Here is a 144,179-nt window from a genome sequence, read left to right as displayed (position 1 = left end):
TTCCATGGTTCTTGACGTTGATAGCTTGATTGCTCTTGACGTGACGATGCGTGCGACCTCCATTGTTTGTCTCTGGAGTGTCTTCGACTGTCATTCCGGGCGTGTACACGTCGTGCCTGTTCATGACTCCCTTTGTTTTCCGTTTCCATGACAGCGGCGTACTTCTCTGCCTGGTCATAAGCTCGTGTCATCTCCTCTATTTCGTCCAATCCGTGTGGTTTTCTCAGTAGTCGTCTTCTAAGTTGATCCGAATGGCATCCATCTATTATTTGGGATTTGATAGCATCGTCAGTGGAGAAAGAATCGAATTCACAGTACTTGGATAGCCTCCGCAGACGCACCATGAAGGCACTCATGGGCTCATCCTTTCCTTGCCTGGCGGAGTGAAAGGTGTGTCGCTCATAGTCTACATTTCTCTTGTGAAGAAACTTTTTGTTCAGGACCCCACACGCTTTAGCATAAGTGTCTACGTCAGCCGCAGGCAGGTCTTTGAGTATCTTGACTACCTCTCGCCCCGCCAAATTGCGCAGGATAACCAGTTTCTTTGCTTCATCAGTGACGTCTGAACCTACAATATAGTCCTCAAACCCTTCCAGCCACTCTTGCCATTTGGGGCCCATGCTTCCTTCCGTTGTTACCTTGAGAGGGGCGGGTGCTCGCAAGAGCGATCCACTGGGTGGAAGTTGAGCGTCTTCGTCTCCCATTCTGCAGCGATCTCACTTGTCGTATTGCCAATGCGGGGTCTCTATGGTCGCCAATGCTTGTTTGCTTTATTGCTGCTAAGTTCTTGTAGTCGCCAATGCTTGTTTATTTGTCAAGGCTAGTTTCTTGTAATCGCTAATAGCCGGCGTTTGCTTCTCGTAGTCGCTGATACTTGTTTGTTTAGCCAAGGCTTGTTTCTTGCAGTCACCAGTGCTTATCTATTTTGCCAAGGTTTGTCGCTTGTAGTCGCCAGTGCTTGTTTGTTTCGCCAATGCTTGCTTCTTGTAGTCGCCAGTGCTTGTTTGTTTTGCCAATGCTTGTTTCTTGTAGTCGCCAGTGCTTGTTTGTTTTGCCAATGCTTGCTTCTTGTAGTCGCCAGTGCTTGTTTGTTTTGCCAATGCTTGTTGCTTGTAGTCGCCAGTGCTTGTTTGTTTTGCCAATGCTTGTTGCTTGTAGTCACCAGTGCTTGTTTGTTTTGCCAATGCTTGTTTCTTGTAGTCGCCAATGCTTGTTTATGGTGCCAATGCTTATTTCCTCACCAGCGCCTGACTTCAAAATGGCCGCCGTTGATTTGCACAGAGTTGTCCTTATTAGGCGCCTGACTTCAAGATGGCCGCCGCTCCTGCAGGCACACACGAGGCTGGCTCTCCAGACTCTTTCACTCTCGGGGATTCTGGACTCACCGGCGGTCGGTTTCTGAGGCAGCTCACGCCAGGATTTTATTTTCCACCACCACCACGGACACCAGGTGAGATCGGGGTGGGCTCCCGACTTGCTTCTGCAGTCCCGCGTTCTTCCGCCGATGGCCCCTTAAACTCGGTGACAGCGCGCCAAAACTTCCCCGGGGCAGCGCTCTTGTCCACGGCGATTTTCGCCACGACAGGGCTCTGGGCAGAGTCGGAGTGGGCTCCCGACGTCTGTTCTTGCAGGGCACACCACCTCTCACGCGTCACGCGTGATTCGCGTTTTGGCGCCGACGGGCGCTTTACTTCTTAAGCGCTCCTGCAGGCTTGCAGGCTTCGGTGGGTGGCAGGCACTCCCAATCCCACCTTCGTCGCCAGTTGTAGCGTCCAGCTACAATGAACGACAGACGCTTTGGATGATTGCCAACAGAGCCTTTATTTCCGTGTCTTCTCTGCCCCTTGTCCCTACTCTAACTAGCTATATCCTGCCTCTACCCCTCCTCTTCCTCTCGCCCCCTAGCTCCTCCCACGCCCAACTACTAGTGTGCAAACATCGTAACACCAGGCAGCGTTCACCAAAGCACAAAGTGTCTGCATTACTTACCCTCCTTTTCTCTGCCCCAACGATGCCCACGAGGGCAGGCCTAAATGCAGCCCCACGGACCCAAGAGAAGTTCAAGAAAGAAGGTCCCATGGTTTACCTTGCATGTTTCATGGTATTGCACCCGCTACACGAAATAAAGTGCAACAGGAGAAGCAGACAGCAAAGGTTGCCTGTGGCTCACAGAGGATGCTGAAGAGAGGTAAAAATTGAGAAAAGGGAAATGCACAGTGCCAAGGAAACAAGAGCAGCAGCACAGGACCAGCTGCTGCAGCTCAGCCTGGTGAAGGAACACAAAATACCAGCATACAGAAAGAACATGGCAACACTGGACAGGGTACATAGCAAAGACTGCCAGTACATGCCGAGTCTGCGAAGGGAGAGGCAGCCCAATGTTTATTTGTGTGAGAAAAAAAACAGTGGAATGGGAGGATGCTAGCCCCACTAAAACTGGTCCATTTCTGAAACCATCTTATTCGATGCAGAGGCTTATGCAGAACAGCGAGCATAGGTACCGTGGCACACACGCCCTGCAATCTGCCTGCCAGTTGGAAGAGCAGAGACGTTCAAGAGGCAAAGAGACTGTACAGCACGCGTCACTGCCAATGCCTTCAGCCAGAGGATTATTTACCCTAACAAAAAAAAAAACAGGCACCCTGCAAACAGACCTGAACAGGAGCTGTAAGGCTGGTAACAAAAATTGTGGTTCGACTCCCAGCTGCACCACGGATGCTTTTTTTCTTCCAGCAAAAGAAAGGATGATGCACATGTGAACCAGTACCTTCATGGACAGTGCAAGGCTACATAAGCAGGAAGCTCAGGAGAGGAGCAGCCACTACGCTTTATTGCATACGACAGACTGAGGTCTCCTCACTAGTGCGCATGGACAGTGAACAGGGCCTCTGTCTCTGCCCAGGCTACCACACACGCTGGGGTGAGGGGACAGAGAGTGACAGGCAGAGGGAGATAGAGGAGGGAGACAGAGGGAGGGGGAGGGAGGGAGGGAGGGACACAGAGAGAGGGAGACAGAGAGAGGGAGAGACAGAGGGAGAGGGAGACAGAGAGGGATACAGAGGGAGGGAGACAGAGAGAGAGAGACCAAGAGAGAGGAAGACAGAGGGAGGGAGATAGAGAGGGACAGAGGGACAGAGGGAGGGTGACAGAGCGGGAGAGAGGGAGGGAGAAAGAGGGAGAGAGAGCGAGAGGGAGACAGAGGGAGGGAGACAGAGGGAAGGAGACAGAGGGAAGGAGACAGAGGGGGAGACAGACAGAGAGGGACAGAGGGACAGAGGGAGGGTGACAGAGCGGGAGAGAGGGAGGGCGACAGAGGGAGACAGAGAGAGGGAGGGAGACAGAGACAGACACAGAGAGACAGGGACAAACAGATAGAGGCAGAGACAGATGGAGAGGTAGACAGAGGGAGGGAGACGGGGACAGACAGGGACAGACAGAGACAGGGACTGACAGTCAGATAGAGGCAGAGACAGGGACAGACAGAGGCAGAGACTCTGGGAGTCAGAGGGAGGTAGTCCGGGGTAGACAGAGGGAGACAGACAGAGGGAGGGAGACAGAGGGAGGGAGACACAGAGAGACAGAGACAGAGAGAGAGGAAGACAGAAACTTGAACAAAATCACCACCGACCAACTCTTCACATCGCTTAACCAAAACCCTCCTGCCATATCATCGGATCCTAACCAAGCTGCCACCAAACTCACACAATGGATCACCCACAGCGCTGACGAATTAGCACCCTTGAAAAACCACCAGATCAAACAAGGTAGCAAAAAGGCCCCCTGGTTCAACGATGACCTTAAGAAATCCAAGAAGTTATGTCGTACTCTCGAGATAACCTGGAGAAAAAACCCAACCACTGACAACCTGACCACCTTCAAGAACGCCACCCGCAAACACCACCAATTGATCCGATCCACCAAGAAATCAGCATTCAAGGATCGACTCGACAATAACGCCCACAACAGCAAGGAACTATTCAACATCGTCAAAGAATTTACTAACCCCACCGCAGGCACCAACGACATCACTCCCTCCCAAGGCCTCTGCGAGTCTTTATCCTCTTTCTTCCACAACAAAATCACCGACATACATAACAGCTTTGAAAACCAGTCCGAAGAACAGTCCACTCCACCCACCTCCAAACCTAAACAGCACCCTCACAACCTTTACGCCTGGAACCCAATCACTACTGAAGACACCATCCGCATGATGAACTCCATCCACTCAGCATCGCCAACTGACCCATGTCCCCACCACATTTTCAACAAAGCAGACTCCATCATCGCACCCCATCTCCGCGATGTCATCAACTGTTCCTTCAACTCCGCTACCTTCCCAGAAAGCTGGAAACATGCCGAACTCAGCGCCCTTCTGAAGAAACCCACAGCAGACCCGTCTGATTTTAAGAACTACCGCCCCATCTCGCTCCTCCCATACCCTGCCAAAGCCATTGAGAAAGCCGTCAATAGTCAGCTCGCCGCCTTCCTTGAATCCAACAATTCCCTCGACCCCTCACAGTCCGGCTTCCGAGCCAAACACAGCACCAAAACCGCCCTCATCGCAGCTACTGACGACATCCGAACGCTACTGGACAACGGAGAAACAGTTGCCCTCATCCTACTTGACCTCTCTGCCGCCTTCGACACAGTCTGTCATAGCACCCTCATACAACGCCTCAGCAACGTCGGAATACAAGGAAAAGCTCTGGACTGGATCATCTCGTTCCTCGTCGGGAGAACCCAGAGAGTCCGCCTCCCCCCATTCAAATCTAAGGCCACCAAAGTCATCTGCAGCGTACCACAAGAATCTTCACTCAGTCCCACCCTCTTCAACGTTTACATGAGTCCCCTCGCATCCATCGCGCGACAACACAACCTCAACATCATCTCCTACGCAGACGACACCCAGCTGATCCTCTCCCTCACCAAAGATCCAAACACCGCCAAAACCAATCTACATGAAGGAATGAAAGAATTAGCCAAATGGATGAAGAACAGCCGTTTAAAACTAAACTTGGACAAAACGGAAGTCCTCATCTTAGGATCATCCCCCTCTGCCTGGGACGACTCATGGTGGCCACCGGCCCTGGGGCAGCACCCATACCTACAGATCATGCACGTAATCTGGGCTTCATCCTAGACTCCTCCCTCTCGATGACCAGACAAGTCAACGGCGTCTCATCTTCATGCTTCAACATCCTTCGCATGCTCCAAAAAATCTTCCGTTGGATCCCCACTGAAACAAGAAAGACAGTCACCCACGCACTGGTCACTAGCCGACTGGATTATGGAAATACACTCTACGCCGGAACCACAGCAAAACTACAGAAAAAACTCCAACGCATCCAAAACGCCTCAGCCAGACTCCACTGGCTCCCCGTCAACAAGAGAATAACGTTCCGTCTCCTCACCCACGCACACAAGGCCCTCTACGACCTAGGTCCCGAATGCCTCAACACACGACTGTCCTTCTACACACCCACCCGCCAACTACGATCATCCAATCAAGCCCTCGCCGCAATTCCGCGCATCCATAGATCCACAATGGGAGGAAGATCCTTCTCCTACTTAGCGGCCAAAACCTGGAATTCTCTCCCCACTCACCTCCGCCTTACACAGACCACCTCTCCTTCAGAAAGCAGCTAAAAACCTGGCTATTCGATAAGTAATGCACACACCCTCCCTCCAGTGCCTTGAGACCCTCTGGGTGAGTAGTGCGCTATACAAATTCCTGAACTTGAACTTGAACTAGAGGGAGGGAGACGGGGACAGACAGGACAGACAGAGACAGGTACTGACAGTCAGATAGAGGCAGAGACAGGGACAGACAGAGGCAGAGACTGAGACATGATAGGCAGTGAGACAGAGAGGGAGACGGAGAGGAAGACCAATGGAGAGAGAGAGAGGGAGACAGAGGGTGACTGAGGGAGGGAGACCGAGAGAGAGGGCGACAGAGAGAGAGAGAGACAGTCAGGGGGAGACAGAGGGAAGGAGAGAGAGACAGACAGGGGGACAGTGAGGGAGGGAGACAGAGGGAGAGATATAGAGGGAGAGAGACAAAGGGACAGGAAGATAGAGGGAGGGAGATAGAGGGAGGCAGAGAGAGACAGAGGGAGGCAGAGGGAGACAGAGGGAGAGGGAGACAGAGGGAGAGGGAGACAGAGGCAGAGGGAGATACAGGGAGAGGGAGACGCAGGGAGAGGGAGACAAAGGGAGAGGGAGGGAGACAGAGGAACAGAGATAGCGAGGGACAGTGGGACGGAAAACGAGGGAGACAGAGAGATGGAGACAGAGAGATGGAGACAGAGCGGGAGACAGAGGCAGAGGGAGACAGAGGCAGAGGGAGACTGAGGGAGCGGGAGACAGAGGGAGCGGGAGACACAGGGAGAGGGAGATGCAGGGAGATGGAGACACAGGGAGAGGGAGAGGGAGACACAGGGAGATAAAGGGAGAGGGAGGAAGACAGAGGGAGGGAGACCGAGGAATGGGAACAGAGGGGGGAGACAGAGGGACGGAAACAGAGGAAGAGGGAGACAGAGAGCGGGAGACAAAGGGCGACAGACAAATGGCGACTGACAGAGGGTGACAGATAGGGCGACAGACAGGGCGACAGACAGAGGGAGGGAGACAGAGGGAGGGAGACAGAGGGAGAGGGAGACAGAGGGAGAGGGAGACAGAGGGAGAGGGAGAGGGAGACAGACGGAGAGATAGGGAGAGGGAGACAGAGGGAGGAAGACAAAGGAACAGAGACATAGGGAAGGCGACAGAGATAGACAGAGAGGGCGACAGAGCGGGAGACAGAGGGAGACAGACAGAGGGAGGAGGGCGACAGGGAGTGAGACAGACAGAGAGAGAGAAAGAGGGATGTAGACAGAGGGAGACGGAGAGAGAGGGAGGGAGAAAGAGAGAGACAGTCAGACAGAGTGAGTGAGAACCCCCGACCCCCCTTAAGTGGTTCGGGCTCGCTCGCTACGATCACTCGCTACACTGCCTTACTGTGTCCCAAAAAGATGCATCTCCAAAAACGGTGTCACCAACATGAAAAGTTTGGAAATGTTTGGAGTAAAGGCTGGGGGCTAGGAGAGCTGCAAAGGCTGGCTCAAGCCACTGAGGTGCTATCTTTAGTTTCCCTGTAAACAATGGAAGGAGGCTGTCATGTTGACATTTGTGACCTTTTAAATTAGAGCCTTGTTTCTGTGAAGTGCAGAATGACCATGCTAAAGGGCCTCTAAAAGGGGGGGTTTCTGGCTTCTCCATAAGAACATCAGTAACATTAAAGAACTTAATTCCAAAGGGAAAATATGAAAAAAGGGTTTCTTTGAAAGTCCCAACATCATGCTAAATGCTCTGCAGAACTGATACATTTGTGTCTCTGCTCTGAAAAAAAATAATGTCTGCTAGTTGCTTTTATTTGACAGAAAACGAAGTATTGCATTAAGTCTTAGACAGAAAATAAGACGAAGCCCTTTACTAAAATTTTGAAGGCTACATGCCTAAGTGAGAATGATTTGCCAATTAAGAATTATTTTTCACAGTAGAAATTGTAGGTGCCAAATTAATATGGCGTGCCAGTGAAACAATTCTACTTTTAGAAATTTAAAATTAAGGTGGCTTAATGTTTCAAGCTGACTGACAAGATGGTAACAGTTAAGTAATGGAAATTTATTTTCGTGTTTGTTAATGTGTATCATGTTTTGTCTTCTGATTAAAAGTTATAATTGATATTTGTTTGTTATGAGAAATGTCTCTCTTTTGTGTGTTGTGTATTTTTTTTGCTTCTGCCCACAGATCATTCATGGATTGTTCTGGGTGATTTTAAGGCTGACAAGACACGTGAGTTTGGTTGGTTGACACAAGATGTGTTTTTGCGTAACTCCTTTGGAAAGAAATGTTCATGTGTTTTTATGTTTGTGTATTTGGTCCTATCATGAATTGTTCTTGCTGGTTCTGTGTGTCAGAAGCGACACAGTAGGTTATATTTGACAGCAGATATCCACTGACTGGTTATCTACTGTCAAAAGGAGGGTAAGGATTTTAAACCTGACAAATTAAGCAGGCCCGAATATTGGGTTTTGGGCTGCAGGTTCACAGTGCATAAAGTACATGACATGGTGTTGTGTGTCACCGCTCATTCACATATGCTATTGTTTTGTCTATGCTTTTTGTGCTTGATATACAGCAAGTATATCTGATGGCTTGACATGTGCGTTTTGTGCGTTATTTTTTATTTTTAATTTTATGCATGTTTTTGTTTTATGTTGCTGCTTTTGATACTATTACAAGTTTAGCTGTCTTGTGAAGGGATATACATGACAATTTTTATTTTTTGAATATATTTTATTGAGAATAAAGCATGGAAATATCACACAGTACAGGCATTTGATGAAAACGTTCAGAAATAGTATCATAGTAGGCTTTGCAGTAAACATGGTTATCATCAGTGGTACACATTGCATTAGTCTTATGCCCCTGATGACAGTACTGGTAGTAACGAATCATTAAGTTTGCATAACAGTTCCTCATTTTTACAGTGTGAGCTCATGCTCATTATCTTCACTGAGTGTTGTGCCAATTGTAGTCCAGTCAATACCTCCATTGTATCTGGGAAATGATTATTGTTGCTTAGTTATGCCTCATTGTGTGGTCGCAAGCGTGTCTGGCGATATAGGATAGCGGTGAAGCCTTCACTGTCAGTGTTGCCACACGCTTATGACTGAACTTGCATTTGCCAGAGTATCTGTGGTGTCCCGATGTCAACTCTCTGTTAAACATTCAACTGGTGTAACCGGGAAAGGGGACCAGGAGTATGGTCTAAACAAGTTCGGGAGGGGGGAAACACTTAAGGGAAAAAGATGAACTTATAATGTAGGAGGAGAGGGAGAAAGAAAAAGAAGAAATGGGGAAAAGAACGTGAGGGGGATACGCTACCCATACATGTTCAATGGGGTACATGAGCAGATGTTGTGTTCGCGTTACGCAGTGTGAGCATGATCTTGTTTCTTTATCGGCTGTAGTCCGGTGTACAGGGTGGGCAATCTCCCCCGGGGCAGGGGCATTGTGCGGTAGCACCTCTAGGCGGCATATTTCTGGGGGTGGAGGGGTGTCCCAGCTTAACGCTGCGATGGTGTGTGGTCAGTGATCACAGCGCGGGTGCGGTATGTCAGTGTCTCCCCCTCTCACGTCGTTTACTTCAGGCCTCCGCCTCTATAACGTTGCTATCGTGGGAGGGCCGCTGGGGGAGGGCGGTGTCTGTGGGTCATTCTGGTCAGTGTACACCCGTCGGAAAGTCTGCAGTATGTCTCCCCACATTTGTGCTATTGGTATGGCCCTCAGGCCTGCTGTTTCCTCCCTACGCAGGGTTACCTCTTCCGCAATCGCCCAGTTGTCAAAAGAGGCGTACGCAGTGCCACTCTGGGTCGCCCCGTGTTCCAGACGAGTCCTCTCACCATAGTCTCCAGCTCCCGGAATATGCGGTTCGGGAAGTAGACCGGTATGTTGGAATAATAGTATAGGAGCCGGTGTAGTACTACCATCTTTGTCAGGGTCACCCGGCATGGCACATTCAGAGGGAGCGTCTTCCAGAAGACTATCTGAGCCCGCAAGGAAGAGATGGCCCTGACCAGGTTGCCCTCCAGTATGTCCTCCGTGGTGCGGTAGATGTGTATCCCTAGGTATCGGAAGGTGGTGGCGTACCATACCAACCGCTCCCCGCCGAGTCAGATCTCACATTCCTCCATGTCAGGACTAAAGGGATACATGCCAGATTTGCCCCAGTTGACCTTGAGTCCCGAGAGGGCTGCAAAGTTCTGTAGCGTGTTGGAGATCTCCTGTGGGATCCGTGTGTGGTTATTTATATAGACTAGCAGATCATCCGCGTATAGCGAGGTCACGTGGGTCCCATCCGCCAGGGGGATACCCCACGTGTCGCCCTGACTCCTCAACAGTTCCGCTAGTGGCTCGATCTCTAGGGAGAAAAGCAGTGGCGACAACGGGCACCCCTGTCGTGTGCCCCTCCACACTCTGATGGTCACGGACAGTAAACTACCAGTGCGAACACGCACCTTCAGCTCTTGATACAATAGGCTGACCATATTTGTGTAATCTTCCCCCAGTCCGAACTTCAGAAGTACCTCTCTGAGATAAGGCCATTCCACGGAGTCAAAGGCCTTCTCTAGATCCAACACCATACACCCTGATCTTGGCCACCGAGTCGTGGCGTATTCCTGCACTCTGAATAACCGGTGGATGTTATGGGAGGTGCTACGTATGGGTACAAAACCGTTCTGGTCTGTGTGCACCAGATTCAGTGTGAAAGGGGCCAGTCATTGCGCTAGGGTGGATGCTAACATTTTGTAGTCTGTGTAAAGGAGAGCTAAGGGTCGATACGATCCCAGCTGTGTTCCATCCCTGCCAGGTTTTAGGAGGGAAATCAGGGTGGCTTCATTGAGAGTGGGCGGGAACGACAAATCTTCTATTGCCTTTTCGTACATCTGGACCAATTCTGGAATCAACAGATCTGAGTATGCTTTGTAAAACTCTGCTGGCAAGCCGTCTGGGCCAGGAGATTTGCAGTTGGAGAGTGCAGCTATAATCTCTCGGAGCTCTTCCACTGTGATAGTTGCTGCCAGTTCTGCGCGTTGCGCATCACTTAGTGTCGGCAGCTGTATAGCCTCTAGGTATTCAACTATGTCTGCTGTGGGGGCCCTAAGGTAGGAGCAATATAGCGTGCTATAATGGGCATCGAAGGCGTTGTGGATTTCCTGCTGTGTGTAAAGCATGTCTCCTCCGCCTGTCTGGATTGCCGTTATTGCGCGTGCTCGATCTTCCCTGCTGATGAACCAGGTTAACAGCTTGCCCGGTTTGTCCCCTCTGTGGTGCCTGCATGCCGAGTGTGCTGCATAGTTGAGGCATCTCAACCTCTCCAGTAGGCGCTCATGTTCCACCCGGGACTCCAGCGCTTCGCCCTCCCCGACTACCGTCGCGGCTTGTTCCTTTCCTAGTAGTTCTGTCTCAAGCTGCGTGAGATCTTTCTCCAGCTTTCTCCGTAGGTTTACCTGCGTGCCCAAACAGTGCCCCCGAATCACTACCTTGAAAGCATCCCACTCCACCTGGGGGGTGGATGCCGCGCCCGCGTTGTCCTCAAAGTAATGACCTATTTGGGCGGACAAAAAATCACGGAACGGGGCGTCTAGCAGTAAGTCAGGTTGTAGTCTCCAGGTGGGGGCGGGCGGATGTGCACGTGTCCACGCAAAATTTAGGATATGCGAGGGATATACATGACGATGCGTATCGCTGCACAACAGCGGGGTTGATTTGCTAAATTTCACAGATATGATATTTTCATACTTTGCACGACACAGACAACACTTCATCAGTGTATGTCAATTTGGCTATAAATAGTATTCAAGAAAAATAAAAGAGATATTCAGGATCAAAGTGTGTCACCTGCTGTTAGTCACGTTACTGCCCACTCCCCTTAAGGAAAAGGCAGCCCAGATTTATGTATCCTGATTGGACGTAAGGATAAAATTATAGATCTGTGACTCTTGTACATGGTGACCTAATTTCTATATTACATTAGTCAGTTTTGTTCTGCTTCCTAAGTAGTGTATGGCTTTGTACCATTATGGAAACCAGGTTTCATTTTTCCCTGAGGAAGGAACTGGAACATTAGCCTACTCCCAGACTGCAGTAATGTACCAGGAACCCCTATATTATGTATAATTCCCTTTTGTATGACCAGACTGGTTTTTAAGAATTTTCTTTAGTCCTACTTTGAGGTTTTCCAGTCTGACTGTCAGGGTAGTGATGGACTGGTTAACTGACTCAAAACTATAGTAAGACAAGTTTTCCACCTCAATAGGAGAGAGGTATCTACATGTCCCTGATAATCTGTATTATGCGATTTTTCTTTTAAGAGGTTCTAGATAAGGAATTTAGGAATACCTAGACTTAATCATGTCGCTATCTACCCTTAGAAGGTGGAGGATATGCTCTCACACGGAAACCCAATTGAAGAGCCTAGAGGCACTGTTTTGCCTACTGCCTTTGTCTTTGTATTGCCTTTGAAAATGACAGTGTATTCTAGGCCAGAATCGTCCCATGGCGTGTGGCCACTCCTTTGAAGATTGCAGGCCACCTGCTTGCAGTCCCCTTGTTATACAATGAACTGTTTAAAGCATCGCACTTGCTCCATCAGACGGCATTGGACATCACAGAACCAGAATTTCAGTGCAAAAGAGCGAAAGAGAAGGATTCCTGTTGTTTTGAGGCTTCCATTGTCCACCTGTCATGTGCTGGTAACCTCCGACAGTGTGCAGTCCCTTGAGCCCCTTGGCCTCAGTTTTGGCCACACATACCCCCCTTTTCCTTTGTTCCAACGGAAGTGCACTGCACCGGAGGATCCAAGATTGGCAAAAGGCACTACATTCTGGTGCCCATGAAAGAGCAGCTTGAGCGTCCTCTGACACTGAATGATGAGTGTTGGAGCCTGAGAATGGTCCCGGGTCTGAACAAGATAATCTGTGCCCATGATCAGTGAAGAGCACAATATCTGTAGTGTCTGCCGCAGAGGAGAGACACTGGTGCACTGCATTGAGACATTGACGCCTTTAAGTGAGCTGTGCGTGTTTGCCAGGAGGGCACTCCAACGGATACTGAGAAGCACTTTTTTTTCATGGAATGCCTAAATTGAGAGGCCCAATCCGAAAACAATGAGAGCAGAATTGATGGACAATAGAAGCCTGCCAGAGAGGCTTGGAACGGACTCTGGGTATGGTTGTGGTTTCAGAAGTGGTTTCCGTGCGATTGCATAAAATGGGTGTTAGGAGACTGATTCTTATTGTTTTGCTGGCATTGTTTTAAAGTAGTATTCTGTTTAGTAAAAGCAGAATAAAGTCCATTCTCTGTGGAAGAGTATCCCCTTTTCACCTCAGAGCATTGATAAAGATCGCCACTGTTTCACCTGAATATATAATAAATTACTGAAATGCATAGGAGCCCTAAACATGTTACTGGATAATTTTAGGATTTGCTTTCTGCTTAGGGTTGTGAAAAATGATAATTTTGTTTGTAATAGTGGTCATTACTTTCCCCTGTTGTCTATATGTTAATCATGACCCAATGCCCTGTCCTCTTTGTATTCCTGCTCATACCTTTAATGAAATGTTCAGAATGGAAAATGCTCGCTTAGCAATTAATTAGAAGTTGCCTGTGTAATGGCAAAAGGAGGGTCTGAGGTTCTTTAATTTCGACTCCATTTTACATTCAAACTCCATTTTGTGTTGCCTTTACACAGGCTGCATGATTCACGAAGTGTCTCTGCCCTTTTGGACTGCAATGTGTTGAAATCCCCCTCTGTCCTTGTCTTGAAACTCATCTCAGACACAAGCCGGCCTAAACTAATTCTTGTCTGGACCACCTAATCCCTCTATCAACTATCTGTTAGCCTTTAGCATTCTTTTCGTGCTGTATCTTATCTTTTGGCCTTCGCTATTCTCTCCCTGTGTTTTCCTATTCCACAAACCTTCCCTTTGAAGCACGCAAACATGTTCTGCCATTACTGATTGACCTATAGGTGCTGTCATTGATAGACTTGTGGGATCGGGCAAAGACACGACTCAAGGGGGATGTTCTGGTTACATGATGCCTTGATGTGAATCTTTTCCTATTGGCTAATATTTGGCAGATCTTGCATGTCCATGTTAGGCATTTTGCATGCTTACAAAAGCAAAGACTGCCCCTTACTTTTATGCTGAGTTTTGTAACCCTCAGCATATATAAGGCCTCTGTTTTCTTTACTCCTCAGACTGCCTCATTCAGTTGCTAAGGCTTCTATGTGACGTAGCCTCACTCATTTGAGTTTAATAAAAATGTTCTCTTTATATTCCAGCTTCTGGGTCAAGTTCTTTCTATTAGTGAGACCCCTGAGAATGAAGATTTCAGTTCAGTTCAGGGTGAAGAGCTCAGTTCGGTCGCTAGAGGTCAGGCTCCTTCAGTACAAACAGGCAGCACAGTGGGTTCAGTGCATGTATCGCCACCTGGCACAGAATTAGGCTTCAGCTGTGGGTTGTCAGTTCAAGTCCCTTAGAGGGGTGGAGTGAACATGCAGTGGGGCCACCGACCTGTCTGCATGAAGGTTGTGCATGCAGCATCTCCCTCTGACTGGACTCCAGTGATTCTTGATGCTTTTAATCTTTTTTCTTGTACCCTGTGCAGGCACTGTGGTTAGCACCTGTTAGCTCTCACAATTCCCCAGCTCCCTGTCACCCCCTGCCATCCCACATGGTCACACACCATTACCCCCCCCCCAACTTGTCACCTGTGTGAAGGAGGTAAGATGTGGGTAATAAAGGTGGGATGGGGAGCCACAGAAATGTTTGTATTTGGAGGCAGTCACTGCGTGAGGTAGCAACTGGCTTGTGAATAGAAACGGGACCCGCTGTTGCTACTAGCTGTAGTGATTAGCAGTAGTCTGAGTACCCAATGTGATTTCCTCCCAGGATATCTGAGCTGCGCAAAGGCCGGCTCTGGGAGGAGGAGGGTGGATAAGTACAAGCATGCTATTCCTCAATGAGCAGAAGGAGGAAATAAGGAGAGGGTGCATTGAACTTTCAATCTATATTTAGTTCTTCACAACTGTAGCCAACGCGTTTCGTCCTCCACAGACTTCTTCAGGGCAAATAGAGTGAACTCTTCTTAAGAATAAGTATATATAAATTTCTTCCATCCAATCAAAATACACACTACAACGGAAGACGCCACGCGATTAAACCATTTTTCGAATTTTCTACTACACTGGGCTATCTGACCCGAGTGACCCTGATTACGAAATTGCAGTGTCTTTGATTTAAAAGAGAAGATACCTAAAAAAATTATTTTGACTGGATGGAAGAATCTTTATATATACTTACTAGCGGCCCGCCCGACGTTGTCCGGGTAAAAAAAGGCTAGGCAGCAATGGTTTTAGTATCATTGTACATTCGTCCCACATGATAAGAGACACATTTTGAAGCAGTGTCCCCAAAGGTCTGTTTTTCCGAATAGAGCATATTGAATCCCTTTCAAGGGAAACTGTTAGAAGCAGTTCAAAGGTAGAATGTGCTGTTTTCCCAGCTGTTAGCAAAGTGGCAGCTATTCCAGATGAAGCAACAGCTAGAGCCAAATTCCCAGAAGATCGAACTTTGGCAAGTATGAGGTTGATTAGGTAAGTCTTTCCTGTGCCACCGGGAGCGTCTATGAACAATAGTTTGCCATGCTTCTTTTCAACACTATCAACTCTGGTGTTGTAAACGAGTTGTTGATCGGGAACTAAGTTAGGCAAGTGTTGAGCAAGGTAGTTATTTAGCTCTGGAATATTGTGTGCGGTAGCGATATTGTGGTATCCAGTTAGGTTAGTTCGGACCGCTGGCGGCAGGCTGAAATCTTGTAAGGACTTCTCCCTTAATAGATACAGTGAGTCTTCAATTTCTATAAGTCCTTGGTTTATGATTTCATTGTTGATAGCAGCCCGTGCCGACGTTGTCCGGGTATGAATTGCTGCCGGCCAGCAGTATATTGTTTTGTAGGATTTCGTTTTGATAGCATTTCTTATCTGTGACAGGCCTGTGAAACGCTCCGATTCATAGTGCACTGCTGATGCACTTAAGAGTGCGCGTTCAGTAGTGTGTGAACTCGAGTTTCCCTACTCGATATTTATTTGCAATATTATATAGCGCAAACTCGACAACATGGCATGAGCACAATTTACATTACGGAAGAACACATTCATTTGTGGTAGGCACGGGGAGACAAAGCGATTTGCCTGGAATCACAGGATGTTGAGCTGATGCCGAGACTCGAACCTAGCTCCCCAGCTCTAAAGTTCGCAATTCTAGAACTTGTGGCGGGAGGTGTGTCTAAAAGTGTATGTTGGTGCTGGCCATCAATGAGAGAGACCTGTGCATTTTTTAAATGGGTGGTGGAAAAATATGAGTATGTTGCTGGAGATGTGGGCCGCCATGCCACCAATGTACTTACCGGGGGAGGGTAAAACCGATTATTCCGCAACTTTCTTTCCGCATACCATCACTCCGCATACTTTCATTACGGAAGTACTGTGACTCCGCAATGCCATTATAACGCATGGCATTACATTTTATATGCTTTTACTACGCATACATTTACAACAAAATTAGTTGTAAATGCATGAATGGTAAAAGCATGTTTTTTTAAATGTTTGTATAAGGTAAGTATGGGTATAGGGGTATATGTTTTGGGGTACTGAGCAGTAGCGGTCGGCAGTAGGTGTTTCTATAGGGCGGTGACGTGGGCAGGAGGAGGGGCAGGGTGGGGGGAAATAATGTATGGATTACGGAGTTTTACAGGTAAGTAAACATTTAAATACATAAAACGAATTTCGTTGCGCACACTGCATCACATTTGGTGATGCAGTTTGCGCAACGAAATTCGTTTTATGTATTTAAATGTTTACTTACCTGTAAAACTCCGTAATCCATACATTATTTCCCCCCACCCTGCCCCTCCTCCTGCCCACGTCACCGCCCTATAGAAACACCTACTGCCGACCGCTACTGGTACTGAGGTATATGTTTTGGGGTTTTGGGGTATTTTAAGGGTTCAGATATAGTTTTGGGTTATGGGGTACAGGGGTAGTTTTAGGGTTCAGGGCTAGGTTTGGGTTTTGGGGTATAGGGGTATTTTTAGGGTTCAGGGGTAGGTTTGGGTTTTGGGGTACATGGGTATTTTAAGGGTTCAGGGCTAGGTTTGGGTTTTGGGGTACAGGGGTATTTTTAGGGTTCAGGGCTAGGTTTGAGTTTTGGGGTACAGGGGCATTTTAAGGGTTCAGATATAGTTTTGGGTTTTGGGGTACAGTGGTAGTTTTAGGGTTCAGGGGTAGGTTTGGGTTTTGGGGTACAGGGGTATTTTAAGGGTTCAGGGCTAGGTTTGGGTTTTGGGGTACAGGGGTATTTTTAGGGTTCAGGGCTAGGTTTGTGTTTTGGGGTACAGAGGTATTTTAGGGTTCGGGGTAGGTTTGGGTTTTGGGGTACAGGGGTATTTTTGGGGTTCAGGGCTAGGTTTGGGTTTTGGGGTACAGGGGTATTTTTAGCGTTCAGGGGTAGGTTTGGGTTTTAGGGTACAGGGGTATTTTAAGGGTTCAGGGCTAGGTTTGGGTTTTGGGGTACAGGGGTATTTTAAGGGTTCAGATATAGTTTTGGGTTTTGGGGTGTAGGGGTATTTTTAGGGTTCAGGGGTAGGTTTGGGTTTTGCGGTACAGGGGTATTTTAAGGGTTCAGGGCTAGGTTTGGGTTTTGGGGTACAGGGGTAGTTTTAGGGTTCAGTGCTAGATTTGGGTTTTGTGGTACAGGGGTATTTTTAAGGGTTATGGGGTAGGTTTGGGTTTTGGGGTACAGGGGAATTTTAAGGGTTCAGGGCTAGGTTTGTGTTTTGGGGTACAGGGGTATTTTAGGGTTCAGGGTAGGTTTGGGTTTTGGGATACAGTTGTATTTTTAGGGTTCAGGGCTAGGTTTGGGTTTTGGGGTACAGGGGTATTTTTAGGGTTCAGGGGTAGGTTTGGGTTTTGAGGTACAGGGGTATTTATAGGGTTCCGGGCTAGGTTTAGGTTTTGGGGTATAGGGGTATTTTTAGGGTTTAGGGGTAGGTTTGGGTTTTGAGGTACAGGGTATATTTATAGGGTTAAGATGGGTTAGTGTTTAAGGGTTTTGGGGTATTTTAAGGAGTAAGGGTGGGTTATGATCATGGAGTGCAGGGCTATTTAAAGGGAGCAGGGTGGGATTAGCACACAATATGAGACATGGCATGAACGGTGGAACGTACCACACGCCCCCAGTGTTTGTCACGCCCCCAGCACACGCCCACAGCACAACACAGACACGCCCACAAGGGACTACTTTGCTGGCACGGTTCTTTTACCTTTTAAAAGTATGTGTTGGGCGTCTGTATAGCCTATGTCCTTCAGCTGCAACTGCCCTTTCCAACGCTGTATTGGGTGTTGTGATTGGTGCTGTGGTTCCTGAGATTACCCGCCTCAAAGGTTTGGGCTCTCTCTTTATATTATTAGTATGGATTCTTAAGAAGAGTTCACTCTATTTGCCCTGAAGAAGTCCGTGGAGGACGAAATGCGTTGGCTACAGTTGTGAAGAACTAAATAAAGATTGAACTTCTAAAAACATCCCAGATTCTGCTACTGAATGTTTCTCTATTTTGATTTATGAACTTTGATCATCACTGTATACGTTTACAAATAATAGTTTTGTGTGTTGGATCAGTATTGTCAAAAATATAGAAGTGATAGAGTTCACTGCAGATGAAAACAACAAGGAGTTTCTAAGCAACCTGAAACTGTGCATCAGGTCTTATGTGTAGCTGTAATATACACACAATCAACACCTAACTTTAGGACTCCTAAATGCCTTCTGTGAATACCGAAAGTCTTAAAGTTTGGATTTTTCTCAGTTTAGGAGTCCAAAAGTTAGGAGTCTTTAGGACTCCTAAACTGTCTCTCAAACCTATTTTCCGTTTTTATTGTGACGCCAGAGGTCGTGATTATGTTGGTAACTGGAAAGCACAAAGCAAAAGCAAGACTTCCATAGCCACTACCACATTCACATTTTTTAACTATAGAATTGATTCTAACCATCACACTAGATTCATCACTATATAAATAACTATATAAGACCATATATCAGTCCCTGAATATCGGTGTAACACTGTGTATGAATTATTGAATGGATTATGACACTAAGTATATGAAATGTCACTGAGATTCTGACTGGGTGCATGAGGGTGTAAGTGGGTGTGTCACTGGATGCATAATTGTCTGTGTGGGTCTGTAAGGGGCTAAATACATGTCTCAGAGGGTCTGTCAAGGGATGCATAGGGATCTGAGTGGGTCAGTGAGTGTGTGTATCAGACTCTTAGTGGGTCTTTCAGTTGGTGTTTGACAGTCTAAGTGTTAACTGTGAGTGGATCTATGAGTGTATGACTAGATCTGTCAGTCGGTATATGAGTCTCTGAGTGGGTCTGTGAGTAGCTGTATGACACTCTTATTAGCTCTGTCAGTGGGCGTGTATGTCTTTGAGTGGGTGTTTAACTGGCTGCATTAGTCTCTGAGTGGGCCTATCGCTCGGTGCATCAGTGTCTCAGTTGGTCTGTGAGTGGGTGTCTCAGTCTCTAACAGGGTCTGTGAGTGAACGTATGAGTCTCTAAGTATGTCTTTTAGTGGGTGCTTTGGTTTCTGAGTGGGCTTATCACTGACTCGGTGGATCTGAGAGTTTGTGTCTCAGTCTCTTACAGTGTCTGTGAGTGAACACATGAGTCTCTCAGTATGTCCCTGAGTGGGTGCATAGGTTTCTGAGTGGGCTTATCACTCAGTGTGTCAGTGACTCGTTAGGTCTGTGAATTAGTGTATCAGTGTCTGAGAAGGTCTGTGAGTGGGTGCATGAGTGTCTGACTGAGTCTCTAAGTGGGTGCTTGACTCTGTGAGTTGCTCTCTCAGAGAGTGTAAGACTGTCTGAGTGGGATTGTGAGTGGATTTATGGGTGTGTGACTCTGCTAGTGGGTATACCACTTTATGACTGGATCTGTGAGTTGGTGCGTCAGTGTCTGAGTTGACCCTTAACTGGGTGGATTAGTGTCTGAGTGGGTCTCTGAGTGGATCCATCAGTTTCTTAGTTGGTCTGTTGTTATTGTCTGTATAGGTACCCCAATATAGGCTCATGTACTGAATGCACCTTTCACCTACATTGCCCTGATATTACACTACATAACGGTTCTGAGGACTGACCTTTTGCCTAGTTACTGTAATGACTAGAGGACCTGGGGTTTTCTCTGAAAAGCAAAAGCCTCATTCATTATGCATGAGGATTATTGGAATCACAGCTGGACAGCAGGCTGAACATCTCCTGCTTAAAAACTATGTATAAGGGTCATTCCTTCCGTTATCCTAGTTTGACATAACACAGTAAGGTATATCACCATAAGGGTAACACTTTATAAAGGAGAAAAGGACTTCTATGCCGACACACTGATGCAAGACTCTGAGGTTCCTGCACGCAGACACTCCAGCCTGCAGTGGTCTGAAATCCTTTGCGGTTGTCGTTCTCAAGACCAACACGGGGTTCCACAGTCTCGCATTTCAGGTATTGGGGTTGACTTTATCCCAGAAGGATTCTTGGCTTCCACACCTCCACACATGCCAGGTACACTTAGGTACATCTAGTTAGGGTATCATAGGAGTACGCTTTTATTACTGTCATGTATTTTAATACTCGCCTGTATTCTTCGTTTTAGCACCATGGTAGAAATCTACCATCCTTTTACTCTGTAAGTACTCATAATCATTTATATCTGTTACTGTCTAATGGTTGTTTCAGCACATCTATTTTACACTACAATGACGCTGGTTCATTAAATACTTATTGAAAAACGTCCTCACCCCTTTATTCTGTGTATCTCTCTCCGAGATAAAGTGAGCATGAGTGACTGAGCGAAAAGTAGCATTGTTTCCACGATCCCTGATGGGACAGAGTTGTCTTGTTTGATAGTTGCCAAGAACTATTCTCTCCTTGGTAAGATGGGTTTTCTAGTGGCACTGTGAGCAAGATGGTATACAGACTGACATACGCGTCCAGAATTAGTGTGGACATCAAATCCGCAGTATATGTTGTCTAAATGCACAGATCCTATATAGGATTATAGGGACTACACTACATGGCGCCACCAACATTAATTTGGTACTTATTTAACAGTCAAATATGAGTAGTTCAGTCGTGCTTGTCTCAGAGAGCCCTACTCACCAATGTCTTCAGAGACATCTGGAGTAGGAAGGGAACTATCCTACCTCAGCTGAGTAGGCAAACATTCATATTTATTGGCTGTAGGTTTATCAAGTTTGAAGGACAAACAGTTCCTATCCATACTAATATAATAAAGAGAGAGCCCAAACCTTTGAGGCGGGTAATCTCAGGAACCACATCACCAATCACAACACCCAATACAGCGTTGGAAAGGGCAGTTGCAGCAGAAGGACATAGGCTATGCAGACGCCCACCATATACACTTAAAAGGTAAAAGAACTGTGCCAGCAAAGTAGTCCCTTGTGGGCGTGTCTGCGTTGTGCTGTGGGCGTGTGCTGGGGGCGTGACAAACGCTGGGGGCATGTGGTACGTTCCGCCCTTCATGCCATGTCTCATATCGTGTGCTAATCCCACTCTGCTCCCTTTAAATACCCCTGCACCCCATACTCATGACCCACCCTTACTCCTTAAAATACCCCAACACCCTTAAACACTAACCCATCTCAACCCTATAAATATACCCTGTACCCCAAAACCCAAACCTACCCCTAAACCCCAAAATTACCCCGTACCCCAAAACCCAAATGAATCCCGAGCACTACTAAACAACGTGTAAAACGGACTGCCACTGGGGAAGTCAAATCAGTCACGGCAAGACTGTCTGGGTCCCAGAAGTCGGGGATCTAGTCAGAGAAAAGATTGAGGACAAGAAAGAATTTGAGCCACCTTACAGAAAGCCTGTACCTGCCCTGGCTGTTGAAGAAACAAGAACAGTACTTCCTCCACCTCTAACCGGTAAATAAGACAAGAGGTTCTTCTCCATTGATCTTATCAAACCACACTATGTGGCCAAACCTGAATTGTAGGCCTCGTGGGCTCCTTGGTTGCCAAAGCACTCCTCTTGCTACCATACAGGAAGTTCAGACAGTAAGATTCATATCATTTGAAGAGTCAGCAAGTTGAAGTGAAGGAATTTCCAACAATGAAATGAAACTGAGGAGGAGCCAAGCTGGCGACCAAGATGGCCGCTTAGGTTCCCGGCTCCGTAGACCTCCTCATCCTGCTGCAAGATCCTGCTAGATATCCTGGGCCTCATTTATGAGGCTGTGCATCACTTTTACGCCGCCGGTGGGTCACTTTTTGTGACGTACCAGTGGCGTAAAAAATTCGCCTTGTTGTGCCATATTTACAAAGTGACGCATCTAGGTAGATGCGTCACTTTGTAAACCCCTGCACCACATTATACCTGTGCCAGGTATAATGTATGCAAGGGGGGTATTTTGACGCAGGAAATGGTCATGGAAGTGACGCAGTGAAATCTATAAGATTTCACTGCGCCATTTCTTGGCCGCTAATGCGCCAAAATCTTACGCCTGCTTTATGGCAGGCATAAGACTGACGCAGGCACCAACAGCATGGGAGTTGCCCATGTGAAAGTACACATTGCTGGAGTTGTGTCACTTTTGTGACACACTTCAGCAATGCGTCACTTTTGTGCCTACAGATACGTCAGTATTTGTAACTCCTTGCGACATGATGCGACATATTATAAATATGACGCATCAATCATGACGCAAGGAGTGCGCACTGGGAAGTGACGCATCGCTGCTTTCACGCAGCGATGCGTCATATCTCATAAATGAGGCCCCCTGTGCCTATGCAACGCTCCCGTGTAGATGAATCGAAATAACGCCACATCGTGGGACCCCGAAAGTTCCACCGGCTTCGAGAACGGAGAAATGTCGTCTTGAAGTTTGCGGCTTACATCAGCTTTAGAGCCAGGCCCCGATTAGAAGTGCAGCCGGCTACTAGTTGAACAACATCGGCCATAGGAGTTTGGGAGGTTTTGTCCAATCTTAACATTAAACATCCGAACAGATTGGCGCCGAAGTGGAGCAACTCAATGATAGTGCGGATGCAAGTTGAGTAATTATTTGACGGAGCCCGGAACATGAACGGCTTGGAAACCGTCTGAAATGCGACCCGATGGATGCGGGCATACCCTGAAGACGGCTCCGAAATATCCTTGCACACAGATGGGTTGGAGCGTGTGTCATCATTTTTAACTCTAGAGGGTCTATCTCAACGGGCCCGAAGGATAGACTAGGACCGAAATGTACGACATGGCACCCAATATCGACCTTCGTATGATTCGGACCCGATCCTCCAAGGTGTCCAAAAAAAGTCGAACGGATGACTTGGAACGACATATCCTAACTAAGGGGTCTCCGAAACCGGACCAGAATATCGCTAACGAGGGGGAACAATCAGCGCTGGCCAGGGTTGAACCTACGCTTGGAGCTCCAATTGTGGATGTTGGTGGTCTTCACCTTTCCCTGAACCAGAGAGCCCAAGCTCTGGAAAACAAATTGGATGCCGTTGCTTTTGAATTGGGGCATATGAAAGCAGCTTGTGTTCAATTTAATGACACTGCGAGAGTAACAATGTCCCCAGCAACTGGACTAATCAATGCCATCAACCCTATACAATGAGAGATGCGTAAGACTCTGGACTGCAAATCAGCCAATGACCGTGTACTGGGAGTCCCTGCTGAGTTGGTGTTCTGACCGGGTTTTCGTTCCCCTTTTTGAGTGAAGGTGACTTTAGCCTGCTTTCATTCTAATAGGAGGATTAGAGCCTTAGACCTGGCCTATTTACAAGGTGTTTGACATAATTCCCTATTCTTTTTTTTATTCTAGGACAACATCCGATGCCGAGTGGATAGGGGGGAAACCGTGGCACTCATTTTGCTTGATTTGAGTGCCGAATTTGACACGGTTTTCCACCCCATTCTTATCAATGCCCTTAGATCATCTGGCATCACCGGCTCAGCCCTCAACTGGTTTGTTAGTTTTCTATCAGACCGTACCTTCCAAGGCTTCTCTTCATCATCAGCTTCCCAAACCTATAAATCGACGTACGGTGCTCCGCAAGGTTCCATCTTGAGTCCCTTGCTCTTTAATTTGTATGTCAGACCTTTGGCTACTATTGCGGAGCAAGCTGGGCTTACTATTTACTCGTACGCCGATGATACCCAGGTCATCTACTCTCTTTCTACGGGTGCTCACTCCTCTTTCTCTTCCCTCTGCGCAGGACTCAGTAACATCGCAGCTTGGATGTATGATAACAAACTGAAACTGAACGGGGGGAAAACAGAGCTTCTTCTGTTTGGTCATAATACCACCTTATGGGGACCCCATCATTGGCCCTCTCAAATGGGCACTCTACCCATTCCATCTAAAACAGCACGCAACCTCGGCGTCATTTTTGACGACCAGATATCTATGAAGAACCACGTGGTTAAAACTTCCTCCACTTGTATCACTATCATTAAGTGGTTACGTAAGATCATCTGGATGCTCCCCCAGGATACTCAGAAAACCGTGGTCCAGGCCTTAATCACCTCTAGACTGGACTACGGGAACATTCTTCTCCTCGGAGCTTGCAAAGAGGTGATTCGTAAATTACAGACAGTCCAGAATATGGCAGCGCGACTGCTCTGTAAACTCCCCAATACTTCCCCTACCTCCAATTCTCTACGCACTCTGCACTGGCTCCACATTGAAAGCTGTACAAAATTTAAGGCCCTTTGCTTTATGCACAGAATAAATGCTGGCCTGGCCCCACCCTATCTTAACTCCTTGGTACAGCACTACTGTCGCCCCCGCACTCTGCGATCATCTAATCAGCACTTGTTCTTGGTTCCTAGAATCAAAAGATCGAGAATGGGTGGCCGCTCCTTCGCCTGGCTGGCCCCCTCACTCTGGAATTCCCTTCCTCTCCTGTTGCGAACTGAACACTTCTACCTAAGTTTCGCAGACAGGTAAAAACTTGGTTATTTAACATGTAACAGCCTTCCTTTCTGACTCTCCCCCTCTCATTTGGTTTTTAGCGCCGGGAAACTTACAGGTAGCTGAGTGCTTTATAAACTTAAATATAATATAATAATATAATAATAATGATATAAGTTTATGTTAGGGGATAGATTCCTTAGTATTAGTATTATCCCGTCCTTTTGTAAAGCTATTAGTATATTTTTGACAGAGTTATGCTTATTTCGGGCCTTGTAGGCCTCGAACGAGAGAGACTCCATCTTTCTTTCTGCCTCGGCTGCTTGAGACGCTTTTAGGTCAAATGTAATGTTTTAGTTATAAGGTGTTGTTCGCTTGGAGAGAACCGGCTCGGGCTGGCCCTTATCGAAAGACTGTATTTTTCTTCGTGTCGAAGACATAACATCAGGCCGGCCGGCTGAGAACGTGTCCTTGGCACGGGGTGGTGCAAGAATTTGGTGGGCGGCAGGTTACTGGCCGGAAATTTCCATGCATGAACAAGTTTCTATATTAGCGAAAGCGTAGAGAGTTCAGGGAGTCAGTTAGTAGACGGCAGCTAGTCGTTAGCATTATTGCAGTTAATCAACTTAAAGCAGACAGTCGCCATTTTGAAGTCGGAAAAAGACCGAAGGCTGATAATTTCTCAGAAAGATTGAAGTTATTTTAGTTGGGGCAGCTGGTGAGCTTTGACACTGAGATCAGAGCATGCACAGTGAAGAAGTTAGCGGAGCGAACGAATACTAGAGCGGCAGAAACTGATTTATAAGATCGAAGTTGGAAGGTGAAGATAGTCCGTGGTCGAGAGGAGAGAGGACTAGTGCAGAACAGTGAGAGTGAGCCAGATGAAACAGAGAACAAGAGGAAGGTTCCAGTGACTTGGAGGGGAGCAGAGTAGACAGAGCATAGCGGTGCAGACGTGTATCCGTGACTGCAGGGGTGATCCTAAGATGAGCCAAGCGACAGACGAGAAGGGAACCCAGATGACAACTGAGTCCAGACTTCATACTCATAAGGTGACGTTGACCCTTTCTTATTAGCGTGCAGACACATTCTAATTCTTTCCTTTGCTTTTCAAGCTATATGTTATATTGCAGTATTATATTGTTGTTATAATTTGTTATTGTGTAATAAAGGGACCCCAGTTGTTAGTGAACTATTGTGTAATTGTTATTTGCTTGAAACAGTTAACCTTTCTTCTAGCCAGATGCTGTTATGTGGACGGATGCGTTACCCGTCCGGGTAAGTGCTAACTGAGCAAGGGAGCAGGGAGCACTTGAATCAGAGAATAACCTTTGCATATCGTAATTTGGCCATTCTTGTGAGAAAGGATCAAACTGTATATGAGATATTCCTAGTAGTATATAATGAAACTTCCCAGAAGAGAGAGAGAAAGTTAAAGGTATTAATAGGACAGTGATTGTCGTTGTGTAACGGCTTTAGTGAGAGCATCGTAAAAGTACGGTGTGTATACCCACAGGATATGTGTCCTAGAATTACAACAGCACGGGCTGTAAGTTCTCAGGAGACTGTTCGTTTTTACAGAACCAGCCTTCACCTTATATACCGGAATAACAGCTGCGGGCAAGAATTCTTGAGTTTATGATATGGTTATACACATATTTCTACAATAATACAAAGAGCGAAGTCATGCTGGTCAGCACATATTTTAGATGTCCGGATCGTGATGGATTACCCTGCCAGACCCAGAATTCCCATCAGATATCGATGAAACACCAATAAGGTAGGGCACCCTCCCATCGTAAAACTGGTCATAAACAAGAATCATGGACAGGTGTATGTGTATGGAAAACATGGTCTGTATGTAGTGAATGGTTTATGGCATGTTGAGCCTTGATGATATCTTACTCGGCCACTGGGCGAGGAGCTGCCCGAACAGGTTTGGCTGGAGGCAGTGGAGTCAGCTCGGCCAGGTCATGGGGAAGTCAGCTACGGTGGACGTGTCCTTTCAGATCAAACTCGGTCTTAATCAATTGACTATATGAGGGCAAGTCATAAGATCGATGCCGTTTACAAAATGGAGTCTGAGGGTTCGGAACGGAAACCATGATTTAAGGGTGTTAGCATCACTCAATCATGACGCAAATACATAGGAGTAATGTCCTAATCATTACCGGTCCGTTGATACCAAATCCGTCACGGTACGACGATATTTTGTGATACGAGTGTGTGGACCTCGATACTGGTGGAACAGCAGGGTCCGGAATTACAGTACCACAGACCCTCCTTTTGCCCTCATATTAGGCAATAACTCATGCTAATCTGAGTCCAAATCTGTAGTGATGAATTCATGGAGATGCTGCTGTAGCATCAGTCTGTTGCTTAATTCGTCCCTTGATACAGGCTTCCTTACACATGAAGTAGCGCAGAGGCCACATATTGCAGGAGCGCACTGTACAAACAGGCAGAACATAAACAGAATGGCTAAGATCATCCCAATGAAGATCAGAGTTTTTCACCCCCAGGCAGATATCAGTTCCCAGAACCACGCGAGCAAGGACCAATCCCCTTTTTCCAATTGAAGGGAATCAGAGATTTTGTGTAATATGGAGATGGCCTGGTACACTGTCGGAGCATTATCGGGGATGAAAATGCAGCAACTAGATTGAATCACTCTACATACACCACCACGGTCTGCAAGTATGACATCTAGGGCAACCCTGTTCTGAAGGGTCATAAGTCGATCCGACTGAAGCTCAGCTGTCAAGTTGCTAAGGGCACCGGCCGTTTCAGTCACGGCGGACTCAACTATCCTCGTCAATTGTCGAATGTTCCTGCTGTTCACCATAGGCCCCGAAAATGGCAGAAAACCCTTTGCGAAGTCTCCAAACTCTTGACCCGCAGTGTCGTCTTGACTCACAACACCCCTAACTGTCCTTGTCCGATGGTAATCTGCCCCGGCCGTGTAGGTGGGTGGCAGCAGAAACGAGATAAAGCATGTGCCCGAGAAGTCAGGGGGCAACCATGTATAGGCTTTGTCATGGCAGACGAAATAGGTGCCTTTAGCAGCCAAGAATGGAGGGGAAGTTCGGGAGGCAAACACATATGTTTCCGTGCATACGCTCTTCCCCAACTGTGCTTTGGGATCCCTGCCAATACCTTGCAGACATAAGTGACCTTGGTGGGGCACTATCCAGACTGGGGATGATTTCTTTGTTTTCTGGCTTTTATTCAAAGAGATCCCATATTTAGTCACATTCCAACGGCTGTAGGGAGTGAGTTCATCCTTAGGAATCGTTTGATACGTGTCAACATCCCTACTCATATTTCTTATTCCTACCACTAGTGCCTTGTTGCTGGAATCGCTCTCCGTGGAACGGGGCGGGTATGGTTCTAGGGCGAACAGGAACATGGTCTGGAAAGCCCACAGAGAACCATAATAACTCAATGGCAGGATGAAGTATGGAATACCCTTATCTGTCGTGTGCGGCATGAGTCCACAGATCCAACAATTCGATGTGTTTATTATAGACTGGTGCTCGTGTAGGAGCTGGATGAAGGAGTTATTTACAAACTCTAGTCTTCTGGCAGACTCGTGTTCAGGAAGAGGGTGAAAGGAGTGTAAAGAAACAGTTGGAGGAGGTGTGGGCTGAGTGTTGTTTACAAAGGTGACTTGGAACGTGAATAAAGTATAACCAATCAAGAACATCGTTATGCTACATATCATCAAAATACATGTTATCAGGAATCTCCCTCTAGCCATTACAGTGCATATTTTCTTGTTAAAGTTCATGTGTCTAGCAGGTCTCTCTACCCTCGGAAACTCCATCCTCTGGTTGCTGCCCGCGGTGGGGGGTTGCTTCTGCCAAGATGTGCGCTCTGTCCAGTCCGGGGTAATTCCCTCAGACTGACCAGAACCGTTGACCTAGGCGTCCCCGGCTGCACTCCTCAGACTTCAACCGCGGCCTTAGCAGCAGAACCGGATGGCGGTTCGAAAATCAAAAATGAGCTAGTTACCTGGGCGAGAGAGCTGTAAAATCAAAAATAGTTCATGGGAAAAAGGGAAAATCGCACTAATTCGATTATGTCAGTTCCTTGGTCTTGACCTCAGATTATATCGTTCTTTCCCAGGCACGGTGTGATCTTCAAACAATGTTTCAGGTTCTGTAGTGTCCAACTGCATTGACGGTGGCACAGATCCTTGCAAAATGCAATCGCTCTCTTTGTCGGTACCAGTTCCTTTTAATCGTGCATCGCTGAAGGGACAAAACGAGGTATGAACTCTGTTTCAGAGTCAGCGACTCCTTGCTGGACGCACCGGTCATATGGAAGGGGCAGCGGGACCATTTTGCAATGGGCGCCGTGCACCCAGTGTTTTTTCCCGTGGACACGTACCTGCAGAGCGGGTAGATGGCAAGACCTGGAAAGGTCCGGTCCAGCGAGGCTCCTCGTTCTTTGTTCGCCTGAAGTTCTGAACTAGGATCCAGGAGCCAGGTTCGATGGCGTGGCCTGGATCGTCAGACGCCGGTGGGGAGGAGCTGTGGACCTGTTGATGTAAAGCATGCAGTTTAGTTGTCAATTCGTGCAAATAGTCAAACAGTGCAGGGTACTCTATCTCACTGAGCTTTCTGGGCCTCGGTACTCCCCATATATTTGCTGGGCGCCCGAACACGATCTCGTGTGGGCTAAGTCCCAGTCTAGAATGGACAATCATCCTGGTAGACAGGAGTGTTAAAGGCAGGGCATCTGGCCACTTGAGACCTGTGCTGGCTTGGATCTTGGCCAGTTTCAATTTTAACGCGCCATTATAGCACTCTACCAATCCTGCCGATTGGGGATGATTTGCAGCATGGAATTTCTGGTGGATGCCTAGACACTCACACACTCTCTTCATCACTCGTCCCACGAATTCACTTCCATTATCACTCCAGACAATCCTAGGCATGCCAAATCGAGGGAAGAATTCTTTGACAACGGCTTTGGCAGTTGACAATGCAGTGTTGTCCTTAAGGGGGTACGCTTCTACCCACCTGGAGAAGGCGCAAACGACAACAAGGACATATTTCAGGTTATTGCACCTTTCCATGTGAATGAAATCGAGCTGCAAGACCTCGAACGGGTACGTTGGAGGCGCAAAATGACCAACTGGGGTTGGGGTCCCCCTACCGGGATTGTGCTTCAAACACACCATACAATTTCTGACCAGATTCTCTGCACATTTTGGGATACAACTATTCTGCCATACTGGGGCCAACAGCTTACATATTCCTTTCACACTGATGTGCGCCACTCCATGGGCCATCGTCACCACTGCGAGCACATAGGCGTTAGGTAACATCCATCGCTGATGTTCTGACAGTTCGACCCAACAACCATTCGCATCTAATCTACCCTTGCTTTCTCTCCATTCATTCACCTCTTTCTCAGTAGCATCAGCTTGTATAGATTTGACGCTTTTGATGGTGTCCTCACACATACCCACATCAGGGGTCCATCTAGCAGGACCTACAACATACAACCGACTCATTGTGTTCCTTGCAGTCTCTTTCGCGACCTCATCGGCAAATGCATTCCCTCGACCAACATCATCTTGAATCTTTCTGTGTGCACTGCATTTCACAATTGCAACTTGTAGGGGCAAGGTCAGTGACTCGAGAAGGTCGTGTACTAGCTGGCCGTGTTGAATTTTTGCACCATGTGACGTCAAGAACCCACGTTCATGCCACAATCTTCCAAAACTGTGGGCTACGCCAAAGGCGTACTGACTATCAGTATACACATTCACTCGTTTTCCTTTCGCCAACACACACGCTCTTGTGAGTGCGACTAACTCTGCTGCTTGCGCGGAATTGTGGGGGATGCGAGCTGTCTCTACAATCGTGTGTAATGTTGTCACGGCATATGCTGCAGTCGTATCACCATTTGGCAACTTGAAACATGAACCATCAACCCATAAATTATCATTACATTCAGGGGGGGAGTGTCCTGCAAGTCTACTCTCCCTTTTGTCTCTTCCTCTGTCCTAAAGCAGCAATCATGTTTTTCAACCTCATCTGTCTCTGCTGGAATGGGTAATAACGTAGCAGGGTTGAGTGTATCACACCTCTTTATGTGAATGTGACTTGCTACCAGTGTCAATTCATAGCTGGATAGTCGAGCACTAGTTAGATGTTGTGTTTTCGTCCTGTTTAGTAGGATATCTACTGCATGTGGGACCATAACGATCAGAGTATTATTCATGACTAACCCAGCAGACTGTCGAATACAGACAGCTGCTGCAGCAGTGGCCCTCAAGCAACTTGGTAATGCCTTAGCTACAGGATCTAGAGTCGCAGAGAAATATGCACATGGGCGTTGTTTGTCCCCAAAGTGTTGCGTCAAGACTGATAATGCGCAACCTTCCTTCTCATGGACATATAATGTAAAAGGCTTGCTGTAGTCGGGGTTGCCCAACACAGGAGCCGAACGTAATGCCTCACGCAACTCATGGACACTCGCCTGACAATCTTCAGACCAAGGCAAAGGATTGGGTGTGTCTTTACGCATTAATGCCAGCAAAGGTTTGGCCAACAGTGAGAAGTTCGGTATCCATTGTCTACAGTACGATGTAATGCCCAAGAAGGCACGCCCTTCTCTTTGTGTCCTTGGGATACTCAGTTCTGCAATTGCCTGTATTCTTTCTGGGGTCAGTCTCCTTCCCTCCTTCGATAAGATGTGACCTAAGTAGGTTACTTCTTGTCGGCAAAATTGCAGTTTTGAAAGAGAGACTTTGCGTTTCATGTCGCATAAATGACGCAACAATGACAATATGGCTCGCTTGCAAATCTCTTCAGTATCTGCAGCGATCAGTAAATCGTCTACATACTGAATCAGAGTCGCGCCACCAGGTAGAACAATCGTATCGAGTTGTGTTTTAAGAGCCAGACTGAATATTGATGGACTCTCACAGTAGCCCTGAGGAGCGCGTTTAAAGCGGAAGCTTCGTCCTCCTAAATTGAAGCCAAAGATATCTCTGCTCTCCTCAGCAATCGGGATGCTGAAGAAAGCATTCTTCAGGTCAATCACTGAAAACCAATTGGCTGAAGCTGGAACCATTGTCAATAAGGCAGTAATGTCGGGGACGACTGGAAACTGTGGTACAACGATCTTATTCACTTCCCTGAGATCAATCACAAATCTGTACACAGGGGGCTGTGAAGGATCGGTACGCTTTAAAACAGGCAAAACAGGACTGTTACAAATGTTGCCTGTTGTCTCTTCGATGACATCTTTCTCAATCAGATCGTAGACGATCGCTAACAAAGCCTTTTCACATTCGTTTGATATTCTATATTGGGGAATGCGTGGTAACCTAACATTAGCTTTCAACGTTATGACATACGGTGCTATCTCCAAACGACCTACATCATTAGAATCATTTGCTCAAAGTTCATCCGGAAGACATGACAATTTGGTTGGAATATTCTCCTTTGCCAAATACATTGGAGAAATAACTTTTCTTCCTACGGTAAGCTGTACTCCCGAAGGGGAGCAGTACAAAGTTGCATATAATCTTTTTAACAAATCCAAACCTAACAAGTTTTCGCCACAACCTGTTGTAAGAATGAGGGGTGCTTCTAATTCGCATGGGCCAACAGAAAGGGGCATGGGATTGGAGATCGGGTTTCTAACAGGGGCGCCAGAAAAACCTACTGAAACATTCATTTCGCCAGACAAAGGTGCGCCAGGAAGTTTTGAGTGCATAATAGAACTTTTTGTAGCACCAGTATCCAGCAGAAATGGCTCCGACACTCCGGATGTAATCACCTCGACATAAGGTCCATTCTGATCTACTGGAACTGAAACAACTCCCTCTCTTTGTCCATGGCTGTCCTAGCAATTATTACCCTCATTCTCGTTTTCTGCATAATAGTTATCAGCATAGTACTGAGCTGTCCTGGAAGACGCATTATTCTGTTGGTCAAAGCTATTCATGGAATTTTGAGGCGGGAAAGAAGTGGTATTCTGGGGGAAATTTCCACGGCCCCTACCTCTAGGAGCCTGTTGAACACCTCTACCTCTTGTACCGGAGACCCTGTTTAAGCGTCGCGCAAGAGCTGGACAATTACTTTTGAAATGACCCTCTTCTTTACAATAGGCACATTGATTCCGGCCATACGGAGAACGCTGATGGGAAAACTCGTTTCCTTGCGCGGTTCTCGAATACTGCTGTGGTTGCTGATAATTGGGCTGACTAGGAGTGCGAGGCGGATAGGCTTGCTGGAGAAGAACTTTAGTTTTTAACTCTTTAGTCTTTTTGTCTGCCTTATCTAGCTCGTCTTTGCGTCTATTTTCATAGTACTGGGCTGTGGCTAAAATCTGCGCTGACGTGGAAACAGCCCAAGCACTCTCTGAATCTTTCAATTTATTGCACAGTTCAGGAAGCAGATTATGTACAAATTTGTCTACAAACAATCTTTGGCCACCCTCGGTAGGCATATCCTGACCACTATGATTGGTGAAAGTCTCCTCAAATCTCGTGAAAAAGTCAGACACATTCTCATCTTTCTTTTGCTTGCATGCAGATAGCTTGTCCCAATTTACACGTAATTCAGGCATTAACGTTTTCATGTACGCGATAATCCTACCGGGAAGTTCTGCTATTAAAGGCTCGGGTTTAGAACCACCAACTTGTCTAGCATCAGTAGCAGTAATATTAGCCCATGAGTCACCTAGTTCTTGATCATGATCTGCATGACGAATTTTACTCCATAAAGGATGCGGAACAACATTCCCAAACAACATGTCTACATCTGCTAAATTCATTATACATGAGCTGGCAGTCTGTGATAATTCCTTGTAATATCCAGCTGGGTTTTTACGTGGATCAGGTAGTGTCTGTTTGAGTGCTAAAACTTCAGATCTTTTCCAGGGGACAAGTACCCATACACGCTGAAAATGCGGCAGAATTGGTGGATTTACATTCGCATCACCTTCCCTCCATACTGGAGGAACCTCTCTCATGGGGTACTGTCGCGCCTTTTTCCTATCTGACACGTCATCTTCATACAATGATCTAGAGACATTTCCCTTACTCCTATAGGATAACAATAAATCTATCGCTTTTTCAACATCGGCACCTACAATCATACCTTCATAGAACTTAAAACGCATGCGGAATAATTCCTTCATTTTGCGCTTGGGATCGTTTGTCTCCAAATCTTCACAAAGATATACACACATCTCTTCAAATACGTATCTCTGAGTGGGCGCATCCCACTGACGGAAAACTTCCATAACGGACTGAACATCATATTTAGCAGTGTCAGCAACCCGTTGCGTGCTAACTCATTTAGCACTTCTCTTTCCTCGTAGTCGGGCAGTTGACTACGCAACTGTCTACGTCCCGTTATAGGGGTCGTTTTAGGCGACCCAAAGAAGGGCGAGAATAGACCAGTGACAGTACTTGCCACTCTCTGTCTGACAGAAGGAGAAGCTTGCGGCGAGGCAGATGCGCCAGAAAAGACAGGCTGATAAAAAGAGGAAGTCGAGGCAATAGCAGAGGAAGTGGAAGCAGTAGCAGAAGTAGTATCATAGTGAACAGTTGGAGCAGTAGGCAAAGTTGTAGAAGTAGATGGAGTATGTAGCAAAGGCGGCTGCCCTTGAGAAGGCTGCGCCGGAGAAGTAGGAACCAGCTGAAGAGGAGCTGGTGCTTGTGCAAGAGCTGCTTTTTGTGCGCCAGGGCGCGGTATAACGAAACGCTTCGGGGGTCCAACAATACTCGATGTATATGGGGGTGGTGAGTTCAATAAATGGGACATTAATGGATCTTTCTCGGATGTTCCCTTTGAATCTTGTCCTTCATGCGGCAACATCGGGTAGCATTTATCTACTGCTAGTTTCTTGCTCCTAAGCATTCGTTCACTTTCTTGTTCTTCCTCATTATCCCTGTATGCAATGGCAGCTTGCACCATCGACATACCTCTTTTATTTTTCTTTGCTAATTTTATTTCTTTCTGTTTGGCTTCTTTGCGCCATAAGCGAAAAGAGTCAAACATCGCTGGCCGGGCTTTCTTCTTGAACAATTTAACCTCGAGGTTGTCTAATACTTCTGAGTCAAAACTACCATATTGGGGCCATTTTAAAACACCATCCTTGCGGGTGTATTTTATCCACACTTCATTATACGTGATAGGACCTACTCCGTGCTTTATATATAAATCATATGTTGGAGTTCCAATCGGAGGAACCGGACACAAATCCTCTAATCGGGAGTCCTTACTACAACCAAGACAAAACAAGTTTCCAAGTCTGCTAAGACCAGGAATTTTTGCTCACTAGTCTAGCTTCAAACTTCAAGGGATTATCTAATTATGGTATTGTCGTGAATACACGAATCCCTCGGTTTTGGTGCTTGCAAGAACCAATACAAACCATATCTCTGGGATACCAAAACTAAGAACCAAACTAAGAACTGGGAGACGCTCCACTTATACTTAACTGAATATTGAAGATCGGTGACGTCGATAGAAGACTTGTCTATCGTTTCGCTCTACCAAGGATCACTGGGTCCAAAACAGGGCGATAGTCAGGGCAGCAGTCCTTCGTAGCCGTCGGGACGTGGGGAACCTCGCAGCAAAGACCTTTGGAACCACGACAACATGCAGGGGTCGCTGAAGTGGCTGGCCTTCCTCCGGAATTTTCACACGAAGCTTCTCACGAACATCTGGCTTGGACCGTCACCGCTTGATATCGCCTCGAGTTGGGCGCCAACTGAGGTGCCGGGTTTTTAGGGACCCGGTGGTGCCAGGGGACCACACCCGAAGACCTCTGAGTTCTCCCTGTTCTGGACTACAGAAACACAGAGTCTTCTAGTTGAAGTCAGAGATCGAGGTTTATTGGTTGCAACCAAGTAACATGTGTCCTAGAATTACAACAGCACGGGCTGTAAGTTCTCAGGAGACTGTTCGTTTTTACAGAACCAGCCTTCACCTTATATACCGGAATAACAGCTGCGGGCAAGAATTCTTGAGTTTATGATATGGTTATACACATATTTCTACAATAATACAAAGAGCGAAGTCATGCTGGTCAGCACATATTTTAGATGTCCGGATCGTGATGGATTACCCTGCCAGACCCAGAATTCCCATCAGATATCGATGAAACACCAATAAGGTCGGGCACCCTCCCATCGTAAAACTAGTCATAAACAAGAATCATGGACAGGTGTATGTGTATGGAAAACATGGTCTGTATGTAGTGAATGGTTTATGGCATGTTGAGCCTTGATGATATCTTACTCGGCCACTGGGCGAGGAGCTGCCCAAACAGGTTTGGCTGGAGGCAGTGGAGTCAGCTCGGCCAGGTCATGGGGAAGTCAGCTACGGTGGACGTGTCCTTTCAGATCAAACTCGGTCTTAATCAATTGACTATATGAGGGCAAGTCATAAGATGGATGCCGTTTACAAAATGGAGTCTGAGGGTTCGGAACGGAAACCATGATTTAAGGGTGTTAGCATCACTCAATCATGACGCAAATACATAGGGGTAATGTCCTAATCATTACCGGTCCGTTGATACCAAATTCGTCACGGTACGACGATATTTTGTGATACGAGTGTGTGGACCTCGATACTGGTGGAACAGCAGGGTCCGGAATTACAGTACCACACTATAAGGTATGAGTGTGGTGTAGAATATGGAATTCCTTAGTAATCAGTGAGTATTTCTAGTAATCCCCATAGATTTGGTGGTGGTTTAGAGGATTTAAGCTTGTATATTGCTAATTCCCCATCCTCAGGTAGGTACCCAGGTGCCTTGGTAAGTAGGTCCTGAGGAGGGAGGTGGTTACGTTTCGGCTGGGTTGGTGGTGTCTTGGTGAGCTGATTCTATCTGGTCCGAAAATCCGGTCGTTACATCTGGCGTCACGAACCGTTTACATAAGCCTGTTAGCGCGGTGTTGTTTCTATCTTGTTGGTTTGCGCTTGGCGCATACGGAGTACATTTTGTATATTATTTGTTTATAGTTGTATAGATCTTTTTCTTTTGGCACAATGTTTTTGAGAAGGTTGAAATCTACTTTTAAATTGCCTGTTGAAATTCCCGGCTGGGAATCAACGCCTTAAGAGGCATTCGCCCGTGAGTGGGCCGTTTCTACTGGTTTGAGTGAAAATTGGAGTTCTTGTTTGGAACTGGCGGATCCGACTAATGTGATTGCTTGTTTGCAGAAAGCCCCGGTTGTGAAGGGTGATGAGCTTCCTATTTTGGGACGCAGAGGTTGGATTGTTTTATCTGCGTACAGGTTTGTACATGAGAAATTTTTTAAATTACAGAACAAATATGCAGAGATGTAAGAGAAGTTTGTTGAATTGCAAAATGCTCACACTCTTTTGAGATGTCAGAATAAATTGCTTGCCGACAAAAATGAGATTTATCAGACAATTGCTGAAAGAGCTGCTGTTCGTATTGCTAGATATAAATATAAGAATCGTCGTGGTCGGGTTTGCAAACGGAAGGTGCGTCTGGTCGTGGCGAAAGCCGGACTGGACTGGAATCCTGATGAATGGGACGGTAATATCTGGGACTCGAATGATTCTGGCTCCTCGGCTGAGGCGTCTGGCAAACGCGAGTATTCTCGCACCGGACGTGATTGTAAATCTAATACTTTTGATAAACTTGATGTTTCCGGCAACCACGGTCGCTGTTCTCAATCTGATGACGTTTCTCGATCTGACTGTCCCTCTAAATCTGTTGATCGAGCTCCTTCATCAAGCTCCTTCTGCAGCTCGTACTGAAATTTCTGCTCATCCAGTTTTTCGACGAAAATTACAGCAGGCTCCTGGCAATCCAAATGGTATTCCTTTGGATAGTTTAGAAGACTTTACACAACAGGAAGTTAGTGACATTTTGCAACGATTTCGACAGCGGCCCGGTGAGGCCTTACTTACATGGATGGTACGCCTCTACGAACTGGGTGCTGCTGGCATCATGTTAGATGCGGGAGATGCTTTGAAGTTTTGTTCTTTGAGTTCTGATTCTACTGTACAAGATAATTTCCGAAACTATAATGCTGTTGGTCAAATTAGTTTGCTTCAGTTAGCAACTGATGGTTGTAATCACAAATGCCCTACTGAATCTGATTGGCCTCTGAATGACAAGCTATGGTATACGTTACGCGATGCGGCACAAAGACTAAAAGAGGAGGTGATGAAAACCGCAATTTTTCTGAGTACATCGGACAGGTTGTTGGATGGTTTGTTGTCATCTTCTGTGCGGAACCGCATTATCCGTTCTTCCCCTGTTGCTTATAAGCAAGTTATGATGACTTTGTTGATCAATCATATTTACAACAAGGGGTGGTGAGGGACAGAGTCTCTGAATTAAGCAGAAAGCTCTCACCCAGTCAAGAGATCAGGGCTAGATCCAACACCGTTTTTTAGCTCACTGCACCATCCCAGTTTCAGAACCTGGCTGTATGCAAATTAGTCTGTTCCTGTCCCAGTGCATGATGGGAACAGGGCAAACCAAACTACAAAAGCCAATTCTTACACTGGGAAGGAAACAAGCTCCCGGGGACCGGTTTCTGGCATTACAGCCGTCTTCGGCCCGGTTTGCTTGAATCCTGATGGTGCAATGAGCAAGGGTCTCACATCTGAGAATACCCTTCCACGCTTAGGGTGGACAAAAATATTTACAACAAGGGGTGGTGAGGGACAGAGTCTCTGAATTAAGCAGAAAGCTCTCACCCAGTCAAGAGATCAGGGCAAACCAAACTACAAAAGCCAATTCTTACACTGGGAAGGAAACAAGCTCCCGGGGACCGGTTTCTGGCATTACAGCCGTCTTCGGCCCGGTTTGCTTGAATCCTGATGGTGCAATCAGACTGGTAACGCGCTGTCCTTAGTGCTTGAATCTGTACGTCAGCTTGGTGAATTGGGCGAAGTCCAGACATGAGGGTCGTACTGCTGGAAATTATCAGTTTTCTAGACGTGATATGTTTCTTGCTTTGCTGGCTGATGGTATGAAGAAAGAAGACTTGGATGGTGAACCTAATAATCGCTTGTGGGATATGTTTTGCAAGCGTGGTTTGGATCGGAAGGAGGGTGCTCGACATGTACGGAAGAATGAATGTGATCGTGAATATTCTGATGACAGTGGGGATGATAGACGTTGTGATGATTCGGATCGGCTTGACAGACGAGGGAATGAGCGAGATGTGTCCCCTTGGTGTGAAAGAGAGAGGGGAGAGAGGGGGAAAAAGAAAGGGGGAGAGACGACCGTGTTGAAAGCAGATACAGAGATGAAAGGGATCAGTCCCCCAAGATGAGAAGAAGAGAGGATCGACACAGATTTTCTGAATGAAATTCACAATACCATGTAGATGACAAAAATCAGTTTCGTAATGGGGATGGATATGAACAGGAAATTACATCGTCCAAAAAATTTGAGAGTATTTACCCTGATTTGTCTTGGTTGTCAGAACGCAATAAAAATGACTAGGAAATAGGTCAAGCTCCAGTACGCAGTAGGGCTCACAAAGACAATAGACCCTATGTAGATATTGACATTTTTTGGAGACATCGTAATATACAAAGGGCCCGAGCATTGGTAGATACAGGAGCGGAGGCCACTCTAATTCATGGAAAATCAAAGAAATTTAAAGGACAATTTTTCACAATTACTGGTTTCGGTGGAAAGGAGACCCCCGCAGTACAAACAAATGTTGAGATGAAAATAGGTAGAATTCCCCGAAAAGAATTTTCTGTTTTAGTTGTGCCACTTTTGGAAAACATAATTGGAATCGATATCCTAAAAGGTATGACATTGCATTTAGATGATGGTTGTTATCAATTTGGAAGTAGAGGTTATATATCATCCAGACCTGTACGAGTTGGCCGTTTGAGAATGCCTCCTATAAAAATTCCCCAGGCTACAAAAGTCATTGTAGCCTGGGGAACAGTACCGTATTCCAGGTGGTCACGAAGAAATTAGTGCTACTATTCAGGATCTAGTGAATGCAGGAGTTATAACTCTGGTTACTTCCGCTTGGAATAATCCTGTTTGGCCTGTGCGTAAAAGTGATCATTCTTGGTGTATGACTGTTGATTATCGCAAATTGAATAAACATACACCCCCTTTGACTGTTGCAATACCAGACATGATTACTTTAATTAAGAGATTTCAGAAGCATCCAGGAATGTGATATGCGTCTATTGACATTGCTAATGCTTTCTTTTCGATCCCAATTGTCCCTGAGTGTCAGGAACAATTCAGTTTTACATGGAATGGACGTCAAATGACATTTAGAAGTCTTCCCCAAGGCTATGTACACAGTCCTACGATCTGTCACCGGCTGGTGGCGGAACATTTATCTGAAATACCCATAAACCCACAGATACAGATTTGTCATTATATTGACAACATTTTGATTCAAGGTGAGACACAGGATCAAGTTCAGACTCAGTTAGATCAGGTTATTAATCATTTACGGGAAAAAGGTTGGGAAATCAATCCCGACAAGTTACAAGGTCCGTCACAAAGTGTAAAATTTTTAGGCATCAATTGGCATAAAGGTAACAGAGAAGTGATTCCCCAGGTGAAACAGAAAATCCTTGATTTTGCAGTTCCTCGAAATCGAAAAGAAGCCCAGAGATTTATTGGTTTATTTGGTTTCTGGCGTCAACACATCCCACATTTGAGTCAGATATTAGCCCCTTTGTACAAAGTCACTTGTAAAAAGAATGCGTTTGAATGGAATAAACTGCAGCAAGATGCATTTGATTTGGCGAAAGAAGCGATTCAGTATGCTTTGGATCTGTGGCCCGTGCGTGATGGTGATGTGGATGTGAATGTGTCTGTGCAAGGTCCTTATGCAAATTGGAGTTTGTGGCAAAAACAAGGCAGAAATATAGTACCGCTAGGATTCTGGACTAAAAAGTTACCGGATGCTGGTGACCGTTACACACCTTTTGAGAAAAAATTACTTGCATGTTATTGGGCTCTGGTGGATACCGAGCAATTGACTTTGGGACATGATGTGATGTTGAGACCTGAAATTCCTATTATGCAATGGGTTTTGAGTTCGCTGAAAACTCATCGAATTGGACATGCTCAAGAGGCGAGTGTGATTAAGTGGAAATGGTACATACAAGACAGGGCACGTGTGGGTCCGAAAGGTGTTGCAACATTACATGAGCAAGTGGCGCAGGCGCCACCGAATGAGACTGGGAGTGATTGCTCCGTACCTATAGTACAGGAATCCCCTGTTAAGTGGGGTAAGCCATTTGATGATCTGTCCGCGGAGGACAGAAACCATGTGTGGTTTACGGATGGTTCAGCGAGGTACAAAGGAGAAAAAAGGCATTGGAAGGCAGTGTCCTATAATCCTATCACACAAAAATTGCTGAGTACAACTGGTGAAGGAAAAAGTAGTCAATTTGCTGAACTGTATGCTGTTTACCAAGTTTTGAAACAGGAACTACCTGGTACATGTCACATTTTTACTGACTCCTGGTCCACTGCTAATGGACTGGCGGTCTGGTTACCAACATGGCATGCTCGTAATTGGGAATTGCATTCTGAAGAACTTTGGGGTAAAGAGTTATGGCAAGAAATTTGGGAACTGCTTCCGCAAAGTACTGTTACAATCTTTCATGTGGATGCTCATACACCAATAGACTTCCTTAGCAAATTCTTTCACAAAATTGCAGATGAGAAATCTAAAATTGCTGAGGTAGAGGTGGACATGCAGGATTTTGATTTTGCGGGATTGGCGAAATGGGCGCACCAGAAAGCAGGACATTTTGGAGAGAGAGCCACTAGCAGGTGGGCTGCTGACCGAGGAATTTATATTCCTCTAAATGTGATTAAGGATACTATAATGCCTTGTCCTATCTGTCAACATTCTAGACAACGAAAAGTACCCCAAATTGTTAGAGGACAGTTACACCGAGGTAAATTACTCGCTCAGATTTGGCAGATTGATTACATTGGTCCACTGCCTATGAGTAAAAATTGTCAATATATTTGCACCATTGTTGACACGTACAGTGGTCTTTTAGTAGCCTTTCCTTGTAAACGAGATACCCAAGTAAATACCATTAAAACACTGGAATTCATTATGTTTTATTATGGGGTCCCATTTCAAATTCAATCTGACAATGCATCCCACTTCAAAGGAAGATTGGTACAGGAATTTTGTGTGGAGAATAACATTAAATGCGTGTTTCACATACCGTACTACCCACAGGCAGCAGGCCTTGTGGAGAGAATGAATGGTTTGCTAAAAGATCAGTTGCGTAAATTAACTGATAATAAATATAAGAATTGGAGAGAATATTTTTTTCAGGCACTGTTAATTTTGAATAATCGCCCCTTTTTAAATGCTGATTCCCCATTAATGCGTTTATTTCCTCCAGCTGTTGATGCTAAACCGAACACAGTTAAAAATACTGTAATGTATTGGGAAATTTCCCTTGGAGCCCTGGCTCCATGCAGAGCAACCCCAGGTTCCACAGGCTTAGACCTGCATGCCATGAATGACATTACTGTAAAAGGCAGAGATTGGCATTGGTGTCAGTATACCAACTGGAAATTTTGGCCTAATAGCCCCTAGATCGGGCCTGGCCTTAAAAGGCATTCAAGTGCTTAGAGGTGTCATTGACAGTGATTATCAGGGAGAGATTAAGGTACTCCTGCTGAATAGCAGTGAGGTTGATTTACCGATTCATAAGACTGACCGAGTTGCTCAACTTCTAATCATGCCTGTTTCAGTGGTGAGATTCAGAAAGGTACTGCCCCGACCTTGTTAACTGTTCGAGGACAAAAAGGTTTTGGCTCCACTGATAATCCAGGAGCGAGAGTGTGGGTGCAATCGCCTAAAAATCCCCCTGAACAAGCTGAAATTATTGCAACCGGTCATGATAATACAATACTTGTCATGAGACCAGGGAGAGATAGCTGGAAAGCTGTCCCAGCTGACAAATGTTATTTACGAGAATGAATAATGCATGTATTTGATTTTCTTTCAGATCATTCTCTGGAATGCTGTTGCAGGATGTGCCAGCGTTGGACTCCTTTTGGCCTATAACGTCGGGAGAGGAAGGAACCCCCAGGCTCTGGTTGACTGGAGAATCAGAGTGCCACGTTCCTTCGCTGCGTGGGATTCATCATCTAACTTTTGGACTACCCTGGCACGAAGGGTAACAAACTCCCCACATTTCTGTTTAACACCGATGCGTTCGGTAACAGACATATTAGCAACCTGTCTGGTTGCCGTTTCGGCTTCTTTGGAGACCCTTGCCCATATTTTTAATATTTCAAATGCCTGTCCTAATATTATTCTTGGGGATTTCGTGACTCACGAATACTGTCCTTTATGTACTGTGCTATTAGATCCAGTACCACCGATTCATTCTCAAATAACTACGTATAATATCACACAGGGTGATTCATGTTTCTTCCTTACCTGTGATCCAAGCGCCATAACTGAATGTGTTCATTTGAAGCTAAAAGGTGCTACTTCATTTACAGATCATGAAAGAACTTTATGTTCCCGGAGATCATCGAAATCTTGTATTTCTGTTAAAAATAATATGACCTGCAAAAGTCTTGTAGTTACCCCTAGCCACTATCATACAATGCTATTACCTTCTGGATGGCTTTTTTCTTGTGGCAATACATCTTGGCCTTACATTCCTGCAAATATTACCGGAGGACCCTGTGCTATTACTAGATTAAGCTTGTTAATGTTTTCTTCACATCCTAATGTGCATTCCTGTGTTGTCCATGAAGCTGTAATGTTGAAGGATAATTGTGATTCTACACTACATTTATTTTCTGAATCTGAATGTCTTAGTTTGGCTTTCTCTATTTTAGGTGTCCCTGCCCTGGCAGTATACAATGCTAAATCTATTGGAAAAATGGCCTGTTGGATGGTTAAATCCATCAATCACACTTCCACGATTTTGTCTGACATGCTATTGGACGCCCAGGGTGAACGCAGAGCAATTCAACAGAATAGAGCTGCTATAGATTACCTTTTACTTAAACATGGACATGACTGTTCTGACTTTGAGGGTCTTTGTTGTTTCAATTTATCAGACCACACTAGGTCCATTCAGGCTCACATTGACAAATTGCACGACTTAACCAAAAAAGTTAGGAAACACATTGACCAGGGCTGGTTTGACTGGCTCTTTAATTGGTTACCAGATTTACATTCCTTACGTCAGATATTAGGGGGTATCCTGCATACTATTTGCATCTTAGTTGCTATTTGCTGTTTTATTCAGTGTATTCCTTCTTTACTTCAAACTTGAAGATGCAGTACTAGAAATAGATCTGTCAGTTTTGTTTCATATTATTCTTCGACAGATGTTAGTTCCATTTAGCGAATGATTAGTAGTCTAAAGTCAAGGGTGAAATGTTTTGATCGGGTTTTCATTCCCCTTTTTGAGTGAAGGTGACTTTAGCCTGCTATCATTCTAATAGGAGGATAAGAGCGTCAGACCAGGCCTATTTACAAGGTGTTTGACATAATTCCCTATTCTTTTCTTTATTCTAGGGCCTATAAGTTTATGTTAGGGGATAGATTCCTTAGTATTAGTATTATTCTGTCCTTTTGTAAAGCTATTAGTATATTTTTGACAGAGTTATGCTTATTTCGGGCCTTGTAGGCCTCGAACAAGAGAGACTCCATCTTTCTTTCTGCCTCGGCTGCTTGAGACGCTTTTAGGTCAAATGTAATGTTTTAGTTATAAGGTGTTGCTCGCTTGGAGAGAACTGGCCCTTATCGAAAGACTGTATTTTTCTTTGTGTCGAAGACATAACATCAGGCCGGCCGGCTGAGAACGTGTCCTTGGCACGGGGTGGTGCAAGAATTTGGTGGGCGGCAGGTTACTGGCCAGAAATTTCCATGCATGAACAAGGTTCTATATTAGCGAAAGCGTAGAGAGTTCAGGGAGTCAGTTAGTAGACGGCAGCTAGTCGTTAGCATTATTGCAGTTAATCAGCTTAAAGCAGACAGTCGCCATTTTAAAGTCCGAAAAAGACCAAAGGCTGATAATCTCTCAGAAAGATTGAAGTTATTTTAGTTGGAGCAGCTGGTGAGCTTTGACACTGAGATCAGAGCATGCAGAGTGAAGAAGTTAGCGGAGCGAACGAATACTAGAGCAACAGAAACTGATCTATAAGATCGAAGTTGGAAGGTGAAGATAGTCTGTGGTCGAGAGGAGAGAGGAGTAGTGCAGAACAGTGAGAGTGAGACAGATGAAACAGAGAACAAGAGGATGGTTCCAGTGACTTGGAGGGGAGCAGATTAGACAGAGCATAGCGGTGCAGACGTGTATCCGTGACTGCAGGGGTGATCCTAAGATGAGCCAAGCAACAGACGAGAAGGGAACCCAGATGACAACTGAGTCCAGACTTCATACTCATAAGGTGACATCGACCCTTTCTTATTAGCGTGCACACACATTCTAATTCTTTCCTTTGCTTTTCAGGCTATATGTTATATTGCAGTATTATATTGTTGTTATAATTTGTTATTGTGTAATAAAGGGACTCCAGTACTTAGTGAAATATTGTGTAATTGTTATTTGCGTGAAACAGTTAACCTTTCTTGTAGCCAGATGCTGTTATGTGGACGGATGCGTTTCCCGTCCGGGTAAGTGGTAACTGAGCAAGGGAGCAGGGAGCACTTGAATCAGAGAATAACCTTTGCATATCGTAATTTGGCCATTCTTGTGTGAAAGGATCAAACTGTATATGAGATATTACCAGTAGTATATAATGAAACTTCCCAGAAGAGAGAGAGAAAGTTAAAGGTATTAATAGGACAGTAATAGTCGTTGTGTAACGGCGTTAGTGAGAGCATCGTAAAAGTACGGTGTGTATACCCACAGGATAGTGGCTTGAGTAAATACCCACAGGATAGTGGCTTGAGTAAATATCCACAGGATGGTGGCTTGAGTAAATACCCACAGGATAGTGGCTTGAGTAAATACCCACAGGATAGTGGATTGAGTAAATACCCACAGGATGGTGGCTTCACTGATTGCGGTCAGTGTGTAATGGTAAGTAATTGGAACAGCTCCCTTCATTATTAGTAGGAGGGTAGCATAGTCTGTGCCTAAATTTCCGTGAGACTATAAGGTATGAGTGTGGTGTAGAATATGGAATTCCTTAGTAATCAGTGAGTATTTCTAGTGATCCCCATAGATTTGGTGGTGGTTTAGAGGATCTAAGCTTGCATATTGCTAATTCCCCATCCTCAGGTAGGTACCCAGGTGCCTTGGTAAGTAGGTCCTCAGGAGGGAGGTGGTTACGTTTCGGCTGGGTTGGTGGTGTCTTGGTGAGCTGATTCTATCTGGTCCGAAAATCCGGTCGTTACAGTTGGCGTGTTCAATATTGATATTGACAGAGGGAAAATCGCGCCATGCAATACATCTGACGGCTCATGTGAAGACTCAGGAGTGGTTTGACAAGGTGGCCCTCTATCCCTTTCCGAACTCAGTGCAACTGGACTTGAAAAACAATATCAGGAGTTCTTATCGGCGCGTATGGGACCCAGTGACAATGAGACTGAATATGCCCAGTTGTTTCCGGCTCGCTCCTGTGTTTAGCCAAACGAACACCTCTGGTCCTTTAGATCTTTCAAGATGGCGGCTGTTTGGTTCAAGAACATTTGTGTGCCTGATCGAACGGGCCAGGGCTGAGAACGGCATATTGTTTCAAGACATTTGTTCGAGTGGTGGCTGCGCGGGACTCACTTTATAATGTTGGTACCGGGAGGTGATGTAGGTGAGTAGGGAATTCCCCGATCTTAGCCCGATTGTGTAATCGATAATATATCCGTAACAAGGGGAGGCTTAGAACTAGCGGGGGGTAGGCCGGGAGCCTGTATGAAGGCCCTCCTCCATTTACTATTTTTAGTTTTTGTAGATTAGAGGGGGCGACAGGCACACTGCTAGTTGGGGTCTGTGCAGGGTGGGGTGTTGCACACGTTGCGTTTTTTCTTTTCTTTTCTTTTCTTATTTATTACTTATTCTGACTCTGTATTCAGTATTAAGGTGACTATGCGAGCTTTATTATTCTGATTTGTCTATTTTTTGCGTACAAATGCCTGTAATTTATCCTGTTCATGATCTTAGTATCGGGGGCATAATGAGCTTTAATATCCTGATTTTGTGAGTGGCGGGACCGGAGGGCAGCACGCTTTTGTATAGGGCGAACTCCGTTAGTTTCATTATCTTGATTGACTAAGAGTGAAGGAGTCTCAGTGTCCTGCTTAATGTTCCGCAAGTATCCTGATTTTTCAACTGTTTGATCCTTTGTATGTACCTGATTGCATTGCACCTGATACGTTCTTATTATTTTTTGTTTTTAATATCAATAAAAAGATTTATAAAAAAAAACAATGAAATGAAGCTCATTCCTCTGGAAACAGAACTTCAAACTACAAATGAAAGGCAAATTTCAATTTGGCCATCAACCGATGTCTACATCAATATGCCTCAACATGAGACAACTACCAGTTCAACAACCTGCTGAACTACCAAATATTGATCGAACTGCATCTGGCTACTTCATTGGTTTTGATACCTTCTCTCTTGATCCCAGTGAACCTGAGACAACGCCAGATCCAGTTTCCGTAAGCAACAAATTTGTGAGTTTTACACTTTTCTGAAAAAGAATCACTTAGTATCATCTTGGCTCCAGCTATGGATAATATCAGGAATATTGTTTTTTCTGTTCTGGATTGGCCTAGAGACTGTCTTTTGCTTACTCATGAATGGTAACTATCTCCCAGAACACTCTGCTGATTTGTCCTTTTTGAACATTACAGCTGTTCCTATTCCTGATGGTGTAGTTTGGGACAAAGCTGATTATGATGTATTTGGCCCAACAATTTTTTAAAATATCACATTTGTTTAAAATTTCATTAAATTATATAATTACCTCCAGTACATTTTCCGGTGATTGGGACTTTGAAACTGTTAATAATATGTTGTACTATTTGGAAAAAGCTGCTGCATTGTCAAACAATGAAATGTTAAAGGAAACATCTAACTAGGATAACATGTATTGTTACCATCGTTATGGTCATCACTTATTACACAAATCAAGTATCCCTCGTAATGTTTTCACATACCACCAATGGAAACATTGCCCAACACCGCCAAAAGGTAGTTCGAAAACTTTTGCACAAATATTTTCATATTTTTCAGGGTTTAACACTTCTGACCTGACCTCTTTTTTACTAAAAGGTTGCAACTACACCTGGACATAAAAATATGCTGACTGACACCAAACAGATTTATTCTGCATCCTTTATTGCCCAACTGTCTGAATAGGGATTTGACTCATGGAAAGACCCTATAGACACAAAATCGGCCTGAGGTTCAAAGGATTGGCAAGTTCAGGGAACAGAAGCACTTTTCAGAGTGTGCCTCATTGAACAACAAATCATCTTTCCGAATGAAACGATGCAACAGAAATCCTGTCTTGGTTTAGCCAAGAACAAAGATTTGAACACGCCTCAGTTTCCCACACCTTCACACATCAATTTTACATCAAGTGGTGGGGATCCAATTGATTACATCACACAGTACAATACTTCAGACCACAATTGGAGGGGATGGTTAGTTTGGCCCAGACACAAACAGTTGTCAATCAAGACTTAGGGGTACAACCAAATGGGTTCAGTATCTATAGGCCAGACCCACAATATGTACAAAGAGAACATCTGGGGGTAGTGACATCATTTAGTGTTGGGAAGTTGTGCCTCGATTGGCTAAGAACCTCAACACTGTCCCAGATAAAAAACACTTATCCTTACTCTCAGATGAGGTGGATCTAAGGGATTTTTTACTAGATCCACGAAAGCCACATCAGAAACGTTTTTATTATGTTGTCTATAATGATATCTGGAACATTTATCAACAAGAAGCGCAGAGAGACTTTGTGAAATAGATAGAATTAATCTAGAAAAGGCATTAGCTGTAGTTGACAATGGTATGACAACATTAACATCCAGGATTTATTCACTAGGCAGCATTGTATCTTTTGCTATTGATATACTAGAACAGGACTTGTCCATTCTACAGCACGGACAATCACAGCTACGTTCTATTATGTTTAGGCTGTCCCGAATTTGGTTAAAACCGACTATGCCTGACAGTACCCTACTGGATGAAAATCAGCTGACTCCGTTTAAACCAAGTGTCACTGATTTTCATTGTTTTGGCACCTTTTGGCCACTTGATGGAGCCAAAGCATTGCAGACCAAACTGCAATTTAGGCCCGAGAAGCAAGCAGCTCAGAACACAAGTCACCCCCATTAAATCACTATTTACACAACCCTTAATTTGGTGGCATATGCCTAACATTTCTTGTGTTCCAGTACAGGCCTGTACTTTACCGTGATGACACCTGCTCATGCACAATGCAGGCTGAGTCAACTCATCATCTGGCTGTTGTGTAAATACATTACTGAGTACGTTGTTTCTTCACAGACAAGTTAATTTTGTCATCTCCAAAACGATACTGCGTCTGTTTCATTACAACAGTGGTAAACCTAAGACAAAGTTGTTTTAAATACAAAACCAGGTGACTGTGTTTACATCAGTCCTGTAGAGTTTTATTTAACGTACGCAGTTGAAGAAACAATTGGTGCCATTGTGTAAGCGGTGTGACTATCTCTGTTGAGCAGTGGCTGTGTGACTGTCTCACCTGTAGGAACATTCGTGGCTCCGCCAGTACTATTCATGTGATTTCAACCTCCGCATATCTTCCTTCGCTTAAAAGGTATTGTTTGCTCTGACTGCACATGGACAAGCCAGTGCAGGCCTCGTGGAAGGAATTGTGTAGCTCCTACTATGATATTTTGTTGTCTTGGCACTAGTTTTCTGATACTCACTATACAAATGCTGATGACCTTATGCAATACAAAAATAGAGGAAGCCTAGTTACCGAACCATAAGTGTAAGATTGTGTTAATTTTTTGGGAAATTCACATAAACGCTGAGAGGGACTTGGAAATGTGACACATTTGTATATGTTTAGGCATAAACCTGAAGCCTTTAACTCTATGTGATTTACGGAGCAGGTTTACGGTTCTAAGTAATGAACTTGGTTGAACTTTACAAAGGGTGATGTTTTGTGGACTCTAAACTAGTTTAAACAAAGAAATAGTGTGTACAAAAACGGCTGAGTTGGTAGTACTTGACTCATGAAGGTATTTGCGGTGGTCTGTTATGAGTACTCAATGCCAGTAAGTACATGTGGACGTTGTCACTTCAGGGTGCTGTACTCTTCGTCGAGGTATGCGCAGTAGTGCTGAATAGAAGCGTTAGGATGACAGTTTACGGCTTTCTGTGTCATGTTTTATTCTTTAAGTTATCCCGGTACAATCTGCGCATATTATTGTATAATGTGGTGTGTGTATGGCGCTTACCTAGCTGAAAGGCAGAGAGTAATATCAGAGGCACAACTAGAGCCAAATTTTGGGGTGGGCTACTATACATTTCATGGGGGGGGGGGGGCTGACTCTTCCAGCAATATGCAGAGTGTAGCTACAGGCGCTCTAAGAAGGGGTGAAAAGCAACAAAACGTTTTAGCAAGTAAATGGTCTTTTAAAGACCTTTGAAGTACTCAGGTGCGGCTGCAATAAGACGTTCACCAGCCCGGGAAGCTGTCTCAGCCGGGCTATACACACGACTGAGTGGGGGTGTTGGGATGAGTGTGGGGGGCTGAACAGTGCTTAATTAGTAAAAAAATGCCCAACATTTTTTTTCGAAGACTGCAGCCACTTCTCCCAGTTGTCCACCCAGCTATATTTTTACTGGCTGAACTCAATTGTACCATTGTCATGACTACTGTTTACATGGACAATGTGAAAGCCTTCAAAATCTGTCCTGCGCTTGTGCTTCCACATCCAACCTCGCTCAGTTCAATAAGGAGCCAGCCCCCTGATGCAATTATTTATCGGGAGGCGCAGATGGGCTGTATTAAGCAGGCCAGGTGATGAAAAGGTTAGAGAGCAGGCCTCAACTATTCAGTGATTGCCAAGGGCTGTGACAATAAGGCCTGCTAACATCACTAGCATGATGAACAATACACATTCATCATGCCTAAACAAGGGGGGCAGTCTGTGCAGGCATGCCATGCTTTCACCCAGCTTGATCTATTTATTTTGAAGCAGGCAAAGGTGTGTGGTGATATCCGGAAAGGCTTTGTAAGCATGTGTGCACAACTCCCATCCACACAGGAGTCAGCAGAAGATGAACAGTGGGTCCTGTGAGACACACTGTCTCACTCCGATACTGGTGTAATACGGCAGTGCAAGACCACCCAGAGCACATAACAATTGTGTCCGCTACGCACATTCAACTCTCTTTACGTAGATCGGTGCATAAATCGGACAACAATGTGGAAACTGTATTTGTGGCATCCTTTTATTTTGCATTTTATGTTTACAAGCCGCTTTTACTACCACCTAAGAGCTAAAAGGTGCAATATGTAAGCACAGTAGCACACACAATTTGCACTCAGCTCGCAAGCGCTACCAATACTGTTTTACACCTATTTGTATTCTATCACCAGAGGCAGGCGACCGGAATGTACATTAGTTAACTTCGGCAAGAGAATCCTGGAAGATATGAATTCACACTTGTGAAAACCGGGGTGGATGTCGTTGCACTATACCTTCACTATGATATTATGCCAAATATGGCCACTGACTGCAGCAACAAGACAGCAGGAACATGTTTCACACAGCTTATATATCAGGCATCTTCTCCTAGCAGGCACGTGGGAGGAATCACTTCTTTACACAGTGGACTGGAGGGCAGATGGATGGGGGGATTCAGAGGAGCTTCACATCGGACAGTCAAAACTGAGCCCTGTACAGACTGCCTAGGGCAGAAAGAAGTACTGTCACACACAGGACAGAGAAATCACATTCACTGCAGTACCCGTAGCGTGACAGGCAGCCGGTCACCACAGGGTCTGGGCCCACGCTGGAGGGGCTGGAATGGAAAGGGGCACACATAGGCTGCACGAGGAACCAGGCGCTGGTGATTACATAAAGCCAGGCCTCTTGGTGCCAGCAGGCACAGGTCCAGCTCTGGCGGGAATCCCCCACCTTTTCCTGGTAACCTCCGGCAGACAGGAGTGATGATGAACTCGCTGTAGTGGTAATACTGGGGCAAAGGCAGCTAGCTTCTGAAAGCAGGGTGATTCTGAACTTGCTGTAGTGAGAAGAAAACATGCCCTGTGAATTAAGTGCTGGTGCTGAGCACCGGAAACCACCAGCACAAATTAAGCACTTGGGCTGAAGCCCTTTGAGCCAATAGGCGTTGCACGCCTGAGTACTATTATAGTGCAAATGTGATTTACATGCGAGCGAGAGGCGACTGTAAACTGTTTCATGGTTTTCACAGTGGACTTGAGCTGCCGTGTCATTCACAGGTCTTTAAAAAGACCATTTACTTATCGAGGCATTGTTTTTCTTGCACCCCTTCGTAGAACCCCTGCCCAATTTGTAACCTCAAGTTCCCCGTTTCAAATCCTTACGATAGTTCAGTGGGTTGTTGATAACTGACTGCAAAAAGCGCACATTTAGCCTGCTGTTCCAATACTAGTCCTACTTACAAACTGTTTATCATCATTATTGAAATTAATATTGTGGGTGTTAATGGTTTTGCTCAGATGCCAATAAAATGTTATGTTCATTTTTTATAAACTCCGGTCCTAACACGTCATATGTGTTTCTGAAACAGGTTCCCTGTTAGAATGCTTGCCACTTGGTAAGCAGAGAAGTGTTTAGGACCATCTCTGGACATTTTATTTTACAATGCATGAGAAATGGCTAGCTACGATGCATAGCAATGTCCCTTCATCAACCATGGCGTTTGAAGTGAATGAAGCCTCACTTTGGTACTCTGCACAAGTGTTAGATCCCTTCCGTAAAGGAGAATTTTCTGCAGACTTCGAAAAGTACAGCTTCATTTTTGACAGCTATAATACATCTGAGGGCATATGCGCCCAGTTCAACTCATATGTTGCAGAACCTGGCCCAGAGAATGTCAACCTTGAGGTGCACCAGTATTGGCATGGAAAGCGACGTCAGTGGCCAGAGTTGGCAAATTGTGTACTAGCCAGTCTCAAGTGACAATGTCAAGAGGGCCTTTTCAAAAATAAAAGTGTACATGGGAAGGAAAGAGAGAACGCAAATGACCAAAGAATCATTGAAGACATATTGTATGGTGTACTACAATAAATTCAACTTGTAAAAATGTATTTGGACCTCATATGCACTGTAAATCCACTGTCTATATACCAAGCATCAATGAAGAAAGCAAGCAATAATGAAAGCGTTCCATAAACACCGGTAAAACATTGTTTCAGTTGTTTTTTATGGCGCGAAAATTAGTAACCACTGAAAAGCTCTGGTTTTTTTAGGCATTGAAATCACTGGAAATCACTAACAAAACACCACCAGAATTTACCAAAAATATTAACTGAAAACAGGAAAGCCTAATTATTAATAAGGCTGTCCAGAATTCGGTTAAAACCGACTCTGACCGACAGTACCCTACAGGATGAAAATCAGCTGACCCGGTTTAAACCAAGTCTCACTGATTTTCATACTTGTTGCGTAGTTGTTGATCCATTTGGCCACTTGATGGAGCCAAATCATTACAATGTGAATGTGAGCTTTACCACATAAAAAATACTTACTTTGGCATTAACAAAGAAGCAATTGAGCTTCCTGCCTACGTGTTTAAATAGCAGTTGACACAACACATTCCTTGCCCCTCGGAAACCAACTTTCAGCTTTTTGGAAACTGGACAAATATCATCGGTTTTGTCCGGGCTGAAGCTGCAGAGAATCCACAAATACTCTTAGATCCCCAGGGGTGTAACACAGGCCCCCACACTCTGTGACATTCCTCATGATTAAACATTTTCATTTATTAAAGCACCGCAATGGTGGATTAAAGTTGAAGTATGTGATACATGCCCAGGTTCTGCCAGTGTGAGAGTGCCAGAGCAGTGTCCAGAAAGAAAGAAGATAGTTTAGTGTCCGTCTGCCCACCAAACCCCACACCCCCCATTCATTCAATAACCCACTAGGGGTAAACGCTAATTAGAGGAGGCTGCTCATTTTGAGATGGTAATTGATTTAAATAGGTTTCTCGTTTGTAGCAGGAGGAAAGTTTTGTGAATAGTTGGTACTTCGGTTTTTTGTCATCCTCATCTTTCAATTGCTTGTGCAGTGTAGCATAAAACGCAGGGGCCCATGTGCTCTGAAAAAAAGTCTTGAAATTAATTACAGTAAGTGCGAACTGCACAGCAAAAAAACTAAATGGAGGTTCAAATGCGGAATCCTGCAATACATAAACGATCTCAGGTGCCTTCCTTCTATTTCTGATTAGCAGGGTAAGGTTTGATTCTGAAACTATACCTTAGAAAACGCTTCGTGAAAAACATGTTGGTGCTGATTTTATTACAAAATAGGAACTTGTTTGTCTGTGCCACTTCAGTTTACAGGTGGACCCCTTTTAAAAGTACATCCTTGACACCCTGAGAAATAATCATCGCAGAGCGCTCCGTAGGGACTGCAGTGTATTCTGGGAGGAGAGTGGCGAGCCTGTCAGCAGCCTGTCGTACCTTCACAACGGGACAGGTCAGTGTGCACCCTGGGGTGGTGAGGTGCCTGCTGAGAGGAGGAGGTGAGGCATTTTAGGCTCTCTCTGGTAGCGAAGCAGCCAAACAGGCTGCAGGTCCGAATACCGCAGAGGTACATTCTTCGTGAAAGGGTTGCTGCTGCGAGATGGTTGCTGCTCAGAATCTCTTCATTAGCATAGCAATCAATCAATCAAATTTAGCTTTATTTGAGGTAAAAAACTCATAAAAGCATAAATACAGACATGACATTGTTACTGCTCCATAGTTACAGTAACCGCTTTGACAGTGCTATTAAAAGCAGGGTTTATCATTAATATAAAAAAGCATTTTGATCAATTGAATTTAAAATACACATAAAACACTGGTATGTTAAAAACATTGTTATACAAATTAAAAATTCAGACATCATCCAGGATAAAATATCATTCAGTGGAAAGAAATTAATTTCTGATGGACCACATCCAGCCCAAGAGCTTTGCAACAACGAATGTGATGACTGGTAGGCTGCTGGTGGAAATTATTCTTAATGCCACCCTACTGTTCCTAGTGCCTAATAACTTGCACATTGCTTTAAGCCAAACTCGTCTTGGATTAGCGTAGGCCCTGCATACAAAAAGAATATGTGCAATAGTCTCTTTTTCGTTGTTGCAGGCCGGGCACATAATAGAATTGCCAGCCGTCCATCTCCCAGTTAGTGCTCTTATTGGGAGAGACCCCACTCTGAACTGGAAATAAAGCTTCCTGTCCCTAGGTTTTGTAATACAGTCCCAAAATGGCTCAAAACTAGGTGAAGCCTTAATTTCCAGAAAACAACCCTCCAATTTCGATGAGCAACCATTTCCCAGTATTTTTCCTTTAAGTTGTTTTTCGATGGGAAGTGAGCTAGCTCCGGGTTTTGCCACAGCCCCTTCAAACCTATTTCTCCCAGAGCTTTACTCAACTCCTTCAACCACACTATCTTGTGAAATTTGTCCATTTTGATTACCTCCAAAAAACACTGGGCGTATTGAGCGAGTTCCGGGGCGGCCCAGATTCTCCGCCAATGTAAAAGAGGTAGCATATCTGAATAAAACACGCAGGGCCATATTATCAAGAAAGTGCGATACCTTATCACTGCTTTTATCGGCAGAAAACTGCCACTAAAGCGGCGATAATGGGCTTGATAATATGCCCTAGAGAATTCCCATAGCTGCCCAGGTTAACACCAGAACCTGGGCTGCTATGGGAATTCACAAGGGCATATTTTCAAGCCCATTATCGCCGCTTTAGTGGCAGTTTTCTGCCGATAAAAGTGCCAATATTGTATCGCCCTTTCTTGATAATATGGCCCTTAGTTCTCCATTCCCGCTCCCAGCATGAGGCAAGGCAGAGGGATGAGCCCTGGGGATCCCCTTATCATTCACACTCAGGCTAATCCCCAAACCACCCACAGATGAAATTGTAATGCAAAATACCTGGCTAAACACAGACTGGGCTCACCCGCCTCCTCTCTAAACACCGCACTGTTTGCCCTAATATTAGATAAACCTCCCAGAGGAGAATGGGCTTCTCTGAGGTGTACTGTTTAGATGTACTGATTTACTGTTGGTTGTGGTTTTAAAACACGTAATCCCTCAGTAACTGCTTTTCTTAATCAAGAGGTAAATGGATTTGCACTAAGAAAGCTGCCTCGGGACAGACAAATTACTTTGCTTCCATTAAAATAATGGCACGTACCCTCAAAGATGAAGAGTCTTTTCCAGGCGGCTCATCACCGGGTTGACTTCTTGGATTAGGGCTGTTAATTGATTCCGCACCTGTGGTTTTCTTTCTTCTGGGGTCATTTTACATTGAGGTTTCACTGAATGCCGTGTTTTAACTGAATTCAATGAATTCTTTAATTTAAAATGCAAAAACAACACTATCCAGCTTTTTCATTCATTCAAAATCGGGATTATTTGAGATTATTGCCTGAGTCGCCCAAATAAAGTGATCATAAAAGTATCACAGAATTCTTGATTTAAATGGACTGATCTAGCAAACACATTTAGTAATTGCTTTAAATAGCGTGTTCTTTGCCCCTTTTCAACTATGTATGTTGTAATATTAACACATCTTTCTTATATAAATATGCACACACATATAGACATATATTTGTATATGTGGTATAGACCTCATTCGAAGTTACTTTTTTATTCAGAACAATGATGAGTTTAAAATGTTACCACAGCGAAGATTAGCTATGTTTTATTAAATTCCATTTTGTTAATGTTACCCCTTCAAGCTGAAAAGCAATAATTCTTCTTGCTTTCTTTTTTTGAATAATACATTTTGTCACTGAAAAGGATTCACAGATGCGATTTTATAGCATGATCCCTCACTGCCTGTAAAGAAGCTTCTGTAGTTTGCAGACACATTCAAAAGGCATAGCGAAAATGGAAGTAAGAGTAAAAAGAAAGGACAAATAGTAAAAAGTAACAAAATTAAGGAAAAGGAAAGTAAGAAAACGGCAAAAAGAAGGATAAAAAATAAAAAGAATACTGAAATGCGAGATTTTGCCAGCGCTCGAGAATGCAAAGAAACAGCGCTGCTCTAGGCACAGTCCACAGATATCATGTTACCCGACCCTTGAAGAGCCTCTGAGGAGACGGAGCCATGGGAGAGGTACACTGGCCTGTTATTGGTATTTTTCACTCTAGAACATTCCTGCTCGGGCAGCAGTACACATTCATACAATGCCAAGAATATTTGCTAAAACATTTTTTTAAAGAAAAAGACCCCCTAGAATGATTTCTCCTCAAAATATGTCCAACAACAAAATCCATTTTTATTTTAATTAGATAAGATTAGTCGACCGCAAATGTTTAATGAAATTAGACCTTACTCACTTAAAATCTCTCGGGTGTAGACTCTGGGCATGAGGACGAGTGCACTGATGTGGATATCCACTGTGAATAATTAATTTAAGAATATCACATGCAAGTGTTGAGGACCAATTCAGGAAATTTTATTTTACAATGAATGATTAATGGTTTGCAATGATGCATAGAAATGTCCCTTCACCAACCATGGTGTTTGAAGTCAATGAAGCCTCACTATGGTACTCTGCACAAGTATTAGATCCCTGCCATAAAGGGGAATTTTCACCAGACTTTGCAATGTACAGCTTCATTTTTGATCGCTTTAATACCTCAGAGGGCCTATGCACCCAGTTCAACGCATTTGCTGCTGAACCTGTCCCAGAATATGCCAACCTTCAGACGCAGCAGTATTGGCATGGAAAGCTACGTCAGTGGCCAGAGTTGGCAAATTGTGTACTGGCTGTTTTGGCGTTGCCAATCTCAAGTTCCAATTTTGTGAGGGGCTTTTCACAAATACAAGTTTACATGAGTAGGAAAGAGAGAGTGTGAGTGACCAAAGACTCACTGAAGAAATATTGGATGGTGTACTACATTAAGTTACACTTGTAAAACCTTATTTGGACCTCATATGCACTGTACGTACACTGTCTATGCACCATTTATCAATGAAGAAAGCAAGCAATAATAAAAGCAAAGGGTTCCATTAACACCGGTAAAACACTTTTTCATTTGTTCTTTATGGCGCGAAAATGAGTAACCACTGAAAAGCACTGTTTTTTTTGCAGTTTTGAAATCACTGGAAAACACTGAAAAAACACCACCAGAATTTACCAAAAATAGAAACTGAAAACTGGAAAGCCTAATTATGGTGTACATTGAAATCCACCCCATTTACTGATTTCAACAGCAGTGGTCCTTGTTCCATTTTAGTGGTGGGGGGTTCAGATCTTCTGAAAGTTAAATTAAGCCCTGCCATGCATGTGGACTGTTTGCTTGGTAATGACCTTGAACACACTACCAGGATGGAAGTGGCGCTCAAGGCTCATGTGGAGAGGTTGGGATTATCTGATTGGATATGTGCACCAAAAAGGTCCATAGCTGCCCAGGATGGGAGTCAAAAAAAGCTGGACCCTGGAGTAATGGCCCAGCCAGCTGCTAAGAAGGTGAAAGGCAGAGGGCGTGGTAAACCAGCCTGAATGTACTCCCAGTGAGATAGATGGGGCACATACCATGGCTGACCCAGAGCCCAGTGAGGAGGTCATTGCTTTCCTTGGTGACCTGACAGAATTTGCTGGATGGCATGTATAAGGAGAACCCACCAACAAGGAGTTCAATAGGGCACAGAGGTAATGTCCAACCCTTGAGAGCATGAGGTAAAAGGCTGAAGCCCAAGCAACAGGCAATACCTCTGGTAGTCATCACAATTACTTGGGGGACAACCTCCATTACAGTGAGCCTAAGGTTCCTGTGCATGGGACAACAAGGGCCCTGGTGGTCCCCCAATGCTACATGGCCTTCCTACTGGAGCTGGTTTATTCCCCTGGCAGTACACCTGGGCCATGATAAGAACTTTTCTAGGCTTGTCCCCCACATTTATTGGCCTAGGATCAATACTTCCTCAGATACAATCTGCAGGACTTTTGTGACCTGTCAGGCCAATCAAAAGACAGGGCAGAGGCTTAAAGCCCCCCTTAATCTCTTGCCTGCTGTTTGCACACCCTTTGAGAGGGTGGGCATCAACATTATCGGGCCTATGAATCCCCAGACTGCTGCAGGCAAAAGGTTTATCCTGGTTCTTGTAGATAATGCCCCAAGGTACCCAAAGGCAAACCCTCTGAGGGCCATGACTGCACATGCAGTGGCAAAGTCCATGATGATGATTTTTACCCAGGAAGTGTTGTCTGACAGTGGAACCAATTTCATGTCTGAATATATTTGCAACCAATGGGGAAAGAGTGTGGAGTAACCTACAAGTTCTCCACTCTCCCCATCCACAACAAAAATAGGCTTATTAAGATGTTCAACAAGACCCTAAAGGGCATGATTAGAGGCCTGCCAGAGGTCCTGAGGTATAAGTGTGACATCTTCTTGCCATGCCTGTTGTTTTCATTTGGAGAGGTGCCACAGGAGGGAGTGGGCTTCAGCCCCTTTAAGCTTCTGTATGAACACCCAGTCAGAGGACCTCTGTTTTTTGTCAAAGAAGGGTGGGAACAACATCCAGGAAGATTCCCCAGGATATAGTGAGCTACCTGCTGGCCTTCAGGAGCCAAATGGCTAAGTTGTGAAAGCAGGCTTCCAGCAATTCAGAAGCCAGCAGGTTGCCATTAAACAGTGATATGAACAACATTCTACCACTGTGGATTTGCAACCTGGACAGTATGGGGGATGGAACCTGCGGAGCACAGGGCACCCAGGACCATTCGACTAGACCCTATGAGGTTGAGAGAAAGGACGAGGTTACCTACCTTGTGGACCTCAAGACCCGTAGGCAACCTCACAGGTTGCTACATGTTCATAGCTTTAAATCCCACTGTGAGAAGTCTGAGTTCACCATGCTGTTGGTGACAGATGGAGAGGAGGGAAAGTGAGGGAGTAATTCTTTTTCCCAGTTTGACTCCTTAACAGCAAAGGGAAAGTTACCAAGTGTTGGGACAGTACTCCTCTTTGTTCTCCCTCATCTCTGGGACTACTTACCTGTTTACCCATGACCTGAAAACACATCTTAAAGGTTGTCTGAAATGGTCAAGTCCAGCATTAAGCCAGATGTTTCCAAAATACTGGAGTTGGGGGTGATAGATTACTCCAGTAGTCCCTGATTCAGTCCTGTTGTTCTAGTACCAAAAGCTGCCCCACCGGGGCCACACCTCAACTCAGGTTCTGTGTGGCATATAGAGGGCTCACTGAAATCACAAAGACAGATGCTCATCTGATCTCCCAGGCTGAAGAGCTGATTGATAGGTTAGGGGCTACCCAGTACTTACGTACCTTTAATCTTACATCAGGGTACTGGCAGATTGCTCTAACACAAGGTGCAATTGAAAGGTCAATTTTTGCCACTCCAAAGGGCCACTATCATTTTAGAGCAGTGATACTCAAAGTACGGCCCGGGGGCCACTTGCGGCCCTCTTGACCTTTACATGTGGCCCCTCTGGTGAGCAGCAGCACAAACATCCGTGCTGAACACTAATATTCAGAAAGTAATGTTAAATAGACAGGCAAGCATTTATTAACCTGCAAATAAATGCTTCCCCGTTTATTTATCATTTTATTAGACCTCCTTACACAATCCCTGACCCACACAGACCCCCTACCGCCACCCTGCTGGCATCAGTGGAGCCCTCAGTTATACCACAGACCATACTTTTTGGGCCCATGGCAAATGTTTGTGGGTACCCATGGTTTAGAGTGATGTCCTTTGGACTCATAAATGCCCCTGCTACCTTGCAGAGGTTGGTGAACCAGGTTCTTGCTGGTATGGAGGCCTTCCATGCTGACTATCTCAATGACATAGCTGTCTTCAGTAGCAACTGGAAGGATCACTTTTTCAGCTCCAGGAAGTGCTCTAGGCAGGCCTGACTATCAAGGCAAGTAAGTGACAGATAGGGCAGGGGTCTGTGGTGTACTTGGGACTACTGGTAGGCAAGGGTAAGGTGCAATCCCTCCAGGCCAAAATAGAGACTAGCATGACCTGAGTGCCCCCCAAAACCAAGACTGAGGTCAGAGTATTCTTGGGCCTCACCGGATATGACATGAGGTTTGTCAAGGAATATGGCACCAATATTGCCCCCTTGACAGAGTTGACTTTGAAGACTTGGTCCCGTGAGGCTGGTGCTGCATTTCTCCTGCCGACCACTTTGTGATCTTGGGCAGAGGCACTTTGGACGGCTAGAAGGAGCCGAGTTCCGTGGGCTCCTACAGGAAGCTTGCATCAGGGCTGCGAGCGTTGCAGGGACTCCATCTCCCAGGAGTCCCTGCCTGACCTAGAGACATCACCAGGTCCGCTCTCCCTGTTGCTCCGCCCACAGCCCGTAACCCTCCCTACTTATTGGATACAGCATCCCGCTGCGCGGGAGCGTTGCCGGTGAAGCCCGGGCCAAGGGCGGGCCCGTTTGTGACCGATCTTGTCCGGTCCGGGCCCCCCCTCTTGTTTCTGCTGCTACCTTTTGCTATCCTTAGTGTGGGGAGATGTCCTGTCGAGAAACCAGGAGCAAGTCATCCCTAGCTGGAGCGGCCATCACTGGAGGTATGGAGAAATTTTTGATTAGAGCTAATACCCTCATTGACACTGAAATAAACGTTCTTGAGAACCGTTTATCAAAGGAACTATCGACCTTCAAAAGATCTTCCCTTGGTACTCTGGCTAATGCTAAAACCCCCGAACGGCCTACTGAGACTATTAACAATGCTGCGGTGGGCCCATCTTTAACATCTACTGAGACCAACCCGGCCTCACTTGATCTGGACATTTTGGTTAACGAAATTCTTCCAGAAATTGATATGGTCCTTGATAATAATGTGCCCACTCCTTCAGATTCCGTTGTTACTTGTGATACCATATCAAATGGGGTTAATGAAGGGGTCGCAACTAAACGTAAAAGGCCGTAAAACTCGAAACCGGGTGGCAAATCAAAAACAGCCAAACATAAACATGATACCCCCAATCCCACACCAGGTTCATCCCAACCCATACCTAGCTTGGTCTTCTCTTTAGAAATTTTGGGAGCCCTCTTTAAATCTTTTTTATTCCCCCTAGAGTCTAAATTGGAACGTATAGAACTCCGTCTTACCAACATTGAGAAAACCTCTGCTGCTATACTAGCTACTAGATCCCCCAAGTCTAATACTCTCTCCAACCCCCAAATCACCCCCACTAATCTAGGTCCCTCTTTAGTGAATGATGCTGCTCCCCCTTTGCGTCCCCCAACGGGCAATCTAGCCCCGATTCAAAATAGCAACACTAACATTCCCCCTTTGCTACCTGTAGGTCCAGTCCAATCTATGGCCACTACTAACGGGGCCACAACTAACGGCCACATAGCTTCCCCACCTCCTGATAAGATTGTCCCTAGACCACGTAGGCCTGACCTGCCCCCTGAAGCTAACCGCTTCATGGTAGTCTTGGCCGGTGTCCCTCCCCTAGAGGTTGGAGAAGCCGAGAATTTTCAATCCCATAAAAGTAAAATCATTAGATGGCTGAACTCGAATAGACCCCTCCAGGCCCACCTTCATAATGAAATTATCTTGGTTACAAGGGTACCCTGGCTGGGTAAAACCAGAAAGACTATAATCGGGGACTGCATCACGGTGAGCTTTAGAAACCCCAGGACAGTCTTGCACATATGTGCTGGGTTTAATAGATCCTTCGATTCCACCATCCAGACGCTGCCAGTGTCTTTTTTCTTTCCCCCTATCCATTTGCACCACGATCAAGGCCGAGATAATTGGACGAGGATTGAGCGGAGGGGTAGATTCCGTGGGTACGAAGCAAGACCGGTCCTGTTGCCTCCGGAGACCCCTTTCTGTGACTTTAACCGATTTAACTGTCTTAACGGTTTAGATGGAGTCGACTGACTACCCAAAACATATTTCTCAGTCCGCACCCCCCCTGCTACTGGTAACAGTTTAGTAGCAGCTATGGGTAAAAGTATATCTACCGATTCAGCACCCATAATGCCCCTCACCTCTACCCCTGCACATTTACTATCCCAGGGAGATGACCCCCCTGCTACTGGTAACAGTTTAGAAGCAGCTATGGGTAAAAGTATATCTACCGATTCAGCACCCGTAATGCTCCTTCACCCCTACCCCTGCACATTTACTATCCCAGGGAGTTGACCCCTCTGCCCCACCCCACCCTCCTGTATCTACGGTCTCCCCTGTTGGTATTAGGCCATCACTGGGATTCACTAGTGTACCGGAGGCTAATGAATCAGCTTCATGTACCCCCGGCTTCAAATTTGCTAGCTGGAATATTGCTGGCTAGAGCCGGCAAATGTCGTCCTTGGGCTGGAGCGAAACCCTTTCCCAGTTTGATGTCTTATGTTTACAAGAGACTTGGGTAACAACCAATATCACCTTTGATGGATTTGTGTCATATAACAACCCGGCACAAAGGTCTAACATGGACAGAGCTAAAGGGGGGCTAGTAACCTTACTTTCTGTGAACCTCCCTGTTCGTGAGAAATCGCACCAGACTGTGGGTTTTCACTCGCAAATTTTAAGCATGGAACACAAAAGGGGTCATGTAACCCTGCTGATTAACCATTATAACAATTTGTTCGATGCTACAAATACCTCAGTTGTGGATGAGTTGGACGGAGCAGTGAGAAATATCTGCAAAGGCATCCATAAACCTCTTGATATCATCTGGGGAGGGGATTTCAATATTCGTACTTGCCCCCAATCATTCACTAAAGTTTGCAGGTATGACGGGGATAACGGGGAAAACCGGGCACATTTTATACACTCACCTTATGGCGACTCCCTCAACTCCTTTATGCTTAACCTGGATCTATTGATACATTTCCCGGCTGCAGACCATGAGGGTAACCCTGTACCGACTTTTGTAGGAATGAACATGGCCTCTGTTATTGCCCATTTATTGGTTTCTGTACATATTGTTCCATTTTGTATGGTTCCTATTGTTGTAGATTTTGGAAGTAGCGACCATAATGCCATCACCATGTCGATTTCTATTTGGGGGTCTCCGGTTAACATCCAGCGTACGATAGTAGAAGACTTAACCCTCTGTAGGCAGAATGGTATCCGCATCAAATGGTGTGTGGATAACTCCGAGAAGCTGCAGCAAAAAATTGTAGGAGTGGGGTCTGTAGCGATACTTAAATGTTTGGACCCAGAGGCTTCCCCCCAGTGAATTATAGCCGATTTTGAGGAATTGGGTACCATCATAAAAAGATCCCTTACCATCACCAAAGGCTTAACGAAGAAGGCAGCTACCGGTTGGTTTGATAGTGCGTGCACCAAATCCCTCCAAGAACTTAAGCGGGTACTTTCTAAACAACCCAGAGGCAGGGAGGCCATTACATACCTCACAGGCTGTCATACAATAAGCACCTAACATGTAGAAAACAAGAGCTAAGGGAGCTTGCCTGGGACGATTTGACTAAAGCAGCAGTGCTGCGTGACAGTAAGCTCTTTTGGAATACGGTCAATAGCCCTTTTCTTGTAAAGGAAGATTTCCCTATACTATCAGCACAGGTTAGCGAAGATAATTGGGTACTATATTTTACAGAAATCTTTGACCCGGCTAGGGAGGACTGTGCTAGCTCTTCCACCGCCCTGTATGAACCAAAGCTATCCCTGGGTATTACTCTTCAAGAAGTGGAAATTGCCATCAGTCAGAGCAAAGGGGGGAAGGCACCGGGGCCGAATGGGGTCCCGGTTGACCTGTATAAATCCACTCCTGACCCAGGTGTTCAATGCATCAGTCAGGGATAGTACACCATCCACCTGGAGTGAATCCATAATTCTACCGATCTACAAGAAGGGAGATAGAGGAGAGGCTAAGAACTACCGCCCTATCTCCCTTCTGGATTCCTCACTCAAGATTATGAGCAGGGTCCTACTGGTGCAACTGGAGGAATGGGCGGAGGATAACAAAATTCTATCTGAATCTCAATATGGCTTCCGTAAGGGTCTTGGGACAACAGAGCAGTGTATTAATCTCGATCTTATCATCGGGAAATACACTAAGCGAAACAGGGCTCTTTATTTCTCTGTTTCGCTGACCTCTCAAGTGCCTTTGATCTAGTGGATCATACTTTGTTATGGTCCACTATATTGGAAATGGGAGCCCCCCCAGCAATAATATACTTCCTGGCCAGACTTTATAATAAATTATCAGCCCAGATCCGCTTTGGCCAGGCAGGGGAATGTACCAGGAAAATCAGGGTTAAATCAGGCAAGGCAAGGCTGTGTGTTGGCCCCGTTGCTTTTCTCCCTTTTTATAAACTCTATGGAGTCCGAATTGAAGAGGGTACACGCAGATTCCCCACAGGTTGGTGGTTACCCTGTCCCGGTCCTGCTATGTGCAGGTGACACGGTTCTACTCTCGCGTACTCCGAATGGACTCCAAAACCGTATCAATTATTTTTACGATTTTATCAAGGGGAGAAAACTAAAAATAAATAACTCTAGGACCTTCATTATGGCCTGCGGAAAACGGATGAAACTTCATAAACCATTTCATTTTAATAATCATAGATTTGAGGTAGTGGACAAATTCTTTTATCTTGGCATAACTTTTAATAATAGAGGGACTTGGGCACCTGAGATTTTAAATGTGAATGCCAAGATGGGCAAAAGCTCCTCCGGAGTGTTCCGCTTTGCATCCAAATTAGGCAGTCGTCGCATCCCTAACATGTTAAACATCTATAGGCATAGATGTGTATCTATTGCCCTACACGGTTCAGGTATATGGGGCTACTGTAACCACAGGGATCTGCAAGTTACAGAGAACCAGTTCCTTAAAAGACTCCTTTGCCTTCCCTCCTCGGCATCCACTGAACTGAGTCATAGAGAGGTGGGCCTGGATTATCTTACAGACCTAACGGGATTGAGACCTCTTATGGATTGGAGGTCAATTTGGGCTAAGGATGAGACAGGTTTTACCAGGCAAATCATTTTAGACTGTCTTCGGTTGGACAATGTCCGTAAGATCCCCTGGTTAAATTATGTTTCATCTTCTTACAGTGAAATCTTTAATCTTGATATTTTTGATGAGCCCCTGAGCGCTGTCACTGTACCTAAAAAGGAGCTTAAAAACGTTTTTCTAGGGACCAAATCTAACCTGCGCAGTGTCCAATGTAGCCTCTTGTCAACCCATGTTTTTTACCACTCTAACATGTCTGTCGTTTCAGGCTTGCCTATGTACTTAAAAGCCATTACCAAACAATCTCACCAGTTTGTTCTCACTAGGTTGAGATTAGGCATTGCCCATAACCTGGTGGCCTTCCCACAGATGAAAATTTATAGCCCAACCCCTTGCCCTTGTGATGGCTCAACAAAGCAAAGCACATTGCACTTTATGCTTATTTGCCCTCTTTACCTGCACCTTCGTCTTTACTACCTCAAACCTGTTTTTAAGAAATATTCTGTGTTCACTACTGCCCAAGTAATGAAATTGTTATTTGCACTTGATACGTTGGACATTTGTTTTTTACCGCTACCTTTATACTAAAAGCTGTCTCCCATAGGAAAAGCCTGGTGTTTTAACCTTGGTCTTTTATAAACATTGGACTGTCTGGCCGACATACTTGATGCTAATTAAGTTGCTTCGTTTACTGTAATATGTGTTGCACGTTCCGTATTTTACTCTGTATTTTTAATACTGTATGCTTTTATGATTGTTTTTAATATTCAAATAAAGCTTTGAAATTTGAATTTGACTTCAAAGAAGTAGCCCAGAAATGTGATTTGGACAGAAGCATGCCAAAAAGCATTTGACTTTCTTAAGGTCATATGCACAGCTCCTGTGCTCAGGGCCCCTGCCATCTCCAAGGAGTTTATATTTCAAACAAATGCCTCAGAGCATAGAAAAGAGGAAGTATTATACCAGCTTATGGAAGCAAGCCTGTACCAACCTGTAGGCTTCCTCTCCAGGAGGTTCTCCTCAGGGAACAAAGGTGGAGTGTTATAGAAAGAGAAGCTTTTGCTGTTGCCTGGGCACTGAAGAAGCTGAGATCATACCTGTTGGTACTCACTTCCGGATTTTGACTGATCAAAGGTCCGTCATGCAAATAAGGGCTGAGAATCCAAAACTGTTGAGGTGGTCCATTTCCCAACAGTGTATGGACTTCAGGGTGGAACACAGACCAGGGTTGGACCACGTCAATGCTGATGGTCTATATAGCTGTTTCCGTCTTAGTGATGAGAGCTCCCTAGAAGCTGCTCTCCACTTTCAGGAAGGGGCACCTGTAAGACAGGTTATCCTTTGGGTGGTCTTCCCCCAATACTATTGCCTGCTTACCTCCTGTTTTTGCCTATTCGTTTTGTTGGCCTCAGGACCCTGAGCATTTTACCACTGCTGACTAGTGCTAAAGTGCATGTGCTTCCTTTAAATATAGTCGAATAGGTGTGTACACAATTGGCATATTTGATTTACTTGTAAGTCCCTTGTAAAGTGGTATCCCACATACTGTAAATAATATGCTACTATTGGACCTGCAGCACTGATTGTGCCTCCCACATTAGCCTTTCAAATCTGCCTCAGGCCTGCCATTGCAGAGCCTGTGTGTGCAGTGTAGTGCCACTTTTACTTGACTTTTAAAATCGCTTGCCAAGCCTTAAACCCCCCCCCCCCCCAAAAATGTAGTACACATAAGTCACCCCTAAGGCAGACCCTAGGCAGTCCATAGGACAGGATGCTGTGTAAGTAAAAGGTAGGACATGTACTTTCCATCTTTACATGTCCTAGTAGTGACAAACACTCAAGTGTGTTTTTCACTACTGGGAGGCATACTCCTTTCCTAGGTTAACATTGGAAATTCCTCTATACACTTTTGCATTGTAATTCCTGATTAGAAAGGAGTAGCTTTCTTGTTTTTTTATCTTTGGAATGGTAATGACCTGGTAAAGTTGAATTTTACATTACTATTAAAGAAATGCCACTTTTTAAAAGTGAACATTTCTCTGCTCTTAGTGCTCTGTGTGCCTGCAGCCTGTCTCTAGTACACATTTGAGGTGGGTGACTCCTTTACCTTGTGTAATCTCTCTAGTCAGGCACAACTATAGGAAGGTTAGGTGTGACTGAGTGCCCATCTGTATTCTAGTGCCTCTTCCTGGGCAGGAAGGGAGCGAGTAGCTTGCACGTACACCTAAACGGGTAGTATCCTGTCCCAACACAAAGGTTACTCCCTACTGATTGTCTTGAGGCAGGGCTGGGAAGAAAGGACTTCTGTGCACTTCGAAGACCCTTTCTGGATGTGTCACCCACTTCAAAGAGACAAGTGGGTATAAGTACTGGATCTCTGACCCTACTAAGACAGTATAAAACAGGACCTGTGAAGAAAAACTGCTGTGCCTCTACAAGGACTGGCACTCTGCGGGACAGTTGCCCTGGAAGAACTGCTTTTCAAACCCACAGTGACTATAAGGGCATGTTGGCTTGCCCCCTGTTCTTGAGTCTCATGGACCCCAAAGACTTCCTGAAACCCTGCAACTGTACCGGCCCTCTGCCATCTGTGAGTCCTGCCCTGCCAAGTGCTGCCAATCCAGTACTGTGCCTTTGGAAGGGAGTTTTCTGTGCTGACCCAGCAGAATCCACACATTGTCTCTGTTGCGCCGATCTATAACGAAGAATTTCCTTCGATGCCGACGCATTGCTGCTTGAGGACATCGATTTGCTGACTGTGTGTCTCGATGATAAAGGACTGCATTGCTTTATGATGCCCCATCACCGGCATTACAAAGGGGTTCACCGATGAAGCTTCTCCTACAGCGCGGATCGAAATCGACGTATTGCCTACATCCAAGGAATTGACGACGACACATCAGCTCCTCTGTTCACAGGATTGCATCTTCGATGTCGATGCATTCTCCATCTAACGTACTTTTTCAGCGAGCCAAGGCTGGTCCCTGTATCTGACCCGCGCTCCATCGCAGTCGGCTTGAACTTTGGATTTGCCCCAGAAAAGCGTGACTAGATATCCCAGGTTGGTGCTTCAAAAGTCTAAGCACTATCTTTTTAAATATTCTTTAAAAATTCATATCTCCAGTTCTACTATATTTAATTGGTGTCATTTTGGTCTTGTTTAACTCGTTAAAGTATAAGCTATTTGCCTGACCTGGTGTATAATTATTTCATGTGGCATTTTCATTGTGTTACTGTATGTATGTGTTGCACAAATACTTTACACATTTTCTCTTTAGATAAGCCTGACTGCTCTGTGCCAAGCTACCAGAGGGAGAGCACAGATTATCGTTTAGTGTGTATATAGCTTACCCTGACTGGAGTGGTGGGCCCTACATTGACAAGGTACATACCTCTGCCACCAACAGACCCCATTTCATACACTGAAACCTAGAAGAGGAGGCAAGCCATCTTCCCCTTGGAGTCACTCTGGGTGAGGTAAGTCCAGTCCTTCCTCAGCAGGGCAGAGGGTAGCAGGCAGAAGGGTGGCACAGCAGAAAAGCAGTTCTTCCAGAGCAGCAGTCCAGCAAAGTGGCAGTCCTTGTAGCAGCACAGCAGTCTCTTTTCCTGGCAGAGTTCTTCACAGGTCCAGTAGTGTGCTGAGTTGATAGGTCAGAGGTCCATTATTTATACCCTGTTGTACCTTGGAAGTGGGGGTGACTTCAAAAAAGAGTCTTTGAAGTGCACAGAGCTTCCTGCCCTGGCTCCAAACTCACTACAGGGGTTTACGGAGCCTTTGTGTGGAGACAGGACATGGCCTATTCAGGTAAATTCAGGTGTGTCAGATCATTCCTTCCATCCTGCCCAGGATGGCCCAACAGTCACACCTAAGCTCCCTTTGTGTGGCCACCTAGAGGCAACATACAAAGTCCAGCTGTCACCCACCCCAGATGTATATTGGAGATAGTTTGTAGGAACATAGGGGTACAAGCAGTAAATGCTATCTTTCTAAAAGCAGAACAAAAACAATGTTGTCCCCCAGGATAATTTTCTCTCACAACTTTTGAGAATACAAACAAGGGAAAGAAACCTATTGTTTGTATGGGTTATTTTATTTAAACCCTTTGAACAATTTCAATTGTTCAAAGGGTTTAAACAAAAGTTGTGAGAGAAAATTATCCTTGGGGACAACATTGTTTTTGTTCTACTATATTACGGTCCAGTTGACCCCCTGTCCCAGGACCAAACTCCGTTTTTTTGCAAATCTTTCTAAAAGCAGCATTTTTAAAAGGGCTATGATAAATTCGAATTTACCAGTGAAGATTTATCATTACCACTCTAGTGATATGAAACATGACAGATCTACTCCGTCTCAACCAGTAATTATGGCTTATAATGTATAATAAGGAATTCCCAATGTAAACCTACGAGAGAGGTATTCTCTCGTAGGTTTACATTTTCGGAGTGAAAAACAAATTTGGGCATTTCTCACTGCCAGGATATGCAAAACTTAAAAGTATATGTCCTACCTTTTGTTTACACAGCACCCTGCCCTATGGGCTACCTAGGGCCTACCTTACAGGGGGCTTATATGTAATAAAAAGGGATTTTAAGGCTTTAAAAAATCATTTTAAAAACCAAGTCGACATGGCAGTGTTAACTGCACACCCAGGCTCTGCAGTGGCAGGCCTTGGAAATGTTTAAAGGGCTACTTGAGTGGATGGCACAATCGGTGCTCCAACCACACTAGAAGCATATACTTTAAATGGCCTGGGCACTTGTAGTGCACACTACTAGAGACTTATAGGTAAAGTAAATATGCCAATTGTGGATGAGTCAATCAAACCATATTTAGGGGAGAGAGCACAAGCACTTTATCACTGGTTTGCAGTGGTCAAGTGCTCAAAGTCCTAAGGGCACCAAAAACAAATCAGCAAATGTATGAGGCAAGCAGGCAAAACGTTTGGGAAAGACCACCCTATTGCTGTCAGGTCTAACAGGTACTACATGTACCTAGAACCTGTGAATTAAATGCTGCTAGTGAGTCTGCAGCACCTATTGTGCCACCCACTTTAGTACCCCTACAAAAGATATCATGGTCTTCCATTGCAGCCTGTGTGCAGTTTTAAACTGCTAATTTGACTTGACAAAATAACCCTCTTCTCCAGCCTAAATATTCCTTTCAATACATATAAGTCACCAGTTAAGCAGGCGCTAAACAGCCCTCAGGGCAGGGTGTACTGTATTTTAAAATGTGGACATTTTAAGTTTTATATGTTCTAAAACTCTTAAATTCATTTTTCAGTCTGCTTCTCCTACCTTTCCTATAGGATAACATTGGAGTACATTATTACATTTATTAAGGGATAAAGTTTGTTGGGAACAGTTAGAAAGGTCCTGTTTGGTCTCAAATGAATTGTAATTTAGCATCCCCTCGAATAGTAAAGTAATATTTTAAGTCACAATATTGAAAATGCCACATTAAGAAAGTTGGCATTTTCTTGGGCTAACCATTTGGTGCCTGCCACTCGTGTCCTGGTTACATAACTAGATGTAGTTGGCAGTTGACCTTTGTGTATTCCTCCCAGACAGTGAGACAAAGGAGCACCAGGTGTTGACAGGATGGGCTATCCTGCCGGGAAGGGAAGGGTGGAGCTGTTCCCTGCCCTCCTCACATTTCAAAAGGGGCTGCCTCCAGCACAATCACAAAGAACTTGAAACCAAATCTTGGAGCCTAGGTAGGGGAAGGGGGGCATTTCCAGAACAAGATGTAAAAAGGCCTAGAAGTTTCTGCCACTTCAGAGGCTGGCACTAAGTATGAATATTAGACTCTTAGACCAAATTTTAGTTCACTCGTGGCCCTGCAGAAGACACTTAGACGGACTACCTTACTTTGTATTTCAGAGGACTGCCCTGTTGCCTGAACCCTCCTTTGTACTTTGGAGGACTGCCCTGCTTCTACAAGAGGAAGGATGATGAAAGCAATGTGTATCCCGTGCAGCTACTCCAAGGTGTGTCCCAGCACATTGCAAAGGTCGAGAGAGGCAAAACAGCTTGCATTTAATCCTGCACAAAATGCCAAGTTTTTCGTTTTTTATAAACATTGCAACATTATTAACTTCGCACAACTCTGGGTTTAGCTGATTCCATGCTACTGAGCATAGGTAGGGGAGAGACCTTCCTTCCGCTCTAGCACATTGAATTCTGGGAGCCACTGCTAATAATTTATTAGAAGACCTCATGTTTCTGAAAGGAGAGCAGAACCTGAATCTGGGTCTAAGATAAGGAACCCCAGTTTGGTAAAGAGTTCCATGCACTAGAACAAGAGCCGTAAACATGATTCTTTTCCTAATAGGAAGTCAGTGAAGAGCATACAGACAAGGTGAAATCTGCGTTCTAACCGGCAAGGTTAGCATAAGGCAAGCTGCAGAAGGCGAAGATTGCTCTGCTGCTTTAATCCTGCCTTATATCCTCAGAGGTCTGCCCTGCTGCTTGAGGTATGCCTTGCTGCTTGAACTCAGGACTGCCAGAGGGATTCCAATGGCTAGTTGGCTGGCCTCCCGTTCTGAGCTATAGGGACATCAACCTCCAAAAACGTGAATTCTGAACATGGAATCCGTCTGCACTTAGTCCTACTCTTGTTGCTTGAGAAGGTTTAACATCCTGCTCAATCAAAAACCCAATTTCATACAATATTAATTCATTTTAGGAATGAAATAAATGCATTTGCTGCAACATCTTCTGAAATCCCAGATAAAGTATGTTTGTTGATGGCATACTAATTGCAAATGAAGGGACAAACCTTGTACAGGGGTTTAAATAGGCTATGTACTAAGGTAGCTGAGGATAATTTGTATTTGTATATGAACCACATTGTATACAAATATTACATAACCAAACTAGTTCTTAACAAAAAGCCTTCAAGAGGCATTCATAATAAATTAGAAAGCTTTCCTATGCCAGCTCAGCTTGTTCAGCTCAATGTTTTGTGAGTATTCTAATTCAGAGTGTCCATATCTCTCAAGAAACTAGAAAACACGTTTTAAATAGATTTGGGTGTGTACCAACATGTGATTTCTGTCAGTACATTTCCTACTAAAATTAGAGATGGTGGTCATTTTGAGGAAGTTGATTTCGCAGAAGCAGAAGAAATATATGAACACCATAGCATTAATCTTCCACACTCTAGAGTTATGATGAGTGATGCTTTAGATTTATATCAAATGAAATAATCAATAGGAAAACTCCTTAGGGTGTGGGAAAATACTTTAGATGCACAAATATTTCCATTTCTATTGCCTACAGGACAAGGTGGTCAATATGATTATCATCCAGAACGTCCCAGTAGGGATTCCTGCATCTGAGTATAGATCAACTAGGTAATGGTAATAAAATGCACGCTTTAGACAAAACAATCCATATATATATATATTTTTTTAAAGTGAGCTGTCTGTGCTGTTATATGCTGTTGCACACGTTGTCGAAATTGGAGCACAATTTGCAAATATGAGTGCTAAACACTTCGTACATAAAGTTTATGGTAAAAAGGAGGGTTAACCTGTGAATCTGATGGCGTGTCAGTGTGGAACTAATGAATGCTGATTTCTTTGCCATGGAGAATTGAAATTTATATTATGTAACTTAAGTGCACCAACCTGGTTTACAACTCAAGGAAGCAAATCTAAACATTTCTGGAATCCACTTTAAAATTCCTGAAGAATTGTGCTTTCCGGATCGAGCAAATTTCTGTAGGTTAGTTAAGCATCAATTTGAAGCTATACTACACTTTATCTGTAATCGGAGAAATCCTCTTCTAGGTTAGTTCATTGACAAGTTTGAAGGAGAGAATATCAAGCTAGAGGTATTCCACGCATTCATTTGTTACTGTGGCCATAAGGAGCACCAACGTTTGGAGAGGATACAGAAGAATAAATATTAGCTTTCATTGACTAGTATGTTACATGTGAGATTCCAAATGAGTTTCAGAACAGAACAGAACCGAACTCTTAGGGACCCAGGGGAATATTTGCAAGACCTTATCGCTACAGAAACCTTACATTTAACTCCATTCCTGTAGCGATATGGGCTTCACTTTTTTTTACAAAGCAGCGTCAAGCAACCTAATGTAGCTTAATGCTGCTTTGTAAATAACACAAAAACAATGAAAATGCCAATACTGATAATACTTTCTACATAAGATTGGTACAAGGGCGCCTGACCACTTATCACTGGCAGCCAAAAATATTAAATGCATTTTATTTTCAAATTTTTAACAATATCATTGTAGTCTTATTTTGTGATTTCAAAGTTCACCAATTATGTACACAAGTTCCAAAAACACAGCTACAATTCTTCACGAAAAACAACACATACACAAAAAGTTCACAAAGTGCTAAGGCCAGCAAAAACAAATCAGCAAACGTATGAGGCAAGCAGGCAAAACGTTTGGGGAAGACCACCCTAATGCTGTCAGGTCTAACAGGTACTACATGTACCTAGGGCCTGTGAATTAAATGCTGCTAGTGAGTCTGCAACACCTATTGTGCCACCCACTTAAGTAACCCTCCAAATGTTGTTCATGGCCTGCCATTGCAGCCTGTGGGCAGGTTTAACTGCTAATTTGACTTGACAAAATAACTCTCTTCTCCAGCCTAAATATTCCTTTCAATACATATAAGTCACCAGTTAGGCAAGAGCTAGTATGGGTGAAAACCAATTTCATCAAGCTCTGTGATGCGGAACGAGAGGCGGAGGAATTGTGTAAACTCTCAGTGAGGAGCCATATAATGATAACTACTACTCCTGAAATGGCGCCTTATTTGTCAGTGGTAACAAATTTTTTCCATAGATGGCTACTGTCAAAATTCCGCTTCAACCAAATCCATACGGTCTTATGGGACATGAAAAATTGGTGCAAGCTAGAGGATTCTACCCCATGTAAATGTGATGATAAGTCTGTCCAGGACACTGCGCATTTTCTATTCTTTTGCCCGTGGTATAGTGAACCCCGGAAGCGCTATGTCAAACCTTTGCTGAAAGAGATGAGCTTTACTCAATATAAACCTGCATTGTTATTTTTATTAATGTTGGAAACCCCTTTCATTATGTATTGTATTGCTAGTTTTTTAACAGTTGCCGTAAGAATCAGGAGAAAAAGATTGGACTTGTAATACTGTAAAAACATCCTTTTTAAAACTGTATTTTGTATATGAATTATTGTTGGTGAGTTTCAGTGAGGAATGGGATTCGTGCAATAGATGTCCTCTTAATAGGAGGAAAAAAGCAGAGAAAATTGGTCTTTTAAACTTTTTTTATGAATTTAACTGTATTAATTTGACTTTTTATCCTGTTTTTAATCATGTACCTAACATTGTTTTAGTATACTTTTATGATTTTAATTAATCGAATAAAGTGGTTTTGACTGACTGACTGACTGACTTGACAAAATAACTCTCTTCTCCAGCCTAAATATTCCTTTCAATACATATAAGTCACCAGTTAGGCAAGCGCTTAACAGCCCACAGGGCAGGGTGTAAGGAATTTTAAAATGTGGACATTTTAAGTTTTATATGTCCTAAAACTCTTAAATTCATTTTTCAGTACTGTTTGTCCTACATTTCCTATAGGATAACACTGGGTTACATTATTACATTTATTAAGGGATAATGCTTGTTGGGAACAGTTAGAAAGTTCCTGTTTGGTCTCAAATGAATTGTAATTTAGCATTGTCTTTAACAGTAAAGTCAGATTTTAAGTCACAATACTGAAAATGCGACTTTAAGAAAGTTGTCATTTTCTTGGGCTAACCATTTGGTGCCTGCCACCTGTGTCCTGGGTTACATAACTAGGTGTAGTTGGCAGTTGAGCTTTGTGTATTCCTCCCAGATAGTGAGACAAAGGAGCACCAGGTGTTGGCAGGATGGGCTATCCTGCCAGGAAGGGATGGGTGGAGCTGTTCCCTGCCCTCCTCACAGTTCAAAAGGGGCTGCTTCCAGCACAATCACAAAGAACTTGAAACCAGTTTTATGTCGCTCTACAACTCTTGGGGCCTAGGTAGGGGAAGGGTGGCATTTCCAGAACAAGATGTAAAAAGGCCTAGAAGTTTCTGGGGCTGGGTCCAGGTATAAATATTGGACTCTTAGACCAAATCTTTAGTTCACTCCTGGCCCTGCGGAAGAAACTTAGAAGGACTACTCTGTATTTCAGAGGACTGCCCTGTTGCCCGAATCCTGCTTTGTACTTCAGAGGACTGCCCTTCTTCTACTAGAGGAAGGTTGTTGAAAGCAATTTGTTTCCCGTGCAGCTGCTCCAAGGAGTGTCCCAGCACATAACAAAGGTCGAGAGAGGTAAAACAGTTGGCATTTAATCCTGCACAAAAAGCCAGGTTTTACGTTTTTTTTTAAAAACATTGCAACATTATTAACTTCACACAACTCTGGGTTTAGCTGATTCCATGCTACTGAGCCTAGGTAGGTGAGAGACCTTCCTCCCGCTCAAGCGCTTTGAATTCTGGGAGCCACTGCTAATAGTTTATTAGAAGACCTCATGTTGCCGAAAGGAGAGCAGAACCAGAATCTGGTTCTAAGATAAGGAACCCCAGTTTGGGAAAGAGTTCCATGCCCTAGAACAAGGCTAGTTGGTTGGCCTCCCATTCTGATCTATATAGACATTAACCTCTAAAAACGTGAATTCTGAACATGGACTCTGTCTGCACTCAGTCCTACTCTTGTTGCTTGAGTAGGTGAAACATCTCGCTCAATCAAAAACCCAATTTAATGAATATTAAATTGTTTTAGGAATTAAATAAATGCATTTGCTGCAACATATTCTTAAATCCAAGATAAAGTATGTTTGTTGATGAGGTACTAATTGCAAATGAAGACACAGACCTTTTACAGTGCTATAAATTGGCTCAGTACTAAGTAGCTGAGGATCATTTTTATGTGTATATGAATCCCATTGTACACAAATATTACATAACCAAACTAGTTCTTAACAAGATGCCTTCAAGAGGCATTCATAATAAATTAGAAATCTTTCCTATTCCAGCTGAGTTTGTTCAGCTCAATGTTTATGAGTATTCTAATTCAGAGTGTCCATACCTCTCAAGAAACTAGAAAACACATTTTAAAAAGATTTGGATGTGTACCAACATGTGATTTTTGTCAGTACAGTTCCTACTAAAATTGGAGATGGTGGTCATTTTGAGGAAGTTGAATTTGCTGAAGCAGAAGAAATATATAAACACCATAGCAATATTCTTCCACAATCCAGAGATATGATGAGGGATGCTTTAAAAGTATATCAAATGAAATAAGCAAAACGAAAAACTCCTTAGGGTGTGGGAAAATACTTAGATGCACAATGCTTTCCATTTCTGTTTCCTACAGGACAAGGTCAATATGATTATCATTCTGAACTGTGCAGTAGGGATTCCTGCATCTGAGTATAGATCATCTAGGTAATGCTAAAAAAATACACGTTTTTGACAAAACAATCCATATATTTTTCGTCTTCTTTTTGAAAGTAAGCTGCCTTTGCTGTTATATGCTGTTGCACATGTTGTCAAAATTGGAGCACAATTTGCAAATACAAGTTCTAGAAATTTCGTACATAAAGTGTATGGTTAAAATGAGGTGAGGTGCCTGAGTGTTAACCTGTGAATCTGATGGGGTGTCAATGTGGAACCAATGAATGCTGATTTCTTTGCCATGGTGAATTGAAATTTATGTTACGTAACTTAGTTGCACCAACCTGGTTTACAACTCAAGGAAGAAAATCTAAACATTTCTGGAATCCATTTTAAAATTCCTGAAGAATTGTGCTTTCCGGATCGAGCAAATTTCTGTAGGTTAGTTAAGCATCAATTTGAAGCTATACTTCACTTTATCTGTAGTAGAGGAAATCCTCTTCTAGGTTAGTTCATTGACAAGTTTGAAGGAGAGAATATCAAGCTAGAGGTACTCCACACATTCACTTGTTACTGTGGCCATAAGGAGCACCAACGTTTGGAGAGGATACAGAAGAATAAATATTAGCTTTCATTGACTAGTATGTTACATGTGAGATTCCAATTGAGTTTCAGAACAGAACAGAACAGAACTCTTAGGGACTCAGGGGCATATTTGCAAGACCTTATCGCTACAGAAACCTTACTTTTAACTCCGTTCCTGTAGCGATATGGTCTTCACCTTTTTTACAAAGCAGCGTCAAGCAACCTAATGTAGCTTAATGCTGCTTTGTAAATAACACAAAAACAATGAAAATGCCAATATTGATAATACTTTCTACATAAGATTTGTACAACGGCGCCTGACCACTTATCACTGACAGCCGGAAATATTAAATGCATTTTATTTTCAAATTTTTTACAATATCATTGTAGTCTTATTTTGTGATTTCAAAGTTCACCAATTATGTACACAAGTTCCAACAACACAGCTACAATTCTTCACGAAAAACAACACATACACAAAAAGTTCACAAAGTGCTAAGGCCAGCAAAAACAAATCAGCAAACGTATGAGGCAAGCAGGCAAAACGTTTGGGGAAGACCACCCTAATGCTGTCAGGTCTAACAGGTACTACATGTACCTAGGGCCTGTGAATTAAATGCTGCTAGTGAGTCTGCAACATCTATTGTGCCACCCACTTAAGTAGCACTCCAAAAGTTGTTCATAGCCTGCCATTGCTGCCTGTGGGCAGGTTTAAACTGCTAATTTGACTTGACAAAATAACCCTCTTCTCCAGCCTAAATATTCCTTTCAATACATATAAGTCACCAGTTAGGCAAGCGCTAAACAGCCCACAGGGCAGGGTGTAAGGAATTTTAAAATTTGGACATTTTAAGTTTCATATGTCCTAAAACTCTTAAATTCATTTTTCAGTATTGTTTGTCCTACATTTCCTATAGGATAACACTGGGTTACATTATTACATTTATTAAGGGATAATGCTTGTTGGGAACAGTTAAAAAGTTCCTGTTTGGTCTCAAATGAATTGTAATTTAGCATTGTCTTTAATAGTAAAGTCAAATTTTAAGTCACAATACTGAAAATGCGACTTTAAGAAAGTTGTCATTTTCTTGGGCTAACCATTTGGTGCCTGCCACCTGTGTCCTGGGTTACATAACTAGGTGTAGTTGGCAGTTGACCTTTGTGTATTCCTCCCAGACAGTGAGACAAAGGAGCACCAGGTGTTGGCAGGATGGGCTATCCTGCCAGGAAGGGATGGGTGAAGCTGTTCCCTGCCCTCCTCACATTTCAAAAGGGGCTGCTTCCAGCACAATCACAAAGAACTTGAAACCAGTTTTACGTCGCCCTACAACTCTTGGAGCCTAGGTAGGGGAAGGGTGGCATTTCCAGAACAAGATGTAAAAAGGCCTAGAAGTTTCTGAGGCTGGGTCCAGGTATAAATATTGGACTCTTAGACCAACTCTTTATTTCACTCCTGGTCCTGCTGAAGACACTTAAAAGGACTACTCTGTATTTCAGAGGACTGCCCTGTTGCCCGAACCCTGCTTTGTACTTCAGAGGACTGCCCTGCTTCTACAAGAGGAAGGATGATGAAAGCAATTTGTTTCCCGTGCAGCTGCTCCAAAGAGTGTCCCAGCACATAACAAAGGTCGAGAGAGGTAAAACAGTTTGCATTTAATCCTGCACAAAAAGCCAGGTTTTAAGTTTTTTTTAAAAACATTGCAACATTATTAACTTCGCACAACTCCGGGTTTAGCTGATTCCATGCTACTGAGCATAGGTAGGTGAGAGACCTTCCTCCCGCTCAAGCGCTTTGAGTTCTGGGAGCCACTGCTAATAATTTATTAGAAGACCTCATGTTTCTCGAAGGAGAGCAGAACCAGAATCTGGTTCTAAGATAAGGAACGCCAGTTCGGGAAAGAGTTCCATGCACTAGAACAAGGCTAGTTGGCTGGCCTCCGGTTCTGATCTATAAAGACGTTAACCTCCAAAAACGCGAATTCTAAACATGGACTCCATCTGCACTCAGTCCTACTCTTGTTGCTTGAGTAGGTGAAACATCCCGCTCAATCAAAAAACCAATTTCATACAATATTAAATTGTTTTAGGAATAAAATGCCTTTGCTGCAACATCTTCTTAAATCCCAGATAAATTATGTTTGTTGATGAGGTACTAATTGCAAATGAAGACACAGACCATATACAGTGCTATAAATTGGCTCTGTACTAAGTAGCTGAGGATCATTTTTATGTGTATATGAACCACATTGTATACACATTTTACATACCCAAACTAGTTCTTAACAAGATGCCTTCAAGAGGCATTCATAATAAATTAGAAATCTTTCCTATTCCAGCTGAGTTTGTTCAGCTCAATGTTTATGAGTATTCTAATTCAGAGTGTCCATACCTCTCAAGAAACTAGAAAACACATTTTAAACGAGAGCGCTTCGGTCAGACCATGGAAACCTTATCTTGGTTCCCAGGGTGAATAAGGCCCGCGCAGGTGGCCGCCGCTTCTCTGTCAACACAGCGAAACATTGGAACGCGCTCCCCTTGAGTCTCAGATCAGAACCTAACCTTTTGCGATTCAGGAAGTCTCTCAAAACCCTTCTCTTCCCTTAAATCATCGCCATCCCCTACCTTCAGCCATCAGGAACTTGAGGTTTAGCACTGGGATACTCTTGGGTGACTACGCGCTCTATAAAAACCTAAAATAAATAAATAATATAATAATAAAAAGATTTGGATGTGTACCAACATGTGATTTCTGTCAGTACAGTTCCTACTAAAATTGGAGATGGTGGTCATTTTGAGGAAGTTGAATTTGCTGAAGCAGAAGAAATATATAAACACCATAGCAATATTCTTCCATAATCCGGATATATGATGAGGGATGCTTTAAAATTATATCAAATGAAATAAGCAAAAAGAAAACTCCTTAGGGTGTGGGAAAATACTTTAGATGCACAACGCTTCTCATTTGTGTTTCCTACAGGACAAGGTCAATATGATTATCATTCAGAACTGTGCAGTAGGGATTCCTGCATCTGAGTATAGATCATCTAGGTAATGCTAAAAAAATACACGTTTTTGACAAAACAATCCATATATTTTTCGTCTTCTTTTTGAAAGTTTACTGCCTGTGCTGTTATATGCTGTTGCACATGTTGTCAAAATTGGAGCACAATTTGCAAATACAAGTGCTAGACATTTCGTGCATAAAGTTTATGGTAAAAATGAGGTGAGGTGCCTGAGTGTTAACCTGTGAATCTGATGGCGTGTCAATGTGGAACCAATGAATGCTGATTTCTTTGCCATGGTGAATTGAAATTTATGTTACGTAACTTAGATGCATCAACTTGATTCACAACTCTCAACTGTACAGAGTGTACTTGCGATGATCTGCATGATTTTTTCAGGAAAGCTAACCTAAACATTTATGGAATCAACTTTAAAACTCCTGAAGAATTGTGCTTTCCGGATCCAGCAAATTGCTGTAGGTTAGTTAAGCATCAATTCGAAGCTATACTGCACTTTATCTGTAATATAGGAAATCCTCTTCTAGGTTAGATCATTGACTAGTTTTGAAGGAGGGAATATCAAGCTAGAGGTACTCCACGCATTCACTTTTGACTGTGGTCATAATGAGCACTAACATTTGGAGAGGATACTGAAGAATAAATATTAGCTTTCATTGAATAGTATGTTACATTGAGATTCCAAATGAGTTTCAGAACAGAACTCCTAGGGGCATATTTGCAAGCCCTTATCGCTACAGGAACTTTACTTTTTTCCCCGTTCCTGTAGAGATATGGGCTTCACTTTTTTTACAAAGCAGAGTTAAGCCACTTAATGTAGCTTAATGCTGCCTTGTAAATCAGGCAAACTTTCACTCTATACTTAGCATGAACAGGGTGTGCAGTGGTTGTTGCAGTGAGCGTTCTGCTGCAACACCTATTGATTTTGATGCTGACTCCTATTTAAAAGGGTGGAGTAAATAGGAGGCAGCGCCAAAATCCAGACCATGGAAAACCTGGTCTTAACATGGCGAAACGAGGAGAAATACTTTATTTCTCCTTGTTTTTGCTGTTCCTAGGCATGAGGGCCTTATGTAGCACACACAGAGACAGCAAAATGCCATGAACGATTGCTTATGTGCAGAAGGTGTCCCTTCCTACACATAAACAATCATTACAAAAATGACGATTTGCCACTTCTATGTGTGCTGCACAATGCAGCACACATAGAAGTTTCAAACCACCATTTGTAATTGTTTATGTAGGAAGAGAAACCTTCCTGCACATAAACAATCATTCCCTCAAGGCAGATAACCTTGAACTATTGGCCAGGGTGTCTGCTTTGGCACTAGGCAGCTTAATGTAGCCCAGCGCTAGGGAAAAAGCAGGGATGTGCTGTATCTTTATAAATACGGCACATCCCTGCATTTTTGGAATGGTAGAGCGTGGCATTAGATTTTGTGCTTAACGCCCCACTCCGCCATTCCCTTGTCAATATGCCCCAAAGTGTGAAAATACTGTTGTAGCAGAAACAGAGCAAAAGTGTATTACGACACAAAATGTTTGTTTGGATTTCCTGGGCCTGGTATCTCTAATGGAAGAGGGAACAGTTTTATGTTTGCAGTCAGACGTACTGTTACTGGCAAGACCCCATACATACAACATTATGCGGAGTGATGCTTCCAAACTGATCAATGAGTACACTCCTGTTATTTTTGTCTATGGGGAATACAAACATGAACATTCAATTTATAGCAGACGATTTCAATGCTGGTCCTGGATACGTCACTTCATACATTACAAAGTCTGAAAAGACTGAAATGAAAGATGAATGGGAAGAGATCTCAGCAGAGAAATATTCATATTTTGGTTTAGTTTAGGCCTTGCTTGAATATGTAAAAGGGGCATATTTGCGAGGAAGTGGCAGAACACAACGTTAGCCTTCTTGTCTTAACGCCGTGCTCCACCACTTCTGAAACGATAGGCTGCACTATATTTGCAGCAATATGGTGCAGCCCTGCATTTCCCCCTGTGCTGCCAAAACATGTAGCTGCCTAGCACCAAATCAATTTACAAAAAGGGGGTGGTGATGAACAGAGTGTCTGAGTTAAACAGACCACTCTTACCCAGTCCAAAGATCAGGGCTTGATCCATCACCGTTATTTATCTCACTGCCCCATCCCAGCTCAGAACCTGGCTATATGCAAATCAGTCTGTCCCTGGCCCAGTGCATCATGGGAACAGGGCAGACTAAACTACCAAGCCAATTCTTCACCAGAAAGGAGACAAGCTACCGGGGACCGGTTTCTGGCATTTCAGCCTTCTTCGGCCCGGCTTGCTTGAATCCTGATGGAGCAGTGAGAAAGGGACTCATGTCTGAGTATACCCTGCCACACCTATAGTGGCCAAAAACGATTTACAAAAAGGGGGTGGTGATGAACAGAGTGTCTGAGTTAAACAGACCACTCTTACCCAGTCCAATGATCAGGGCTTGATCCATCACCGTTATTTATCTCACTGCCCCATCCCAGCTCAGAACCTGGCTATATGCAAATCAGTCTGTCCCTGGCCCAGTGCATCATGGGAACAGGGCAGACTAAACTACCAAGCCAATTCTTCACCAGAAAGGAGACAAGCTACCGGGGACCGGTTTCTGGCATTTCAGCCTTCTTCGGCCCGGCTTGCTTGAATCCTGATGGAGCAGTGAGAAAGGGACTCATGTCTGAGTATACCCTGCCACACCTATAGTGGCCAAAAACGATTTACAAAAAGGGGGTGGTGATGAACAGAGTGTCTGAGTTAAACAGACCACTCTTACCCAGTCCAAAGATCAGGGCTTGATCCATCCCCGTTATTTATCTCACTGCCCCATCCCAGCTCACAACCTGGCTATATGCAAATCAGTCTGTCCCTGGCCCAGTGCATCATGGGAACAGGGCAGACTAAACTACCAAGCCAATTCTTCACCAGAAAGGAGACAAGCTACCGGGGACCGGTTTCTGGCATTTCAGCCTTCTTCGGCCCGGCTTGCTTGAATCCTGATGGAGCAGTGAGAAAGGGACTCATGTCTGAGTATACCCTGCCACACCTATAGTGGCCAAAAACGATTTACAAAAAGGGGGTGGTGATGAACAGAGTGTCTGAGTTAAACAGACCACTCTTACCCAGTCCAAAGATCAGGGCTTGATCCATCACCGTTATTTATCTCACTGCCCCATCCCAGCTCACAACCTGGCTATATGCAAATCAGTCTGTCCCTGGCCCAGTGCATCATGGGAACAGGGCAGACTAAACTACCAAGCCAATTCTTCACCAGAAAGGAGACAAGCTACCGGGGACCGGTTTCTGGCATTTCAGCCTTCTTCGGCCCGGCTTGCTTGAATCCTGATGGAGCAGTGAGAAAGGGACTCATGTCTGAGTATACCCTGCCACACCTATAGTGGCCAAAAACGATTTACAAAAAGGGGGTGGTGATGAACAGAGTGTCTGAGTTAAACAGACCACTCTTACCCAGTCCAAAGATCAGGGCTTGATCCATCACCGTTATTTATCTCACTGCCCCATCCCAGCTCTTGACTGGGTGAGAGCTTTCTGCTTAATTCAGAGACTCTGTCCCTCACCACCCCTTGTTGTAAATATAGCACCAAATCAGGCACCCCAGCACCATAGCGCAAGGGTGTCTGCGTTGCAGGGAAATTTTGTTTATCTGCAGGAAAGTTTGCCTTCCTGCACATAAATAATCAATGGTGTTTTGCTGTTTCCATGTATGTTGCACAACACAGCACACATGGAAACAGCAAAAACGAGGAGAAATTAAACATTTCTCCTCGTTTCACAAGGGTAAGAACAGGTTTTCCCTAGTCTTGATTTTGGCACTGCCCCTTATTTAGGCTACCCCTGTAAATATGGGGCAGCTTCAAAATCAATTGGTGTTGCCGTGGAACGCCCACCACAACATCCATTGCCCTCCTCTTTCACGCTATGGTTAGTGTGAAAGGATGCCTTATTTACAGGGCAGCGTTAAACCAAGTTAAGTGGCCTAATGCTGCACTGTAAATGAGGCAAAGCCCCAATCGCCACCCCAACATCCCAAAAAGGGATGTGGTGGTGATATGGGCTTGTAAATATGTCCCTCAGTATCTTGCTCAGTTTGATCCTGATATGATAGAAATAGTAATGGCCAGCATGATGGATGTTAGAAATGGGGTTCTCTAGCTGGCAATGGTTTGCAGCTTTTTTCCAAGTAGGGACTCTTGCTTCTGGACAGGGTAAGGGAGTTTCCCCCTTAGACAAACCCTGCTCACCACCTTGATAGCTTGGCATGAGCAGACAGGCTTATCTTAGATGCAATGTGTAAAGCATTTGTGCACACATAGAGTAACACAGTAAACACACTACAAATGGACACCCACGTCAGATGTCGGCTCCGTGATGATGAGGCACAGGTGTCGGTGAGATTGGGGCTGTGGTGCGAGTTGGGGGTCGGTGCGTTATTAGCGCCACAAGTGGTACCTTGGCTCCGGCTCAGGCAGAAGCCTTAGCGATAGCGTCAGCGCAGGTACGGTGCGGCGGTGGCAGGCTGCAGGGCTTGTCGGTTGGTTCGTTGTACACTTCACGGGCCGTGCCCATAGCTTTGTTGAAGGTTGCAGCATCGCTTGTCATCATCAGTGTTGCTGTTTCCCTCTGTAGTAGCCGAAACAGTAGTTTCATGTGAAGGAGAACTGAGGAAACAACGTCATTGTGGCCCTGAGTCCTGAGAACAGGAGGTAAGCTCTACACCAAGCCCTTGGAGATCTTCTTCAAGCAGGATACACAGCACACAGCAAAGTCTTGGTCCTCTCCTTGACAGAAACAGCCACTGCTGGCCAACCCCACACAGCACATATGAAAGTAGCAGTACTTCTCTTTCAACCTCCCCAGCTCTTCTCCTTGCCAGAGGTTCCTCTTGAGTCCAGAAGTAATCTAAAGTTCTGGGCTGTGGGCTCCAATATATTTACTGATTTTCTCGTTGTTCACTTTTGGCAGCAAGACTTTGTGCTCTGTCAAAACTAGTACTGTCCTCCCTGCCCTAGATTCCCGTCAGGAGGTGGAGACAGCATTTTCCAAGGCAGACCAGGCAGACCAAGGCCGGTTCAGGGAAATCTCCTCCCACTACTCTAAATGCAGCTCTGAACTATTCAGTCCAGCCCTGACTCCTCATCCAGGAAAGGCAGAACACACCTCAACCCCCCCCCCCAGTGGCTGTCTGAAGAGAATGCACATCCCTAGCCAGTGTCACTCTAAAGCCAGACAGTCAATCCACAAAGCGGCACATGCTTAGGATGGCTAAGCATGAAAGTAGCCACTTTCTAAAAGTGGTGTTTTCAAACATATAATATAGAAATCACCTTTACTAAAAAATGTATTCTTATATTCTGAGTTCGGGCATATTAAACTTCAGCTTTCTATCTTGTCCCCATGGCATGGTAAGTTATACTTGTAAGATGTTACAAAGTATTCCCTATTCTTTCCTATGGGACAGATAGACTTTCAATAATGAAAAGCGAATTACACTGTATTTCACTATCCTGACATGTCACGCACACCAGCACATGTCCTACCTTTCACATGCACTGCACCCTGCCAATTGGAGTACATTGGGCCTCCCTTAGGGGTGACTTACATGTAAGAAAAGGGAAGGTTAGTGGGTTCACTTGCCAGGTTGTTTTGACAATGGAAACTACATGCAAACACTTCAGTGGCAAGACTTTGTAAGCCAATCATGGAAACACGAATACATAAGCACAATTCACATAGAGAGCACTTGCACTTTGGCACGATCAGCAGTGGCAAAGTGCCCAAAGCGTCTCGACCAGCAAAAATGAAACCAGCACACAGCAAAAATACAGGTGGCAGAGGCTAAAAGACAGGGGAAAACCATACCAAGGATGCCAGGTCTAACACATTTCCCTCCAGCTGAATTGTGGGGAGAACTATCCACCCTCCTGGAAGTTCTTTTCACTAAGGCAGAAAAATATGGACAGACCATCAGCATTGTGTGTTCTGTACCAGGGCCGTGCTCCACCCTAAAGTCCATCCCCTGTAGGAAAATGGAACACCTCAATAGTTTTGGGTTCACACCCTTTTCTGCTTCAACCATCTGCGGGGCCAAACAAGTAGGCCCTCAGCTTCTTCAGCGCCCAGACATTGCAAAAGCCTCACGCTCAATTGCACTCCACCTCTGTTCCCAGGGAAGTAACCTCATACTAATGAAGGTTGGTCTAGGCCCTCTTCATTTAGTTGTGAGAGAACTGACCCGACGCCATGCTCTAAAGCATGGCGAGTATATCCATTTGTATCTCTTCCTTGAGAGACTTTACTACTTGTACATTTGCAATTTTTCTTTCTGTTTGTATCTCCTCCTTGTGTGACTTTACATCTTGTGCATTTGCAATATTTTCTGTTTGTATCTTTTATGTAACACATGTAATCCTAAGTCCTTATGTTTTGCAACTGGTTTTTATGTAAAGCGCTCTGACACCTTCGAGTAAAGTGTGGGCTATAGAAAATCACATTAAATAAATAAATAAAATAAAATAAAAATCTGTCTGCACCACAAATTCCTGTTAAAAGTTGGGTGCCTTCAGCACGGTGTTGTAATTTTGCAGAGATTGGGTTAACATTAGCGGAAGCCATCCTGTATTTAGAAGTTATCTTGTCCGTTTTGTGGAATCCATTTTGTATTTCTGGCAGCCATCTTGTTTGCCATGTGCTACCACGTGCATACCATGTGCTCTGTCCTACCTTGCTGTTGTCTGCTCTTGAAATCTGCCTAGAGACAGGTTATATTTAGCCTCTTCTGCTTCGCACATGCTCAGTTGAGATTGCAGCTGTCCCTAGTCTGTAAATGTCACGATGTGTTCACCAGAATTAGCAACTGTTAGCTCCTCCCACTTGTTGACAGTGCATTTTCTGTATGACATTATGTGTACCTGAAACCTTCTCTTGTACTAGTACCGCCTTCTTTTGAGTCCCTGTGTGGGTATAAAAGGACCAAGCTCCTTCCATTCAGTGTGCTACTTCATTCATTGCCGAAGGGTGTTGTGTGAATGTAGTTCCACCTCATGAGGTTTAATACATTTTGGGGCATATTTACAATGACTGGCGCATCCCTGAAAATTAGCAGGGATGCGCCAGTAATTGTGCGCCATGCCTCCGCCACCCATGATGCGCCGCATTTACAATGCGGCGCACCATAGGGCAAAAACGGCACAAATGCGTCATGCATCTGTGCTGTAAAAGTATTGCATTGCTGGAGTTGCGTCTCATGCGCGAAGCAGCTCCAGCAATGCTCTGGGGGGCCCATTCTACTAATGCTGTGTCAATCCTTACGCCTGCTTCAAGCAGGCACAGGGTTTTGACGTAGCATTGGCCTAAAAGTGACTGAGTGAAATCTTCTAGATTTCACTAGCCACTTTTAGGAGGCGTTCCTGTGCAGGAACGCCCCCCCACCCCCTGCACCAGAACACCTCCTTAAGGCGCAGGGCTTTACAACGTGACGCATCTCCCAGATGCGTCACATTGTAAATAGCCCGCACAATGGCACATCGTTTGCGCCGCCGCTGCATCACAAAAGTGACACAACGGCGGAGCAAAAGAGGCGCAAGGGGCTTGTAAATCTGCCCCTACGTATCAAGGGGCTAACAATGGTGCCACATCCCTTGACAAACCTCCTGTAATACCCGGTGAGTTCTAAGAAGGCCCATACCTCTGTCTGGGTACTGGGGGGTTCCCAAACTAAGATGTGTCAATTTTAGGCTGTAGTGGGGCCACCTGACTGCTAAGTACACCACTGATCCCTGCCCAATCGGCAATTGCTGGCCTTGATTATGAGGTCTGTCCTCTGCAGAGCTGTCAACCGTTCTCAGAGGTGTTGCAGATTTTCTTCCCACATGGTGATGAACACTACGATATCATCCAGGTTGGCGGCGCTGAAATGATCCAGTTCAGTCAACATCTGGTTAACCAACCTCTTGAAGGTAGCAGGGTTATTTTTCAACCCAAAGGGCATCACCTGGAACTGGGTGTGCCCATCAGGGATTGAAAGTGCAGATCTCTCTTTGGCCCCCTCAGTGAAAACAATGGGCCAGTACCCAGCCGTTAAGTCAAATGTACTGAGGTATTGGGCAGCTCCCAACTGATCAATGAACTCATCTGCTCTAGGGATGGGGTGTGCTTCAGTCTTGGTGGTAGATTTGAGCCCTTGGTAGTCCACAAAGAACTGGGGTTCTGGGGTGGCACCGGGTACAGCAGCCTTCAGGACCAAGACCACTGGGCTGGCCCAAGGGCTGTTTGAGGGCTCAATGACAGCTAGTGCCAACATTTTGGAAACCTCTTCCTTGATGCTGGCTTTGATCTTGGCAGTCAGCCTGTAAATCCCGTGTTTAATAGGAGGACTGTCCCCGGTATCCACATCATAGACACACCACTGAGTGATACCTTGGGTTAGGGAGAACAGATTGGCAAATTGCCCCAACAGCTGGCAACAGTCCCTCTGCTCTTAAGTGGTCAGGGGTGGGGAGAGGTTCACTCTTTCCACTGACCCTTCTTGTTCCTCAGCAGACAGGAGGTGCAGTAGAGGCTCAGTCTCCTCTACCATTCCATCATCTCCTGCTAGGAGGATGTTCATTTCAGACCTCTCAAAGTGAGGCATGTGTCGGACCAGCAAAGGGTTCCTGGGAGTCTGCATATCCACCAGATAGGTAACATTGCTCTTGTGCTCCACCACCTCAAAAGACCCAGTCCACTTGTCCTGGAGAGCACAAAGCTCTACTGGGGCCATGGCCCACACTTTATGGCCAGGTTGAAACTCAATCAGAGTGGCATTCTGATCATACCAGTGTTTCATCTCCTCCTGGTTATCTTCCAGATTCGCCTGAGTGAGTTGCCTGAAGCGCCTTGTCTGGTTCCTAAAGGCCAGCATGTAACTGAATACATCCTTGGGAGGTTTACTGGGAGCTTCCTCCAAGCCTTCTTTGACCACACTCAGAGATCCCCGTATAGGATACCCATACAGGAGTTCAAAGGACCCTTAATCATACCTTTGAGTGTCCGGTTGAATCTCTCAACCAGCCCATTACCTTGGGGGAGGTAAGGAGTGGTGAACCCTTTAGGTAACTCCACACTCGTGCCCAAGGCTGTCATATACTTGGATATAAAGTTTGTGCCCCAGTTGCAGACCAGATGGAAAAAGATCCCCATCAATGCCCGGCTCACCACATGGGCTGTTGTGGTCCTGAGAGGGATAGCCTTGGGATACTGGATAGTATGGTCCACCAAGGAACCTGTTGCCTATGGCTTTCTTGGGAAAGCCTTGGGATACTGGATAGTATGGTCCGCCAATGAACTTGTTGCCTATGGCTTTCCTGGGATCCAGAGGCCCCACAATGTCAATACCAACCACCTCAAAGGGGGTGCTGACCACAGGAAAAGATTGAAGAGGAGCCTTATACTTCCTCCCACTCTTGCCACTTGCATGGCAAGTCTGTCAAGACCTACAATGATTATCAGATTGCATGCGCATTTTGGGCCAGAATAAGTGGGTGACAAGCCTTTCAAAGGTCTTGTCCTGCCACAAATGCCCTGCCAAAGGCACATCATGAGCCAGACCAAGTAGGAAGGCTCTGAAGCGCTGGGGTAACCCAAGCACACGGGCTGACCCAGGCTCAGCAACCTTAGGCTCACTATACAGGAGGCCATTCTCCCAGTAAATCCAATGTGATCCAGACTGATCACCTGCTGCCTGGTCTGCAGCCTGCTGCTGCAAATCAACAAGAGAAGGGCATTCCTGCTGCCCATTGCAGAAATCCTCCCTGATGGGACCCACTTCCAGCTGCCAATGCGTCAGTTCAAGCATGTTCCCTAGTTCGGCCACTTACTCCCCTGTAGGCTTCAGGGAATTCCCCTCAAGGTTTGCCTCCTCCTGGACTGTGGTAACTTCGGGGGCTAGTATCCCACACTCCCTATCTCTCCTTTATTCTGGCAGGCACCTGGGCCAACTCTTTAACGCTCCAGGTCCTCTTGATTGCCTTTACCAGCTGCCATTGACCGAGTGGACACTCACGCCCAATCAGGCAGACACAACATCTCCAGATGAGACTTGTGTTCCACCTTCTCGCAAGGGAAACTCTCCAGGTCATTACCAAGCATCAGTCAACAGGCATGGCTGGTCTCACAACTACTTTCAAGGTACCTGAGACCCCCCACTCAAAGAGAACCTGTCCCTCTTTACAGGGGCACGCTGAGTCTTCAGCTGACACTACTGGATGAAGTAAATTGGGGATCACCTGCTCTTCAGACACCAGTCGACAACTGACAGCTGTCACACTGGCCCCGGTGTCTCTCGGAGCCTGTACCCTATGGCCATTAATGGTCACCCACTACCCATATGTCTTACTGTTTGTTGGCAGGTGGGTCCTTGGAACCATCTCACTGTCCCCTAGTGATACAAGCTTCAATTCTGCTGGCTCCCACCCTTCCTGTGGGCCCAACTCCTCCCCCAACGCTACACTAGTCACCCACGGGGCAGTGCACCAGTGGGTGTAGGTGTAGACTTAGGATCCCCAATGAAGTGACCCATCTGATCACAAGCAAAACCTTTGCAGCAACTATTCTCTGCAAGCTTCCCTGAAGTTACCCATGGCTTCTTACCACCGGGGGCTGGGAACCTTTCCCTTGGGAATTAGATTGGGACCCTTTTTAGAACTCCTTCTGTTTACCCATGTCTCTCCCACTCATATCCTGGGGATCCTGCTCACTCTTGGCTGAGTCTCCCACATACCCCTTGCAGACCCTGCTGCAGGTCCAGCAGTCCTTCCTGGGATCAGTCAGCGTACTGTCAATCAAGTGCTGGCGTAGCTCTGGAAAACTATTAGCAGACAAGTGCTCCCATGCCACAAATCATAGAGCCCCCTGAAAATCAATTACCTTGGTAGCCTTCATCCAACCATCAAGTGCTCTGCAAAAGGAAGCATCATACTCACACCAAGTTTGTGACTCAAGTGTCTTACAGGCATTAAACTTCTGCCTATATAGTTCTGGGGTCAGTCTATACCTTCTGATAAAGACCTGCTTCATGGGAGCATGAACCATTTAATCCTCCTCAGGCACGGCTAGCAAGGTGTCCCCCCTTCTGCAGTTAAGCAGCTCCACAACACCTCTCCCCAGTCTCTCTCCGGGACTCTGTGGGACCTCATTGCTACCTCATACCCCTTGAACCACTGACTAATATCATCACTTATCACAAAATCCTTGATCACGTCCATATGAGTATACACCCTCCCTTCTACATGCACTGAGAACAAGCTGCCACCATTGAAACTGGGCTCCACACTTTTGGCTTTCATGTCCAGCTCCTTATAAACTTCTCTCATGCTCTTAGAGTGTCCTCTTTTCTTCCATGGCCAGTTTCTACCTCTCTAACTCCAATTTATTTCCCTCCATGTCACTCTCTTTCTCCCCAGCTTGAGCTTAGCAAGCTCCAACTCATGCACTCTGCTTCTCTGTTTGTCTTCCAGCTCCTCTGGAGACACACCCTTTAAAGATACACTGTTGCCCTGAAGAGCACCCTTCCTCCAATCAGGACCCATAGCTCAGTCTGCTGCCCATTTAAATCCTCTGCCTCCACCATAGGATCCTTAGTATCCCCAATGGCACTCCTTGATTAGAACCAGGCCCTCAGTGCCTTTTGGTACTCCTCCTTTCTGGTGAGGCCTCTTACTGAAATGTTAAATTTTTTTGCGGATTGATTTCAATTGTTGCACAGTGTATCAAGATCAATATCCACAGATGCCACTGATGCTGGTTTAGACATGATTACAATTGGCAGTTCACAATTTGCAAAAAAATCCAAAAGGAAAATATTCACTGAATAGTATGTGGTTGCGTAATGGTCTGCACTATTCTAGTAGTGTACACATATTACTGTATGTTAGGCACAAATACAAGTCCTAATCCTCACTACTGACCAACAATGTTAGTAGGGGTCAATGGAGGTCTCTAGTTGGCAATGGTTTGCACCTTTGTCCAAATAGGTACCGTTGCTTCTAATCAGGGTAAGGGATTTATGCCCTTAGGCAAACCCTGCACACCGCCTTGGTAGCTTGACACGAGCAGACAGGCTTATCTCAGAGGCAATGTGTAAAGCACTTGTGCACACATACAGTTACACACTGAAAACACTACAAATGAACATCACACCAGTTTAGAAAAATAGAAAATCTTTATCTAAACCAAAACAAGACCAAACAACAAAAATCCACCTTACGCATGTCAAGATATCACAAAAAATTGGTGATTTACAAAAATAAAGCATGTAGCAGCAAATAGTTCCACCTGGGGCTATTATGATGTTGTGACAGATAGAAATCCCAAAGTACTGTGCCGACTGCAATGTGTGCGGCCTCGAGCCCGTAGACATATGGATTCCAAAGAACAGTAACTTGGGAAACGATGAAAACAAAGACGGGTCACAGCGTCAGGGTAAGTGATGCTTCATTGGCACCTGGAGGCATCAGTTCCTTACGGCCACATGGGAGGTGAGGCATTGGTTCCTTACTTTATTGCAGGGGAGGGGAGGAGTTGGTTCCTCACTGTTGCCAGGGGGGTGACATCATGGTGACGTCGAGGCGTCGGTTCCTTTTGACGATGCGGGGTCAATGGATTCAGGAGGTTACCCACATCAGGTATCGGCTCCCCGATGATGAGGCACCGGTGTAGGTGAAGTTGAGGCTGTAGTGCAAGTCGGGCGGTGCGTCATGAGCACCACGAGTGGTAACCTCGGCTCTGGTGCAGAAAGTGGCCTCGAAATCACTGTCAGAGTCAGTAAGGTGTGGTGTTGGCAGGTGTCAGGGCTGCGGGGCAAGTCAGGGAGGTGCGTTGTGCACATCATAAGCAATGCCCACGTCTTTGTTGCAGGTTGCAATGTCGCTCTCCGGCATCAGTGTTGCCATTTCCCTCTCTGGTAGCTGAAACAGTATTTCCAGGTGCAGCAGGACAGAGGAAATGAAGTCTTTGTGCCCCTGAGACTTCAGAACAGTAGGCAAGCTCTACACCAAGCCCTTGGAGATCTTCAAGCAGGATACACTGCACACAGCAAAGTCCTGGTCATCTCCTTATCACAAACAGACACTGCAGGCCGACCCAACACAGCCAAGGGGAAGTACTTCTACTTCAGCTTTCCCAGCTCTTCTTCTTGACAGGGGTTCCTCTTGAGTCCAGAAGTAATCTAAAGTTCTGGGCCCCCTATATTTATACTGAATTTCCCTTTGTTCCCTTGAGGCAGAGAGACTCTGTGCTCAGTCAAAACCAGTTTTGTCCTCCCTGGCGAGCTTCCTGGAAGGAGGTTGAGACAGCATTGTCCAAGGCAGACAACGACTATTCAGTTCAGGGGAAATATCCTCCCACTACTCTAAATGCAGCCCAGGTCTATTCAGCCCCACCCTGACTCATCCAGGAAAGGCAGAACACACCTCTATCTCTGTCTGAAGAGAATGCACATCCCCAGCCCCTGTCACTCAAAACCCAGACAGTCAATCCACAAACAAGCAGAGGCGATGTGGTGGGGGATGACTGATGAGTGGTTTGTAGCCTATGAAATGGCTCTGAGAGTGCATAAAGTCCCAGAGGAATCCTTTGTTAGTAGTTTATGGAGCTACATGACCACAGTGTGAAGGGACACACTCCATACATTATAAATGGGGGACCAGATGTGCTACACTGCAATGAAGGGCATCTTAGTAAATTTTAAGCAGGGCGAATTTTGCAAATTCGCGGTTCGCGAATTTGCATATTCACGAATTTGCAATCCGCAAAATCCGCGAACTCTCGCGAATTTGCAGATTTTTTCTTTTTTGTGTTCGCAAGGGTTTCTGCCAGTTCGCAATGGTTTTGTACCAGTTCGCAATTGCGAACTTACTTGTCGGCTCGCAAGGGTCACGACTATGTTGTTTCTACGTCTGGTTCATCATCACAGGTTCACAGCACCCTCTGTTTCACCACTGCCACCCTCTGGTTCACCCATGACACCCTCTGGTACATCACTGCCACCCTCTGGTTCATCACTGTAGATTATGGGGGGGAAAAGCAAGCACACCTGCCCTGCTTCAACTGACATGAATTAATTTGGGGTTTGGTTAATGTGTCACTGAATTTAAACTTCCAGTCTGGCACCTGCTTCCTTATCTGTAATTTGCTTTCTGTTGCAGTGCAATTTTTTTTCACAGGACCTTTGTGGCCTACTTGTAGCTATTCTATGAGCCTGCTGTGAGTGTCAGAGCAGGGTCATAGAATAGTTGCAAGTAGGCAACTGAGCTCTGGAGGGGCCTCTCAGGAAGCACTACAGGGAATGGTTACTAATGATGAGTTTGAACTTCTGCACCTGCTGAGTGCTTTCAGCTTTGCAAAACTTGTTTTTCTGCAATTTCGCGGGATTCGCGGGGCACGAATTTGCGCGAGATCGAATTCGGAAGCCGCAAATTCGTGCAAATATGTGATTTGTTTTTTTGCGGCGTGTTAGTTCACAAGGTTTTGTGCGTTTTAGCGAGCCGCTTGTAGCGCAACGGCGCGAAGTTACCCTCACGGTCGTTCACGGGCGCGGCCATCTTGTTTGCATGATGTATTTCCGTTTCCGGGCGCGATGTGTAATCTCGCAAAGTGTGCGGCTCGCTAGTACAAGTTCACGTGTGATCGCGAGGGAAATCTCGCGCGTACTTACCCACGCGATCGTGAACGGGCGCGGCCATCTTGTTTCTCATTCATTGCTATGGTTCTGGGCATGCTTTCTGTATCCTCTCTGAATCTCTGCCATCCTTTGCTTGTTTGAAGTTTTTTTTGACCTATTTTACTTATTATCTATCCCTCTATTTTTCTAGCTCTATATTTTTGTGTTTTCTGCTACTTTTGGTTAATTTTAAACTACTTTTTTAAACTCTTTTCTTTTCTTCTTCCCTATTCTATTTCTTCTTTATTATTTACCTTCCTTTCTGCCCAGACCATGGTAAAGAAAGCCGGGAAACATCCTGAGAAGGGGAAGGGTCCCGAACCCCGTGCCCGGCTCCCGTGCGGGTGTTTGAGAGGGGAGCAGGTCACAGCACGGGAGATCTTAAGCACGGAGGAGGTGGCCACACTAGTTTTTTATGTTCAGCGACGCCTCCCCAGGACCATCATGGCAGGCGGCAAGATCGCTAGCGGGTACAGGATTCGGGAGCGCCGGAAGCGGTGGGAGAAGGTGTGCCGGGGCATGTACCAACACTCTCGGGTCCGGCGCACCTACAACCAGGCCACCCACCGTTGGACGGATCTCCTGGACCGGGAGCGCAACTTGATAGACCTGCTCGGCCATGAGATCCCCGGGCTTGGTGAGTAGTAGTAGCTATTTCTTCACTACTCTGTTTTCTCCTGCTCTGTGTCTTATTATATTGCAATTTTTTGTTTTTTACCAAGAGCAATAATGCTGCTGATTACATTGTTGGTAAATTATATTTCAAAATCTTCTGTGCATTTCAGGTGCACTGCTCTCCTCAGTAGCGTTGCTACTTTGCTTATTTGTTTTCGATTTTGTGTTCATTTCATTGGCCTGAGAAATTATGTATGAGTGTAGTTTAAAGAACTGCGTAATGCTAGACACTAAGTTTCAGATTTTTAATTACTGGCGCATCCCTGCAAAGTAGCAGGTATGCGCCAGTAATTGTGCGCCACGCCACCACGACCCATGGTGCGCCGTATTTACAATGCGGCGCACCATGGGCCCAAAACGTCACCGAAGCGTTACGCATCTGTGCCGTAAAGGCGGCGCAATGCTGGAGTTGCGTCGCAACGATGGCGCAGCTCCAGCAATGCTCTGGGGTGCCCTATCTCCCCAATGCTGCTTCAAGCAGGCGTAGGGTTTGAGTCACGCATCATTGTCCTCAAAGTGACTTATTGAAATCTTGTAGATTTCCTTCAGCCACTTTTAGGATGCGTTCCTGCGCAGGAACGCCCCCTGATGGCGCAGGGCTTTACAACGTGATGCATCTCCCATATGCATCACGTTGTTAATATACGCCGCACCATGGTGCCTCTTTTGTTCTGCCGCTGCGTCACAAAAGTCACGCAACAATGGAGCAAAAGAGCCGCAAGAGGCTTCTAAATCTACCCCTACAGACTCAAGTCCAGTCCATCCTTTGTACACCTGGCAATAAGAAGAAATAGTGGTGGTGGATTGATAGTTTGAGTATTTTAATGACTGGTTAATGTAGTAGGAAACTTTTTAGTGTTGTCACTGATCTGCAATCACGATGGACTTTCTCTGTCACTTTGTGTGCTGCGGACTGCTGCCTGCCAGTCCTAGGCGAACCTTTTTATTAGTTTGTTTAGTGAGTTACATAACTTTCCAAGTCGACGGTCCGCAAATTAAGCAATACTAACATCATAGTAGACCACATGAGATAGGTCAATATATCCCGTGGAATAGTTGTCTATTTGCTATTTTGCCAAAATATTTTGTTATTGTTCTTTTGAAATGTTTGATTTGGTTGACAAATGTCATCCATGTTTTCTGGTACTTCTTTCTTTCATGTTGTACATCAGCTCACCCCAGGGGCAAGAGGACATTGGAGGAAGCTGCTGCTGCTGCTGAACAAGGCCAGGATCGGGCAGGCAAGGGCTCCTTTGCTGGCCTCGGTAAGTTTTAATTTTAATATAGAGTACCTATTTTTTCCTAGCGTTCCACATTTGATTTTTTCTAAATCGTCTTTGATCTTCTTGTAGACTGTATCTAAATTCTTATCCTGCCTCGACTATGACCCCCTGTGATATTACTAGATTATTCTTATTAGTCTGTCTGTGTAGCTAACTAAGATTGCACATTTGGCAAAAGTTGTAAAACGAAACTCCCATTCTAGTCAGCAATAGCTCTATGCACTGAGTGCAGTCCTCTGGGATTGTCCATAATGTCTTTTCAAGTCTTCTAAATGTTTACGCTGTGACAATTACCAACAATAAAAAGGTGAATGACCACCAAGAAAGAATAAGGTACTACTTTACTTTTGATTTGGATAGGAGGACAATCCATACTACTACTGTTGCAGGGACAAATCTGCACAAACAGAACTATGGACACTAAATAGTGCATTGTTTATCAATTATAATAAGCACAGGTAGACTTTCCTCATACCTCAGTGATATTAGACTTTGAGGAACCCCCAAACTCCTTACTGACTAAATAGTGTGGCAGAGTCACTTAGCTCTTGAATTCATCGATGATTGATCCCCAATGATGATTATCCAACACAGGACAAGAGTACGGAGTCAGAGTCCAGAAGTGTCAGAGGCACAGACTCATGCTTGCAAATTGCAAAACCTTTTGCTCATTCACTCATGACCAAAAACTACAGAGTCTATTTAAGTTTTAAAGCTTTATTAAAAGTAAATATATTTATTAAAATCAAGCTTGTCATAAAACATAAACGGTTGATTAAAAATGGAAAAGTACTTATAGTGATTTATTTCACACATTTATTGTGGGCGAGCCGAGCCCTCACCTGGTTTGAACTTTCATTTTTTTTTTTGGTGCTGAATCATTGGTCCCTTCGTCCTAGTTATGATGATTTGTTCTTTGAAGTGAAGCTTCTGTCTGTTATGAGAAAAATGATGCGTGTTAAAAAGCAAGCATTCATCAGTTGTGCCAAAAAGTGCAGCAAGACAACACCCTTCCCCGGAAAAAGGGACATTTTTACTTTAGAGTAGACAGTCACAAATTATTAGATTGGTTTCTGTATTCACATTTCTTCATTCCTAGACAAAATACTAGTGAGTGGTGTATGTCTATGACATCTAACAATCTTAAATGTACTTTGTAGGTGGAACATCTGGTGCTGGGCCCAGCGCGGAGGTAGAGGAGGAAAGCTCTGGGGAGGAGGCGGTGCAAGTGTCGGACCAAACTGCTGTGTGGGTTGCCACGGTAGTGGCGGGCAGTGGTAAGCTCTTATATTCCTTACTTATTGAGATTGCAGACTGCATAGTGTGCTCCCCGTGAGAAAACGTAAGGTTTGTCCAGATGAGAGACATGAAGAAGAATGATTGACATATAGTTTGAATGGATGGATGCCTGGATCATGGTACTATCTGACTCTTAGATAGCATATGTGTATCTAGAGAGAGTAGACGGTCACTGGATGAACTAAGTGTTACTTTGAAGAGCATGTAACACTGCACCCGCACTTCCATCCCAGTGTAGGAAAGGCAAGGAAAAGAAGTTGTAATTTTGTCTGAATACTACCAGGAATAGTAGCAGTAGTTTGTATTGCAAGCACAGCATATATCCGGCTATTACGATGGCCACTCACTACCTCTGTTAATATGTTTACTAGAACTCGGTCATTCATGTGTGGATGTATCACTGTTCACTCAATAAAAAGCAAAGCACCTAAAGTCATCCCATATGTAAGCAAATACATACCATGTGCAGTGATAGATAATCAGATTATTTATCTTCTACATTTTCCTTTTCTAGTATTCATTGGCACTGTAGGGTGAAAGTTAAATTAATTAAGCAGTAGCCCTTGTAACAGAGTATTCTCAGTGCCACCCATAATAGAAAAGTAAGAGCATCACCACCTGCATGTACTGGACTAGTACAGTAACGCAAGTCTGTCTCACTCATCATGGCGGGCGTCTGTTTTTCTCGGGTGCAAGTTGACTGCGCTGGCATTATGCCGGCTTGCAGAAGTTAACGTACCAATTTTGCTAAACAAGAGAGAAGAAGAAGAATAAGACTGGTGTACTGTCATAGTCGACTCTAATGGAGTGAGTCCATAGTGCTCGTAGAATTGATTCCTTAAACTTCCACTAACGTTAGAGCAGGGATGAAGAAGTGGGAGGTTAGATAGATACCGACCACAATAGTTATGTACTGCGCTTGCAAGTTTCTAGTTCTACTGTGACACAACTTTCTGCTGAATCATTTTGTGTTAATCTTAAAGAGCATTGGTTACAGACTATGTCTTTTTCTTTCTTCATATAGATGCTCCTTCCAAACCAACACGGAAAGAGCTGGCTAGACGGTCCCCGCAACGGAGGCTGGAGGCCACTGTCGCCGAATATCGGCGGCTGGTGGCCCAGGAGGAGGAGGACACGCAGAGTACATCTACAACATCTACGGCAGCACCTGCATCCTCCTCCGCGATCCCTGGGTCAGCCAGTCAGCGCAGCAGGTCTCCAGCGGTACGGAGCCGGGGTACCGCAGCCACCCGCCACCCGCCACCGCCGAGCAGCAAAGAAATCAGCTGCCCCCCACAGCAGTTACAAAAAAAGGATGCACCGCCTTTCCCTGAGGGTCTCCTACCTCGAGCAGGAGCTCCTCAACACCAAAACCCTGCTCCAGACCCTCCGCAAGGAGCATTCCGACCTGGCCCGGAAAGTCAACAGCAGCAGCCAGCAGTAGGAGGAGACTGTCCCTTGCCCCTTTTTTAAAGACTTCTGGGGGGTGGGAATTGGGATTTGTTTTTTTGGGACTTTTCACGGACATTCGTTGGGGTTAGGGAGTGGGGGTGGGTTGGGTCTTGCGGGAGATTATTTTTGTTAGGGATATAAATATACTTTAAACTTTATCTTAGCATACATGTTTTTTTTTACTGCTTTTGAGGCTGGTGGGTGGGGGTTTAACAGTAAGTTTGTTTTCCTGAAACTTAAGTGGCATCTTGATTCAAGTTGTGTAATTAATTGCCCAAATGTTTTCAAAACTAAGTGCCTCTCACAGAGTAAGTGAATTCAATAGTCCTAGGACTTTACTAGTACTAGCGTCAGTCTCTTGTCTCTCCTAATACTCCATTATACTTGCTCCCCCCAAACGCTTATCTTACCTGTATTATGTGTTTGGAAATAGGGCTAGGCACAGGGCTGGTTGCACGGCAAATGGCGATTAAGGTTGGCAATCCTGGGCGGATGAAATATCATCAATCAATCAATCAGTGACACTTATAGAGCGCGCTACATACCCGTAGGGTCTCAAGGCGCTGGGGGGGGGGAGCCGCTACTGCTCGAACAGCCAGGTCTTCAGCTTCTTCCTGAAGGAGAGGTGGTCTTGGGTCAGGCGCAGGTCGGGAGGGAGGGAGTTCCAGGTCTTGGCGGCCAGGTAGGAGAAGGACCTTCCTCCTGTAGTCGCTCTTCGGATGCGGGGGACGGCGGCGAGGGCGTGGTTGGCTGATCGGAGGTGGCGTTTGGGAGCGTAGAAGTTGACTCGGCTGTTGAGGTAGCTCGGGCCTTGGTCGTGTAGGGCTTTGTGTGCGTGGGTGAGGAGGCGGAAGGTGATTCTTTTGTTGACGGGGAGCCAGTGAAGGTCTCTCAGATGTCCGGAGATGTGGCTGGTTCGTGGGATGTCGAGGATGAGTCTGGCTGAGGCGTTCTGGATCCGCTGGAGTCTCTTCTGGAGCTTGGCGGTGGTACCGGCGTAGAGGGCGTTGCCGTAGTCCAGTCGGCTGGTGACGAGGGCCTGGGTGACGGTCTTCCTGGTCTCGGTGGGGATCCACCAGAAGATCTTCCGTAGCATGTGAAGGATGTTGAAGCATGCCGAGGAGACGTTGTTGACTTGCCTGGTCATGGAGAGGGAGGAGTCCAGGGTGAAGCCCAGGTTTTGTGCATGGTCTGTCGGTTTGGGTGCGGTGCCCAGGGCGGGAGGCCACCAGGAGTCGTCCCAGGCGGAGGGAGAGGAGCCCAGGATGAGGACCTCCGTCTTGTCCGAGTTCAGTTTCAGGCGGCTGGTCGTCATCCACTCGGCTACCTCTTTCATCCCTTCGTGTAGGTTGGCTCTGGCGGCGGCGGGGTCGTTGGTCAGGGAGAGGATCAGCTGGGTGTCGTCGGCGTAGGAGATTATGCTGAGGTTGTGTTTGCGTACGATGGCCGCGAGGGGGCTCATGTAGACGTTGAAGAGGGTGGGGCTCAGAGATGATCCTTGGGGGACGCCGCAGATGACTTCGGTGGCCTCTGACTTGTACGGTGGTAGGCGGACTCTCTGTGTTCTTCCGGCGAGGAAGGAGATGATCCATTCCAGCGCCTTGTCCTGGATTCCGACGTTGCTGAGGCGCCGTACTAGGGTGCGGTGGCAGACCGTGTCGAATGCCGCGGAGAGGTCTAGGAGGATGAGGGCCGCTGTTTCTCCGTTGTCCATCAGGGCTCGGATGTCATCGGTGGCGGCGATGAGGGCGGTCTCGGTGCTGTGGTTGGCTCAAAAGCCGGACTGTGAGGGGTCGAGGGATCCGTTCGTCTCGAGGAAAGCGGCCATCTGCTTGTTGACGGTTTTCTCGATGACTTTGGCTGGAAACGGGAGGAGTGAGATGGGGCGGTAATTCTTGAGGTCGGTGGGGTCCGCTGTTGGTTTCTTGAGTAGAGCGCTGAGTTCGGCGTGTTTCCAGCTCTCAGGGAAGGTGGCGGTGTCGAAGGATGTGTTGATGATGTCTCGCAGGTGGGGTGCGATGATAGCATCGGCCTTGTTGAAGACGTGGTGAGGGCAGGGGTCGGTCGGTGATCCGGAATGGATGGAGTTCATCGTGCGGATGGTGTCTTCGGTGCTGATCGGGGTCCAGGCGTGGAGGGTGGTGGTGGGGGGTGGTTGTTCGGTCATGGTGTGCGTTGGTTGGTTGTTGAAGCTGTTGTGTATGTCCGCGATCTTGTTGTGGAAGTATGAAGCGAGGGAGTTGCAGAGGTCTTGCGATGGGGTGATGTCGTTGTTTGCTGCGCTGGGGTTGGAAAGCTCTTTCACAATGTTGAAGAGTTCCTTGCAGTTGTGTGCGTTGTTGTCATCATTGTTGTGGTACTAGTGGTGTTACACAGTGGCAGTTTCAGCATCTAAAAAAAAAGAAAATGAAACCTTGTTTGTCCTTAACGTAGCATTAGAATGGTACAATAGAGAATATAGCTGGTGACAGTACACTAGAACAGTGCCACAATGTAGCCTAACAAATGGTAAAGTATTGAAAGTATAACTAGTACTTGCGTTGAATTTCTTTGACATTGGCTACTACTACAAGAAATAGTACCGAAGGTGAAGGACACAGCAGCGTAATAATTTGCCAAGTCTAGGAGGAGGATGTTCTTGATGACCAATCAAGTTGATGGCGCACATGAAAATCTGCTTTCATTTGCCAATAGTGACTGAGTGTCAAGCTGAGTAAGAATAGAATATATCCTCGGATTCCTTCACCAGCCTGTTGCTATGACCTTATCCTCCCCAGCAAATGTGTGGAATTATTGCTGTCATTTAGTCACACATCAATCAAAACAACACAGCCCGGGGGAAGAGGGTTAGGGTTTGGAAAATGGATGGGAATGGGGTATTTTGGTAAAGTTTTGTTGAGAGAAGAAAAAGCACAGCATGGACAAACAATAAGTGAAGATAAAGAAATCTTTGGGTACAAATCTAACCATAAATCTTTTAAGTGACATAAAGGAAGTGCATGCACTACTGCATGCATGGTTACTGAAAAGTAAGTAGTACTTTCGACAACCGTGAATGAAAGAATGAGACAGTACAGGGCTGCAGTACTAATTATGCGTATTCAGTTGCCTATCTCTGCACTCAAAGAAACACTTCTTACATTAAATTAGGTTTAAAAAATAGCACAAGTAAAACCTATAGAATGGCTGTAGGGATGAATTTAGAAGCAGAGATCAAAGAAATGCAGAGTCACACTCATGGAAGTTCACAGCAATAACATTAATTAAAAGATAATTAGAAGAGAACGGATACTGTATCTGTATGTTGTTGTAGTTGTCCTGTTGAATTTGGTAAGTTGCATGCATCAAACCATTCCTCTTATTAGCGGGACTCCTCAATTCCAGCTGACGCTCCGTTCATCAATGTTGGGGACCAGAAGACACCCTGTCCACTGCCTGCCTGGCGGATGCTGAATTGCGGCTCGCTAATGTGAAGCCTGACTTCATCCTTTTTTTCCCATTGCATAGACTGAAACCCGGCCTGTAATTATTGATGGAAAAACAGGAAGTGATATTATGAACACCACTGACAAATAAATATAAGGTATGTACGCTGTGTAGTGCAAAAAGTCACACTTTGAGTTTCCTAATAGACAGTACAATATTTTTGAAAGTGCGTACTCTGTCTGAGTCTCCTTTTGAAGGATAAATAAGTATGGGCTAATTAATTTAGCGGATCTTTCCCCTCAAGCTAGGTGTACTGTAAACTGTGTTTTAGAACAAAATTAGACCATCCCAGCAGTGCTCCCAGACTCTTACTAAACCCAGTCGCAAAAATGTAGAAGACCCCCAATCAGATCTCAAAAAACGAGGCCTAGTAGAAAAATGGTGACAAAACGTACTTTGAAAGTAAAGTAGGCCCAAATCCCCCCTTACCCACTGTGGATTGTATTCAAACCACTTGCAAGCAAGCAAAAGTATCCATACCCAGCATCACTCCAAAACTCGCAAACCCCCCCACAACCAGCCCCCCGCCCAAACACATGCAATACAATACTGCTAACCCTAACGAGCCCTAAGTTAAGAATAGTGGCAAACGCTTTCTTTAACTCGGCCAAATCCCCCCTTTCCCACCATGGATTTTCTTCAAATCACTTGCAACCAAAATTACACATTTCCACGAGTGCTCTAAGACCCCAGAACCCAGTTGCAAAAATCTAGAACACCCCCAAACACATGGACTGCTGCCAGTGCTAACCCTAACAAACCCTAAGTTACAATAAGTGCCAAAAGGCTTTTCAGCATTGATTTTCTCCAAACCACTTTTATCCGGTATTAGACCTTCCCAGCAATGCCCCATGACCCGCCAAACCCGCAAAAAAGCACAACACCCCCAAACAGGCAAAAAGCAAAAATGGAAAATCTCATACAATATTTTTCGGCCTTCTTTCAATTCTGTCCAAACGCGCTGTGCAGCTAGGCCCTAACTCCCCTTTTCCACCATGGATTTCCTGAAAAACAAATGCAATCAAAATGAGACTGTGCCAGCAGTGCTCCCAGACCCCAAAAGCCACCCACAAACACCCGGAACCCCCCCAAACAGCACCTTAAAGACAAGCAAGTCAGCAAAAACGCAAAAAAAAATTTGCCTCCGATTTTGTCCAAACCACTTTTATCCGGTATTAGACCTTCCCAGCAATGGCCCCAGAGCCGTCAACCCAGGCGGAAACTATTAGAAGACCGCCGAACAGCCATAAAGCAAAAGTACAAAAATGGGGACTTAGTAATTTTCAGGCCAATTTCCAAAATCACTCCGCGCGCGCTCTGCAGCTAGGCCCTAACTTCCCTTTGCCACCATGGATTTGCTTCAAACCTCTTGCAATCAAAAGTATTCATACCCAGCAGTGCTCCCAGACCCCGAAACCCACCCCCAAACACCAGGAAGCCCCCCAAACAGGCTCCCGCAAACATGTTAGTGAGCAAAAAGGCAAAAACAATTTCAAGTCTGATTTTTGCCAAACCACTTTTATCCGGTATTAGACCTTCCCATCGATGCCCAAAGACCCGCCAACCCACCCGCAAAAAAGCACAACACCCCCAAACAGGCAAAAAGCAAAAATGGAAACCTTCTGTCCAAACGCGCTGTGCAGCTAGGTCATAACTTCACTTTTCCATCATGGATGTCCTAGAAAACAAATGCAATCAACATTAGACTGCGCCAGCAGTGCTCCCAGACCCCAACCCCCCCCCAAACACCAGGAACCCACCCAAAAGGCTCCCAAAAACATGATAGTGAGCAAAAAGGCAAAAACCTTTTCAACTTTTATCCGGTATTAGACCTTCCCAGCAATGGCCCCAGAGCCGTCAACTCACCCGCAAAGAAGTAGAACACCCCCACAAGTGCAGAGTCTTTCTTCATTGGGCGTAATCCAGTCATCTGCTTTGAGGGAAATAGGAGTCTGGAGGAGGAGGATAGAGGAGCATGTTCTTGTGAACTTGTGAACCTGAGGAATGCAGACTGCGGCACCTTCAAATCAATAAGCAAATAAGTGAAGACAGTTCTGCTGATGGGCTTGTTTTTGTGATTAGGTGATTAAAGCTTTTATTTATATTGACTTTGCAAAACAAAGAAAGACAGACACACAGGAATAAAAGTGAATAAGGACAAAAAAGAAAGTTATTGATTCATTGGCTCATTTTCAAGGCTTGGTGTCAGGGAAGAAGAGTTCGTCCTCATACTCTGCGAATTCAGGCGGGAGTAGGTCACCTAACAGAGAAGAAATTCCCTCATCTAAGTTGGTGTCCTCCTCGTCTGCTTCCGGCGTGTATTCTCGTACTTTGTAATCTGGTGGTATGAGGTGCTGATTCATCTTGATCATTGTTAACCTCTCCACATTTTTGGGCGAGAGGCGGGTCCTTTTGCAAGTCACAATGCCACCAGCAGCACTGAAAACACGTTCAGAGGACACGCTTGCGAGTGGGCACGACAAGTAGTTTATAGCTAGGTTGGAGATCTCTGGCCACAATTCTTTTTTCCCATGCCAATACGCCAATGGGTCATCATGAACATAGACCTCTGTTGAGTCATTCAGATAGTCCTGCACCATCGACTCAAGGTTCTCCACGGTTCCTCCACTTTGCTTACTTTTTGCTGGGACCTTTTGAGAAGCAAACTCAAGCTGAGTTAGCCAATCCTCTTCTTCACACAATGTGACTGTTGTGTCTGGTGCAGATGATCCGGTTGCTGGTGTCTTTAACGGCTGAGAGGGAAAATCACTCACTTCTGCCACAGCCACAGGTGCAGAAGTGGATTCTTTTGACTCCGGATGGCCTGTTGATGCTGATGTACTGCCTTTTCCTTCAATTTCCTGCCGTTCTCTTTCAAACCTCATGGCTGACAGAGCTAGCCAACATTTGTACTTTGAAACTTCTGCGTCACCAAAAGGAAAGAATGCTCTGCCTGCCAGTGCCTTTTTGTAGCGTGGATCCAGAATAGTAGCACAAATGTAATGCTGTTCTGTGTGGATCTTTTGAAGGCGTTCATCGCAAAGTAGGTGCTGTAATAATTTCTCTGCCAAATCAAAAGCTTCTTGATTTTCTTCATCTTTTTCAAACGTAGAAGACACCGCCTTCAGTTGGTGCTCTAGCATGCGCAACAATGGGATAGCTTTTCCCAAATTACAGTCCTCCCTGCTGACTGCACGCGTGAAGACCTCAAAAGGACGAAGCATGTCTGTCAGGCTTTTAACTAGCTTCCATTGCTCCGCATGTATCTTCAGGTCCTTCATAGCTGTACCCTGTGTAAAGACATACTGATCGACTACCGTACACTGCTCATACAGACGCTCAAGCATGTAGAAGGTTGAGTTCCAACGTGTTGCCACCTCCTGGATGAGTGCTTTCACTGGCAGTCGACGTTCATGTAGCAGGCCCCTCAGATGCTTCCGGGCCTTAAAAGAATGGCTGAAATGTGTGCACATTCTTCGGCAGGTGGTCAGTAACTCGCACACTAGACTTTCTTCACTCAAGAATTTTTTACAACCAGGTTTATACAGTGCGCCAAACACGTGGAAACATAACCAATCTTGCGTTTTTTTGGGGACAGCCATTGAAAGACCTTTGAGTTAAACTCCTTAAAAATATTTCTCCTGTATGACTTGTCTCCATGCCAAACATGGCTAGTGTTGCATGTTTCCGAGCAGATTTAAAAACGTTGTCCGGGTCAACACCTGCCCGTAGCTTTTCTGTAACTCCTGAAAAAGAGACCCAGTGTGCAGTGATGCACATGTAATCAGTGCCTGCGCCAATGGTCCACATGTCTGTTGTCAGATGTATAGTGTGAACAGCACTCTTCTGCAAAGCTGCCTCAATCACCTCCAGCACATCTTTATGTAGTGCTGGAACCGCAACTCTGGCAAAATAGAACCGGCTAGGAACCTTCCATTTAGGGCAGAGCGTTGCCACTAATTCAAGAAAACCAACCCCTTCCACAAAAGAAAAAGGGAGAAGGTCCAGAGCTAGCACTTTAGCCAGCTTAGTGTTATACAGACGTGTCATTGGGTGGTTGCATTCAAATGGCGCATCTGAAAACAACATGCTTCTAATGATGGGCTGGACCATGATTTTACGGGATGATGATGATGATGACTTCTTCGACCCAGTTACGCTCTGTGATGATGAACTTTTTCGCATTGGTGTCTCACTCTCTCCCACACTCTTAGTGTGGCTCATAAGGGGTGTGCTGCTGACAGGGGTACTGGGTGTAAGTGGAGTGTTTGACGCTTCTTCCTCCTCGTCATCATCAGATGAAACATCAGCAGATAGAGTTTGTTCACTTGCAATTTGGGCTTCCTTGATCTCCTTTAGGTGCGCATGCCATTGGACAGTGTGCTGTCTCTCAAGATGACCTCTCTGGCCTCTGATACAATAGTTGGTACCAAGCTTACCACGACTAATGGCAAGCTTACAAATGCTACAACTGGCTATGTTTTCCCTTGTTGTGCAAACAATAAAGAAGTCCCAAACTGCGAACTTTAAATGTCTGTGGGGGGCGGAGGAGGCAATACTGGTCATGCTGCTAATGCCAGATGAAGTGGAGGATGTGTGTTGCCGAAATTTACTACGCTGTGCACTTGCAGCACCACTAATTGAGGAAATGGAGGTCGAGGTGGATGGAGGTACCTTCTGGCGAGAAAAAAATATGGAAGCAGTAGGTGGTGGTGTACTAGTTAACTCCAATGATGGTGGTCCCATTGCCTCCTCGTCGACAACATCACGCTCAGCAGCTTTTCGGGCTAGGGTAAAAATGTTTATTTGCTGCATGCCCGCTGAGGCTGGAGTGGGGTGTATGATGACTGCGTCGTCGTCGTGAGAGTCTTCATCAGCAGGAGTAGTATACGCCACTTCTTCAGCGTCATCATCACACCCCATAACTATGAGACTTTCGGGGACCTTTCTTTTACGCTTAGCTACCTTTGTCAGATCATGGTGTGCCTCACTCTCAGACGGCAGTGGTGGTTCCCAAGTTGGATCCATATCATCAGAAGGAAGGGGGCTTGAAGAAGATGTAGGCACCATCCTTGATCTTTTCCTTGCTAGGGATGTGGAAGACAATGAATGATCAGGAGGAGTGGCTTCCTCAAATGATACCTCGGCTTGAATGTCGATTTCCTGATGTGCCCCTACTTCGGGAGGAACAACTATTGTGGGCACTTGTGCCCCTCCATGCACCTCTGCTTGCGCATCTCTTTGCGCTGCCTCTCCATCCACATGTACTTGGGCTTGTACTTGCACATGTGGTTGTTGTTGCGGCTGTGGTTGTTGAACACTCGTCAGATGAGTTACAACAACCTGTGTTGATTGAGGGACATTGCTGCTACTTTCTTGCGATGAGCAAACATCACTGGTCGATGGTGATTGAACAACTAGACTAACTGCCTCTACAGCATTCAAGGGCTTGGACTTAAGTTGGCGTGGTGGTGGTGGCACTGAGCCCAATGGAGTGGGGGTGCTGCTCCCAGCTTGGTCCCCAGCAGATCCCGCTGCTGCTGCAGGCGTACTTTTTTTTTTATTCCCAAAAAATGTGGCGGGCGGCACACCAGTCTCCTTGGTAACTTGCTTCTTCTGCTCCTTACTGGCAACTTTCTTGGTAGAGGAGCTACGGGGAACTTTTTTTGGGGCCATCTTCTTCAGATGTCAGAACAGCAGGCCGCAGTTGCAGGAGTTGCAGAGTTGTCTTGTCTGTGGCCACACGTAACGTCGCGTGACGTTATGCTGCACACACCGCTGCAGGACTTCTTCCTGGCACTGGTGGTTCTCTTGTGCCCCTAAAAGCAATGGAAGACAGAGGAACATCAGTTATACACCCCAAAAAGTCGTAAAACACATAAAAATCAGCACAATCCCATGCCATCCATGCCCTCAATGATGTTTAAATTTAAGACACCTGTCGGGATTGGAAGCAGCGCAAGAACACGCACGCGCCACTAACCTGATTCCGATGGCCAGAAGAGACGATAAGACGATAGTCCTCCCAACTCCCCTCAGCACAATACCCAACAATGGAACTATCACCACTATCTGAGCATGTACCAAAGGGCGCCGTGAGGTGGAATGGCAATGGGGTGTCTGATGCTCCCTTTAATCTCTGGTCGAGGTTTACCCACGAAGTCACTGGTATTGATATACTGCAGGGAGAGGAGAAGACAGAGAGCAGAAGATAAGTACCACAAGCTGCTATTGCCTGAACTCCCTTCCCCTCTGCCACTAGACTCACCGACTTCTCCACACCTGGCGCCGTGAATGAATCAAGATAATGTACGTTACACGGTTGTGGGGGTCTTGCCAAAAGTACTGAGAAGTTATCTCCACTTCTCTTTCTCCCCACACCTCAGTTTGCCAATAGTTGGTACTGTTGGACTTCTCGTACGAGCCGTTATATATACACATCTCGTAATGACCACAATGCTTCTTGTGGAAAAGAATAGTTCCAAATAACTGAGAAGTTCTAATCCAAGTAGAACTGCTAATAGTTAGACCACTTAACCCCAGAGTAAATGAAAACCAAAAGGATGCGCACTCCGCACATATGAGATAAAAGGTTACCAGAGAAACAAAAGAAAACGTAGGAGGCGGGCCTGCACTCCACAGGTATACTTATGATAGTCAAACAACTGGACAGGTGCAGGATACGGCTTGTATGAACGGACCCACAGGAACTCTGACCACGCGGGCTCTTCGTCAGCGAAGCTGGGACACAGGAACTCTGACCACGCTGGTTCTTCGTCGGCGAAGGTAGGACACAGGAACTCTGACCTCGCAGGCTCTTCGTCGGCGATGAGCATAGATCCATCGAACTCCGGCGGGAACACACCATCCGACTCGATGGAGTACCCAGAAACTAATTGACAAGCACCATACCGTTCTCTGGGAGGAGCTTAAATAGAGTCCTCCCATTTTCCCGATTTCCAGCGCCGCATGGCCTTCTGGGACATGTAGTATTTCCTTAAAGGACGCTCAACACAGAGTCTTTTTCTCCCTGCTACGCCGGCATTGGCGATCGCTACAACACCCCACAGAAAGTCTAGGCCCATGCACCACTGAGTACCCCTGGGCATAACGGATGAAAGCTAGGCAAAATGGGTGCAGGCCAGAGAACACTGCCTGCCTTAAAAATGGCCCCTTGCTCCCCAGCACATGGCCAGGGCCTGCCTGTACCAGCACTCAAAATGGCCCCCATCCACATGGCCAGTCCCAACAACACCCCCAAAAAGTCGAAAAACACATAGAAAATCCCCACAATCCCATGCCATCCATGCCCTCAATGATGTTTAAATTCAAGACACCCCACAGAAAGTCTAGGCCCATGCACCACTGAGTACCCCTGGGCATAAGAGATGAAAGCTAGGCAAAATGGGTGCAGGCCTGAGAACACTGCATGCCTTCAAAATGGCCCCTGGCCCCCCAGCACATGGCCAGGCCCTGCCTGTACCAGCACTCAAAATGGCCCCCACCCACATGGCCAGTCCCCATCAACACCCCAAAAAATCGAAAAACACACAAAAATCAGCACAATCCCATGCCATCCATGCCCTCCATGATGTTTACATTAAAGAGACCCCACAGAAAGACTCAGTGCATGCACCACTCACTACCCCTGGGCAAAAGGCCCCAACAGCAGCCAATAAAATCGAAAAACACACAAACATCAGCACAATCCCATGCCATCCATGCCCTCCATGATCTTTAAATTCAAGACACCCCACAGAAAGACTAGGCCCATGCACCACTCACTACCCCTGGGCATAAAGGATGAAGGCTAGGCAAAATGGGTGAAGGCCTGAGAACACTGCCTGCCTTCTAAATGGCCCCTTGCCCCCCAGCACATGGACAGGGCCTGCCTGTACCAGCACTCAAAATGGCCCCCACTCACATGGCCAGTCCCCAACAGCAGCCAAAAAAATTAAAAAAACACAGAAATCAGCACAATCCCATGCCATCCATGCCCTTCATGATGTTTACATTAAAGACACCCCACAGAAAGACTCAGTCCATGCACCACTCACTCCTCCTGGGCAAAAGGCCCCAACATCAGCCAAAAAAATCGAAAAACACACAAAAATCAGCACAATTCCATGCCATCCATGCCCTCAATGACGTTTAAATTCAAGACACCCCACAGAATGACTAGGCCCATGCACCACTCACTACCCCTGGGCATAAAGGATGAAAGCTAAGCAAAATGGGTGCAGGCCTGAGAACACTGCCTGCCTTCAAAATGGCCCCTTTCCCCCCAGAACATGGCCAGGGCCTGCCTGTACCAGTACTCAAAATGGCCCCCACCCACATGGCCAGTCCCAACAACACCACCAAAAAGTCGAAAAACACATAAAAATCACCACAATCCCATGCCATCCAGGCCCTCAATGATGTTTAAATTCAAGACACCCCACAGAAAGTCTAGGCCCATGCACCACTGAGTACCCCTGGGCATAATGGAGGAAAGCTAGGCAAAATGGATGCAGGCCTGGGAACACTGCATGCCTTCAAAATGGCCCCTTGCCACCCTGCACATGGCCAGGTCGTGCCTGTACCAGCACTCAAAATGGCCCCCACCCACATGGCCAGTCCCCATCAACACCCCAAAAAATTCAAAAACACACAAAAATCTGCACAATTCCATGCCATCCATGCCCTCCATGATGTTTACATTAAAGAGACCCCACAGAAAGACTCAGTCCATGCACCACTCACTATACCTGGGCAAATGGCCCCAACGGCAGCCAAAAAAATCGAAAAAAAATACAAAAATCAGCACAATCCCATACCATCTATGCCCTCAATGATGTTTAAATTCAAGACACCCCACAGAAAGACTAGGCCCATACACCACTCACTACCCCTGGGCAAAAGGCCCCAACAGCAGCCGAAAAAAATCAAAAAACACACAAAAATCAGCACAATCCCATGCCATCCATGCCCTCAATGATGTTTAAATTCAAGACACCCCACAGAAAGACTAGGCCCATGCACCACTCACTACCCCTGGGCAAAAGGCCCCAACAGCAGCCAAAAAAATCGAAAAACACACAAAAATCCGCACAATCCCATGCCATCTATGCCCTCAATAATGTTTAAATTCAAAACACCCCACAGAAAGACTAGGCCCATGCACCACTCACTAGCCCTGGGCATAAAGGATGAAAGCTAGGCAAAATGGGTGCAGGCCAAAGAACACTGCCTGCCTTCAAAATGGCCCCTTGCCCCCCAGCACATGGCCAGGGCCTGCCTGTACCAGCACTCAAAATGGCCCCCACCCACATGGCCAGTCCCCAACAGCAGCCAAAAAAATCGAAAAACACACAAAAATCAGCACAATCCCATGCCATCCATGCCCTCCATGATGTTTACATTAAAGAGACCCCACAGAAAGACTCAGTCCATGCACCACTCACTACCCCTGGGCAAAAGGCCCCAACCGCAGCCAAAAAAATTTAAAAACTACACAAAAATCAGCAAAATCCCATGCCATCCATACCCTCCATGATGTTTACATTAAAGAGACCCCACAGAAAGACTCAGTCCATGCACCACTCACTACCCCTGGGCAAAAGGCCCCAACCGCAGCCAAAAAAATTAAAAAACTACACAAAAATCAGCAAAATCCCATGCCATCCATACCCTCCATGATGTTTACATTAAAGAGACCCCAGAGAAAGACGCAGTCCATGCACCACTCACTACCCATGGGCAAAAGGCCCCAACAACAGCCCAAAAATCGAAAATTCCAAAATTGTAGTTGCAGCAACTGTAATGCACCAAACAAACTTACTTGTGAAATTTCTAATCCAAAAGTGATCCAAAGAAAGTCAAAAAGGCCTCAAATCCAAATATCCAGCAGCATCAACAAAAAGTAATCCTTCCAGGTCAAGATCCAAATGAAAGTGACCAGCACATGAAGAAAGCACTGGGAGGAGCCTGCTGGACAGGAACAGGAAGTTGGAGACTGTGGGGCACTTCCTTCCTAAAAAATGGACTCCTTGCAAAATAAAGTGCAGGCAAATGTCAACCTGAGGAGTTATTCTGATAAAAATCATCATTTTCAGAAGGTTTATGCTGCTTGCTGGTGGATTTCTTGTGCAGGATTGCAAATTTAGCAATTCCGCGAGTGCGAGATTGTTGCTGCCCGCCACATCTACGTGTTCACAATTGTGAACTCTTGCGATGCGTGCTGTGCAAGGTGGCAAGCCGCGATGACGTAATCGCGGTCGCCAAACTCCCACGGAATCCCGCAGCAAGATCCAAAATGGCGCAGCACACGCAAAATATCGAGAAAAACAACTCTGCAAACGCTGAATGACCGTAAGTGAACGCCGCGTGCCGCAATATTGTATCACCAAGCAAAAAAATCCGCTGCGTGCAAATTTGCGGATTTTTGGCAAATTCGCGAGAGTTCACAAATTGGCAAATTTACTGAAAATCCGCAAATTCCGCGAGCGGAACGGATTTTACGCCCATGCTTAGTAAATTTTGGTTGACTCATTAAAAGTATAGGCAGCGGTTCAGGGCCAGTCACAAACTCTCCACACAGAACTGGGTGGATACCTTGGATTATGCTAGCAAGGCACTGAAGGGCTGGGTGAAGGACAGCTGTGTACATGATTATTCAGGGCTGAACAACTTGATTTTGAAAGAGCACTTGCTTGTTACTTGTTTTACAGAGCTGCACCAACACCTAGTAGATAGTAAGATTTCTCAGTCCAGCAGATTTGCTGAGGGGGCAGACATCTGGGCCAGCACCAGAGTGTCCAAGAAGGCATCTGGAAGGGACTCCCAAAAGGGTGGTCAGTGTTCCCATCAGAAGAAAGACGGGAGACTTAAAAAGAAGGAGTTCTGTTCATGTCCCAAAATAACTCACAAGGGAAAGGGTCTCATTCTCAATCTGGCCACTAGAAGAAATACTACCCTGACAAGAGTCAGCAGCCCAAGGCCATTCCAGTGCTATGAGTGCTCTGAGTATGGACACTACAAGGGAAACCCCAAGTGTCCAAAAACAGCACAACTTCCCATTGGAGGAAAGGTTCCTGTGGTGGCAAGTATAGTGCTGGGGAGGAGTTTGTCCCAGTTAATGGGGAGGGTGTCGGTTTGGTGGGATTACCCTAGTGTACATGGGTGACAGTGAGATGGTTCCTAATATCCATGTACCTTCGAATACTACAAAGTATAGACAATGGGTCCTACAGTTCTTGAAGAACATTAAACAGAATGCACATTCTTGTAGTGCACGTAGAACCAGGTCTAGTCATGAACCATAAATTCAACCATCTGATAAGGGGCACAGGTGGATCTTGACTTTGTGGACACCCAATGAGGACCAGTGTGTATGGGGCCAGATGTCCGGCATGTGGAGTGCGTGATCACTTCATACAGAGAGTGTGCTGTGTTCTTATTGGCTGAGTGTTCCTAACTACATCTGGCATATGACTTTGTGGTATTTTGAGAATGTGCGTGCCTTTGGCCAAACTTGTTATATTGGGGTCAATCACCTTGGGCCTTTTGTGTTGTAGCTGCTTATTTGTGGGGTCGATCTGGCTTTCTCTGTTCGCACATTTTTCTTTGTGCTAAGTATAACTCCACCTGTGATCTATCAATCGGTAGGCTTGGGTTTGGGTCGCAGGACCTTTCTGGCCACTCATCTATGACTCGGGGTTGATCGGGAGGCCATCACGACTGGATTTGACAGCAATGATACAAATTTATTATTATCTGTACATAAAAAATGGTGGTTATTTATATCACATTTACAAATATTCTCATTATTATGCATACATTTGTCATGGTATTCATCGACATCGTATTTACCGGTATTGGCATTGTTATGTGTACATTTATTATGGTGTACATTGACATCCACCCCATTTACTGATTTTAACAACAGTGGTCCTTGTTCCATTTGAGTGGTGGAGGGGTTCAGATCGTCTGAAAGTGTAGTATGCTACAGCATCTACTCTCTATTATACTTTCCCCGCTCTGTATGCTTACAGTCTTGTATCTTCCTATTTAGATCATTTATAGAATGTTATGTCATAGTACTACCCTTGTATAGAGATGTTTGTATTTGAGGCCAGTATTAGGTAATGCTGTGAATGTTATCCGCATCGCTGCAGCGGTTATTTTTGCGCTACGCGGCTTTTTTCCAAAAGCCGCGTTACATCACGAGCTCAGCTCGGCTCATCATCCGCACACGACCACCGTGGCTGATGATGAGCTGAGCTCGTCATCAGCATCGAAGGGGTTAAGGATTAAACCTGCTTCAACAACTTAACTGCATCCAGCGTGTTACTTCAAGTATGCTACACTGGCGTAGTCGGCATGCACAAGAAGATCTCAACACAAAGGCAAAACCCATTTAAGAAAATCTCAAATCCGGTGTGAGAGAACCTTTTTATTGACATTCAAAACACTTTACATAACGTCATTGACTCTAATGCGCTTGGGTAAAGTGTCAACTTTTTTTTACTGATGCTGTTCTTAATTGACTTTCACTAGTTATGGCTTTTGTGTTTGCGTAACTAGCCTTCATCCCATTTCAAGTTCAGCTATCATCTGCTTCAGAGATCGATTTCATTGGGATACGCTGTATGCACTTTTAAAGATCCCATTCTACATATTAGTGACAATATAGGAGCAATGTAATTTTGTTTTTAAGACATTTGCACCAAGCGTAAGAGAAGAGCTGTTGCGCGCATTCTAACGGTCCTGCAGCTCACTTGTGTCTTTTTCAACCATGTGTAAGATTCCACAGTGTCATATCTCACTCGTTTAAATAAATGCACCGAGACGGAGGCTGGGCATGAACCTGTTACTTTATTCCCTGCCAGCCTCGCACTGGCTTACAGGCTAATCCCCTTCCTGTATCCCACTTCCTGTTACTTCTTCCTGCTCGCCTGTCCTTTCCTAAAGTAAGGTCAGGCGAGACGACGTGACATCTCCCCTGTTTCACAAAGTCTTGCTTCTACTACATTTCTTCAACCAGTCGACGAGGTTTCCTCTTTAGACGTTGAGGACGCTTCTCTCACCCCGACGTTTGGCTCTGGTGACTTGTGACTTTGCTGGTTCGTGCAGGACTGTGAGGACATTGGTCACTGCTGTCACTTTGGTTGTGGGACTCACTTGAGGTTTTACTTGGCGACGTCTCACGCTGGGTGTTCCGATTGCATCTTTTGAAGTGCGAGATATTCCTCGTTATCTGTTTGTGGTCGGCCTTGGCCGTGATCATGGTTCCTTTCTTTTTGATGACTTGGAAGGGAATGTCAAGATATCGACTGTCTGCCTTGGCGCGCCGATCACCTCGGACAATCACCCAATCTCCTTCTTGGATGTTAGTGTCTTTGGCGTGCCTACGCTGATCCGCATATGTCTTCATTTTGTGTTTATTTTTGCGGTCTATCTCAACTCGTGTCTCATGGTCGACGGTGACATGTCGTTGTTGAGGTGTCGAGTCCACCATAGGTAATCGGGTTCGAGGTGTCCATCCTAGCATCACAGTGGCTGGGCACTGGTTGGTGGTGCTGTGTGGCGTGTTTCGGTATGCTCTTAGCACTTCGTTTAGTGTCTGTTGAACATCTCTGTGAGTCAGTTCCGTCTGTTGAATCGCCTTTTTGAGTGTTCCCATAAATCGTTCCACCATGCCATTTGCCTGTGGCCATAGTGGAGTGATTTTCTTATGTTTGAAGTTGAGATGGGTTGCAAAGTTTGCGAATTCATGGCCATTGAATGGCGGTCCATTGTCTGTTTTTACTCGCAGAGGAATGCCCCATGCTGCGAAGATTTCATCAAGCACCGGAATCACTGTTGTTGCTCGAGTGGATGTTATTAGGTGTGCAAAGGGGAATTGTGAGTATTCATCCATGATGATGATGATATATTGTCCTGATTGCAGTGGTCCGAAGAAATCAACTGCTACTTGCTGCCATACTCCTTCCGGTAGGTCTGACATTTGTAATGGTGCTGGGGGCTCTTCCCGACTGACCACCTGGCATGTCATACAGTCTTTCAGGGTTGTTTCTACCATGTGATCAAGTGTGGGGAACCACACACGTTCTCTCAAAGCTTTCTTGGTTGCGTTGATGCCTCTGTGGCCCTCATGTGCCAAGTTGATGACTCCTTGGCGCAATTTGAGTGGGATCACAATCCTCCCTTCTTGCAAGAGAAGGCCATGGTCACTGATGGAGAGTTCGTCACGCACGCGTTGGAACGCGGCGATATCTTGATGCAAGTGGTCAGAGTCTTGCGGTGAATGTTTCACGTCCCTCCAGAAGTTCGTGCGGATGCGGGTCATTACCGCTTGTATGAGTGGGTCAAGCTCGGATGCTTCTCGTATGGCTTCAACAGGAACCGTGGGTGGACATGCCGTGTCAACGACAAAGTGAAGGTATTCATCAGCCACAGATAGTGCAGTCCGAGCCCCGGCTAGTGGATGGCGTGACATGAAATCAGCTGGATTTTCAGCTTTTCCGGGTTTGTGGATGATTGTGAAGATATAGTCTTGCAGGCGCAGGCCCCACCGTTCGATGCGCGGCGGCATCTTTGCGTTAGGGTTTCCGAAGATGGTGATGAGGGCTTGATGGTCCGTGATGATCGTGAAGTGCTTGCCGTAAACAAAAAGGTGGAAGTGTTCGCACGCCCACACCACAGCCAGGCTTTCTTTCTCCGGTTGGAAATATGCTTTTTCGGTGTCCGTGAGGCTGCGGCTTGCGTACGCGATGATGTGGCGTTGATCCGAGTTTTCGCGATATTGAGCCAGAATGGCGCCTATGCCCACCGGGCTGGCGTCGACTGTGATTTCTGTATTTTTCTTCGTGTCAAAGTATGCCAGATTTATGGCAGACCCAACAGCTTGTTTGATGATGGTGAATGCTTGTTGGCACGATTCAGTCCATTCGAATGGTTGGCCCTGGCGGGTGAGTTCCCGTAGGGGGTAGCTGATAGTGGCATAGTCGCAATAACTTGCCATTACTAGGAAAGAACGAAGGTCACTCACATCTCGGGGTGTTGGGGTGTCCGCAAGTGCCACTACTTTCTCAGGGTCTGGTCTCATCCCCTCTTTGGAAAAGATATGTCCATAGAACTTCAGGGTGTCCTTGTGGAATTCACATTTACTGGCGTTGAGGGTCAGGTTTGCGGTCAACAACGCGTGGCAGACCCTGTCCAGCGCCGTTTCATGTTCAGTTTGATCTTTGCCGAACACTAGCAGGTCGTCACTATTATTAAAGGCGTTGGGAATGCCTTGTATGACCCGTCTGATGGCCTCCTGGAAGATCTCGGCGGCCGAGGAGATGTCGAAATTCAGGCGTTTATAACGGAATAGGCCTTGGTGCGTAGTGAACGTTGTGATGTATCTCGATTTGTCATGAAGCTCCAACTGATGGTAACCTTTATTAAGGTCGAGTTTGGAGAAGACAGTAGCACCATTCAGCTTCGTGATCATATCACTGATGTGCGGCACAGGATGGCGCTCTCGCTCTATGGAAGTGTTGGGCGCGCGCATGTTGACGCACAGTCGAACTTTGTTTTCTTGTCCTTTCTTGGGAACCACCACGACTGGAGATACCCATGGAGTGGGTCCTGACGTGCGTTCAATGATGTCTGTCTGGAATAGGTCTTATAACTCATCATCAACAGCTTGTTGGAGGTGGAATGGCACCTTCCTGTGGTGTTGAGCGATGGGTGTCACCTTCTCATTGATGTGGAGTTTTACTTTGAAGTGGCTTAGTTTCCCGAGACCTTTGAAGAGGTTTGGGAATTTCGCTACAATGTCGGGGGCATCCTCGGTCATGTAGAGGAGTTCTACCAACTTGAGTCTTTCTGCCGTGGGTAGGCTGAGTAGGCAGTCTGCTACATCTGGTCCTTCTACCACATGGATGTACGCATCCACCGTCCGGTCCTTGAATGTGAGGGTGGTGTGAAAGCGGCCTAGGCATGGTAGGGGTTTGCGTGACATCCACGTAAAAATGCGGACAGCAGCAGGTTCTAGTTTGGGTCTTTGCTTCATGTTATAGTATTCAAGTGCGCAGATGTAGTTTAGCGAAGCTCCTGAGTCCAGGACAAATTTCGCAGGATGTTTTCTTATCAGGATGTCCAGCTTCGGGTATCTTTTGAGGCGGTCGGGATCCGATACCATGCAGATGTATTCATTGCTGTCCTGAGATGTTGGGGTGCGTGATGAGGATGACTCACTAGATGTGTCTCTGCGTGACCGGTAGGATTCTGTTTGGTGCCTGGTTCGGTGAATGCTCTCAGAACGACTTCTCGACTGACTAGAGTATGCTGACTGAGCGCTGGAGTTTGATGAGCTGGAAGAACGTCCTTCCCTCCCCTTTATGGCTCTCGCGTGGTGACGTGTGTCACGGCCTTTGGTCGATGATCTGTGTTGACTGCTTGGCTTGACATGCTATCTCGAAATGATTGTCTCTCCCGCAGCGATGGCACCGCTGACCAATTGCCGGGCATTGCCCTGAGTGTGGGTATTCTTGACCACATCTGTAGCAGGTGGGCGCTGACTTGGCAGACCTGGAGTGTCGTGAGCTTCCTTTGGAGGACGTCTTTCGGGAGTTATGAGATTTGCGGGATCTAGATGTTGGTTTGGTCGACTTAGATGATCTGTGTGTCTGGACTCGCAGGGCATGGTCCTTATGGTCAGATTTGTGTGTTCCCATTCGTTTGGCATAATCTTCCGCTTGATCATTTATCCGGGTTAGCTCCTCGATTTCTTCTAAGGTGTAGGGTTTCTTTAGAAGCCTCCGACGGAGAGTCTCGGAATGACATCCATCAATGATGCGGAGCCTCAGTGCATCTTCCGTCTAGAAGTTGTCAAAGTCACAGTATTGTGCTAGCCTCCTTATACGCATGATGAAGTCCCTCATGCACTCATCCTTTTCTTGAGTTGCTAGATTAAATGTGTGACTTTCGTAATCCTCGTAGCGTTTGTGGAGAAATCGTCTATCAAGAGCGGTTTTTACTTCATCATAGGTGACGGTCGCTGCGTTGGGTAATTCTTTGATGATTTGCGCAATGTCTGGACCTATTAGGTTCCTCAGCGCCACTAGTTTTTGTTTGGGGTCCTGCACCAGGGAGCCTATCATATAGTCTTCGAAATCCTCACTCCAACTCTTCCACGTTGGACCCATGCTGTTACCTGGCGTCAGTGGTAGTGGCTGTGGTTGGCGCATGAACGAGGCTCCAATGGGGTTGTTGGCCATGGTGGGTGCGTAGCCTGGGCTGGATGGCCCTCCTGTATTTGCTTGTGGGGCTGGACCTGTTGTGTTGCTCCCTCCGGATGAGCTGTCAGGAGATGTGTTGGACATCTGTAGCAACCTCTTCGAGGAGCAGGCAGGTTTATTCTGCTTTTCAGTGGTTTCAAGCCTCTGGGAAAGGATTCAGGCTTTCCTGTGTCGTTGCGCGTGTTCTCTGCTGCAAATTAGGGTGTTTGGGAAAGAATCCAGGCTTTCCATATGTTTCTTGCGTCTTTGCGCGTGTTTCCCGCTATTTTCACTTTGCTGGGACTTTCCTTATTGATTGGCGCCTGACTCTAAAATGGCCGCCATTGTAGGTTCGTGGGTTAGGTATGCGCTGGCGCCTGACTTTAAAATGGCCGCCACGCGGGACGTCTCGTCTTGCTCGCTTTTGCTGCCGTGTCTATTTGGACCTCTGCCTGGGTCTGGCGTCGCGGGGAAGGTTGCCGGGTATGACTCACCCTCACTTCACTGTCAGATGCGGGCAGTTTCTTCCTCGCGCTGCAAGGCGCCTTGTATTTTCCGGGCTGCTCGCGTCTGGAACCACCACGTGGGGCAGCGCTCTGGCATATGCGCTCCCGGCTGACTGTGCTGGTTTCCGTGGGTCGCTGAGCTTCTCTGGCGAGTGCGCGGGAAGGCAGCTCCGGCGCCGAGTTGATTTTGGCAGCTCCGGCGCTGACTTGAAGTTCCCGCTTTTTTCGCGCCGCCGGTGGAACGGGCTGCTCGACCACTCTGGTTGGCTGAGTGATGTTGCAGGTAGTGGGTTTTAAGAGCATCCCATCCTCGTCGCCATTGTCATATCTCACTTGTTTAAATAAATGCACCGAGATGGAGGCTGGGCATGAACCTGTTACTTTATTCCCTGCCAGCCTCGCACTGGCTTACAGGCTAATCCCCTTCCTGTATCCCACTTCCTGTTCCTTCTTCCTGCTCGCCTGTCCTGTCCTAAAGTAAGGTCAGGCGAGACGACGTGACACACAGCACCTTCTCGTAAATCTTTACCGCCGCGATCTACGTAGAGAAAAATTATTTCAATCGCGTCTCATTTTTTGTTTGTGCTGAGATTTAAATTTCAACCAAATGTCTTTGTGCTGCGAGACAAGTAAATAAAATTTCTCATAACTGGGATCACTCATTCAGTGCAGTTTAGTCTTGAATTACTGCCTGCTTGGAATCTCTGTTTCATATTTATTTCGTCAGCGCTGATACCATTGCCTATTCTCGTCCTGTTAAGAGGCGAGTGGGCGTGTCTGGGTGTGTTCAAACTTCACGTTGCATAGCTGATCGTTTGCCTGAATAAATGACTTTGCTGCATTTGCTCATAACAACGTTAGACTGACTGTTCCTTCTACAATGCATATGCTGAGAGACTTTATCTCACGTTACATAGCTGAACATTTGCCTGAAAAAATAACTTCGCTGCATTTGCTTAGTGCAACGATAGACTGTTCGGTCTTCACTGCATATGCTGAGAGATTTTGACAGTTTATATTTGTTCCTGAATTAACATCTTCGCTGCATTTTTGAGAGCAACATTACAATTGTCTCTGCGTTGGCTGAGTCATATACTACTACTATTTTAGTGACATTTTTTTTTCTTTCTTCTTCTCAATGATATGCAGATTTACTACAAGGATTCCTTACATTGCGCGTCAGTTCAATGATACACACACTTAAGCTTTCTTAACAAAGATTTAAATTGTGTAGAATATAGTTGTGTATGCAATATATTGTCTCTAATTCAGTTTTTGCTTCTCTAGTGGCTCTCACTCTCAAATAGCACAAACACTTAGAGTGTTTTTCTTTTGTGTTTACATTTATTACTTATTTTTAATTTTTGTTCTATCACATTTACATTATGCAAAATGTTACTGCAGCTCAGTTTTTCATTCTAGTCCTGGTGTTCCACCAATGCAGTGGCAGAAATAGAAAAATAAATGTGAAAGGTATGTCAGGGTTTGTGGAACTAACCGTAGTGTGGAAAGGAAGACGTCATTGCTTCTCCATTGCTTGGGCCCTGAGGGCCAAGATGTTTTTGATCATTTACCTGACTTGTCTAATGCAGAGGCAAGTGAGTTAAATGAGTATGACATTTGCATTAAAAAATTAGATAAACACTATTTGCCTAAAGTGGGTACAATCCTAGAAATGTACCATTTTGCTAAGAGAACACAAAGGGATGATGAAACCGTGGAAGGTTATGTGACTGACTTAAGAAAACTTGCTTCTTCATGCAAGTTTGAAAACTTAACTGATGAACGCATCCGTGATCAATTCATGTTTGGGTGCAACAAGGAGAAAGTAAGAGAAGAACTTTGGTTACATGATGAACCGAAATTAGATGAAGTTGTTTACTGTTGCTAAAAGAATAGAGCATTCCTTAAAATATGGTGCTGTCATAAAAAAAAGAGAGTGAGAAGGGCACCAATATACAAGTTGTTTAAGTTAAAAACAAAAGATGGAGTGAAAGGGACAGAGAGAAGTCTCAAAGGGACAGAGGGAAGTTACATCTTAGTAAGGAGGAGTCTAAACTTAGAATGACTAGTCTAAAATGTTATAGATGTGGTAACCCTGGTCACCTTGTCAATGACAAGAGGTGTCCAGCATTGAGTCAAACATCTACAAAATGCAAAAGAAAGTGGCATCCCTCTGTTGTATGCAAAAGTAAATCTTATATTAGAGTCAAAAAAGTTGACGTTTATGAGGGCGACAACTCTGAGGTAAGTTCAGATGACTTTGAATGTGGTAAAAATTTGTTGTCCAAGTTCATAATGTTCCAGGTAAAAGGTCTTGTCCTTTTGATACGATTACTGTTGAAGGGAAACCTATAGGAGTTCTTTTCGATTCAAGTGCCAAGATTACAATCATATCGAAGGAATTTTATCACACTAAATTAAAAGAAAAAATGTATCTTCTGAAACCTGATATCATGCCTTTGGCTTATCGAGGAGATCCCATCAAATTACATGGGTATTTTATTGGTCTTATTGAGTACAAAAACAGATATGTATCTGGGAAAATGTATGTGTCCGAGAAAGGCAACAGAATTATTAGCTGAATACATCAGGGTGATTTAGGTGTGTTTCTGGATCCTAATTCTGACCCTCCTATCTTTATTAGGGATAAGGTTGCTACTCCCATTCATATTGAGGAGAAAGTTTCTACTCCTATTCTCATTAAGTATAAGGTTTGTAAAGTAGAGAAGCCTGAAGAACATAAATTCTTACATATTCTTGAAAAATAGTTTCCAAGTGTTTTTAAACATGAATTGGGATGTTTGAGGGGATATCAACATAAAATTAAATTAAAAAGTAATGCCATACCTGTATGTTGTAAAGTTAGAAATGTACCTCTTTCTGTAAAAGATGATATGGAAAAGGAACTTTCCAAACTCAAGTGTGGTGGTATAATAGAAGAAGTGGAAGGGACAGAATGGCTAGTTCCAGTGGTCGCTGCCAGGAAGCCTAATGGTGATTTGCGCCTTTGCATTGACTTGCGCCAACTAAATAAGAATGTAATTGTAGATAGATATCCTCTACCTAATATCACTTAATTACTTGTATTACAAGGTGGTGCAAAAGTGTTAAGCACAATTGATCTTACCTTCGCATACCACCAAATTGAACAGGATGAATCCTGTAGAGACCTTTTGGAATTTATTAACCATTTGGCACATTTAGGTTCATCAAGATGCCTTTTGGTTCGTTTCAGCTTCATCCGTGTTTCAAAAAGCCATGGAGAATGTACTGAAGGATCTCACTGGAGTCTGTATCTATCAAGATGATATTCTCATATTTGGTGATGATGTGGAAGAGCATGATGCCCGATTAAGGTCAGTTTTAGGAAAGTTATGTGCATGCAATCTTACTATAAAAATGGAAAAGTGTAAATTTAGATCGAATTCCATCAATTATCTAGGATATAGTATAAGTGGTGATGGAGTTAAACCGAAAGATGACCTGGTGACCACTATTCAGAATATGAGCTCTCCTGCTAATAAAGAAGAACTAATGAAGTTATTGTGCATGGTGGAGTACTATTCCAAGTTTGTTAAGAACTTTGCAGAGCTTACCACAAGTATGAGATGTTTGCTGCGTAAAGGAGTGAATTTTGAATGGTCAGAGCTATGTGAAAAGGAATTTATTTGCATTAAGGAAAGCTTGAGTACAGCTCCTTCCCTGCAGAGTTTTGAACCAAAGGTTAAAAATATTCTCACCACTGATGCTAGTGAGAAAGACTTGGGGGCAGTTTTACAACAGCATGGTACCTCTGACATGAGAACAATTATGTTTTTGTCACGTAGCTTAAGGGATGCTGAGACTTGTTATTCCGTTGTAGAAAGGGAATCCCTTGCAGTCTTTTGGGCCATCAAAAAGCTAAGAAAAATTCTGTGGGGTGTGGACTTTGAAGTAAGAACTGACCATAAACCCTTGGTGGAGATATTCAATAGGAAAGGTTTGGATTTGATCTCCAGTCGGAACACCAAATGGGTCATTTGCCTGCAAGAGTATTGTTTTTCTTTGAGGTACATTCCTGATATTAAAAATGGTGTGGCTGATGCCTTATCATAACTGGTTCCCAAGGATTGTCGTGTGGATGATGATTTTGATGCTGGAAATGAGTGGGTCTGTGTAGTGGATTGTAGCTTCATCTCGGAGGAGAGATGACGTGAAGAAGTAGTAGTGGATTCTTCTCTTCCAAAAGTGATGGCATTCATGTTAAATCGGGCAGTGATCAAACTAGACCTTTTTGGTATTTAAAGCACGAACTGTCTGTTGAGAATGGTCTGTTGTTTTGTGGGTCCAGATTGATTCCACCTAATAGTCTCAGGAAAGAATTAGTAGACTTAGCCCATCCTACCCATGCAGGTCTCACAAAAACTACATACAGGTTGCACATGTCCGACTGGTCGCCGGGCATGGACAAACAGGTGGAGCGTGTAATACGTGACTGTTTCCCTTGCACCACGAGTGACAAATCTCATTTTCCTCGGGTGCAACCCATGGTTGTCAGGAGGCGCTCTTCACGCCCTTGGCAAGATATTGCATTAGATATCTTGGGTCCAGTCCACAATGGTGGTTTACAAGTCTTTCTGTTAGTGGTTGTTGACATGTACTCTTGGTGGCCTGAAGTTTTCCTCATGTCAGTAATCAATTCAGCTCATGTCATTAGGTGTTTAAAGTGTTATTTTCTAGGGAAGGTGCTCCAGAGTCTATTCATACTGATAATGGTGAGCAATTAATATCAAAGGAGATGGAGGAGTTTCTGTCTTTGAGAGGCATAGTCCACAAAACTTGTTCCCTTTATCACCCTGACACTAACGGAATGGTTCCATGAATGGAAAGGGGAAGTGCTTAAGAAAATTGAGGAATATAGAATGACTCCTGATGGCACTACGGGGAAAATTCCTTTTCTATTATTCCGGAAGCCCCGGTTCTGGTGTTAACCTGGGCTTCTATGGAAATTCACAAGGCCATATTATCAAGCCTAATATCGCCGCTTTAACTGCAGTTTCCTGCCAAAAAAAGCGGCGATAATGTATCGCCCTATCTTGATAATATGGCCCACAGTGCCTTACACTTGTATTGAGTCTTCTTGGGTCAATGGATATGAGTTGTCCAAGATTAAGGAATGTGTTTGTGATGGCAAGTATGTGCAGCAAAGGGTGGAATGGAAGGCTGTTGAAAGGAAAAAATATTTTGATAATAATAGATCTGTAAAAGAAATTAATGTGAATGTAGGAGATTGGGTTTCAATCAAATGTCCTGGTCCCTTAGGTGGTTCTCCTACTAAGTATTTTAAACCTATGTTGTTTATCAGAGTTTTTAAAAATGCTGTAAAAACTCAAGATCATTGCATATGGAATCTTAACAGAGTGGTGATTGTAAAGGGTAAGTTTGATGGGAGGTGTGATGTGTCTTTCCGCAATGACACCACTGCTTCTGGTCTTCCAACACTTAATACTGATGGGATGGAAAATATTAGGCGTTCTTCCAGGGTGATTAAACGTCCTGGTTATCTGAATGATTATGCTTGACTTCCATGTGATAGTTTTTTATGCACTGTATGTATATTGTTTGTTAAGGAAGGGAGGTGTGTAGTATGCTACAGAATCTACTCTCTATGATACTTTCTCCTCTCTGTATGCTTACATTCTTGTATGTTCTTGCTTAGATCATTTATAGAATGTTGTTGTGTCATAGGAGTACCCTTGTATAGAGATGTTTGTATTTGACGCCAGTGTCAGTTAATGCTGTGCCTGCTGGTTGATGGATGAGATCTTCTTTATGGATTAAACCTGCTTCGACAACTTAACTGCATTCAGTCTCTTTCTTCAAGAATGATACAGTAAGCCCTGCCATGCCTTTGGGCCTGTTTGCTTGGTAATGACCTTGAGCACACTACCAGGATGGAAGTGGAGCTCAAGGCTCATGTGGAGATGATGGGATTACCTGATTGGATATGTGCACTGGAAAGGTTCACAGCTGCCCAGGATGGGAGTCCAAAAAAGCTAGACCCTGGAATAATGGTCCAGCCAGGTGCTAAGGGGAAAGGCAGAGGGTGTGGGAAACCAGCCTGAATGTACTCCCAGTGAGGGGGATGGGGCACTTATGGTGGCTGCACCCGAAGCCCACTAAGGAGGTCATTGCTTTCCTTGCTGACCTGCCAGAATTTGCTAGAAAAGTTCTTACTGACTAAGTTTCATTACAGGAACACTAAAACTTTTTTTTTCTCTTTTCTGTTTTCTATTCTATCTCTATAGGAGTCTGCCACACTGCATTAGTTTCTTCCCATAATTGAAGAGGGTAAGCTGTGTGTGATTATGGTGGTTTTTGCTCACTTGCTTCCTTATTTGCTGGGAACAAGTTTACATTTAGACCTTGTTTTTTGTTTTCCAGAATTTGCTTGGCCATGAGGAGAATCCCTTTTGACTTATAGGGATTCTAAACACGTAGGCCCCTGTCTTATGGTCTGCTCTTGTAAATTCAAGTGTTGAGTTACACCCCATTTGAGTTCAATTTGAGTACACAACTTTGATGAAATGTCCCTTGATAATTGTCATTGCCACTAATTCTTTGGAGTGTACTATTTTTTAGAGACTTTTTTGCAAATTTCAGTTCGATTAAGAGAGCAGTTCTGTTACCTTTACTTTTCACACTGGTACATTTGTCACTCCAGATTGTGTTGAGTATTGTACGAATGCATGTATGTGAGTTGAGTGACTGTGATATGTTTGACTAGTGAAAGTGTGTGTGTGTAATTTTATTGTGCTGTGTCCAATTCACTTTACATATGTATGTAACTTTTTTGAAATATTTCATGTGTTGCATTTTTTCATTGAGATGGAATAAATAGCTATTAATTAGCAAATCCCAGTTGAAAATAGTTTTTCTTCTCTGGAAGCCATTTAATGTATGAAATTATCATATCAGTTTTGGCATATCTTTCTGTTATGTTGTGAGAATTTGCTAGATGGCATGTATAAGGAGAACTCACCAAGAAGGAGTTCTATAGGGCACAGAAGGAATGTCCAATGCTTGAGGGCATGAGGCAAAAGTCTTAAGCCCAATCAGCAGGGGATGCCTCTGGTAGTCATCACAATTACTTGGGGGACAACCTCCATTACAGTGAGCCTAAGATTCCTGTGCATGGGACAACAATGGCCTTGGTGGTCCCCCAATGCTACATGGCCTTCCTACTGGAGCTGGCTTATTCCCCTGGCATGACACCGTTGCAAGGATTATTCCCCACATTTATTAGCCTATGATCAAGACTTCCTCAGATACATTCTGCAGGACTTGTGTGACATGTCAGGCCAATCGAAAGACAGGGCAGAGGCTTAAAGCCCCCCCTTAATCTTTTGTCTGCTGTTTGCACACCCTGTGAGACGGTGGGCATCAACATTATAGGGCCGATGAATCCCCAGACTGCTTCAGGCAACAGGTTTATCCTGGTTGTTGTAGATCATGTCACTATGTACCCAAAGGCAATTCCTCTGAGGGCCAACAACTACACATACAGTGGAAAAGTCCCTGATGGGGATTTTTAACTGAGGGAGTTTCCCCAAGGAAGTGTTGTCCGACAATGGCACCAATTTCATATCTGAATATATATGCAGCCAGTGTACCTACAAGTTCTCCACGCTCCCCATTCACAACAAACATAGGCTTGTTAAGACGTTCAACAAGACCCTAAGGGACATGATTGGAGGCCTGCCAGAGGTCCTAAGGTGAGGTGTAAGTGGGACATCCACTTGCATTCCTGTTGTTTGCATTTGGAGAGGTGTCACAGGAGGGACTGGGCTTCAGCCCCTTCGAGCTTCTGTATGGAAACCCAGTCAGAGGACCTCTAAAAGATCCCGGAAGATTCCCCAGGGTGTAGTGAGCTACATGCTGGCCTTCAGGAGCCAAATGTCTAAGTTGTGAAAGCAGGTTTCACGCAATTTATAAGCCAGCCAGGTTGTCATCAAACAGTGATATGAACAACATTCTATCACTGTGGATTTGCAACCTTGGCAGAAAGTCTTGGGGATGGAACCTGTGGAGCACAGGTCCACGCAGGACCATTGGACTAGACCCTATAAGGTTGAGAGAAAGGATGAGTTCCCCTACCTAGTGGACCTCGACACCCATAGGCAACCTCACAGGTTGCTTCATGTTCATCGCTTCAAATCCCACTGTGAGAGGTCCGAGATCACCATGCTGTTGGTGACAGATGGAGAGGAGGAAGAGTAGAGTGAACCTCTCACTGACCTTTCAGCCTCCAAGGAAAAAGATGGATCAGTGGAGGGCGGCGCCAGGTGGCGCACTAGCGAATGGTGGCCTTTGTGTGAGGCTCCCGCCGCCCGGTGCAATTATCCTGTTTCTGGTGCTAGGTGGGGGGTGTGCTCATACCCTCCGGTAGAGAGAGTCCTCCGGGGCATTTTGGCAGAGTTCTGGGTCTATCGGAGTTGCGGTGGGGCCAGGAGACGCCCGTGAAGTTTCACCGACCCGGACCTGCGGAGAGAGGGACATCGGCGGCCGGCTACGACATCTGCGCAAGGCCGCAGCTTCAAGCGTTGTCCTGGGCCGCTTTCAGCGCGCAATTTTCGGAGGAGGCGCGGTTTACCAGAGAACAGATATTTCCGGCCTGCGGAATAAATTGGGACACTATTGCCACCTCCCTCACCCCTGCTGGCGACATCACACTGCAGGTGACGGGTGACTGCGGGGCCTGTGGGGCTGAACTGAGGCCTCGCTCTTGGGATAGCTCCTGCTTTGGTTCGGGACCCCTTCCTGCTCGCCTCGACATTGTTGTCCGGACTGCCCTGTGTGTGAGGTGGGTGCACGGCCCTATAAGGGGGAGACTGAGGCCTGGCGAGGTTTGAGAGTGATGGCGGAGGACATATTGTTGGCCATTTTGGAGGGTGCTGCGCCTGGCTGGAGTTGTTTGGAGTAGGGGCGTGCTCTATTCCCAACGCAGGGGAGACTGCTGAGTGGGCCTGAGGCACTCGGAGGCACCATCGCAATTGACTTAAATTGCGGGGATTGTACATCCCCCCTTGCCTCTTTCAGGATTGGTCTGCTACCATTCCCTGGATGTTTGCGTGTGCAGTGTGGGCCAGAAGTGAAGGGGTGACTACGTGCTGGTGTACTCTGTGGCTGTTTGCAGGGCATCACCAACTGGCCCTGGTAACTCGCTGGGATTGTCGGGGAACGTCTGGAGTACATTTGTAGCGCCCTAAACTGCGTGTGTTGCTCAGGAGGGCCATCGAGAACGAACCGGCTACTCGTGTGCGGCATTGGCTTCCTGCTTCTCCCCTCCACTGCTCATAACTCTGGTCTGCAGCTCGGCCTTCCTAACACTCCGTGAGTGGATAACTCTATGCGGATTACTGCGACCATGGGCAAACTGGACACTAAGCAACCAAAACTTACTTTTGAGGCGAATAAACGGACCACCTGCACTGGACCGGACCAGCAGGGTCTGGCGGGAACAGGTGGCGCCACTGGAGGATCCCACGAACCCACAAATGACCTACAGGATGTTCTCCGAGAGGTACGCCAGGGGTTCGCTACGATTGCAGATAAAGTTGACAGTATATCGTCGTGCTTGGATGCAGTGGTTGAGAAGCTGGATGTTCACGAGGAGCGCCTCAAAGAAGCGGAACAACGCATTTCGGATTCGGACGACACCGTGGCACGTCATACCTCGCAACTTTCCCGGATGGACAATCTATTGTGAATAATAGCTGCTAAGAATGAGGATTTGGAGGCGAGGAGTAGACGCAACAACATTTGCATTTTAGGTATTGCGGAATCGACCAACACGGGCAGAATGGAGGACTATGTGGAAAAACTTTTACTATCGGCGGTGGGTTCGGAGGCCCTCTCTCCCCAATTCATAGTGGAGAGGGCGCATCGCTCCCTGGGCCCCAGACCTAAACCTGGCGTCACTCCTAGGCCAATCATTGCCCGTTTGCTGAATTACAGGGACAGGGATGTCGCTTTGCGGGCAGCTCGTAGCGCGAAATCGCTTTCGTTCGATGGCAACTCCTTTACTATATATCCTGATTTCACGCAGATGGTCCAGGATGAGCGCCGTAAGTTTCGTGATGTGAAAGCCAAACTCCGGAATTTGCAAATTGACTATGCCCTACTCTATCCAGCGCGTCTGAGGGTTACAAATCAAGGACGACAGAAATTCTTCACTAAGCCGCAGCAAGTGGAAGACTTCATCAAACAATTCAAGCATTCCAATAGGGCTGGACGGGGGACGGAGGGGCCTGCGGATGTGTTGCCTGAGGCTGTGGAAGAAGATGAACAATGAACTTCCTGTGTTGACCGACTGTCGTCGACTTGATTGCCTCCTATGTGAGTAATAATGCTGTGAGAGGGGGTGAACTGCCGGAGGGGTGGAGGGGTTGCACTGTCCCCATGGTACCTATCATATTATCGCCGGGCACCCTTCTTTATCACCCGTGGTGGATGCAGCCTGCGATGTAGTCGCCATGGGTGTGAGGGGTTGTTGTGTTGCCGCTTGAGTGTAACCCCCAACGAGAATTACCCTATGGACTATTGTTGTTACATTCCAGTGAGGGCACTATCTAGCCCTTGGTTTCTGGGAGTTTCTGGGTGGGACAGGGGGGGAAAGATACTGGCAGTTTGGGGTTGCTTCATTGGGAGGGGGGGATGAGGGGGAATGGGTCGGAGGCACACAGTTTGAATGCGGATGGAGTATACAAATTTATTTTGAGGTTGCACACGTTGCTGTTTTGTGAAACAGACATGATGAATGCCTTGCAGCCTATGCTGAATAGACAGCTTCACAAGGCACGGCAGCGCCAGTGGAGGCACTTAGTAGATCTGATCACTATGGCAAGATGGGACTGAAATGGTCACAGTGGTTGATTTTTGGATATATATCGATAAAGCTTAATGGGTGAGAGGAACATGAATGCATGCACGGTGCTATCATGGAATGTTCGGGGTCTTAAAGACGCTCGCAAGTGTAGGCAAATCTTAGCTTACTTTGACAGTCATAAAGTCAATGTTGTGATGCTGCAGGAAAGCATATTCCCCAACGAGCTACTTCTACTTTTGCTAGTAGGTGGGCAGGTGTTAGAGCATTCTCTAATTACTCGTCGTATGCCAGAGGCACAGCCATCCTTATACATCGCACAACACCCTTCACACTTCTAGGACAGTGGGTGGATAATGCGGGGAGATATGTTGTACTCTGGGGGAGATTGGGCAGAGATACTGTTACATTCGCTAATTGTTATGCTCCCAATGTTGATACGCCGGAATTTTTTACAACCCTGTGGTGAGTGATATCAGACATAGGTTTGCACCACGTCGTCTGGGGGGGGGCGATTTCAATGTATCTATGCCACCTGGATTGGATAGAGCTGATGGGCAGGGTCAATATCATCCTAAGGCGAGGGAGACACTGAGGGGCATTGTTGAGGATGAAGGGCTTGTGGATAGCTGGAGACATATGAACCCCCTGCTTAAAGCAGGGACACATTTTACTTCCTACACGGGTACATGGGCGAGGATAGACTATTGCCTTGTATCCAGAGATCTAGCCCCTTGTATAACGGTCGCAAGACATTTGGCTAGGACTCAGTCGGATCATTGTCCGGTACTAATTACACTGACCATGCCGGATTATGATTGCCCTCGGCACCCATGGCGGCTACAGCCGAATGCCCTGCTGGACGCTGTCTTCCGTGAAGAACTGAGGGCAGACATAGAAGACTTTTTTCCCCGCAATAAAGACACTGTCGACAGCGTTGAGATGGTCTGGGAGGCCTTTAAGGTCACAGTTAAAGGGTGGTGTATAGCTAAGAGCTTTGGGGTTTTAAGGGATATTCAGTGAACAATGCGGAGGCTAGAGGGGGAACTGCAAGGCCTAGAGCAGCAGATGCTTAGGGAGAATACAGGACACATACTTCAGCAATTTCGTTCCAAACTCTCGGAGTATGAGGCAGAGGCTTAGCGGGAGGTGCACTTCAGGGGTAAATACTGGAAAGCTTGTGCGTATAATGAAGGGGAGAGGCCAGGAAGGGCGCTGTTGATGACAGTACGGGGTGCACGGGGTACTAACACCATTCTGGATATCGAGGACGACGCCGGAGAGGCCTGTAGAGACACCTCCCAATCCTCTGGAGACGTCGATCTTGAAGGCTTTCTGGGAGACTTGGCGTTATGCTGGCTGAGCGACGGAGATAGAGCATTCCTCAGCGCCCCGTTCGAGCTGGATGAGATTCGAGAGGCCATAATGTCCCTTGGCAATGGGAAAGCGCCCGGCTTGGACGGGATCCCGGCCGAGTTTTACAAATGTTACATCGATATTATGGCCCCGGTATTACGAGAGGTGTTTGAGGACTCCTTGGAGGTGGGGATACTACCCCTCACTATGAGAGAGGTGGTTATCACTTCCCTGCTAAAGCTGGGATACGGCTCCAACGCAATGTGACTCCTATTGCCCTTTGTCATTGCTGAACTGTGATGCTAAGATCCTTGCCAAAGTACTGGCTACGAGACTCTCCTTACTCAAGACCAGACTTATACTCCCTGATCAGTCGGGCTTTGTCCCGACAAGGGCGACTTCCCACAACCTAAGGACCATCTTCTCACTTATACACACAGTAGCCCCTGAACTTCCCTTGACTGCAATCTTCTTAGACGCATCTAAGACTCTGTGGAATGGCGGTACCTGTTTACTGTCCGGCATAAGATGGGATTTCCTCCGGTATTTGTGGGATGGATAAGACTACTCTACACTACTCCTACTGCTAAGGTATTGGCGAATGGACGCTTATTGGAGGCCTTTGCGATCACTAGGGTCACCCGTCAGGGATGCCCGCTGTCCCCCCTCCTATTCGCCATTGTGATAGAGCCTTTGGTTGTACTGCCCGATTCCTTTATTATTTTCTTAACATACCCTACTATCCAGGGTCCTTCTTTTTCAAGTCCTTGAAGTCTGAACTGATCCGATTGGTGTGGGGAGGTAGACAGGCGAGGCTCATATGGGCCGCCATGGCGCAGCCTTATAACGCGGTGGGTTTTGATATACCAGACTTTGAGACATACTACATGAGTGCACAGGCGCACTTCCTATATCAATAGGTAAAACCTACTAGCTTTATGCCGCAGATAGCTGTTGAGGATTGGATAGCCCATCCGTTGCCTCTAGCTGGCGTTGTCTATGGTCCTGCTGCAGTTTTGGATACCCCAACTACCACGGTGACATGCACAGTGGACGCCTGGCAGAGGATAGCGCGTCAATTGCAGATACCGATGCTCTACGCGCCCTGCATGCCCCTCTCCTACCACCCTCGGATAGCTTTATTTCAAGAAGTGGGTTTCCGACATATGTGTCGTCGGCTCAATATAATAACGTGGGGCGACTTGTTTCCTGATGGAACATTTCGCTCTCGGGAACAATTCTATGGTAAATCCCCCCCCAGTCCATTGGAGGTGTTCTATTTTCTACGATTGCGTGAAGGAATGAATGTGGTGCTCCCAGATTACCCCAAGGAACCACCTTGCACGGCTCCTCTTAATGTGGTCCTGAACAGCTCGTATGGCGCACATTTAGTGTCTAACATATACAGTAGTATTCGCGGTGCTGTACCGGTAGTGCTCGGTTCAGCCAGGGCGCATTGGGCTACAGATTTTGGCAGGGAGGTGACAGATGACCAATGGGAGAACTGTTGTTGGCTGACAGGGACCTTGATGTCAAGCTGCCATTTCAAGATAATCCACTATAAGTTTTTACACAGATTGTACTACACACCGGCTCGAAAATACAGGTTTTGTCTAACGGACTCAGACTGCTGTGAACGCTGTAAACAACCTGGTGCTGGGTTTCTGCACTTGGCATGAGAGTGCCCTCAAGTGAAAGTATACTCGGTGCAGGTCCATGAGGCACTGGAGCTCATGTCGGATAGCACTATTGCTATTGACCCCCTCATGTGCTTATTGGGTTACACAGGCAGATTCCGAAGACCAGCAGGAAATTCACTAATGTGGCACTCCTTCTGGCCACACGTCGGTTGGCGTGCAGGTGGGGAAGGGGGCGTGCTCCCAAATTTAAGGAGTGGATGCAAGACATGGTACACTTTCAGGAGCAATATGGGGTATACTCTGAAATGCAACCGCTGACGTCTAGGCCGGCGGATATATGGGGTCCACTGCACACATATTTGATACAGACGGCGACGCAGGCAACTGCTAACACCATACCGGATACAGAGGGAAGACATACCCCAACATAGTCACCTTCACTGATCGATAGCTGACGCGTCCAGGATATGGAGACGCTAGGGTGTCCCTTAATCCTCTCATACAGCCTGCACTGGGCAGATGTGGGGGTTACATCACAAGGGCATTGGCTATGGTTTGGGTAGGAGAGGATACTTACTTGGTGCAAGAGGTCTGTAACAACACTTCCCCAGACACGAGTAGTACACACACGACACTTCTAGCGATGCTGCCCAATCACGCCGATATACACTGTAGGTAATTTATGCCTGTTCAGAGGCTGCGGTGACACATACCTACTTCATAGATTGCACGATCACACTGCCTACGTCACTGATGCACACATGTCCACATTATACTGTGCAACAAGAGAAAGATCGAAGGCTGAATGTTAATTGCATAAATCATACTCCCATTTCTTAACTGCGTATATGTTACTGTGAGTTTTCTATCTTTGCCACCACTGTTGTCATGTATATTATGTAACTTGTCCAATGCACGGCCGGCCCAAAGTGGTTGTAGGCGGCTTGCTGTGTTCTTTGGTTATCCGTCAAAAGTTACTTACCGATAATACTATGCTAAAGTATTACGCTGCCGGCCATGATGTGGTTGTAGGCGCCAAGCTGTGTACCTTTTTGCTAGAAAGTTAATAAAGGTTTGGGGAAATAAAAAAGATGGATCAGTGAAAGGATTCTTTCTCCCAGTCTGACTCCTGAACAGCAGAGGGACAGTTACCAAATTTTAGGTCAGTATTCTTCACTGCTCTCCCTCATCCCTGGGACTACTTACCTGTGTACCCATGACTCCAGAACGCATCTTAAAGGTTGTCTGATAAGGTGAAGTCCAGCATTAAGGAACAGGTTTCTGAAATCCTGGAGTTGGGGGTGATAGATTACTCTATGCCTGATCCAGTCCTGTTGTTCAGGTACCAAAAGCTGCCCCATCGAGGCCACACCTCAACTCAGGTTCTGCGTGGTTTATAGAGGGCTCAGTTCAGTCACAAAGACAGATGCTCATCCGATCTCCTGGGCTGAAGAACTAATTGACAGGTTAGGGGCTGCCCAGTACTTACGTACCTTTAATCTGACATCAGGGTACTGGCAGATTGCACTAACACAAGGTGCAATTGAAAGGTCAAACTTCGCCACTTCATAGGGTCAGTATAATTTTAGAGCAGTGATAATTAAAGTGCAGCCCGGGAACCACATGCTGCCCTCTTGACCTGTACATGTGGCCCCCTGGTGAGCAGCAGCACAAGCTTCTGTTTAGTTGCTGAAAACTAATATTCAGATTTTTTTTTTAAATAAACAGGCAAGCATTAATTGACCTGCAAATAAATGCTTGCCCGTTTATTTACCATTTTATTTAGACCTCCTTACACAATACCTGACCCACACAGACCCCTTACCGCCACCCTGCTGGCATCAGTGCAGCCCTCAGTTACAACACAGACCATACTTTGTGGCCCCTGGGCAAATGTTTGTGGGTACTCATGGTTTAAAATGATGCCCTTTGGACTCAAAAATGCCCCTGCCACCTTTCAGAGGTTGGTGAACCAGGTCCTTGTTGGTATGGAGGCCTTCCATGCTACCCATCTGAATGACATAGCTGTATTCAGTAGCAACAGGAAGAATCATCTTTTTCTCCTCGAGGAAGTGCTTCAGGCTCTGCACCAGGCAGGCCTGACTATCAAGGCAAGTTACAGATAGGGTAGAGGTCTGTGGTGTACTTGGGATACCTGGTAGGCAGGCGTAAGCTGCAACCCCTCCATGCCAAGATAGAGACTAGCATGGCCTTGCTGCCCCTCAAACCCAAGACTGAGTTCAGAGCATTCTTGGGCTTCACCGGATACTACAGGAGCTTTGTTAAGGGATATGGCACCATTGTTGGCCCCTTGACAGAGCTGACTTCAAAGAAGCCGCCCAGAAATGTGATTTGGACAGAAGCATGCCAAAAGGCATTTGACTTCCTTAAGCAGGTCATTTGCACAGCTCCAGTGCTCAGGGCCCCTGCTTTCTCCAAGGAGTTCACATTTCAAAGAGATGCCTCAGAGCATAGCAAAGAGGCAGTATTATACCAGCTTATGGAAGAGGGCTGAGACCAACATGTAGCCTTCCTTTCCAGGAGGTTACTTCTCAGGGAACAAAAATGGAGTGTTATAGAAAGAAAAGCTTTTGCTGTAGTCTGGGCACTAAAGGTACTCACTTTCTGATTCTGACTGGACAAGGTCCCTTAGGGTGACTCATGCAAATAAGTTCTGAGAATCCAAAACTGTTGAGGTGGTCCATTTCCTAACAGTGTATGGACTTCAGTGTGGAACACAGACCAGGATTAGACCACGGCAATTCTGATGGCCTATGTAGGTTTTTCCGCCTTAGTGATGAGGGCTCCCTAGAGGTTGCTCTCTACTTTCAGCTGGGAAAGGGGCACCTGTAAGACCTTTCATCCTTAGGGTGGTCTTCCCCCAATCCTATTGCCTGCCTACCTCCTGTTTTGCTTATTCTTTTTGTTGGCCTTGGGACCCTAAGCCCTTTATCACTGATGATCAGTGCTAAAGTGCATGTGCTTCCCCTAAATATGGCCAAGAAGTATGGCTCACTGGTTAGAAGTGGCAGACTCTGAATCAGAGGTCGGCCCGGGACCAGGGTTCAATTACCGACGCGGCAGTGTCTTGGGTCAATGTCCGCGGACTCGATAATTCTCGCCTAGGTGCCTACGCTAACCATGGGTCCCACTCTGCAACTCTGGGCAATAGCTTGCTTAATCTCCACAACGGCTCTAGCAGCACTGGGGATGCCTGGCTTCACCTTGGGGGTGTCCTCTCACAGGAAAAGCCAGGACGGGTTCCCCAGTGGTATACAGCGCCATGATGCCCCGAGTGAAGGGGTAACAGTGCGCTTTACAAGTATACATACATTTACATTTACGTTTATACACAATTGGCATATTCGATTTACTTATAAGTCCCTTGTAAAGTAGTATACCATATACCCAGGAACTGTAAATCATATGCTACTATTGGGCCTGCAGCACTGATTGTGCCTCCCACATTAGCCTTTCAAACATGCCTCAAGCCTGCCATTGCAGGGCCTATGTGTGCAATGCCACTTTGACTTGGCTTTTAAAATTGCTTGCCAATCCTTAACCTACCCACCCCCATTTATTACACGTAAGTCACCCCTAAGGTGGCCGTAGGCAGTCCGTACGACAGGATGCTGTGTAATTAAAAGGTAGGACATACACTTTCAATCCTTACATGTCCTGGTAGGGAAAAACACTATAATTTGTTTTTCACTACTGGGAGGCCTACTCCTCTCCTAGGTTAACAATGGGAATTCCTTAATACACTTTTGCATTGTAATTCCTGATTAGAAAGGAATGGTTTACTCATGTTTTCTTATCCTTGGAATGGTAAAGACAACACCTCTTTACTGGTAGAGTTAAATTTGACATTACTATTTGAGAAATGCTATTTGTAAAAAGTGAACATTTCTCTGCTCTTAGCACTCTGTCTGCCTGCAGCCTGTCTTTAATACACATTTGGGGTGGGTGACTGCTTTACTTTGTGTAATCTCTTTAGTCTGCCACAACTATCGGAAGGTTAGGTGTGTCTGAGTGCCCATCTGCATTCTAGTGCCTCTTCCTGGGCAGAAAGGGATGGATGAGCATGCACTTACACCAAAAAGGGCAATGTCCTGTCCCCACACAAAGGCTACCCCCTACTGATAGCCTTGAGGCATGGCTGGGAAGAAATTACCTCTGTGCACTTCAAAGACCCTTCCTGGATGTCTCCCCTACTTGAAAGTAAGGGTGGGGGTAAATTTCCGTTCCGCTCGTGGAAATTGCGATAATTTGACATTTTCGCATTCCTTGGAGAACGCGAAAATGTCAAGATTTCCGCAATCCGCATATCAAGTGTTTCTGTGTGGTCTGTTGAATTTAGACATTCATTTAGGGCATGGATGGCATTGTATTGAGTTGGGAAGTGTGATTTTTTTTGTGGTGTGCTTTCTGATGTTGTTGGGCCTGGCCATGTGGCTGGTGGCCATTTTGAAGCCTAGGCCGACAAGCTTGTCTGGCCTTATCTGCCAACAGGCCTGCTTTCATCCAGTATGCTCAGAACAGGTAGCCACAGCTTTATTAATCAAGTGTTTCTGTGTGGGCTGTTGAATTTAGACATTCATTTAGGGCATGGATGGCATTGGATTGAGTTGGGAAGTGCGTTTTTTTGTTGTGGGCTTTCTGATGTTGTTGAGCCTGGCCATGTGGCTGGTGGCCATTTTAAAGCCTAGGCCTGCAAGCTTGTCTGGCCTTGTCTGCCAACAGGCCTGCTTTCATCCAGTAGACTAAGAGCAGGTAGCCACAGCTTTATTAATCAAGTATTTCAATGTGGGCTGTTGAATTTAGACATTCATTTAGGGCATGGATGACATTGGATTGAGTTGGGAAGTTTGTTTTTTGGTGGTGGGCTTTATGATGTTGGGCGTCTTAAATACATGCATTTGTTCTGTGTGTCTGGTGTGCGTTGGTGTGCAATGCAATGCACCCTGCAAACCTTTTTGGGGCCTGTGAATTTTCGTATTTGCATTTTATTGCATTAAAAAGGCAGAGCAGTGGGCTTTAGCATGCATCCTTTGCCTGGCTTTTAAAGGCCTTTTGTCAGCTCCTGGTGTTTCCCAGGCACCCTGCTTGTTGCTTGTGATTTTTTGAGTGTCCATGTGGCTGGTGGCCTTACTTTGTGTTGAGAGTTATTAGTGTCCTGCTTTTGCATTATAAGCCTGCATGGCTTTCCTATTGGCTTACTGCTTCCATCCATCCACCCTCTTTGCCAGCAGCAGCAGCTCCATGAATGATGTGACGCTCTAATTTAATGGCAAATAGAGTCTCCCCACTTTAATTAAATTTTTATTTTGGTGGTTCTTATTCTCTTTCCTATCCTTCCTGAGAGTGTAGTGTGTGTACTGTAGACACATTAGTATAACATAGCCCTTGTTGACAAAGGGCCCGATTCACAGAATGAATTTAAGACTCAATCCTAAACTTACTACTATTTTGGTATTCACGGAATGCATTTACTACTTTTGGAATTCACAGAATGAACTTACTACTTTTGGTATTTACAGAAGTTATGATTTTGTCTTAAGTTCGTCTTAAGACAAACTTAAGATAAACTTAAGTATGTCTTAAGTTTGTCTTAAGACGAACTTAAGACAAAATCATAACTTCTGTAAATACCAAAAGTAGTAAGTTCATTCTGTGAATGCCAAAAGTAGTAAGTGCATTCTGTGAATCCCAAAATAGTAGTACGTTTAGGATTGAGTCTTAAGTTCATTCTGTGAATCGGGCCCATAGTCTCAAAAATGGCTAGACTATATCTGTTGTACAGTAGTAAGTAACTGAACCACAACAACAAATGCAACATTTCACTGATGTTCTTCTCCTGGCTTATTTGCTTTTAGGTGCACAAAAAGCCAGAGGAGGCGGTGTCATCATCATCACCCGTTGTAATGCCAGCCAGACAGAAGTCCTGCTGCGCATCACGTCCACGTGTGACCACAACTTGTTGTGCATCTGCGTCCTGCCTGACATCTGAAGAAGATGGCCCCAAAGAAAGGTACCAGGTCCAGTACCAAGAAAGTTGCAGGTGAGAAGAAGGAACAGAGAAAGGAAGTGCCATTAACCATGACTGGTGTGCCAGCCAATTTTTTGGGGGTTCAAAAAAGGTACGCCTGCAGCAGCGTTTTCCGGGAACCAAGCTGGGAGCAGCACCTCTGCACCAGCGGTCCAACCTCACCAGCCTAGGCCCAAGACAATGAGTGTTGCAGAGGTAGCCAGTCTACTAACGAGCAGCGTTGTTGAAATCTCATTATCGCAAAGAAGTACACAATCAACGCAGGTTGAAACTCAGCAGATAAGTGTGCAGGCGCAACAAGAACAGCAGCAGTAGCCGCAAGAACAGCAGTAGCAGCCGCAAGAAAAGCAACAGCAGCCGGAAAAAGAACAGCAGCAGCAAGAACAGCAGCAGCCGCAAGAACACCAGCAGCCGCAAGAACAGACCACAATAGTAGTTGTTGCTCATGACATAGGGGCATTTCAGGAAATTGAGCTTCCTGCAGACACAGTGGAGCAAACCACTGTTTCGGAAGATCTATTGTCTTCCAGACCACCATCAGGGAGAAGGAGGCTTAGTACATCATGTTCTTCTTCAGGCCCGCTTCTGATGATCGTGATGCCACTTGGCAGCCACCAGCTCAGTCTGAGAGTGACTCATGCCACAAGATAATGCTTCTGAAACGGATGGTTCCAGAAAAACTTACAGTTATGGAGGTAGATGTAGAAGAGAGGCATGATGTTGATAAAGATGAGCCAGTCATCACGCACATCACTCCCGCCCCAAAGGGGATGGAGAGCAACATTCTAACCCTCTCCAGAAAGGCTGCTACTGAGCGGGATGTAGCACGGATACCACCAACAAAGGTTCACCACCACGACCTCCAGCTGCCATATTTTCCAAGGCCCAGAGGGACCTACATCCAGCTCAACCATCTCAGTAGAATATTGGACTCTTATACCAAATCTTTGGTTCACTCCTGGCCCTGCGGAAGACACTTAGAAGGACAACCTTGTATTTCAGAGGACTGCCCTGTTACCTGAACCCTCCTTTGTACTTCGGAGGACTGCCCTGCTTCTACAAGAGGAAGGAAGATGAAAGCAATGTGTATCCTGTGCAGCTTCTCCAAGGAGTGTCCCAGCACATTGCAAAGGTTGAGAGAGGTAAAACTGTTTGCATTTAATCCTGCACAAAAAATTAGGTTTTTAGTTTTTTTTTAAACATTGCAACATTATTGACTTCGTGCAACTCCGGGTTTAGCTGATTCCATACTACTGAGCCTAGGTAGGTGAGAGACCTTCCTCACGCTCAAGCGCTTTGAATTCTGGGAGCCACTGCTAATAATTTATTAGAAGACCTCATGTTTCTGAAAGGAGAGCAGAACCTGAATCTGGTTCTAAGATAAGGAACCCCAGTTTGGTAAAGTGTTCCATGCCCTAGAACAAGAGCCTTAAACATGATTCTTTTCCTAATAGGAAGTCAGTGAAGAGCATACAGATAAGGTGAAATCTGCTTTCTAACCGGCAAGTTTAGCATAAGGCAAGCTGCAGAAGGCGAAGATTGCTCTGCTGCTTTAATCCTGCCTTATACACTCAGAGGTCTGCCCTGCTGCTTGAGGTATGCCTTGCTGCTTGAACTCAGGACTGCCAGAGTGATTACTATGGCTAGTTGGCTGGCCTCCCGTTCTGATCTATAGGGACATCAACCTCCAACAACGTGAATTCTGAACATGGACTCCATCTGCACTGGTTGTATGTCAATACAATGCGGTGTTTACAACGCACTACCATTACAACGCTGGTTTTACAACGCAAGTCGTTACCACGACTTGCGCTGTAGGGTGCTGGACTTAGGAATAGTAAAATTTACTATTCCAACACCAGCCTATGTACAGTAGGGAAGGTGTTGGAATAGTAAATCTACTATACCTTATCCTAGAGCACCCTCCAGCGCAAGTCGCAAGGTGAAACCGGCGTGGTAATGGTAGTGCGGTGTAAACACCGCGTCGTGATGGATGTTCCCCTCTGCACTTAGTCCTACTCTTGTTGCTTGAGTAGGTTGAACATCCTGCTCAATCAAACACCCAATTTCATACAATATTAAATTGTTTTAGGAATAAAATGCATTTGCTGCAACATCTTCTTAAATCCCAGATAAATTATGTTTGTTGATGGTGTACTAATTGCAAATGAAGACACAGACCATATACAGTGCTATAAATTGGCTCTGTACTAAGTAGCTGAGGATCATTTTTATGTGTATATGAATCACATTGTACACAAATATTACATACCCAAACTAGTTCTTAACAAGATGCCTTCAAGAGGAATTCATAATAAATTAGAAAGCTTTCCTATTCCAGCTGAGTTTGTTCAGCTCAATGTTTTGTGAGTATTCTAATTCAGAGTGTCCATACCTCTCATGAAACTAGAAAGCACATTTTAAAAAGATTTGGATGTGTACCAAGATGTGATTTCTGTCAGTACATTTCCTACTAAAATTGGAGATGGTAGTCATTTTGAGGAAGTTGATTTTGCTGAAGCAGAAGAAATATATAAACACCATAGCAGTATTCTTCCATAATCCAGGGATATGGTGAGGGATGCTTTAGAATTATATCAAATGAAATAAGCAACAAGAAAACTCCTTAGGGTTTGGAAAAATACTTTAGATGCACAACGATTCTCATTTGTGTTTCCTACAGGACAAGGTGGTCAATATGATTATCATTCAGAACAGTCCAGTAGGGATTCCTGCATCTGAGTATAGATCAACTAGGTAATGCGCAGAAAATGCACGCTTTAGACAAAGCAATCCATATATTTTTCATCTTCTTTTTGAAAGTGAGCTGTCTGTGCTGGTATATGCTGTAG

This window comes from Lissotriton vulgaris, chromosome 3_1 (genome assembly GCF_964263255.1).
Source record: "Lissotriton vulgaris chromosome 3_1, aLisVul1.2, whole genome shotgun sequence".
Classification (NCBI taxonomy): Eukaryota; Metazoa; Chordata; class Amphibia; order Caudata; family Salamandridae; genus Lissotriton; species Lissotriton vulgaris.
The sequence above is the reverse complement of the archived record's forward strand: the minus strand, read 5'-3'. Positions refer to the sequence as shown.